The sequence below is a fragment of the Bos javanicus genome, chromosome 3, assembly GCF_032452875.1.
Source record: "Bos javanicus breed banteng chromosome 3, ARS-OSU_banteng_1.0, whole genome shotgun sequence".
Taxonomy (NCBI): Eukaryota; Metazoa; Chordata; class Mammalia; order Artiodactyla; family Bovidae; genus Bos; species Bos javanicus.
The window spans coordinates 48,596,716-48,740,894 of record NC_083870.1 but is presented as its reverse complement, the minus strand read 5'-3'; the positions used below and the strand labels follow the sequence as shown (position 1 = coordinate 48,740,894).

General features: G+C 39.3%; 3 protein-coding genes across 7 annotated transcripts; all 3 read left to right on the top strand.

The window, feature by feature from the left end:
* Positions 1–23,527: 23,527 nt before the first annotated feature.
* On the top strand, positions 23,528–93,850 carry TLCD4 (TLC domain containing 4). 3 transcript variants are annotated; one of them, XM_061411130.1, is made up of 7 exons: positions 23,528–23,585; positions 46,817–46,982; positions 51,319–51,408; positions 53,327–53,385; positions 55,541–55,635; positions 74,176–74,249; positions 87,882–93,850. In XM_061411130.1, the coding sequence occupies exons 2-7, from the start codon at positions 46,828–46,830 to the stop codon at positions 88,198–88,200; spliced, it is 792 nt and encodes a 263-aa protein (XP_061267114.1). In that variant the 5' UTR covers positions 23,528–23,585; positions 46,817–46,827; the 3' UTR covers positions 88,201–93,850. The 3 variants fall into 3 exon arrangements, with proteins under 3 accessions (XP_061267114.1, XP_061267112.1, XP_061267113.1); XM_061411128.1 differs by lacking the exon at positions 23,528–23,585 and adding an exon at positions 23,843–23,931; XM_061411129.1 differs by lacking the exon at positions 23,528–23,585 and adding an exon at positions 24,299–24,385.
* Positions 93,851–117,472: 23,622 nt separating this feature from the next.
* LOC133245186 (craniofacial development protein 2-like) lies at positions 117,473–124,206 on the top strand. The gene is given in 4 exon segments (XM_061413159.1): positions 117,473–118,276; positions 118,278–119,040; positions 123,342–123,514; positions 123,997–124,206. Coding segments are annotated over 4 exon segments (1,641 nt in total). The 5' UTR covers positions 117,473–117,781.
* Positions 124,207–128,789: 4,583 nt separating this feature from the next.
* On the top strand, positions 128,790–141,511 carry RWDD3 (RWD domain containing 3). Of its 3 annotated transcripts, XM_061411125.1 has the most exons (5): positions 129,140–129,228; positions 137,520–137,938; positions 138,346–138,833; positions 140,807–140,922; positions 141,021–141,511. In XM_061411125.1, exons 3-5 carry the CDS (start codon positions 138,399–138,401, stop codon positions 141,133–141,135), a joined length of 666 nt encoding a protein of 221 aa, XP_061267109.1. In that variant the 5' UTR covers positions 129,140–129,228; positions 137,520–137,938; positions 138,346–138,398; the 3' UTR covers positions 141,136–141,511. The 3 variants fall into 3 exon arrangements, with proteins under 3 accessions (XP_061267110.1, XP_061267108.1, XP_061267109.1); XM_061411124.1 differs by lacking the exon at positions 137,520–137,938 and having other exon boundaries at positions 128,814–129,228; XM_061411126.1 differs by lacking the exons at positions 137,520–137,938; positions 141,021–141,511 and having other exon boundaries at positions 128,790–129,228; positions 138,346–138,786; positions 140,807–140,883.
* The last annotated feature ends 2,668 nt before the right edge of the window (positions 141,512–144,179 follow it).

The window sequence follows — 144,179 nt, the reverse complement described above, 5'->3', positions numbered from 1 at the left end:
ACTGTAGCCTGCCAGGCTCCTCTGTCCATGGGATTCTCCAGGCAAGAATACTGGAGTGGGTTGCCATTTCCTTCTCCAGGTGTATAGTAGTAAGTCTGAGTGTTAGTTAAACAAGAGTCCACTTTTGGGCCCTGGAAGGGGTCCCCCTTCCTGCAACAAAATGTGTTAGTTGGGTACCTAGGTTAACTTTGTTGTACTCATAAACAAATTTGCTTACAAATGTGCTCTTAGAACTCATTTAGCACATTTGTAAGTCAAATTTGTTTATGAGTACAACGAAGTTAACCTAGGTACCCAACTAACACATTTTGTTGCAGGAAGGGGGACCCCTTCCAGGGTCAAAAAGTGGGCTCTTGTCTAACATTTAGAAATGAGTTGTCTGAGGAGACACATATGCTGACAAAGCAAGAGATTTTAGTAGGAAAGGGTGCCTGGGCGGAGAGCCGTAGGGTAAGGGAACCCAGGAGAACTGCTCTTCCAAGTGGCTTGCGGTCTCAGGTTTTATGGTGATGGGATTAGTTTCTGGGTTGTCTTTAGCCAATCATTCTGACTCAGAGTCCATCCTGGTGGTGCACACCATGTTCAGTCAAGATGGATGCCAGCGAGAACGATTCTGGGAGGTGGTTAGGTATGTGGTGTCTCCTTTTGACTTTTCCCAAATTCTGGTTGCTGGTGGCTTATTAGTTCCATGTTCCTTACCAGGACCTCCTGTCATAAAACAATTCACGCAAATGGTTACTATGGTGCCTGGCCTTGGTGGGCGGTTTCAGTCAGTGTGCTTCCTCTAACAATTTGACTATATAGTACTGTGTTGTAATAGGTTATAATACTTTTCACACATATAATACATAAAAATAAATACAAAAAATAAAATGTTTTTAATCTTATAGTACAGTACCTTGAAAAGTACAGTAGTACAGTATGACAGTTGGCATACAGGGGCTAGCATCAAGTGAACAGGCAGGAAGAGTTACTGACTGGAGGAAGGAGAGGATGAGGGAGATGATAAGAGTAGAAGGACTGTTAGGATGGAGAGCAAGCTGCAGTCACTCATGCCTGACATTGATGGAACACATGTTTGCATCTTTGAAAGTTTACAATTTGATGGTTCATATGTAGGAGACTTACTGTGTTAATTTTGTATCTTCCAACTTGACTGAATTCATTGATGAGCTCTAAACTGTTCTCCTGTGGCATCTTTAGGATTTTCTATCATGTTGAGACAGGTTCAAGCCCCTGTTATACAACTCTTAAACAAAATACAGTATCTCCTGAAGTGTTCTGCAGTTTTGTAGACGCTTGTGGTTTTAGCATTATCATGGAGCCTGGTCTACCAATGAGTTCAGTTTATGGACTGTCTTGCTGTTCTGGGTGTGCTTTCTTTGTTCTGCTCCTGTTTGATCCAGCAGTGGAACTTGGCCCCATGATTTCTTGACTTATCCAACCATCATCTCCACTTACAGTGTGTATGCTATGGGGAGGTGGGTGGTGTAGGGGTAGTGGAAGACTTACTGAAGATTTGGGAGCTTTTCTTTCTCTTCTGTCTTCTCTTTTCCCCCCCGACTTTTTCCATATCCCTAAGTGAATTTCTAATGTAGAACAATCTTTGTTTATACTGCCTCTTGCTAATCCAAGTTCTCAAGCACTGTTCATAACAACGTGTCTATTCATAATAACTCATCAAAGTATTTCCGTCTGAGAAAAATTCTAGTGCCAGCTGTTGAGAAATTGGTTTAACTTTACTACAGTAGCAAGGCATCTTGGAACCAGGGTAGGGTTCTGAGGATAGGCTTCGATCAGATGAGATGTAATCTGACTTACCCAGGAAAGGAAGAAGTCCAAAGCTGAGGGAGGAGGGAAATGAAATAGAGAAACCAAGATCACTTCCAAAGAGTAGTATAAATATCAGACATAAGTGGTGAGTGGGAGGTTGTAAATAAAATAAATAAAATAGAATAAAGAAAATCAACCCAAAGAGCTGTATTGTAGACTCTTGACTTATTGTGAGGAGAGATTATGTCTTAACTGTTTTTATGTATGCATCAGTTAATACAGTGTTGAACACAAGAGATGTTTGACAAACTGGACCCTAAACCTCATGCCATTTATGAAATATGATTTTCTTTGTGTTCCTGGGACTTTGCTGTTCTGATATAGATCAATCTACTATGTCTGAACAAATCAAGCAGTATTGGATTTATTTCTAAGCAACCCAGGTAAAAGACTAGAGATCTCCTCAAGAAAGTTAGAGATACCAAGGGAATATTTCATGCAAAGATGGGCTTGATAAAGGACAGAAATGGTATGGACCTAACAGAAGCAGAAGATATTAAGAAGAGGTCACAAGGATACATAGAAGAATTATACAAAAAAGACTTTCATGACACAGATAACCATGATGGTGTGATCACCCATCTAGAGCCACACATCCTGGAATGCAAAGTCAAGTGGGCCTTAGGAAGCATCACTGCAAACAAAGATAGTGGAGGTGATAGAATTCCAGTTGAGCTATTTCACATCCTAAAAGATGGTGCTGTTAAAGTGCTGCACTCAATATGCCAGAAAATTGGGAAAACTCAGCAGTGGCCACAGGACTGGAAAAGGTTAGTTTTCATTCCAATCCCAAAGAAAGGCAATGCCAAAGAATGTTCAAATTATGGCACAATTGCACTCATCTCACACGCTAGCAAAGCAATGCTCAAAATTCTCCAAGCTAGGCTTCAACAGTATGTGAACCGTGAACTTCCAGACATTCAAGCTGGATTTAGAAAAGGCAGAGGAACCAGAGATCAAATTGCCATCATCCGCTGGATCATCGAAAAAGCAAGAGGATTCCAGAAAAACATCTACTTCTTTATTGACTATGCCAAAGTCTTTGACTATGTGGGTCACAACATATTGTGGAAAATTCTTCAAGAGATGGGAATACCAGACCACCTAACTGGCCTCTTGAGAAATCTGTATGCAGGTCAGGAAGCAACAGTTAGAACCGGACATGGAACAACAGACTGGTCCCAAATAGGGAAGGGAGTACATCAAGGCTGTATATTGTCACCCTGCTTATTTAACTTCTGTGCAGAGTACATCATGTGAAATGCTAGCACAAACTGGAACCAAGATAACTGGGAGAAATGTCAATAACCTCAGATATGCAGATGACACCACCCTTATGGCAGAAAGTGAAGAACTAAAGAGCCTCTTGATGAAAATGAGAGGAGAGTGAAAAAGTTGGCTTAAAGCTCAACATTCAGAAAACTAAGATCATGGCATCCGGTCCCATCACTTCATGGCAAATAGATGGGGGAAACAATGGAAACAGTGAGAGACTTTAATTTTTTGGGCTCCAAAATCACTCAGATGGTGACTGCAGCTGTGAAATTAAAAGACCCTGTATACGAGACAGCAAAAGAGACACTGATGTATAGAACAGTCTTTTGGACTCTGTGGGAGAAGGAGCAGGTGGGGTGATTTGGGAGAATGACATTGAAATATGTATAATATCATATATGAAACGAGTCGCCCGTCCAGGTTCAATGCACGATACTCGATGCTTGGGGCTGGTGCACTGGGACGACCCAGAGGGATGGTATGGGGAGGGAGGGGGAGGAGGGTTCAGGATGGGGAACACATGTATACCTGTGGCAGATTCATTTTGATATATGGCAAAACCAATAAAATATTGTAAAGTTAAAAAAAAAAAAAGACTCTTGCTCCTTGGAAGAAAAGCTATGACCAACCTAGACAGCATATTAAAAAGCAGAGATATCACTTTGCTGACAAAGGTCCACTAGTCAAAGCTATGGTTTTCCAGTAGTCATGTATGGATATGAGAGTTGGACCATAAAGAAAGCTGAGCACTGAAGAATTGATGCTTTTGAACTGTGGTGTTGGAAAAGACTTGAGAATCCCTTGGACTGCAAGGAGATCAAACCAGTCAATCCTAAAGGAGATCAGATCAGTCCTGAATATTCCTTGAAAGGACTGATGCTAAAGCTGAAACCCCAATACTTTGGCCACCTGATGTGAAGAACTGACTCATTGGAAAAGACCCTGATTCTGGGAAAGACTGAAGGCAGGAGGAGAAGGGGATACAGAGGATGAGATGGTTGGATGGTATCACTGACTCGATGGACATGAGTTTGAGCAAGCTCCAGGAGCTGGCAATGGATGGGGAAGCCTGGTGTGCTACAGTCCATGGGGTTGCAAAGACTCAGACACAACTGAGTGACTGAACTGAAGTGTATTTCACATGTTCTGTCTTCAAAAAGACCTACACTATTGCTAGTTTGTATCATGACAAAAATGGCAATAAGCAACTGTTAATGCAACCACCATCATTTATCAAATGCCTACTAGATCTAAAGTACAGTCAGGTATTTACCTATGTTCTTTCCTGTACACCTCATACAGAAAACTTGGTATTGCCTAGTATATGCATTGTAAAGATGAGGAGCCTGTTGCTCAGAGAAGTTCTCTTTCCTTAGGTCATGATAAGTGGCATGGTGTCTGGCTTCAAAACTCCTGACTTTGGTAATACTGGCCTCTGTTTTTTCCTAACTCATTGCGCTGGCACCAGTCTAAATCTTTGAGTTCTTTACATCCCTTGCTTAAAACATTCATTGTTTCCTCATTTGCTCCTGAGCAGAGTCTGCAATATTTAGTGTGGCATAGTTTATTTTTCACAATTCCTGAAGTGACATTTATTGCTGTTTCCATATATGTACATTGAGTTCCAAGCATTTCAGGTTCCTAGGGACATCCCAAGCTCCTCCATGCTTCCCAGATTTTGCACGTTTTCCTTCTTTCTAGAGTGCTTTTCTTCCTCAACTTGCCTGGGCTTTAAAATCAGGAACACAATTGCTAATCAGTCTTTCCTGGAAGACTTCATAATCACTCTAAGTTTTAAGTCTTCTATTTGTAAATTGAGACTATATTTCCTACATTTTGGAAAGAGGTTATCTGGGATGAATTGTGGCTTTGACACTCGCTGTATCATCTTGGGAAAGTTACTTGACTTCTCTAAGCCTCAGGTTCTTTTCTTCATAAAATAGGATAATGAAGGTTATCAGAAACAGGGCCTGACACAAAGTAAGTATTATTATTTTATCACTCTCGTGTGAATTAAATAAAATTAACACACATAACATTCTAACACAATAATTGTTAGCATACTGTGCTTCCTTTAGTGACTTCCTTGTCACCCTTCAAAATTCAGCTCAAATTCACCTTTATAATGCTTTTCTGGAATCATTCTGTACATTCCTCACACGGTTAGCCATTTTCTTAGTTGAACTCACAAATCTCTAGTTTTACTTATTATATCCCTTGTAATTATTTGTTTAACTTCTTATCTCTGCCAGTCTGGACTCCTTGAAGACAAAGACCATTTTATAATCCAGCCAAACATAGCACAAATAGGTGTTTTATATACATCAGTTGATTGAATGAATTAGTACATACATTAATAAACAAAAATGAGTCTCAAAGAACTTGTAGTTGGTAGTAATACTACCAATAGTACTACTACCACTGTATAATGTTTATCAAGTATCACTTGCTCAATACTGTCCTAAGCTCTCGGAACTCATTAGCTCATTTAACTCAACAATAGCTCTGTTAGGTAATTATTGTCCCCATTAAAACTTTTCAAAAACAATGAAACCTAATTGCCATTTTATAGATAAAGTAACTGAGGATTACAGAACATAGTCAAAATTAGACAGCTAGTAAGTAACATGGGGCTTCCCTGGTGGCTTGGTGGTAAAGAAAGTCCACCTGCAATGCCGTAGATTGCCTGTAATGTAGAAGATGTGGGTTTGATCCTTGGGCTGGGAAGATCCCCTGGAGAAGGAAATGGCAACCCACTCCATTATTCTTGCCTGGGAAATCCCACAGACAAGGGAGCCTGGCTGGCTTAGTCCATGAGGTCGCAGAGTCAGACACAACTTAATGACTAAACCACCACCATCACCAGTAAGTAATATACTCAAAATCAAACAGCTAGTAAGAGGTATAGAAAAAAATGTCATGTTTCAGTAGAAAACTTGGTATTGCCTACAAGAAAACTTCCAGGTCACCTTGCTCTTGCTTTTCATTGTCTTGGAACTATTGCACATCCTTCTGAATTATCTGATTGTAGCCACTTATCATCTTTGCTTCATTTTACAACTTTGAATAAATATGTCTTTTTTTTTTTTTTTTAAGATTCTCTTTTGAATAGGTTGTAACATCTGCCTGGTTCCTTCACTGAACGAGTTAAATAACATCTTTAACTTTTTTGCTTTTCTGTCTGAATCAGTCATGATTTTAGTTTTTTTCTGAAAATCATCTTTTAACAGAGATACAACTGGAATGCAACTCCCACTCACAATGACTTCAAAGCCCATTTCTGTACCTCACAAGCCTCCAACTTCTCTGTGCTTGTTTTCAAGCTGCAGAATTCTGAGTTCCACCTTAAGAGAGTCTGATTCTGTAGCATTTTGTTTTTAACGAAGACTCCTATTATGCTATTGCAGGTGGTCTGAAAAGCACTGCTTTGAAAAACTATATAATACTGTTTGTTTTTTTTTTTTAAGTGAAAGTATTAATCATTCAGTCTTGTTCGACTCTTTGAGACCCCATAGACTGTAGCCCACTCGGCTCCTCTGTCCGTGGGATTCTCTAGGCAAAAATACTAGAGTGGGTAGCCTTTCCCTTCTCCAGAGGATCTTCCCAACCCAGGGATTGAACCCAGGTCTCCCACATTGCAGGCAGACTCTACCATCTGAGCCACCTGCAGGTTTTTTTTTTTTTTTTTTTTTTTAGCAGGATGAGTAAAAATACAAAGCAAGCTACAAACTAAGTTTCAAAAAAAGAGAGAAGAAGAGAGAAACTTTGTCTGAAAGAAACACTAAGTTTTATGAAGACAGTAGCATTTGATCTGGACCTTAAACTAGGGAAGCTTTTGACAGAAAGATATGAAGACAAGATGTCTTGTTTTGAAAGCAGTATGAGCAAAAATAAGGAGGGAGGAAAATGCACAGCACTTTTGGGAGAATGACTAGTGGTTAGATTTGACTAAACTGAGTGAAAATTTAGGGGGATGGTATGAACAATAAGACTAGAAAGGTAAGTTTGAGCTAGAATGGAGGATTTTGATGCCATGCATTTACTTGAAAGGCAATAAAGAGTAATAAAAAGCTTTGACTGGACATAAAAGGATAACATAATCAACAGCAAGTTAAAGGAATCCTGAAGAAGCATGAGGTTAGATGAAGAGAGAGGCAATCTAATGAATGGCCAGGAAAAGAAAGATGAGAGATCACAAGGATATGAAGTCTCTTCTGTAATTAATGAATATTTACTGATGGTCTGCCACATGTGAAATATGTGTTATTAAGCAGTGGGAAGGAAGCTGTTATCCTGGTACTTTGTGTGTAAAGGCTCAAAGAGGGAAGATGTCAGAGAGACATCAGAGGTTAAAGAAGGTATATGGGCCTAAACTTTGGTGAGTGAAAGAGGAAGGGTGCAGGACATAAACATATGAACGATTAGAGAGTAGAATTGTTAGAATTTGGTGTCTACTTGGATACAGAGGGCTAAGTAAGAGGGGAGAGTATAGGAAAATTGAAGTTTCTGGGTTGGGTGATTAGGTGCATAGTTAAGTTCAGTCGCTCAGTCATGTCCGACTCTTCACGACCCCATGAATCGCAGCACACCAGGCCTCCCTGTCCATCACCAGCTCCCGGAGTTCACTCAAACTCACGTCCATCAAGTCAGTGATGCCATCCAGCCATCTCATCCTCTGTCGTCCCCTTCTCCTCTTGCCCCCAATCCCTCCCAGCATCAGAGTCTTTTCCAATGAGTCAACTCTTTGCATGAGGTGGCCAAAGTACTGGAGTTCCAGCTTTAGCATCATTCCCTCCAAAGAAATCCCAGGGCTGATCTCCTTCAGAATGGACTGGTTGGATCTCCTTGCAGTCCAAGGGACTCTCAAGAGTCTTCTCCAACACCACAGTTCAAAAGCATCCATTCTTGGCGCTCAGCCTTCTTCACAGTCCAACTCTCACATCCATACGTGACCACAGGAAAAACCATAGTCTTGACTAGATGGACCTTTGTTGGCAAAGTAATGTCTCTGCTTTTGAATATGCTATCTAGGTTGGTCATAACATAATGACTCCATAAACTGAGAAAAAAGAGCATGGGGAAGAAGAGGGGATAATGAGTTATGTTTTATTGCATTTGAAGAACCTGAGAACACATAGTAGGACATTGGGAATGTAGGTCTGGAGCTCAAGAAAGAGAACTTTAGATAACTATTATGGAAACAGAGTTGATAACAGGTGTACCTTGGTGAATTGGGGAAATAGGGAGATGAGATCAGGTCCAAATTGAATGAGGCTGTCACCTGGAGTGGGTGGAAATGAACTAAGCAAAAGGTTGATTGCAAAAATCAGAGCTCAGAATTAAAGCAGGAAAGCCCATATGTTGTCAGGCTATGCAGAAAGTTGTCTAAACTTGGAGATGAAAAGGTCAAGGGGTCAAGAGAGTACAGGAGTTTACTGAGAAATAAAAGCAAGGTAGATGAATTAAGTTAAAGACTGTTTTCCCTAGGACTTATTTTAGGATTAATGCTGTATTTGTTTGGAAGAACTACTTTAGGTAAGCAGTGAAACGCCAGGGATTTTAAGAGACTTAAGATGCCCACTCAATTCTCATGTGAGGAAAAAGAGGAACACAGAGCTGTTTCACAGATCATTTGACTCCTCAGGAATCTCTTCAATTGTAAGTTGAGTTGGGGAAAACCATGCAATTCTTAGAGGTAATTTTCTATGAAAGCTAGAGGGAGGGCTGAACTCTGGGTCCAGGGTGTTGCAGGGCAGCAGGAGTGTCAGTGAATTAATTCTTTGTGTTTTTATGTTGATACCCAAATTCAAAGAATGATTGGTTTTTACTGTTGTAATGGTTATTACAAACCAAAGAAGGGTGGATCTACCATAAAGCACATCTAAATTATTGAGGAGACATGTGGTTTTAAACTTTAACTCTATTTGTTTGTCCTCTCTCCCTTCCAGATCAATATGTTGAATCTAGACAGTTGTTTTTAGCTGTTGGTTGTAGTTAGTTTTTTCTATGAATTTCTTGTATGGCTTGCACTCAGAATTTATGCAATTAAAAATATTTATTCATTTATTTAACTGCACCAGGTCTTAGTTGCGACATGTGGGATCTTTTTTTTTTAAGTTTTGGTATTCAGGAATATTTTAAATTTGGTTAAATGTGACATGTAGGATTTTTTTTAAGTTGCAGCATGCAGGGTCTTTAGTTGTGTGGCATGTGGGATCCAGTTCCCTGACTAGGGATCAAACCCAGGCTCCCTGCATTGGAAGTGTGGAGTGTTAGCTACTGGATAACCATGGAAGTCCCAAATTTATGCACACAGAGAAATGGTTTGTTTGTTTATTTAAGACAGATGTAGGGCAGAAATACACACCTGGAGAGAAGGAGTGTGAGTGTCCTTTCTAATGAGGAGAAGCTCAGTAAGTCCAAAGCTAAACAGAGATACACACTCAGACAGGAGTGTGGGTGTCCAGAATGAGGAGTGTAGTAAAAGGTGATTTAAGTCACTTTTATAGGACAGTCTTTCTGGGTCTTTATTTACCGTTGGCTCTTACCTTATTTCTTTCTTCACACCTGCATGGTCCTGGGGCCCACCCCAACATGCACATGCAACTTTTTGTTAAGATGGATCCTCCTGTAAAGGTCTATGGGTGCATGTTCACACTTGTTATGGGGTTGGGCTCCTTCCCTTTCTGATGCCCAAGAAGCCTTCCTGTGCATGTGCAGACAGGAAAGTCTTCCTTGATCTCAGAAGTTGGCACCTTATCTCTTTACTTTAGCAGAGTTCACCTTTTGCCACTAGCTTTGTGCTCAGAGTGTCTGAGTGAGAACAAAGCTTCAGTTTTATTCCACTTGACAAACATCAGCTGTCCAGCCCAGGGGCCCATCTATCTCCTACCTCATTCTAACCTAGGTGGCAATTGAGGTCGATTAGAAGATGTGGGAACAAGACTGGAGCAGAGGAGACAGTTGCTGTAATGCAGATCCTGAATCTTCTGTGGGGCTGGAAAGGAGTCCAAGGTGTCTTTCAGTTGCTGGTGGATCATGTTGGCCATGCAGAGAGATAGAGAACTACTGCAGATAATATTCCCTCTGCCAACTGGTTATTGCTAAATATCCAAATTCCTATGACCTCACCTTCTATCTATAAATGTTTAGAGGAAAAGTGAATTTCATGTTGACATCAAAAGAAATAGTTTCTATGCTAAAAATTTTTAACATTTCAACTTGGTATATATATGATTTTTATGAAACCCTTGATTTGTATTTGACTGGAGGAAGAATTCATAGATTAAATTAAAATTCCTTATCCTGATGATCTTTTTCATCATCGATATTATAGTTTCTAACATGCTTTGAATAAATAGTATTAATAGTTAAAATATTCCTTACCCCACAATTCATTTCTACCTACTTTTTGGCTATTCAACATTATGTTAGCATTTTGAGACACTCCACATTTTATTATGGGATATATTTGAAAAAGTTTGAAGACACTTAATTTAACAGTCTTTCAAAAATTATTTCTTACCTCATATTTTCTGGCAAGGAGAATTTAAAAATTTGTGACTAGAACCACACATTTTCTGGTGGAAAAAAAATTTCCAATGGATGATTTCTTTTTTTATTAAAGCTAGATTGGCTTCTTAGTATATTACAAAGTATAACAGAAGTATTTTGAAAAGAGATGATATTTTGAAACTGTTACTTACTGGAGGGCAAAAATGTTTTATTTTTCTAAAAGGCAAAGAACACAGGCCTCAAGATTAAGTGGCAGATCAGAATGTTTTCTGTTTTTTGTAGAATGTAATGTTTTCAGAATATTATTTTCTATAAAAATAATAATTATAACTGTCATTCGTAATGCTTCTAACTTCTTATATAGAGTGCCTAAAACAGTCACTTCAGTTAGTGATGAACACAGTTTAAATTGTGGGTTGATTATAGTAATACTATCACATGAATGGGCTTCCCTGGTGGCTCAGTGGTAAAGAATTGCTGCCAACACAGGAGATGCAGGTTTGATCCCTGGGTCAGGAAGATCACTTGGAGAAGGAAATGAGAAACTACCCCAGTATTCTTGCTTGGGCAATTCCATGGACAGAGGAGCCTCACAGGTTACAGTCTATAGAGTCTCAAAGAATTGGACATGACTTAGTGACTAAACAACAACAACAATCACATGAACAAAAATCATAATGACATTAGGAGATCAATTTGATTGGGACATACAAGGGAGATATTATGTTTGTATATTAAAAAAGTACTGTCATGAAAATTGCTTATTTTTTAACTTTAGTTACTTTTAGGATAGTTTATATGACCAGTGCATATGAGCATATGACCAATGAAGTAGTTGAATTATATCACTACAAAATTTGATTCTTTTGGAACTGAATATATTTGACAGAGGATGGAGCTGGGGTAGGAGATGTTTATACTAAGGAATATTTCTAAATTCTAAAATTATATTTGAAAACTATGAAAACTACTTATGAATAATTTATCAACTTATTTTTTAAAAAAACATGATTGTTCATAGCATAAGGATAAGGAACATACTGATTTTTATCATACCAATATATGGGTTATTCGTATTTCAAAACAGCAAGCATGAATTTTAGTATGTTGATAAGCAGTAATACTCTAATGTTATCTTCTTAAGATCTGTATGCCTTGTTAACAAAATGTATGGGATATAGAACTTAAAGAAAGACACAACTTCATAAATGTCCCATTTTTCCCTCAAAATGATGCTAGATAGAGCCACTCTAAAGAGAGTGTAGTGAGAGAATACTGAGAAGGTAACATAACAATCTGTGTATGGATGGGATGAGATTGGTCAGTTGTAGTTTGCTTATCTTTAATGAATGAGGGCCATTTATAATGTTTAAGGGTCATTTTTATATTTCTTTTTATATCTCTTGTCAACATCCTCTTTTCAGGGGGGATGGTTGCAGGTCTTTTTTTCTTCTTAATTTCTAGAAGCTTCATATTATTAAGGAGATTAGCTCTTTATCTGTGATTTGAGTACTAGATATTTTTTCCCTGATTTGTAATTTGTATTTCAACTTTGCTCATGTTATTGTTATTAGTTTTTGCCTTCTAGTAGTTTTTTTATTTTTAGTTAGATTTATTAATATTTTATGATTTCTAGATTTTGAGTCACAGAGGCCTTCCCATTCCAAAGTAAGAAAAAAATTCACTTATATTTTCTTAGAGTAGATTCATTTGTGTTCACAGTTTATATATTTGACCCATTTGAATTTATCCTAGTATACAATATGAGATACAGATTTAAATTTATTTTTTCCACATGTTATCTATTTATTAAAAAGTCCATTTTATACTACTGATTTGAGATGACCCATGTATTTGGGTCTGTTTCTGGACTTTCTATTTAGTTCCATTAGTATCTCTATTCCTATGGCTTATGCCAAAATATTTCATTATTGAGGTCTGCTAGCATTTTTTAATATATATTGGAAGATTTTTTTCCTCTTCAAAAGAGTTTACTTGCTTACTTATTTTTTTCCTTTTCAAAAGAGTTTACTTGCTTACTTATTTTTTTCCTTTTCAAAAGAGTTTACTTGCTTACTTATATTTTTCCTTTTCAAAAGAGTTTACTTGCTTACTTATTTTTCCATATGAACTTTAGAATCAGCTTGTCCTATTCCAGAAAATAGTTTCTTTTGATTTTCATTGACACTGCAATAAATTTAAAAATTAAAATTTTTGGAGAATTGACATACATTGACTTCCTATTTAAGAACATGGTCTGTCATTTCATTGTTTGAATCTACATTTGGGTCCTATAGGAATGTTTTAAAGGTTTTCTCATATAAGTTTTTCATGTTCCTCATTAAATTTATTCCAAGGCACTTGATATTTTTTGCTGCAGTTACAAGTGGAGGCTTTTCTTTTATTTTATAAGTGGGTATTGTGTGTGTATACACATATCTATATATATCACAGATTTTCACAAATTAATTTTATATCCTCCTCCCATACTTAATTTTCTATTGTTTATATTTTTCAGTTGATCTTCTTGGAGTTTTACAATTGCTTAATCATAATATACAAATAATTACAACTTATTAGCCTTTTTCTCCCAGTAGTTACTGTCTTTACTTTCTCTCTTTCTCTAGTACCTTTGACTGATACCTCTAATACCACTGTATTAGCAGAGGAAGAGTCGCCACCCCTCTTATCTTCCTCTTGACCTGAGCAGGAATTCTCCAGTGTTTCCCCATTAAAGTTGAAACTGGCTTTGAATCTTTATAAATTTCTAGTCAGATGTTACCACTTTACTCTATTTGGAAAACTGAAAATTTGGTCCATTAGTAAGGTCTATGCCAAAGCCTTTGACTATATGGATCACAATAAACTGTGGAAAATTCTGAAAGAGATGTGAATACCAGACCACCTGACCTGCCTCTTGAGAAACCTATATGCAGGTCAGGAAGCAACAGTTAGAACTGGACATGGAACAACAGACTGGTTCCAAATAGGAAAAGGAGTACGTCAAGGCTGTATATTGTCACCCTGCTTATTTAACTTCTATGCGGAGTACATCATGAGAAACGCTGGGCTGGAAGAAGCACAAGCTGGAATCAAGATTGCCGGGAGAAATATCAATAACCTCAGATATGCAGATGACACCACCCTTATGGCAGAAAGTGAAGAGGAACTCAAAAGCCTCTTGATGAAAGTGAAAGAGGAGAGTGGAAAAGTTGGCTTAAAACTCAACATTCAGAAAACTAAGATCATGGCACCTGGCCCCATCACTTCATGGGAAATAGATGGGGAAACAGTGGAAACAGTGTCAGACTTTATTTTTTGGGGCTCCAAAATCACTGCAGATGGTGATTACAGCCATGCAATTAAAAGACACTTACTCCTTGGAAGGAAAGTTATGACCAACCTAGGTAGCATATTCAAAAGTAGAGACATTACTTTGCCAACAAAGGTCTGTCTAGTCAAGGCTATGGTTTTTCCAGTGGTCATGTATGGATGTGAGAGTTGGACTGTGAAGAAAGCTGAGTGCCGAAGAATTGATGCTTTTGAACTGTGGTGTTGGAGAAGACTCTTGAGACTTCTGGTCTCCAGAAGACTCTGGTCTCCAGAGACTGCAAGGAGATCCAACCAGTCCATTCTAAAGAAGATCAGTCCTGGGTGTTCGTTGGAAGGACTGATGTTGAAGCTGAAACTCCAATACTTTGGCCATCTCATGCGAAGAGTTGACTCATTGGAAAAGACCTGGATGCTAGGAGGGATTGGGGGCAGGAGGAGAAGGGGACGACAGAGGATGAGATGGTTGGATGGCATCACGGACTTGATGCACATGAGTTTGGGTGGGCTCCAGGAGTTGGTGAGGGACAGGGAGGCCTGGCGTGCTGCAATTCATGGAGTCGCAAAGAGTCGGCCATGACTGAGCGACTGAACTGACTGACTGAGTAAGGTCTATAAATGTCCAACAGTAAGAGATCAGTTAAATATATTATGATATATCCATTGAATTGGGATAGTCTGAGCAATTACAAAATAATATGTACTATTTTAATTCTTCTTGCTGTTTAAAAAATCCTAAAGTATATGTAAGCATGCATGGAAAAGTATCTGGAAGGATAGTCAACAAACTGATCTAAAAGTTATAAACATATACGTGAACCAGTGATTGGTAATGTCTATTGAATTTTTAATATTTTTTTACAAATTTATGAAAATATAATATTTTGGCACAATAAAACAAAAAATTACAAATTTAAGAAGAATAGATCCATGTTTTTCCCCTTCCTCTGTTTTGGATCCGTTTCTGTTAATTTTTTTTAATCACTTATTCTTTGCAAAGTAGCACTAAAACAATAGTGTACAAAGAGGTTTGCAAGATATAAGTCACAGAAGAAAAGGGGACAAGAGAAAAGTACACAGAAGATGAGAGATCTCAGTAAAATGTGGAAAGCACAAGTTGGATGGAATAGAGATGCAGTCATCCCTTGATATCTTTCCAGGACCTCCCTTGGATATCAAAATTGTCAAATGCTCGAGTTCCTTACATAAAATGCTGATGTACAGTCTGCCTTTCCTGGGTCTGGGTTCTATATCCACAGAAATTACAGGCCAACTATATCTGACTTGGCAAATTGGGAGAGAGCCCCTTCATGGATCACAGCCTTGTCGTGGCGAAGGGGCTTGCATAACTCAACGAACCCATGAGCCATGCCGTGCAGGGCCACCCAAAGAGGATCATAGTGAAGAATTATGACAGAACTGGAGGAGGAAAAGGCAAACCACTCCAGTACTGCTGCCTCAAGAACCCCATGAACAGTATGAAGAGACAAAAAGATACGACACTGGAAGGTGGGCCTCCCAGGTTGGAAGGTGTCCAATATGCTACTGGGGAAGAACGGAGGGCAGTTGTTAATAGCTCCAGTAAGAATAAAATGGCTGGGCCAAAGCTGAATCGATGCTCAGTTGTGGATGTGTCTGGTGGTGAAAGTGAAGTCCAGTGCTGTAAAGAACAATATTACCTAGGAACCTGGAACGTTCGATACATGAATCAAGATAAATTGGGCCTGGTCAAGCAGGAGATGGCAAAATTGAACATTGACATCTAAGGAATGAGTGAACTAAATTGGACAGGAATGGATGAATTTAAATCAGATGACTATTATATCTACTACTGTGGGCAAGAATCCCTTAGAAGAAATGGAATAGCCCTCATAGTCACCAAAAGTCTGAAATGAAGTACTTGGGTGCAGTCTCAAAAATGACAGAATGATCTCAGTTTGTTTTCAGGTCAAACCATTCAGTATCACAGTAATCCAGGCCTATGCCCCAAACACTAATGCCAAAGAAACTGAAGTTGACTGGTTCTATGTAGACCTACGAGACCTTCTAGAATGAACACCAAAAAAGATACCTTTTTCATCCTAGGGGACTGAAATGCAAAAGAAGGAAGTCAACAGATACCTGGTATAATAGGCAAATTTGGCCCTGAAGTAGAAAATGAAGTAGGGCAAAAGTACACACTGGTCATAGCAAACACCCTCTTCCAACAACACTAGAGATGACTCTATGCATCAACATCACCACATGGTAAATACCGAAATCAAATTGATTATATTCTTTGTAGCCAAAGATAGAGATGTGCTATACAATCAGCAAAAACAAGACCTGGAACTGACTGTGTTTCAGATCATGAGCTCCTTATTGCAAAATTCAGGCTTAAATTGAAGAAAGTAGGAAAAAGTACTAGGCCATTCAGGTATGACCTAAATCATATCCCTTACGATTTTATAGTGGAAATGACAAATAGATTCAAGGGATTAGATCTGATAGACAGAGTGCCTGAAGAACTATGGACGGAGGTTTGTAACACTGTATAGGAAGTAGTGACCAAAATTATCTCCAAGGGAAAAAAAAATGCAAGAAAGCAAAGTGGTTGTCTGAGAAGGCTTTAAAATAGCTGAGGAAAGAAGAGAAGCAAAACACAAGGGAGCAAGGGAAAGATGTACCCATCTGAATGCAGAGTTCCAAAGAATAGCAAGGAGAGATAAGAAGGCCTTCTTAAATGAACAATGCAAAGAAATAGAGGAAAATAATAAGATGGGAAAGACTAGCCATCTCTTGAAGAAAATTGGAGATATCAAGGGAACATTTCATACAAGGATGGGCATGATAAATGACAGAAAGAGCAAGGACCTAATAGAAGCAGAAGAGATTGAGATGGCAAGAATACAGAGAAGAACTATACCAAAAAGGTCTTAATGACCTGGATAACCACAAGGGATGGTTACTCATCTAGAGCCAGACATCCTGGAATGTGAAATCAAGTGGGCCTTAGGAAGCATTGCTACAAACAAAGCTAGTGGGGTGATGTAATTTCAGCTGAGCTATTTCAGATCCTAAAAGATGATGCTGTTAAAGTGCTGCACTCAACATACCAGCAAATTTGGGAAACTCAGCAGTGGCCACAGGACTGGACAAGGTCAGTTTTCATTCCAATCCCAAATAAGGGCAATGCAAAAGAATGTTAAAAATGTTGTAGAGTTGTACTCATTTCATATGCTGGTAAAGTTATGCTCAAAATCCTTTGGGCTAGGCTTCAGCAGTATGTGAACTGAGAACTTCCAGATGTACAAGCTAGGTTTAGGAGGACAGAGGAACCAAAGATCAAATTGCTAACATCCATTGGATCATAAAGTGAGGGAGTTCCAGAAAAACATCTGCTTCATTGACTATGCTAAAGCTTTTGACTGCGTGGATCAGAACAAACTGTGGAAAAATCTTAAAGAGATAGAAATACCAGACCATATTACTCTGAGAAGCCTGTATGCGGGTCAGGAAGCAACAGTTATAACCAGACGGAAAAACCGATTGGTTCAAAATTGGGAAAAGAGTACGACAAGGCTGATTTGCCTATTTAACTTCTATGTGGAGTACATCATCTGAAAGGCTTGGTTGGATGAGTCATAAGCTGGAATCCAGTTTGCTGGGAGAAATATCAACAGCCTCAGATATACAGATGATACCATGCTAATGGTAGAAAGTGAAAAAGAACTAAAGAACCTCTTGATAAGGGTGGGAAAGGAGAGTGAAAAAGCTGGCTTAAAACTCAACATTCAAAAACAAGGTCATGGCATCCAGTCCCTCACTTCATGGCAAATAGAGGGGAAAAGTGGAAGCAGTGACAGATATTATTTTCTTGGGCTCTAAAATCACTGCAGACAGTGACTGCACCCTTGAAATTAAAAGACACTTGCTCCTTTCAAGGAGAGCTGTGACAAACCTATACAGCATATTAAGAAGCAGAGACATCACTTTGCCGACAAAGGTCCATATAGTCAAAGCTATGGTTTTTCTAGTAGTCACTTATGGATGTGAGAGTTGGACCATAAAGAAGGCTGAACACTAAAGAATTGATGCTTTCAAATTGTGGTGCTGGGAGAAAACTCTTAAAAGTCCCTTGGATTGCAAGGAGATCAAACCAATCAACCTAAAGGAAATGAACCCTGAATATTCATTGGAAGGACTGATGCTGTAGCTCCAGTACTTTGGCCACCTGATGCAAAGAGCTAACTCACTGGAAAAGACCCTGGTGCTGGAAAAGACTGAGGGTAAAAGGAGAAGAAGGCAAGAGAGGATGAGATTGTTAAATAGTGTCACCAACTCAATGGATATGAATTTGAGCAAACTCCTGGAGATAGTGGAGGACAGGGGAGTTTGTCATACACAGTCCATGGGGTTCAAAGAGTCGGACACGACTGAGTGACTGAACAACAACAAAAACAGTCAACAGTCTGCCCTCCCTACACCTGGGTTGTACATCCACAGAAATGGCAGACCAACTGTAATTGACTTGGAAAAATGGAAGAGGGGTTAACCTAAGTGCTTAGCATTTGGAGGTACAGTGTAACACAGAGGGCAAGGGTGAGGTAAAAACCTGAGAAAGGGAGGTTGCTGAAAGTTGTTAACAAAGCTCTTGGACCAGTAAGTCCATACTTCACACAGCTAGCCTGCATTCTACCACTGTACCACTACCAACACAATCCTTCTGTGAAATGGGAATATATATATATATATATGGAGAGAGAGAGAGAGAGAGAGAGAGAGAGTTTTTTGTTTTTTTGGATGGAGAGTTCCCATAATGAAAGAGCTAATCAGAGAATGGGAAAGAAAAATATGTTTGAACTAGAAACTTTAGAAGGTTGGAAGATAAAGTTAAGTAATTCTCCTCATCCAGAATTTCTCAATCTTGGCATGACTAACATGTGGGCTGGAAATTCTTTGTTGTGGGAGGCTCTCCTGTGCATTCTAACATGGTTAGCAGCCTCCCTGGCCTATACTTACTAGATGCCAGTGCATGCCCCTTACCCTGTGGTGACCAACAAAAATATCACCAGACATTGCCAAATGGCTGGGGTGAGGTGGGGAGAACCAACTCTCCCTCTTCCCAATTTAGAACCCCTGTCTTAGACAGTAGAAAAGAAAGATGAACAGATGATCAATAAGATAAAAGGACAAAAATTTAGAGAATAATATTAAAGTCCCATTATATGGAAAACTCAGCAGTGGCCACAGGACTGGACAAGGTCAGTTTTCATTCCAATCCCAAAGAAGGGCAATGGCAAAATATGGTCAAACTACTGCACAATTGCACTCATTTCCCATGGAAGCAAAGTAATGCTCAAAATTCTCCAAGCCAGGCTCCCAACAGTATGTGAACTGAGAACTTCTAGATGTTCAATCTGGATTTAGAAAAGGCAGAGGAACCAGAGATCAAATTGCCAACATCTGTTGGATCATAGAAAAAGCAAGGGAATTCCAGAAAAAATATCTGCTTCATTGACTACACTAACACCTTTGACTGTGTGGATCACAACAAACTGTGGAAAATTCTTCAAGAGATGGGAATATCAGACCACTGAACCTGCCTCTTGACAAACCTGTATGCAGGTCAAAAAGCAACAGTTAGAACCAGACATGGAACAATGGACTTGTTCCAAATTGGGAAAGGGGTACGTCAAGGCTGTATATTGTCACCCTGCTTATTTAGCTTACATGAAGAGTACATCATACGAGATGCCAGGCTGGATGAAGCACAAGCTGGAATCAAGATTGCTGGGAGAAATATCAGTAACCTCAGATATGCAGATGATACCATCCTTATGGCAGAAAGCAAAGAGGAACTAAAGAGCCTCTTAATGAAAGTGAAAGAGGAGAGTGAAAAAGTTGGCTTAAAACTCAACATTCAAAAAACGAATCTGGTCCCATCACTTAATGGCAAATAGATGGGGAAACAGTGACAGACTTTAATAAAGAAAGCTGAGTGCCGAAGAACTGATGCTTTTGAACTGTGGTGTTGGAGAAGACTCTCGAGAGTCCCTTGGACTGCAAGGAGATCAAACCAGTCAGTCCTAAAGGAAATCAATCCTGAATATTAATTAGAAGGACTGATGCTGAAGCTGAAGCTCCAGTACTTTGGCTATCTGATATAAAGAGCCGACTCATTAGAAAAGACTGTGATGCTGGGAAAGATTGAAGGCAGGAGGAGAAGGGGATGACAGAGGATGAGATGGTTGGATGGCATCACCAACTCGATGGACCTGAGTTTGAGGAAGCTCCAGGAGTTGGTGAAGGACAGGGAAGCCTGGTGTGCTGCAGTCCATGGTGTCACAAAGAGTCAGACACGACTGAGTGACTGAATAACAAGTTGAAGTCCCAATATCCTACTAACAATAATTCACAAAGGGAGAACAGAGAAAATGGGAGGGAGGAAATTAGCAAAGAAATAATGAAAGGAAAAAAATACAGATAAAGTCAAAAGAACCCTTGAGTATCTAGCACAATCAATGAAAATAGAAACATTCTAAGGCACACCACTGTGAACTTTCAGACTGCTAGAGACAATGGGAAGATTCTAGAAGGAAAAATAGGTCAGATACAGAGAAATGGGAACTTGAAAGGTATTAGATATTTCAACGGCAATGCTGGAGTTAAAAGACAATGGAACGATTCTCTTAAAAAGCAAAGGGAAAATGATCTGCAACTTATCCAAATGATCAGTCAAGGATGAGAATAGAAAAGAGACATTTTCAAACAGTCAAGCCCTCTAAAAATTTACCTTCCATGCACCCCTTCTGAGTAAGTGACTGGAGTCTGTGCTTTAGCAATGTAAGAGAATAAACAACAAGTCATGTATTTGGGCATTAGAAGATAATGTTGATGGCATTTGATAGATGTGTAGAAGCACATGGGTAAAATTCAGGTTAGATTAGATACATTTTTTAAATGTGAAAAAACAAAGCATTTAACTCCAGAAAAAGCAAGAGGTTTTCAAGAAAGCATTATCCTGGTACCTTACTTGATTCAGCAACACCCTGTATTGACCAGTATATTTTCAAGATGATATAAACCTTAATTACTGACTCAAATGAGAGTTGTGATGTGTCTATGTTAGAAGGAAAGTTGGGGACAAAGTGAGTGGTGGTGTGGATAGGAGCTAAAAATCCTCAAATATATGACAAGAAGTCAATAACTAAAGTCTAAAACTGAAAATCAAGAAACCTGGGTATAGGTTTATCATTTAGGAAATGTAGAACACCTAGCAGGTTGTGTGGAAATGGGGTGAAGCGAGGTGTTCTAAGGGGGTGAAGCTAGGTGGTGGAGAAGCTGGTTAGGGGACTGATAGAACTCTTGGGTATTTTTTGTTTAAAGCCTTTAAGAACCACTTGAATTTTCACTTAAATGTATTACTTTCATTAAAAACAAAAATTCAAACAAAGTAAGACATATATATATATAATGGGAAGAAATTTTCATAAAATAAGAGAAACAAAAAGAATACAAGACAGAATCTCATCCACCCAGAGATAACTACTCTTAATATCCTGAAATAGTTTCTTCTTGAAAAATTCTGAAAAAGAAATGAAAGTACAAAAAACCTTACACAAAAGTCTTAATACACTAAAACTACCAATTAAGAGAAAACCTGTAGGTGGGAATAGTCATTACTGACTAACTCAACTTTTCTGATCAAAATGTTTGGTGCCATTTTGGTTTTATCTTCACTAACAGAGGAGAATGGAGATTGAGGAAGTCTCCCCCAAAGTACTTTTGCTTTAATTATCTTGTTATTTCAGGAAGAAACAGCCTTTGGTCTCAGTTTTCCAAACAATTGGCTCTAATTAGAAGTTTAGGAATTTTTGGAAACAAATTTATCAGGAAAATTTATCTGAAAAGAATTTCAGTATTATTTATTTTTCTTTTTTTTTTCAGTGTGGATGGATAATTTCATTTCTTGGAACTGTTTCTTGGAACTGTTTCAGTGAACAAAAATATAAAATGTGCAATCCAGCTTTGCAACCTCATATTCAAAATGCAGAAAAACTTCAGGGTGGTAAAGACAGAATTTGGGGGAACTGTCCTTGAAAAAATATTATTGGTTAAAAAAAAAGTTAATAGCAATTAAAGATCTAAATGTAAATAGTGAAATGGATATTTTTGAAGAAATTAAGCTGCATTATAACTTTGAGGAAAACTAGTTAATGTATTCTTCTACCTCCTGAAGGTCACTGAGTTTTAATTAGTTTAAAAGCTTAAAAATTCAACTAGTATTTACTGAATTCCTCTCATATCTCGGGCCTTGTCGTTGATGTATTCACTTACATGCTCTCTATAAACAATCCTGCAGATTTGATGATGCATCAGTAGAGGCTTAACATGAAGGAGTATGGGGGGACTAGAGGATACTGGATTTCTGCAGGTTTAGATGGCGTTGGCTCCTGCTATGGTGTTAGAGAATATGCATATCAAAGATAATCATGGTGTGTTTATCAGGAAAGGGCAGAGCAACTGTCATGTCACTGAGGACAAGCACAGGACAGAGTCTGGAGGAGTAGTGTTAATGCAGATTCCTGAGATGATAGGTGTCCTCTGTACTGGCAGGGCTGATCGCACAGGTGTGCACAACCATCCTGCCTGTGGATAGTTATGAAATACCCGTGTGCGTATGGGGCAAAAAAAAGTCGTCAAGGGCTGTGCACATTGTGAAACAACTGTGACGGGACACATTGTAGTCAAAGGGCATTGGTGCGCGGGTGTGTCCCTAGAGCCTTAGAGAGAAAAGGTGAAATGTGTACTGGGGGCCTGCAAGATCTTCCCTGTTTGACTGCAGGGCAGGTTTCTGTCTTTTCTATGTCAGTCTGCAGTCCATGTAGCAAGACACTTCAGAGGTGTCTATGAATTATTATCCCGATTATACTAAAAGATGAAGAAATTGCGCCTCAGTGAGGCTCTTTCTAAAAAAATGTATTTGTGATTTTTTTGATGTGCAAATTATAACAACCAGAATGTATTTATTATTGTTTTATTCAAAACAATTTTATCGTGTTGATCCAGGACACTTGGAAGTTTCTGAGGCCATATTTAGCAAATCAGAAGAGCTACTGTTTATTGGCAAACTTCTCAGCTAGCTCCCCCTAGAATTCCAAATCCTACTTCCCTGCCCTGACAGCAGAGGGACTCCGCATGGAGGTGGTGTTTTTCTTGGATTCCAGAGGAGGCGGCTTCCAAAGCACTGGCCTTTTCCACAAACCCCTCTACCCAGTTTGGAACGCACCTGCAGCCCCAAACGGAAACGGCGAGGAACGCGACGTGGCAGGAAAATCAGCAATTGCCCTTTCACCTCCTTTCTGATTGTCAAACCATGGGCTTCATTGGCGCAGAATCTGGACAACTAAAGCAGAACATAAATTTATAATCTGAAAACAATGTTGGTTAAGTGGCGAGCCCAGGTACTGACCGCTGCGAGAACGGACTCAGACCGTAGCCCCACTTGCTAGTTCTGTTACTTGCTTCGGAAAGACGCGGAACCGAACACTGTTCCAAGCGAGGTGTGCTCTTGCAGAATCCCATCGCAGCCCGCCTCGCGTGCTCCCGTTTTTGAGCTCTTTCCGGGACCCAAGTTCCATCACCCAAAGGTCGGCCCCACCGCCCGCCTCGGGGCCCCGCCCACTTTGGCCGGGGGTCGGAGCCGCGGGGAGCCGTAGCCGTAGCCCGAGCGCCGCGGCCCCTTTAAGGAGACGCTCTGCGGTAACTCGAGCCCGCAGTCCGGGCGGCCGCGGCGGCAGCAGTAGCCTCCGCTGCTGTTCCAGCGGCCCGGAGCCCAAGGCTCCCCTGGCTCCCGCCGAGCATCTCGCGGGACGGCTCTGGCCGGCGCCAGCCCTCGGGCCGGGCCGGATGACCAGGCTCCTGTAACCACCCGCCGCCCACTCCCGGCCCGGCTCACTGCCGCCCGCGCGCGAGTCGCCCCGGGACCCGGCACAGGTGACGCGGTTTGGAGAGGGTTCGGAAGGAGGGCGGGCTCGCTTTGCCCAGCGGCTCTCCGCGTCGCGGAGCGCAGCCCGCGGGAGGGGCTCCGCGGCTTCCCGCCCCCGGCCTAGTGAGGCCGAGGGCTCAGGCGCCCGGAGGCTGGGTGGGAGTCCCCCGCGCGGGAGGCGGCCGGGGGTTCCAGGGAGGGCTCCAGCAGGTGTGTGCGACCGGCGCAGCATCATCCCGGCGCGGCGGGCCGCTCTGGGCACAGATGGTGTCCCCGGGCCCGCGGCCCCCGCCTCGCCCGGACGCCCCGCGTTCCAGTCGCGTTTCCCGGGCGGTGTGATTTGGGCTGCTTGGGGCTGCCTGGCGGTGCCTTGGGGTCTCAGCTCAAAGGGGCAGGTGTTTGGGCATACATGGAAAGCTTTCTTGTTAGAGGCCAGTACACGAGATCAGGTGCATCAAGTAGGTAAGTCTCCCCGGTCTCTCACCTCCCCGCTACTAAATAAAACAAGAAGCTTTCATTTACCCTTGCAGTTCTCAAGTGGGTCCCATTTTTAGTCAGCAAGTGCTGAAGAGTCTAGTGGGAGAGGGACTGGGGTCAAAGTCAGAGGGAGAAATTGGTTTCTATTTCCAGCTCTACCATTATATCCCGGAGCAAGTTTATTAAACTAAGTGCCTCCGTTTACCCAGCTATGAAATGGGACCCGTAATGCTAGCATTTTCCTATGGCCCTTCGTGAAGGCACTTTAAGTTGTCTATGTTCATGAAAGGGTCGCTGTTGATGGCCAGTGTTTTCTTAGTTGTACACATTCTAAGTGTGAATGTAGTACACATTTTTATACGAAATTATAAAATTATCCTTAAAGAGTGATCTTTGATAATGTTTAAATGAATCTGATTCCAGTTTGGGGACAAGTTGGAAGAGTCTGTGAGGATGTTATGAGTCGGTGTGTGAAGTAGGGGGAATAAAAAAACCCGTCACTTTAATAAAATCTTCACCCAGTCATAAATGGAGCTGAGAAAAATGGATCTTAGATTGTGTGTTTTAAGTGAGATACTGCTGTGTGAGCCCAGCAGGGTATAGTTTGGAATGCAGCCTCATCTTTATGTAGCCAGTTAAGATAATATATTACAGAATCCCAGTCCCTTTTTAACTGAGCTGTGTGAAGTAGAGAATTTTCTCCTTGTTTATCTGTCCTTAAATTGGTGAAACTGTATTAGAAAAGCAGACTCTTGCAACACTAGAAAATTTGCAAGATTCCTTTGAGGAAGCATGGATTTTAGTTTACTTGCATCCTCCCTCCTGTGCTGTAAGGTGATCCTGAGGTTAGTATATTTTGAGCCTGCTTTATTTCTCCTTACCCCTGCAACTCCTTTTTGCCATATTACCTCCCTCCAGAGTTTGAATCCTTATTGTGTGATCTTGCACACCTAAGGGCAGATGCCGCAAACCAAGCTGCTCAGTCAGTAGTGATTTTTTACACTGTTTAACTTTCTGTTCTTGTTCCTTTCACCCTTAGCCTTCTTTATCTTGCTGGAAAGAAAAATGACTCTTCGCAACTCAAGCTGTATGCTTAGCAGTCCCTAGGAATGGCAGGGATCAAGGGGCTGAAACTTTATAGTAAGTTCCTAAAAAGCAAGTCTTCCACGTAGACCCTAGAATGTGGATTCAAGAGTTTGGCCTGTCTTTTCTTTGATTTTCTAAAATCTCCATCTGAGAGAGATTCATTTGATGAGCAAGATAAACAGAGGCCTCGGGCAGGGAGCCATCAGAAATCTAATTCAGGACTAGATTGATTCAGAGCTTCTTCAGCTAGGAGTAGGGGAGGAGGAAGGGACGATTTGGGAGGGGCTGGAGGGCCCACCCTCCCCAAAACCAGGTGACCAGAGAGATGGTAAGGGAGCTCTGGATTCCTGACTGAGAAATGGGAAAAGGGCCGGGTCACGGAGAGGGGGTTGTGGGGCAGCAAGGAGAATTCTGGAATGTGCCCTAGATGTGACTTACCCTTTCTCCCTTTCACTTTGCGAGTGTTTCTTGCCCTTCCAAGCCTAGCACAGCTGTCCTGCAGTTCTCAGACCTGTTCACCTCCTCCCTTGGTGCTCAAACTGACGTCCCACATGTATGATCCTCCCTCAAAGCTGGCCTTGCATGTGGGAAAGGAAACCGAGCAGTTTGCTTCACAAGAAACCTTCAGACCTCAGTGTCTCTGTGCACCCTTCTTCTCAAACGAATGTCCCACATCCTACAGATGAAGGACTCATCTGGCTTTGTTATCTCTTGGAAGGCTATAAAGTGGGATACCTAGTTTGATTGAGAAAAGTAAACTGGATGATCTACAGGAGGATTACAGAGAATGAGTTTTTCTGTCGAGGAAGATAATGCGTGAATTGTCTCTGTGAGAACTGTGGGCACTTGGACAAGAGAGGGCAGGCCCAGGGTGGCGTTGTGCTGGACAGCTTGTGCCCTCGCCCTTGAGAGAGGAAAGGAGGCCCACGCTCCCACAGTCACCTGGTGATGCTTTCTCTCCTTCCATTTGCTTTGTGAGAGGAAGAAGATAGCAACATGGAGGTGGGCTAGCCATCTGTTCTCAAGGATGGGAGACAGACTTTAATTCAACAGGAGGAGTGAGCTGTAGTCACCTGGCATTGGTATCAGGCGCTGTATGTGTTACACCAGGGAACATATTACATCAGGAAAGTGAGGTTACTTTTGTAAGAAAATCTAAGGTTATTTCAAGAGTGACTTTGGTGATGTTTTTTTCCTCATTGGAGATGAAAGGTAGCATACAAAGAAATGGAGTCCTGCTGCTCTGGGTTTGTTATTCATAGTGAAACAGTTGGAGATATTGCTAGCAGATCCCAGACCTGAAAAGAGGGCCTAGAATACCAAAGGTGTGTGTGAACATTGGTCTGATCAAGGAGAAGGCAGTCCCTGGCTGGATGAGAAGGAGCTTGTGAGTCACTGTAAAAGGCCAAGGTTTGTGCAAACAGCCGATGAAGAAGACAGCTGGCAGTCTGTTCAGAGCTTGGGGCCGGCATGGAGAAAGCAGTCGCAGCGGGCCCAGCAGCAAGGGGGGTGGGGTCTGACTAGATGGACAAAGGCTTGTTTCAGGCATTTTTGGATTACAACACAGTACAAAATGAGCAGTACAATTTTCACATTGACTTAGGACATGAGTAAGTATATGTGTATGTGAAACAGGTTTCATGAAGCAATATGTACCCTTACTGAGTATTGCTTCTATTTTCGTTTCTATTTCTACTCTATTTCTGTTTCTATTCTGTGTCCTGAAAAACTCATCAACTATTATTGGATCACAGTCCACTATTTGGAAACCATTTGTCTAATGGATGGAAGAACAGGATTTCCCAGGTGCCACTAGTGGTAAAGAATCTGCCTGCCAGTGCAGGAGATGCAAGAGACACAGGTTTGATCCTTGGGCTGGGAAGATCCCATGGAATAGGAAATGGCAACCCTCTCCAGTATTCTTGCCTGGAAAATTCCATGGAGTCAGTCAGGCACAACTGAGCAACTGAGCACACGTTTCTGTTTCTATTCTGTGTTCTGAAAAACTCATTAACTATTAATGGATCACAGTCCACTATTTGGAAACCATTTGTCTAATGGATGGAAAAGCAGGTTGCAGTGGAGTGGGCAGGGCATTGGGCTTGGAGATACTAGAGAGGGTAGGGATGTACAGACGTGGTTGGGAGATCTCTGGACCAGGAGGATACAGGGGGAGTATGGGAGCTCATCTCTATCTGATAGACACCAGACTCATGTTAATGGAGGGCAGCTGGATGGGAAGGTGCAAAAGTAGAACTTCATACGAGTTCTGTCTGCTTCAAAGCAAAACAACTGGTTCTAAGGGAAAAGGAAGTGTGGAAGGAGTAAACTTAGATTTGAAAGTAGTGTCTTTAGATCAGTATGTTTCTCTCCTTAGGTTAAATAAGAAGGCAAATGGACTCAGAACAAGTTGGCTGATGGACTAGGTCACTTTCATCAGCTGGATAGGGAGCAAAGGGCCTCGCAGTGTGTAGTGGGTGGGTGGTTAGGCAGCTTTGGGAAGTTCTTACAGAAGCAGTGGATAGATGTGTTGTTTCAAAACCCCATTTGCTGATCAAACTCCTTAGGAAGTGGCTGCTTGCCTCACAGCAAGTTGGAGAAGTATTCTCATTGCATTTTATAAAAGGGTTAGATTATAAGACTTCCTTTGACATCTATTTCAAGATCTACAATCAAACTGGGATCATTTTCACAGTCTTTGGGATTGCCAAAAAAGCTTTTGGCGAAATAGGTGAGCCAGCACCTTGGAGCTATTTCCACTAGCTCTGCCCTGGTGTTTAATCAAGGGCAGAGGTGATCTGCATGCCTTGGATTTCCTTTTTATAATAATTAACATTTGACTCCAACACCTGACACCCTCACCAGTGGACAAATACAAAGCCAGGAGGAAGACGTACATAGGTATCAGAGATCAGCCGAGTCGCTTGCTTACTGCTTGCTTTTATCATCTACACTCTGGCCTAGTTGAATCCTTGCTTTCACCCGTCTCTGCCTTGTTTGATTTTCTTACCTTGTTGTTTAGTTGCTAAGTCATGTTTGATTTTTTTGCGACCCCATGGACTGTAGCCCACCAGGCTCCTCTGTCTGTGGGATTTCCCAGGCAAGAATACTGGTGTGGAGTGGGTTGCCATTTCCTTCTCCAGGGGATTCTTCCTGACCCAAGGATCAAACCCATTGATCTCCTGCATTGGCCAGCGGATTCTCTACCACTGAACCACCAGGGATGACCCTTTCCTCCCTTAGTTGATGTTTTCAGTGTCTGACTTCAGCTCTTCTCAGCTTTCTGCTATCTGTCTAATGCTTTCAACCTTGGTTTCTCTGACATCATCTGTGAGGTACAGACATATAGTCTCTACCTGACTGTTCCCATGGAGCCCAGGCTTGGAGTTCACATTGGATCCAGGCCTGGGCTATGTTAGTGTTCACTGTGACCTGCCATGGTCACTTTAGAAGTAACTGGTACATCGGTAGATTTATGCTTGTGGGACTTTGATTTAACTTTAAAATTTGGGGGACATAGAGAAACTATCTTCGTCAAGTTAATTTATTTAAAAGCCTTTCTCCAAAGAGGCTTTTAAAAAACCTTTAAAAAGTACAGTTTGAAGGTATAGAAGACCTCTTGTTTGGCAGGTATTTATTTAGTGGAAGAGGAGGAAGAAGGAATTTTCATTTGATAAAAAATTTAGAACAAATTAAAAACCCCTCTTTACAAAGTGTTTCATTTTTAGGGACATATTTTCCCATACTCATGTTACTCAGTTAACATGGTTTTCCCTAATACATGTGAAAATATTGAACCAATTATGAATTTAAGTGCTCTATAATTTGTTACATGCTATTTTGTTGTTGTTTAGTGGCCAAGTCATGTCTGACTCTTTCGACCCCATGGACTGTAGCCCACCAGGTTCCTCTGTCCATGGGATTTCCCAGGGAAGAATACTGGAGTGGATTGTCACTTCCTTCTCTAGGGGATCTTCCCGACACAGGGATCGAACCCAGTCTCCTGCACTGGCAGTTGGATTCTTTACCACTGAGCCACCAGGAAACCCCACATGCTGTTTAAAGGACTTATAAATTCTACAGCTATGTTTTGATGGAGAAAGATTTCTTGCCTTTTTGTATTTTGACAACCTGTATGGGTGTTACTGAACAGATCAATTTCTTATATACTTTGTGCAGAAATCCAGGGCAAGATAAAGTCTACAGGGAGGAAGGCCCCCGTTGCAGGAAGGGGAGGCCTGGCTGCTTGCAGCAAAGGGAGCGTTTTGGGAGTATCCCAGTTTGGTATCTCGCAACAAACTCTTAAGACATTAGGCATTTTGAGAATTTGAGAGTGCATTGTAGCCTCAAGTCTCTAAATGTTTTATTCAGTGTTTTTAATTTTTAAATCACAAGAGTGATACTTGCACATTATTAAAAAATTACAATCAGCGTTCCAGAGAATGAAAGTTCATTTCTTCCCCCCTCCCCCAGCTCTTATCCCACCCGCATTTTGCCTCCAGCCTCAGCCAGTTATCAGTTTGCAGGGTGTAGCTCTTCAGGCCTTCTTTCTGTACAAATACCAGAATGTGCCCAGCTATGTATTTTATGAAAATGTATCATTTCGCAACAGCTTACCATTCCTTTACACTTTGTAGTATGCGACGGACCTTCTTTTTTACCCTCCTGTTCATTTCAGGGTCTGTATAACTTGGAATAGTGTCTTGTGCGTGTGTATTTAACCATGTCCCTATCATTGGACCTTGAGGTTGCTTCTGATAACTAATGCTAAAGTAAACTGTTAAATGTGCATCCCTTCACACTCATGTGAATTTGTTCTGAGGATAAAGGATAAAATCATAAGTATATTGCTTGTTTCATAATTCAGGTAACATAATGCTATCAAAATGTACATATTCTGCTATTTAATTCCCCAAATATTTATTGAACAGTAAAAGCACAACACTAGACACCATAGGGATTTTAAAGTGGGGCAACGCTCAGCACTTACTTACAAGAGCTCGCTCTCTCTAGAGTGGGGGGATTAGGCATACACACTGATTATTATGTCTTTAATTATATCCCACCCTGTTCCAAAAATGACTAGGGAAGGCTTACAAAGATGCACACAATACGACAAGATAAAGTGAACTTAGGATAAGTAAGAAAAATAAGTGAAAGGAAAATAAGATGGAGGTATGAATGAGGCTGGCAAATGTACTTTGAAGTGCTGTTCTATTCTTCCTGAAAGTTCTGGCCATCAGATTTCCAGCAACCAAAGAGAAGAGGCCAACAATCCAGAATAAGCTCTAAGGTGTCCAGAAGAGAAACCAGATTGGAGAAGCCCATCTATTCCTAATTCGAGGAGGTGAAAGACATTTCTCCTTTGGATATGCATAAAGAAAATGCTGCACTTGCAGCGGCCAGCCTACTCAACCGCATTCCTGGTATCTTACAATAAAACCTAGCGCCCTTGCTTTATGATGTCTTTCATATCATGTTCCTCCGTTCTGGCCAGGGCTGTTATGCTTTAGCACTGCCAGTGAAAAGTCATTAGGGTGAGGTGTAAGTTCATGGGTTTAATCCAGAAATAGCTTTAAGAGGATACATGTCCAATGAAAACAGCCATCCGATATTGTTCTTGGACAGTTTTTTTTTTTTTTTTCCTGCAAAGTAGTAGAGGATATATAATCTTAGTGGAAGTTCTAAATGTAGTGGAATTTTAGTAGAACTCACTTACCCAAGAATACTAGGCTTGCAAGTTACAAAGCAAGAAGTGAGATGTTTTCGATGACACGGATGTATTTGAACCATGACAAAGATGGAAGAAAAAGTTTTTCTTTAAAACAAAGAAGAGCAAAACTCTGCACTTGGTCCATGCAGGAAGGATGGTAATTTGCTCACTGATCAGCTCCACAAATTAGAAAGGGCAGAGCTACAGTTCCAAGAATCCTTGAGAGCATCACCAAGCTTAGCATTGTTAATAGGTTGCAGAATGAATGTTTGTGGCAGTAGAGAACTACAAGCTGGGGTCGCTTGATCCTATTTTGTAAAGCTGGGGAAAGTTCAACTTTCCTGAACCACCTGGATCTGAGCTTCCATAACCTCATTCACTTAAGCCTGGTCTCATGAACAGTGACCCAGAACAGTTCTTTGTTACCAAGTCTATGGGCCAAGCTTAGGTATTTTATAGGACTTACTTCTGTATTTAAACATGAGGTTTGTAATAAATGTTAAACTTGAATTCACCTGAAGCCACATCAGATTTGTTTTGCACATCATCAACTCTCTGATCTGTGAAATGGTTCAAAGAAACACATCAATGCATTTAGATTTTTTGACTACCTGAGAGTGTCAGATCAGATACTGAGTCAGATAAGTACCATGTTTATTGGAAAAAAGTGCAATTGGGAGCAATTTGAGGCAACAGCAGTGTTATGGCAGGAAGTAAGAAGAGAAACCACTCTCAAAGTACTGTGGGTAGGGATTAAGTGGCTCTTAGGTAACAGGACAAAGGTCCACTTAGAGAATTTAATAATTCCTTGGCTGTCTTCTCATTGAAGCCACCAAATTCCCTAATCAGGTCATAGGTGTAGACAAACCTCAGGGTCCCTAGGTTAAGGGAAGGGGGAAATGATCACGTTGCTTAAGATACAGAATATCCTGTCCCTGTGTGACTTGGTGCCGTCAGAGAGATAGTTGTAAACATTTCCAGTTAGGAAAGAGTGGTAGTAATAAATGATATCCTTTATTGAGAGGTGTTTTGATCTATTGCTAAATAGCTAGCCACTCCCAAACCTAAGACAGTTTCTTTCTTCTGATTCTGGTTGGTGGTTGAGCAGTTACTCTGTTGGTTATAGGTTCATTAGTGTGTCTGCATTCAGCTGAAGGGTCAGTTGGGCTGGAAGGTCCAGAGTGGACCTACCAGCATGGCTGGTAGTTGGTATTGCATATTGGCTGTCAGCTGGGCAGCCTCAGTTCTCCACATGACCTCTAATCCTCCAGTAGGCCAGACAGGTTTCTTTACACGGCAGTCTCTGGGCAACTCTCCAGGACAGTGAAAGGCAGATGCTACAAGGTCTTTGGCGGCTTCCCTAGACTCTGGAACCCTCTCCTCTACTGTATCTGTCATCAGGTGCCAAGGCCAACTCACATTCACAGGGGACAGAGACAAGGACAATATATCTGTGAATGATGGGATGGTAATGCCACATTACAAAGGAATTTATGATCACTAAATAACTTGCTGCAAGTGGCTGCATGTGCCAAGCACTGTGGGAGGCATGTTTAACTCATTTCATTTATGCCACATAACTGTCTTGCACCTTTGGCACTCTTATCTCCATTTTATAGATCTTGCAGGTCATAGTCTTCTTGCCCAAGACCACTTGATGAATATCAGGATTAGGATTTGATTCTAGCTCTCTCTCAGTTCAGTCACTCAGTCGTGTCTGACTCTTTGTGACCCCATGGACTGCAGCATGCCGGGCTTCCTTGTCCATCACCAACTCCAGGAGCTTGCCCAAACTCATATCCATCGAGTCAGTTATGCCATCCAACCATCTCATCTTCTGTCATCCCCTTCTATTCCTGCCTTCAATCTTTCCCAGCATCAGGATCTTTTCAAATGAGTCAGCTCTTTGCATCAGGTGGCCAAAGTATTGGAGTTTCAGCTTCAGCATCAGTTCTTCCAATGAATATTCAGGACTGATTTCCTTTAGGATTGACTGGTTGGATCTCCTTGCTGTCCAGGGGACTATCAAGAGTCTTTTCCAACACCACAGTTCAAAAGCATCAATTCTTTGGTGCTCAGCCTTCACTGTGGTCCAAATCTCACATCCATACACGACTACTGGAAAAACCATACCTTTGACTAGATGGACCTTTGTTGGCAAAGTAATGTCTCTGCTTTTTAATATGCTGTCTAGGTTCCTCATAGCTTTCCTTCCAAGGAGCAAGCATCTTTTAATTTTGTGGCTTCAGTCAACATCTGCAGTGATTTTGGAGCCCAAGAAAATAAAGTCTGTCACTGTTTCCGTTGTCTCCCTATCTATTTGCCTTCAAGTGATGGGACTGGATGCCATGATCTTAGTTTTCTGAATGTTGAGTTTTAAGCCAACTTTTTCAGTCTCCTCTTTCACTTTCATCAAGAGGCTCTTCAGTTCCTCTTCACTGTCTGCCAGAAGGGTGGCATCATCTGCATATCTGAGGTTATTGATATTTCTTCCAGCAGTCTTGTACTTCATCCAACCCAGCATTTTGCATGATGTAATCTGCACAGAAGTTAAATAAGCAGGGTGACAATATATAGCCTTGATGTACTTCTTTCCCAATTTGGAACCAGTGTGTTGTTGCATGTCCAGTTCTTGCTGTTGCTTCTTAACCTGTATACAGATTTATTAGGAGGCAGGTGGGGTGATCCGGTATTCCCATCTCTTTAATTTGGCTCGAGAACTCAACAGGTGGGAGAAATTTGCCCAGTTGTTCTTCAACATCTCAAACCCATTTAATACAATCTCCTTTTTTCCTGTGGAGAGCAGGCAAGAGAAAAATAGAAGACAAACAGGTAGGCAGGCAAAGCCCTGCCACAGTCCCTTTCTTGCATCTTGAGCCCTTCCTCGGGGGTAATCAGGTGGATAATTTGGAGGTGAGAAGGCCCTCCCTGTCTCCTTAGATTCTGAAGTTCTAGGTTGCTTGGCAGGTGTCCCAGTGATTTCTTTTCTTTCTTTCTTTCTTCTTTTTTTTAAAAGAACAAAACACAGTTGGAAAACTTGCTCTGTCCAGCTTTTCCTGGATTTCCTAGTGTTGGCAGGAAGCCAGTAGTTGTCCCAAGCCAAGAGGCTCCTGCTGTGATCCCTCCAGGAAAGAAAGAGTGGAAATCTGAAAATGAGCACATCAGAAGCCGGGAGAGATGGGATGCAGAACCGCCTCTTCTCCCAGAGTCCCCCAGGTTATGTGGGCCCACCTGGTCCCTGCTTCACCTACAGAGCCTCTCATTCACACAGACCCCATCTAAGGCTCAGGGAGTGCATTGTGTTTGAAATGTTGAGTTCCTTAAAGATGGGTCCTCAAATTCCAACCCCTTACTTTTTGCTTGCGTCAGATACTATATTAGTGTGATCTTCTAATTGTTTATGTCTTCTGGCTTAAGGCATTCTGGTTTATCCAAAACCTAGTGGCTGTGGTTGGAACTTATAAGTTTAAAAGGCAGACTTCTTTATGAAAGTTTTTGAGTGGAGTAAGATGCTAGGAAGCAACATTTATCAAATAATTGTGCCATCTATGCACTGAGCCTTAAGACCCTGGAAAATATACTCTTGAATTGCCCAAGGAAAGTATTCTTCAGTGGGTTGGGAGCTGGAAAAGAAGGCCTTTTTTGTATTACAGCCTCACTTCTTGTTAGGCATTATAAAAACAAATCCCAAGCCAGGAGTCAATGTAAAATGAAATAAAAATGTTTGAATAAGAACAACAGAAAAGTTGTCATGACATAGATTACCCTGAATGTTTTGCCTGGCAGTGGGTGGCTCTTATAGCCAGTTTTGGGGAACAATTTAGCCTTCTTCTGGCCCTAACACTCTGTGATTGTAATTATTACATATAATCTTGGGGGTAATAAAGGTCAGTTAGAAATGTATGGACATGTAGCCTTACATATTTCATCCTTTGTTTTCATTAAACAATCTATATTCAAAAAACAAAAACCTGTTTCAGGGGATTAACCATAGCCAAGCTCTGTAACAGCAGAATAAAACAGTTTCTCTTTAACTTGAATTCTATTATATGTTCTAGGAAGAGAAAGAGTTGTAAGTATAGGAAAAAATGTAAAGGATACCCTTATTCAAAGTTTAGGGTCTTAACTGACAGGGAAGAACTATGGAGCAATCTTTTCTATAGTAATGAGCAATTCCTTCTTAAATCTTAAGTAACATCATATCCTCGAAAAGGAGTGTAACTTATAGGGTTCTTTAGCCTTTTCTGGTTTAGTCTTCATTTCTTTTCACTTGCTTCAGTTTAAAAAGGGATACCATGAATATTGGAGGATTTATAGAAATTATGTTGACATTTATGCAGCTGGGGTTTTAGACTTTTCCAGTGCTAATGGTTCTTAAACTTGATGCTCAGAAGAAAAAAAAAAGAGGTAGATTCTCCTACCTTTTTTTTCATATAGTTCTTAATGCAGAGTTAGCAATAATAACAAAACAATAACAAAAGCAGTGACTGCAGTTAGCCAAAAGCTATGTACACATTTGATTAGATGCTCAAATTTTTACATGAATGAAAAGTCAAAATTGGGTAGTGGGTAGTAGATAAGTTATTCTTTACCAAGTGGCTTTAATATCTCTGGTTAATTATTGACATTTCGTGAGCACTGAGAAAGATGATTGCAATGTTCCAGCCATATGAAAATGCAAATCAAACCAGAATGGGTGGGGAGCAGGTGTTTCTTTGGTAGGATTTTTATTTGTTTGGTCTGGTGAATATCTCATTTTTTATCGTCATGTGTTTATTTACAGATGACTTACAGTTTGTTAATAGAGACTTTTAAAACACTTTTACATGTTAGGGCTGCTGCTGCTGCTGCTAAGTTGCTTCAGTCGTGTCCGACTCTGTGCGACCCCATAGACGGCAGCCCACCAGGCTCTGCCGTCCCTGGGATTCTCCAGGCAAGAACACTGGAGTGGGTTGCCATTGCCTTCTCCATTGTGTGAAAGTGAAAAGTGAAAGTGAAGTCACTCAGTCGCGTCCAACTCGTAGCGACCCCATGGACTGCAGCCTATCAGGCTCCTCCATCCATGGGATTTTCAAGGCAAGAGTACTGCCTTGAAAGAAGTATTGCCTTCTCCGATGTTAGGGCTACTGATAGATAAATTGATAAATAAGTACTTCTGTAATTGGAAAGAATATGAAAACACAGTGCAGATTACAGTTAAATATACTCTTGAAAACTTGAGAACACATGTCACACCTTGGTTGGAATAGACACCAAATATCATACTGTTGTGGTCTGAATGTTTGTGACTCCCCCACCAAAATTCTTGTGTTGAAATCCTAACCATCAAAGTGGTGGTAATAGTAGGTGGAGTCTTTAGGGGTAATTAGGTCATGAGGGTTGATCCCTCATGAATGGGATTAGTACGCTTTTAAAAGAGATACCACAGAGCTTCCTCACCCCTTCCATCACATGAACTCTGTGACCTAGAAGAGGGCCCTTCTCCAATCATGCTGGTACCCTGATATCACACTTCTCACCCCCCAGAACTGTGGGAAATAAACATATGGTATTTTAAAGTCTCTCAGTCTGTAGTGTTTTGTGATAGCAGCACAAATAGACTAAGGCACATGCTCAATATTAGTTTGTTTTGTAGTGTTGGTACTCTTATTTTGGATGTTTGGAGGTGAGGATCCTTTTGCAGTCAGTATGTGTTCATGCTATAACACTGCTGCTGCTAAGTCGCTTCAGTCATGTCCGACTCTGTGCGACCCCAGAGACAGCAGCCCACCAGGCTCCCCCATCCCTGGGATTCCCCAGGTAAGAACACTGGAATGGGTTACCATTTCCTTCTCCAATGCATGAAAGTGAAAAGTGAAAGAGAAGTTGCTCAGTCGTGTCCGACTCTTAGCGACCCCATGGACTGCAGCCTACCAGGCTCCTCCGCCCATTGGATTTTCCAGGCAAGAGGACTGGAGTGGGTTGCCATTGCCTTCTGTGCTATAACACTAAGGTTGTCAATTTAGAAAATTCTTATTTCCAGTGTTCTGATTGTACTGGCAAAATGAGCGACCTGTAACTTGGCATTTTACAATGCAAAGCACATGTAAGAATATGAATGTCTGTTGTTATCATTATATTTCATAGACATTTGTTGAGCGCATCCTGTGTGGCAAGGCACTGTGTTAGATAAGAGGACACCATGGTGGGGGGAAATGTTTATGTTTCCCACCCTCGTGGGGCTCATATTCCACTGGGAGAGATGTTCATTTAAATTGCATCTGTAAAAGAGAGGGATGTGATGCCATGCAAGCAGACAAGGGGGGGTTTGCTCCAACAAGGCTTCCCTGAGGAAGTGAGGATTGACCTGAGCCTTATTGTGGCAGTGGAGGGGCAGGGCGGGAGTGGGGAGGTAGGCTATGCAGAGGCCTTGAGGCTGGAGGGAACATGGCATCTTTAAGGGACAGAAAGAAGGCCACGTCGGCTGAGGAGGGAAACAAGTGAGGGTAAGTGCCTTTTGAAGCTGGGGAGAGCAGAGCCTTCATCAGAGGACTGGGTGCCCAGTGAATGTTTTAGGTTGGGGGTATGTGAGGAAGTGTATGAACAGAGACAGCTTTTAAAACTAATTCCCCTGGGGTCCTCCAATCTGTCTTCCACCCTAAGGAGACCAATTTGGAGACAGTCCAGAAAAGTGGTGATAACAGGTTGAGAAAAATGGGTGTTTGTGAAAGTTATTTAGGAAGGGAAAGGATATGGTGGCTTAGTAGGATGGTGTGGAAATCAAGTTATCAGGGATGATTCCTAGGTTTCTGGCTGTCAAATGGGAATGTATGGTGGTACCATTCACAGAAGAAATGAAGAACCTAGAGGAGGAGCAAGTTTGGAGATCAGGCCCTGAGTGGGGTTTGAAAAGCTCTGTGGTATTAACAGCCAGGCAGTTATGTCAGGAGCTCAGAGGGCGACCTAGGGTGGAGTTTGAACTTGAGGTTTTTCTGCATATAAGTGGTAACCAAAGCCGCAGGTATAGGTGAAATCAAGTAGAAGAGAGGCAGGGACTGAAACTTAGGGGATTCTATTACTTAGTTTCTGGGCAGAAGAAGTGTGGTGTCTAAAAACAGGGAAGGAGAAAGTGTTTCAAGGAGAAAGTGGCCCATAGCGTCTAATGCTGCAGAGGTGTCAGGGGACACAGAGGCCACACGCAGGAGCCGTTGCTGATGTTAGCAGAACTGTTTCAGGGGAGTAACGAGGGTGGGAACGAGAACGAAGAGTAGAGAGTTGAGGAATGATGGTATTTACAAACCTTTCTAGAACTTTGTCCTTAGGAAGAGGGAAGGAGAAAGGTTAAGAGATTACACTGGAAAAGAGGAGAATGAAGAAGAGGTGGTGGGTGTACTGATTTTTGTTTTTTTCTGGGAACTTGAGCCTGTTTAAAAACCAATAGTGGGGGCTTTTTTCCCTGGGGGTCTAGGTGTTAAGCCTCTGCCTGCCAATGCAGGGGACACGAGTGCAATCCCTGGTCCAGGAAGATCCCACGTGCTGTGGAGCAGCTAAACCCATGTGCTGCAGCTATTGAACCCCATGCACCTAGACCCTATGTTCTACAAGAAGCCACTGCAGTGAGAAGCCCACACACCACAGCTAGAGAGTAGTCCCTGCTCACCACACCTAGAGAAAGCCTCTAGGCAGCAATGACGACCCAGGGCAGCCAAAAATAAGTAACTAGCTAAATAAAATAAAATCTTTTTTAAGAAACCAATAGTTGAAGAGAGAATAGAGGATAATGGGAAAAAAAGTTTCCCAAGAAGACCAGAGAGGATGGCCCCACTTGCACAGGTGAGAGAGGTGGCCTTGAGAAGGGAGGAGAGATGGGTAGTTTGAATGGTTGATGTTTGGCCGAAAAGTTCATTCAGGTTTTTCCATAAGATGCTGTGGGAAAACCTGAATGACATTTTTCGCCAACCCAGCGTGACAACATACTTTTTATATGTTGTCTTCTATTCTTCTGTGAAGTAGGATGGGTATTTGTTGAAAATGAGGCTGTATGGCTGGAGGTTTGAAAAGAGGAGGGGCAGTTTGGAAAATTAATTGTGCATAAAAGGATTGGTTGGCAAGGGCAATGCATTGGAAGGGCAGAGCAGGATGGAGAGCTGTTTGATCTCTCTGTAGTTTCACACTCACCAGCCTCAGTCTTCTCTGTTATGTGACTTTTTCCAACAGTGCTCTGATTGTTTGGGGCTTGTCACTGTGTAAATTGTTGGACATATCCACCATTGGAGTTTTGCCGGCTCTTGGCAATAGAAAGGGAATGTGGGATGTTAGAAAGACTTATTGAAATGATGGGCTCTAGGATCTAAGCCGATTAAAGAGGGGCATAAACAGGAAAGGGCTAGTGGATTGAGGAACAGCTGAGAGGTCAATGACCTTGAGAATGTTGTCATACTAAGCACACTTGAAGGAAAGTTCAACAAAGAATTCTTGAAATATTTTGGAGGCAGAAAAGTGATGGATAAGAGATGACAAACAAATGAGTGAAGTCCCATTCCAAACGAAGATTAAGAGACATACTGTATATCACAGGGAACTCTGCTCAATGTTATGTGGCAGCCTGGATTGCAGGGGAGTTTGGGGGAGAATGGATACATGTGTACGTATGGCTGAGTCGCTGTTGTACACCTGAAACTATCACAACATTGTCAATCAGCTGTACTCCAACACAAAATAAGAGGTTGAAAGAAAAGATTAAGGGATTGAGTTGTTAAGGAAACTGGGTCTTCTACATAGGAAGTCACTCAGGATGATGGTGGGGTTTCCCAGGCGGCTGAGTGGTAAAGAACCCACCTGCCAATGCAGGAGACTCAAGAAACATGGGTTCCATCCCTGGGTCGGGAAGATCCCCTGGAGCAGGAAATGGCAACCCACTCCAGTGTTCTTGCCTGGAAAATCCCATGGACAGAGGAGCCTGGCAGGCTGCAATCTGTAGGGTTGCAAAGAGTCATACTGAATGACTAAGCATGCATACACACTGGATGATGGCAGGGCTTGAGGATGTAAGTGAACCAGGACCAAAGTTTTTGAATGGGGGGAAATGTTCAGGAGGTTGGAATATGATATCACTACGGAGTGGGAGAGGGTGTGAATGGAAGGACCTAACATCCTGGTTGTCTGTGGGAGGTGAGAGAAGGGAGGAGAGAGGCTTGAAGTGAACCATGAGGAGTAAAGAGGATGTGGGGTCACTCCTGACCCTGATGGATGAGGGCCTGGGCCAGCTGAAAGGATGCAGAAGAAGACGGTGTCTTCAGAGCAGGCAGAGGAGAGGCCATGGAGAGAGCACTGTTTTCTGGGTGTAGGCCTTCACTTTCAGGGGGCTAGTGGAAGCATGTGGGAGGTGGAGGGGCGATGGGCTGGGTCAGGTGACCAGAAGGAACATTGGAGCATGACAGTGGATAGTCCAGTGGAGGCTAGATTTCTACAGTGGGGCCACCTGCGTTTTGAGTGTTGACTAATGTAAAGGGGATGAGTTAGAGAAAAGAGCCCAGTGGTCAGAAACTGGTCTTATTTTCCTTGGCTGGAGTGATGACAGACCCAGGAGATGGACAATAGTGGAAGCATAAATAGTACTCTAGTGTGCACCACATGCCAAGTACTGTTCTAAGCACCGAGCGTTCCGTGGTTTATTCCCCATGTCAGATTAATCCTGTCCTTATCTCCACTTTCCAGATGAAGACACTGAAATGCAGGTAAGGCAAGGCAAGTGACTCGTCCCAGGTCGCACAGCCAACAAGTGGTGGAAGTGAGGCTCAGACTCAAGTCTGTGACAGGACCTGTGTGCTTCCCACCGGGTAGTACATGACTGCTGTTTTTTTATGCACGTAATTTTGATTTTGTAAAACATAAGTGATAGACTGTTGAGAAGCTAATACAAAATTAACCTTTTAGATGCCAATTCAGTCCTAGAATTCCAGAATCTTACTTTTAAGTTCTTTAAAATTTAGGCTTGTGAACCAACCTTGTGGTCATTTTACCATTTCCATGATGATATTTGTGTGTGTGTTCAGTCATGTCTGACTCCTTGTGACCCCATGGACTACAGCCCGCCAGGCTACTCTGTCCATGAAATTTTCCAGGAAAAATACTGGAGTGGGTTGCCATTTCCTTCTCCAGGGGACCTTCCCAACCCAGGGATTGAACCCACGTCTCTTGCGTCTCCTGCATTGCACTTACCACTATGGCACCTGATGGATGCTTGGGTACTTCTAAATTGTTAGAAGATGCTTCCTTCAGTTAAGGTGAGCTCGTCCCTTTCTGTAATTTTTGCACATATGGGTCATCTGGAGTAGTGCAGAGTAAGTTCTCTCTTTTACTTTTCTATGTGACACTTCTTTAGATGTTCGCAGAATGCCCTTCAGTCCTCTCTAAATAATCTTGTTTCTAAGCTGACATCTCTCAGCCCTTCAACTCTTTATGATATGATATGTTTTCTAAAAATCACATCTTAGTTACACTGCTCTAAAGGTACTTTGATATGTTGTTAATTCAGAGTAAAATAGGGCTGATATTTCTTGATCTAACTCTCTGATTATAAATGGTTCTAAAGTTTGTTTTTGTTATTAGTGTCTTCATTACATTATTATTTCTCATTGGTTTGTGCAAGTTAAAATGGTAAGATTTCCTCCATGTGTATTTGTGTGTATTATGTCACTATTATTCTAAGTCCTATACTTGGGTATTACCTTTTAAAAATGTATTCCTGTTTTTCTGATTGGGATTATTATTTCAGCTTCTGAAGATAATTTTGAAACCAGAATCTGTTAACTAATTATATTAGCTATCTTTCCCAGCTCTGTGTTATAAGCAGAGTGAGTAAACATATAAATATTTATAAAATATTTCTGAAAGAGATCAAAAAGAGAGAACCTTATGTGATAGCAGGAGATATTTCTCAAGTCTCCTTCAGATCACTGAACTTCATGCTGGTTCTAGTTTTGCAACTAACTCTGGAATTACTTGTTAACCAGCCACAATTTTTGTGTTGTTCATAAGGCTCTCAAGAAAAATTGTCAGAACTTCCCTGGAATCACGTTGCTATTCATTTGGTATTCTTCAGTCTCCCAGGACTTGGCAGTTAACTGTGGGAGTAAGAGATAAGGAGTCCGGGATGAGAGAGCTGCTCTAGATTGAAGGTGGAGAGGTGTCATGGTTGATAATGTCCTTCTCTGAGATCTGGAACCCTGGGGGAAGGACTGGAATGGGTTTAAGTTCTGCTTTGGGCCATGTAGATGCTGGGGGTCTCCAGGATGCTCCTATGGAGCCACTGAGAGGGTAGCTGACCATCCAGGACTGGTTCCTTGGGAGATAGTGGGGTTTGGTTGTACACAGTGTAAGCCATGTTGAAAGTGTGGGACATATACCCCTGCAGAATCCATAGTGTGCAGAGAAGAGCTTCTGGGTTGGGGTGAGGGGAGGTGGTAAACATTGCCATCATCAGAAGTTCACACTTGAGAGCCTACATTTTTTGGTGAATTGGGAAGAAACCTCATCTATTGCAAGACAGGGAGAACAGGAGGTTTGAGAGCAATCAATGTTTGGAATCAGTGTGGGAAATAGGAAAGGGAACTTACTAGAAATGGGAAAAGGACTGCTAAGCATGTGTAGAATATTCTTCCCAGCTTCCTCCTTCCTTGTTGCCCTTAAAGACAACCACACAAGGCCTTTCCCCCTGGTTTTAAGGATTTTTACTGCTAATCAGTACAGCAGTGGTTTTATCTGGAAGTTGTATCAGAGAATGAAGGAGTGTGGTATGTATGTGTATTACAGATTGGAGGTGACATTGGTGATTCCAGCATACTCCCTAAGGAATTCTTTGTGTTACAGTGGGATAACGAACATGGGGAATTGAGAGCAGCTGTTGCATTTCCAGGTAGTTCGTTCTAGAGTCAGCTGGTGTAACTGAATCTTTTTGGGCTTCAGCCTTAAAGCGTCTTGTTGGGATTTTAGTAGAAGAGAAGATATTCTCTTGGTTTACCCTGAGTACCACTGGATATCTCCTCACTGTTTACATATCACATCTGCTGGGTATTTATTCCCTGGAAAGCAAAGAGTGCCCCCTGAGCACCATGCATTTACCTCTTTGTGTGGGGATGATCAGTCTGTTGCTTACCTGCTGGCCCATGAGCATGTCTCCCATTTTGTATTTGGAGTTGCATCACAGTGCCTGGCGCAGAGTGGACTCATAACAGGTGTTGGGTGAACTGTTGGCCGAAGACTGAATCAGCCTGGCCAAGATGTTTCTAGTGGTCCTGCCTCTGGGAGTCCTCTTCCTGGAATTCTCACAAGTTGATGGTTGAGAGGCCTTCTCCAAACCTTTTCATGGTTTTCTCTACCAAGAAACCAACTTGAATTAAAATTTATGGAACTATCTTAGGGGAAAAAGTACAAAGATCTCTGTATCCAGGAAGCCTCTGGAAGAGTTTCTTTGGTGTCCATAATTCCTGTGAAGCAAGATGGGCTAATTAAAGTTCATGTCTAGACACGCCTCTTGTAAATTGCCACAGAAATATTTCCTGTTCTAGGATAGCTTGTTGCTCTGTTATAGGATAGCTCTGTTCTACCAGCTATTTGCCACATGTAAAGGTGTAGGAACCACATCTAATACTTTTCTGCTTTTACTGTGTGTTCCTCTACTGAATAACCACTGAACTCTAAAAGGTCTTTAATCTGTGTCAGTGATGAGCATTATTTGGTTTTATCCATTTTTACCATTTTCTTGCCAGATTCAGTGAATGAACAGAGACAGTTGCTTCCTACTGGAAACGTTGGTTTCCTGGGGAATTTTTTTTAATTCCTTAAATTAGTCCTTGACTTGGCATGACTGATGAAGCAAGCAACTGCTTAATAAGAAGCAAAGCTGGGAGTTGAACAATTTAATTAGCTTCTGTCTTTGAGCCTTTAATGGAAGCCATAACTTGATTATGTGGAGCTTTTTAGTTTTAAAAGTGGAACATTTTTGCAAAGGGAGAGTCTGAACATGTTCCCTAAAAACCCTAGTTAACCAAACGTCTGTTGAAAATATATGATATCCAGTATAGAAAAATAGCAAAAACTTAATAAAAAGTAACTTTTTTTTAAGGAATGAGGAATTTTTCTTAATGGTGAATTGTTTGAGTGATTTTTTTAATGTTACTTAAATTAACAATTCATAAAATGGATAATGTTACATGACGCCTTCTATGTTTTATAACTTTTAGCAAACACTCATGAAATAAATGCTCATTGTATACATTAAATTTTAACTGAAGTAAGTAAGCAGCTCTTGCCTAGCCACCCTCCAGAACCTCCAGGGAACACACAAAACCCTTAAGGACAAATCTTCACATTTAAGATTAGAGTTTCCGCTAGCTTCTTGTTCCTGGTTTCATTGTCTTTGTTTTTCTGCCCACCACATAGAAAAAAAGCTATGACCAACCTAGACAACATATTAAAAGGCAGAGACATTACTTTGCTGACAAAGGTCCATCTAGTCAAAGCTATGGTTTTTCCAGTAGTCATGTATGGATGTGAGAGTTGGACTATAAAGACAGCTGAGCGCTGAAGAATTGATGCTTTCGAACTGTGGTGTTGCAGAAGACCCTTGAGAGTCTCTTGGGCTGCAAGGAGACCAAACCAGTCAATCCTAAAGGAAATTAGTCCTGAATATTCACTGGAAGGACTGATGCTGAAGCAGAAACTCCAATACTTTAGCCACCTGATGCGAAGAACTGACTCATTGGAAAAGACCCTGATGTTGGGAAAGATTGAAGAAGGGTATGACAGAAGATGAGATGGTTGAATGGCATCATGGACTGGATGGACATGAATTTGAGCAAGCTCTGGGAGTTGGTGATGGACAGGGAGCCTGGTGTGCTGCAGTCCATGGGGTTGCAAAGAGTCAGACACAACTCAATGACTGAACTGATCTGCCCACATGGGATCCATATCCTTACTTGCTTGAATCTTAGAAAAACATTTTCCTTTTCATATCTCACTTAGCAAATTATGATGACATTAATTTATGTATGCAACTTACTTTTATGTATTATTTGATTAATATCAGAGAAGGCAATGGCACCCCACTCCAGTATTCTTGCCTGGAAAATCCCATGGACGGAGGAGCCTTGTAGGCTGCAGTCCATGGGGTCACAAAGAGTCAGACACGACTGAGTGACTTCATTCTTACTTTTCACTTTCATGCATTGGAGAAGGAAATGGCAACCCACTCCAGTGTTCTTGCCTGGAGAATTCCAGGGATGGCGGAGCCTGGTGGTCTGCCGTCTATGGGTTCGCACAGAGTCGGACACGACTGAAGCGACTTAGCAAACTGAGGCTAAAAGACCAAGATAAATTAAAACTAAAAAGTTTAATACCCAATAAACATTTCTTGAATTAAAAAAATTAAATGAGGAATGAAGTTAATGGAATTTCACAGAGAAGAATTGTAATATCATTATTTTTACTGTGCACACAGGCCAGAAAAAAAGAATGAGGAAGGAATTCATTACAGACACATGAATTCAGTCAGAAGGGGCCCTGTGGGAGACCAATTCTTATTATGATATCCTGGTTGGAAGGGAATGAAGTAGGGTTATTGCCAGTGTAGTCAATGACTTGATTTTTCTCTAGTGAATTGGCTTCAGTAGGTGACTTTATTTCTTTACATTATGCAGCTGGAAATGTGTATTGATTCATTTCCTTTTCATTTGAGGGTCAGCTCTATCAAAGATGGAGTCATAGAAATGCTGTATTTGCTGAATATGAGCAAATGATTTATTGTCTTTTTTTGGTCTGAATGTTTCTAAGATTTTTAGGAGCCAAATAAAGTTGAGCTCAATGAGATAGAAAATATACTTTGAATGTATATATATGCATATTACTATTCTTTCAGTAATTCTGTCCCTAAAACCTGGAGCGTTTTTATAAAAATGTTTTATTTTAGAGATAAAAAACCATAGAGGATTTTTGGTTCAAGGATATGTGTGGTTGAAAATATTTTTTTTTAGGTTAAATACTATTTTAAGCAAAAACAATGGTATGATTATTTTCCAAGGTGGTATTATTCTTCTTAAGACTTTAAATGTTTGTCCCATGGTACAGTTATTTTTTATTAGATGATTGTGTTTTGTTTTACTATTGCAGATAATGTTCTATTCTTATTTTTGGTATAATTTTTTCTTAGAAATTATCTAACCAACTTTCTCATTTTATAGATGAGGTAGCTGAGGCATAGAGAAATCAGGTGATTTGTTCTTGGTTTAATTAAAAATATTACTAAAATAATATCTTCAATTACAGTATTTGAAACTCCCTCATAATGTTAAACTCTAGACTTAGATAATTTTGAATACAATGGTGTTAAATTTATCTCCTGACATTTATAATACCGAGATCTTTAAGACAATAGATTTTTCCCTCTTTTAGGTACAAATATGAGATACCAGGACAGATAGCTGGTGAAGGTTTGAATTCATACAATTTCCTTATACTTACGTTTGTGCTAAAGTAAATTGCAAAAAAATACAACCACATACTCTTTTAAAATTAAAAAAATAATTTGGGTGTGTTACAAGCAATTTAAAGGAATTTATAGCCATCATTTCTTTTAACAGGTTGAAGAAATATGGATACCAACACCATACTGCTCATCAGTACTTGTTTTGCCAGCTTTTTCACCTTTCAGATTATTTTCCACGTTGTAAGTTATTGGTTTTCAGCAAAGATTTCTCCAGGTTTTAATAACCTCAACTTCAAAAAGAAGATTGAATGGAACTCAAGGTAAAGCATATATGAAAATGTAATTGATTAAAAAAACCTAGTCTTATGAAACAAAATTATACATTTTAAATATTTCCAAAAATTCTTTTTCACTTAGTGTTTAACAAAATCTTAGGTCAAATTTTTTGTTTGACATTAGAAGTAAAAGGAAAGAAAAGTGGATAGATCTTATACAAGAAACAGTTTTAAATTCTTATTCTGAAAGATGTTAGGGAAAGTTTAACTCACTAGGGAAGTGGTAAGTAGGCTGTGGCTAACTGTGCTGGAAGGCACTGTTTTGCATTCTCCTCTGAAATATTTATGATAACAAATACATGTTCTCTGGAAACGGTAACGAAAGTAATAGTAGTTGGGACTGTGAGTAGCCTATATATAGTATTGGCTGGTTTAGCCCAACCTAGGGCATTAAACACTACATACCAGAGAACCTGGTGTACAGTTAGAACATCTGTGTCTCTCTTTTAATGAACTTTTCATTATAATTCAGAGCCCTCCAGAATCTATTCTTTTGTTATGTAATTTTAAAGTAAAACTTGCTTATAAAAATGTTTTTTAACAAAAAAGTAAGAGGAAAACAAGACATCGAAGGATGTAGAAATCTACCAGTTTTAGTTAGTTGGTTTGCAAATTGTTTGTGTATATGCAACTTGTTAATCTCTCGTAGAGTTTCAAGCGGGAAACGACTTTGATGACTGGCTCACTTGCTTTAGAGCATTTCAGATGCCCAAAGACCTCTGTGCATTTGCAAACCTCAGTGAATTAGAGCAGCTATGGGATACTTCTTATTGTTCCTATTTAGTTGAAGTTAATGCTAACTAGGAAATGAATTCAGCAGATCTCCAACATTGCTATAATTATTTTTCATTGAAATTTCCTTTTACAATTAAAAACTTCTGCCAAAGTCTATTTATTTGAGAGTGGCCTTACAGGACCTGAAATGCCCCATCTTTGTTTGGGCCAAATTGTTTTGCAGGCATGCATTTTTATAACTCAGACTGGGAATAAGGCTAGTTGTTTTTCTCTGCATCTTACACTGATTGGTCTTGTTCATACATGTTACGGCTCTTCTCCCCAAAAGTTAGAACTATTTCTCCACATATTTTTGAAAAACAAGAGGTATGATTCTTTTGTCTAAAGAATAGCACTGAAATGTTGTTCAAATGTAGGACACAAAAGACACCATTATTTTGTAAAACCATTTCTAATGTGAAGATAGAATGGAAAAGAAAAGGATAAGAGATGGGGGGAAGGGGGCAAAAGATAGTGGGAAAGAAAAGGAAAGCGACATATAGGAGGACATACATTTTCTGTGATTAAATTTTTAACTATTTTCACTTTATCTTCAACATGGTTAGAGTGAGTAAACGCATTTGAATCTTGGGGAGCTGTAAGCCAAAGAAATAGGGAGGTTTCAGATAGATTGAAGCAAAGGTAAAAAAGAAATAAAATAATGAAATGGAAAAATACTTAGCATTATTCAGTCTTATCACTGCCATTCTATGAGACATGGAATCACTGTTTGGGAAACTGAGTTCCTATTTGAAAAAAAAATCTGGAATTATCTAAGATGCAGTATGTTATTCAAATGGTATTCTTTCTTCACATTTACTCCTGTTTCCTACTCCACCTTAATTTACATGGGACTCAAGCTGTAAGGTGGAGAATGCAAAGAAAGAAAAACAGTTGGTTGCTTTCTGAGTATGTGTATATATATACATGTATATATATATATGTGTGTATATATACATGTATATATATATATATATATATATATATATATATCTTGAAAGACTTCACAGGTGGCGCTAGTGGTAAAGAACCTGCCTGTCAATGCAGGAGACATAAGGCACATGGGTTCAATCCCTGGGTTGAGAAGATCCCCTGGAGGAGGGCATGGTAACACACTCTAGTATTCTTCCCTGGATAATCCCATGGACAGAGGAGCCTGGCAGGGTACAATCTGTAGGCAGAAAAACTCTCCATAAAATTCACACCTGAGAGATAACAGTTTAATTAATTATAAGCGAGAAAATCTTATATGTAATTGTTGCTTTTTCTACAAAGATGCATACTTATTGATATTATTTATATTTTATAATTAAATGAATTCATTATTTCCGCTTGCTTTCCTATGACATGGAAAGTCCTGTTATGCTGAAATATTCCTAACTTTTAAATCTTCGTCTTTAAAATATAACTCTTCTGTCTGATGGAGCTATATCATTTCTATTGGTTATACTCATACTACTTGTGAGTGATTACATCAGTAACTTTAAATTGCTATTCTAAAATGGTCATTATTTCCTTAAAGAAAAAACCCACAAACATTTCTTTTTAAATTTCTTTGAAAAAATTTAAGTATTTTATTTTGGGTAGCATCTTGGTTTTTTTTGTTTTTTTTTTTTAAGACCTTGAGGAATCTACATTCTGCTTTGCCAGGAATCTGGTTTTAAAGAATGAAATATGAAATTCTTACTAATAGAAGTTTCATAAGGTATAGGCTTTTAATACAGAATAGCATATAAGCATAGGGTGTTTGTTTCTTCTGTTCATTGTAGTGGGAGCTATTTGATCCAAGTACCATGTAACTTTTCTCTCATGAATTATGTGTCATTTCCATCAGTTGAGGGCTTGCAATTCTTCCCTTTTACCATGAAACATCTCAACAGAGAAGAGAATCTAAGGCCTGAGTATCAGGAACAAAAATTTAGATTTTTTTTCAAAAGGGAACTTTTTGATACGGTTACCAGGCACTACCATGGGTTAGTAAGAAGTTATGCTTTTTCCTTTAGTAGAATTTTTGAATGTCAACAGAAAACTGGTTGTATGATTATTTAGATGGAGTGCCTTACTTGACATCAAGGAACTTACATTTTTTTCTTGCTATGTTCAAGTGGAATACAAATACTTGATGTGAAGATTCCAGACTTGTAAACCAGGTTAATTGGGTTAATTATCACATTTCAAAATGATATTTTGGTATTACAGAGGACTCAATACCTTTAACTTAGTGAGACTCTTCAAGCATTTAAAATATGATTTGATTAATTTGATATTCTTGCTAAGGATCACATCATTTATTAGATCAACTATATTGATTTTTCAAATTGCAGTGAAATTTTTTCATATCAACTTTTATATTGGTTGATATATTTCACTTTGAAAGATTTGGGGTCATACTGTAGAGAGATTCATTGCACACCATTAATTTCTACTCCTGACACCTGTGCTGCACTCAGTCATCCAGCTCCTTATGACCCCATGGACTGTAGCCCACCAGACTCCTCTGTCAATGGGCTTTTCCAGGCAAAAATACTGGGGTGGATCACTGTTTCCTACTCCTGGGGATCTTCCCTACCCAGGGATCCAACCACATCTCTTCTGTCTTTTGCATTGACAGGTGGATTCTTTACCACTGCAATTAATTTCTAAAAACTTTACTATTCCTCTCATCTTTTATTCTAATGAAGAGAAGAGAAACTTCACTACTCATAAATGTTTTTGTTTTGTAAGTAAGTATATAGTGTCCTGTATACAGTTCTGTAAGTAGGGTATCTTAGAGCTTGGTTAAGTCATTAAATGTTTAACAAGATACGTTCAAAGAAATTGATGTTTTTCAGCTAAATGCTATTCCTTCTATAAAGAAAATTTGATCTGGATCCTGTGAACATTTTGTTTTCATTTGGGCATTTCTTTTAAAAAGATTCTTCTGAATGAATTCATAGCCCTCCACTTTCATAACAGTGATAAAGAGACACTAATAATCAATAGCTGCTGTAGCTATCTCACAGATTGCTTAAAAGAATCAAGTACAATAATGTGTATATTAAAACTCCAAGGGAATCTCCAAGGGAATACATTTTCACTTCATAATCCATTCCAATTCTGACCCATGGTTGTAGAGTTCATTAAGGCTAGTAGATTTGAAAGTCCTTCAGGACTGATTGGAGCAGGAAACTACTCTCTCAGTGATGGTGCTGGGGATGAAGCAGGGTGCAGGATGGTGTGCTTACCAATTGCCACCTCTTTGCACAAGACTGTCAACTGTATCATTAGCTATTCTTCCCCTTTAGACCCTTTAACCAATAAGTGGTTCATCAATAGTCTAGAAGGAAATTGTAGACCTAGGCATCCTTCTTGTTATCGATTCTAAAGTAAAGTTATGGCCCTTGGATTTCTAAATAGCCATTTTGTATTATACTCTCTGATGTACTGCAATCCTATATTTAAATGCTTCCAGATTTAACTTCTTCAGAGTGTTAAATGTCTTGCCAGAATTAGTTAAAATTCATTGCACAGAATCTAAAATCTTTGTGTGTATTTCATCTCATTTCAGGGTGGTATCTACGTGTCATTCTTTGGTGGTTGGGCTTGTTGGCTTGTACATTTTCTTGTTTGACGAGGCTGGTATTGCTGATCCACTTTGGTAAGCTATTTCTTTCTAATATCGTCAATTTGATTTATGTTTTGATATTAATTATTAATAAGAACATCTCTTTACTGTAAAACAGAAAGCATATTGATGGTGTATGGTTTATTTAAATGCTTGTGTTCAGACTTGTTTCAGCAAGGTGCATTAGAATGATTTATTTTAGATTTGAATACAAATAATGAGGGCCATTTTGCATTAGTGTTGCAATTGCCATCCAAAACAGAATATGATAATTATGTAAACATGTATACTGTATGAGTGAAATCAAGTTATTATAACCACTGTTTTGAGCAAAAATGAGTTGTTATTGAGATAGAATAGTCAACTTGGATAAACAGCACTTTGTCTTCAAATTTATGTTTGACCCATCCTTCAATTTCAAAGATAGAAAAATGAGAATTATAGATGTCCTTGTGAAAGGAGTTTAATACCGCATGAAATAATTTAAAGCAAGAATAGTAACTGTGTTCAGCCATAATAGGATTATTTGTAAAGTGTTCTTTTTGGAGAATTTAAATATCTTTCCAGTGGCAGAAATTTTACAAACTTAATTCCTGGCACTGTATGAGAAGCTTTAGTTCAGCTTAGTTTGAGAGACTGTGTTTTGAGAGGGCACTGGACAAAGATGTGATAGTCATGGCCTCTGAGGGATGTGGGGTGATTTAACCAGGTCTTTTGATTGTTTCTATTTGACTGAAATGATGTTGTTTTTTATTCACAAATATGAAGTTATACTAATCAGAATTACACCAGTTTTGGTAAATTTTCATTGAGAAGATCTTTTTCAAAGTGAATTAATTTAGTGAATTTAATTCTTTGACCAGGTTTTAATGCAGTCTATCTAAACAATTGCTACTTTTTTCCCATATTTTACCAACACGATTGTCAATAGAACCAGTTCTTTTGCGAAGTAAATTTTATAACACAGATTTGATTCGTTGACCAATTTGTCCTGAACAAATTTTTACCTATTATACATTTTGATATTTTAGCATTTTATTGGTACTGTAGTTTATTCCAGGTCTAATTTTCCTGGATCATATTTACAAATGAAAATTTGTAAAGAAGACATAACTTCTACTAAATATTTCCATTTGTAGTTTAGCTGTTATCAGTTTTACTTAATGTTCATTTTACCAGTAATTCATCTTATAAGTCAGATAAAGGACTGATAATTTGTATTTGTTCCTTGGAACCAAGGTTAGGGCAAAAGGGTTGAAATAACAGGATTAAATTGTCCTGTTCTGACCATTTTCTAATGTATGCATGCCCAGTTGCTCAGTCATGTCTGACTCTTTGTGACTCCATGGACTATAGCCTGCCAAGCTCCTCTGTTTGTGAAATTTTTTCGGGCAAGCATATTGGAGTGGGTTGCCATTTCCTCCTCCAAGGGATCTTCCCAATCCAGGGATCGAACCCACGAATCCTGCATTGGCAGGTGGATTCTTTACACTAGCACCACCTGAGAAGCCTTTCTAATATGTGCTAATAGGGAAATCTCTCCAGTCCTCAGAAAAGTGAGAATGCTAATAGTATGCAATATATTGTCTGTATATCAGGGCAGGCTAGATTATTTCTTGAGCCTGTTAAGCCTCTGATTCAAAATAGGAATCAAAACAACAACCAGCATCTGGAACTGCATTTTAGTCCTTTCAAAAACAAATCATACAAGAACATACTTATAAAATGTTGTTTATTTTCATAAAACTTTTGGCTAATAAGTATAAGAAATTATGATCATTGCAATTAGAAGTATTATCATAGCTAACATTAATACCTTGTGCAAATGATAGGTTACTATTTGCTACCTATAGAAAGCATTTATATTTAAATCTCAATAGAAAAATTAGTAGCTGTCATCTATAACCATGTGCTAAAAAAAGAAACCTTTTTTTTTTTTTAATATTTATAGGGGTGATACATCTCTTGGGAAAGTGAATGTTGCTATTGCTTCAGGCTATCTCGTTTCTGGTATGTGATATGTTGTTCATATCTGTCCATTTCTTTTTAAACTGCTTATGGAATTATGCAAAGAATACAGAGTCAATGCTTTAGGTTTGGTTATTTGAGAAGTAGCTTTTAGGACCCATACTGAGGGAAAAAAATGTCTGTTCTGATGATAGGATATGAAACATTTTTCATGGTGGCTCTGTAGTTCTCAAAGATTAGAGCTGTAGAGTGAGGCTTCAGTTAAACCTGGAGTATTTTTTTTTTTTTTTTTTTTAGACTAGTGATTGTCCCTGTTTGGACTAAAGTTGCTCAGGTGCAATCACCATGAAGCTAATGAAATCTAAGCCTGAGAGTCCTCATCTCACAGGCACTTGAGATGTGCTTCCATGGTCATGGTTTTGTGTTGTTTTGGTAAAATCTGCAAAAGTAAACTATTTTAGTTGTAATCAGTTAAGATCATGGAGTCTTTCTACTTCACATTTCCGTCTGTCATATTCCATCTCATGTTGGATGAGATTGGAGTAGTCTTTTACAAATGAGACAGAGGGGAAGTTAGATTGAGAATATGCCATTTAAACTGCTTTTTGAAAAGACATTTTTGACTGCCTCAATAAAACTAGAGAGAAATAACAGATCCCTGACTTGGACATTTAGGTAGGAAACACTGTTTTGTAATTTTTGAACTCAATAAACAGCTGAAATAAAATTGAAATAAAAATAATAGGATATGAATCAAAAGTGATAAAGATGAGTGATGGTCTTAGAAAATGCCATCAAGAAGTGAATTGTAACCAAAAAATTAGATTAAACCCAAACACAGTAATTTATTAAAAGGAAAAGATATATTTGGGGTAGAAATAATGAATAAGCTATTGGATTATTTGATGGGGCAATTAAAAGAAGAGTGAATCATGTGGACACACTGGGAAAATGTTTGCCCATTTGGCACAAAATTCTGTCACTAACAAGGTTAACACAAAATTTATAATATGCTTCATACACTGGTTAATGACTGTTGTCAATTCAGAGAGTAGTTACCCAGGAAATCTTATACAAAAGGAACTTGAAAAAGGTTTACTCAAATAAGGTAATAATTCAAAACACTTAAAAATAAGGATTATGAACTGAAACAAAATTTTTATACCAAGCTGGATGAAAGTGAATTATTTTATTCTCTCTATAGAAAATATTATAAAGTCATTATCTTAATATAAATTGGTGATCAAAGAGTATACAGCTGAAATATAGGGAAAATGCATTTAGAGACGTATAAAGGGCAGTAAATTACTAACACTTTTCAATTTTCTTGGTTTCCACATTTAAGGTACTTTTTTTCTCTCCTGGAAATTTATAATTTGATAATTTCTTTTATCTTATGTATATAGTCACACCTAGTTTTGTGCTGGTAATTTTTATTTTTAGAAAAGAAGCTCTCCATGCTATAAGCTCCAAACCCTTAAAACCTGGTTTCCATCCATGATAGCCATTTGTTTCCATGTCTAAATTTCATGTTTAACCATTTGGTAAAGAAAATAGTTGTGTTCAAATTTTGAGAAATTTCTGTTTTGTTAAAGGAAACAATTTTCTGAATCACAGTGCTGATTTAGAATTTAAAGAAAATCAATGCCTTGAGCTCTTTTTAAAGATCTCTTTTTAATAGCTATAGGTATTTGTCCTTTTTTTTTTTCTATTCTGAATTAATATTTAATCACATTCTTTGTTAATTTTTAAATTTTTTTGCTGAATTTGTGTTATAAATGAGTTGGTCATTTTATACCTTCTGGGACCATCTTAATCTCTGAGTTATATACTGATAAAAATCAGTAATTTAAGCTTATTTTACAATTATTTTTATTCAATAATATTTTTGTTTTGTTTAACCCTGGAAACAAGTTATTCATTTATACTTTCAACAAATACATTATATAACTATATGCCAGGCACTGTGATGGACGCCCCACTTGGTGCTTATCCTAGAGGAGTCGCAGTAGTGTGAGGGAGATAGCCCCTGGAGGCACAGGCTTTGTGGTAAAAGGGTAGTTGATCTCCTGATGTATGAGGCAAGTGCTGAGGGCTCAGAGTGGACTGTGGTGAGCTGTCAGGAGAAAGAGTTAAATACATTTGAAAAATGATGAAGCTTTCTTCCTATGTAATATCTTACTTTTCCTTCTTACAGATTTGTTGATTCTCATTTGGTATTGGAAAGTGATTGGTGATAAGTATTTTGTAATTCACCATTGTACAGCGCTGTATGCATACCACTTTGTACTGGTGAGTGCTAGGATTTCCAGCAGTCTGACAAACAGACAACACGGAGTAATGACTCAAGGGTGACCATAAATCTAAACATACAATTCTTAATTTATAAAGGTCAACTCCAAATGCATTCAGGGATCATCTTGTGATGTTATCTTGTATATCAACAAAAATAATACCTTTACTTGTGTATTTGTATTAGTGTGTATATCTTTGGATTCTTAAACTTTGAAAAAGGCAAATGATCCCAATTTCTTGAATGTTCACTGAAAACCTTTAGGATCATATGGCTCTTAATGTTTGTCTTGATGTTTGTCTGTCTTTCTAGATGCGTTTATGTTTTAACAGCCAGAGCTACATATAGATTCCTATATAACCAGCTAAAATATTTCTTTTCTATTTAATCTCATGTATAATTCCATGTAAATGCATGAAGTGAAGTGAAGTGAAAGTCGCTCAGTCATGTCCAACTCTTTGTGACCCCATGGACTAAATAGTCCATGGAATTCTCCAGGGCAGAATACTGGAATGTGTAGCCTTTCCCTTCTCCAGGGGATCTTCCCAACCCCTCTGGATCTTCCCAGAGATTGAGCCCAGGTCTCCTGCATTGCAGGTAGATTCTTTATCAGCTGAGCCACAAGGGAAGCCCAAGAATACTGGAGTGGGTAGCCTATCCCTTCTCCAGCAGATCGACCCAGGAATTGAACCGGGGTCTCCTGCATTGCAGGCAGATTCTTTACCAACTGGGCTATCAGGGAAGCCCTATAAATGCATAATTGCACTTAAGTGGCCTAGAGAGTGGAGTGGGAGTGAGGGGGAGTCTTGCTCAGAGACTTCAAGACTGACCTAATAGAGGATCCAGCAAATCTAATGTAATGTCCAGCACTAATGTACATTTTTATTTCTAACATTATTTTTCTACATTATACATTTGTAAATTAGCAGTTTTATATCCTTTGCATCTCCTCAGTCAATTATTTTTTAGCCTAGATATACCACCAAACCCAAGATAGGTATTAGGAAATAATAGACATATGTAAACTAAAATAGTATAAATTTTATATAATACATGTGGTATACACTTCCATGTTTTCTCTGTTTTAAGACATAAATGTAACCATTGGCTTTTTTTTTTCTTATTTGGTGTTACTAAAATATGCATATTAGTGGACATTTGCAAGTGTTTTGAGGTTTTTTTAAAAAAACTCATACAAATGTATGTTAATAACATTCTTCCATTTTTCTTTATATTGCCCCACACAAAGATAGCTGGTAAATAAGACATCAATTCATCATTCTGCAAGAATAAGATATAGCAAAGCATCTCTTAATATCACCCATTTGAAGTCATGAATCTAAATAATTAATGTAAATGTTTTAAAAACTATGCTGGTTTTAATGTTGTTTATAATGCTTATATATCCCAGTAGGTATCCACAATTGCCTTATTTTCTGAAACAATAGGTTTTTTTTGCTGGCATTTCCTAATGTTTATTTCCTTGTCTTCCTTTTTAGATTTTAATAGATTAAGCAATTACAACATGTAGGCTTCTACTTTTTGCAGGTCTTAGTTGGAATATATGCACTTTGCTTCCTAAACACTTTTGCTAAAAAGACATGAAAACTGACTAACCTAATATTGGTTAATTCAGGGAAGAATGTATGTGGGTACCTGTTTGAGTTTAATATCATGCTGTAGGTTAGAAGTATGGTTTCTGAACATAAGTCACAAATAATCAGTGTGCTATGAGAAGAACATGGGTTGGTGAAGGATAACAGGTCACTTACATGCATTTGTAAATGTGACTAGTATGAAGTGTTGTTCTCTCTTGACTACTGAAGAAGTCACAAGCTTGGCAAGTGGCTGACTGTACATGGGTTGGCAAGGTGAATATTTCATTATGTGGGATGAATGCTGTGTTCTCTTTGAACTTTTATGCCTTTATAAAAAAGTCAATGACATAAATGCTGGATTTTTAAAAAAGAAATTAACTATTGCCTTTTTTAGTAAAATTGATGATTAACAGTAATATTTTTCAAGAGATGGTTGCTTTTTTGATATGCCTTCCTATGTTCCATTGTATGAAATAAATGAATGGTATGAAATAAATTTGTCTAATTAAAGTGAATCTATTCATAGGGAAAGAAAATAGAAACAAAATTGATGAACTAATACATGTTTATAGAGATCCTATGTCATTTATAGATCATACTTTTACTATTTGAGTATAAGGAAAATTTTCCATGTGGTGAATTCTCAGATCACTTGCTTACATTTTTAAGTAAAGCTAACAAAATGCCAACAGCAAGTACTACTATTCTTATTTCATATAAACTTGTATGAAATTGTTACCCCTTATGCAATGAGATGGAGAAGGCAATGGCAACCCACTCCAGTACTCTTGCCTGGAAAATCCCATGGACAGAGGAGCCTGGTAGGCTGCAGTCCATGGGGTTGCAAAGAGTCAGACACGACTGAGCGACTTCACTTTCACTTTTCACTTTCATGCATTGGAGAAGGAAATGGCAACCCACTCCAGTGTTCTTGTCTGGAGAATTCCAGGGACGGGGGAGCTTGGTGGGCTGCAGTCTATAGGGTCACACAGAGTCGGAACGACTGAAACAACTTAGCAGCAGCAGCAGCAGCATGCAATGAGAATTGGTACTTGGAAAGCACTTTGACTTGATACTTCTGAAGCTATTTAAGCTGTTTTTTTCCCAAAGATTTTCTAATTGGAACTAAATGAAAAAGTGAAGAATGGAGGCTAATTACCTGTAGGTTCTAAGTGTATTCCCTGCTGAATAGTTATGTAAGTAACAACTTTACTTTATCTGATATGACAAAAGTCAGATTGTCATGAATTTAGTGTATTGTAGGTGCCATGGATGGAGGAGCCTGGTGGGCTGCAGTCCATGGGGTCGCTAAGAGTCGGACACGACTGAGCGACTTCACTTTCACTTTCCACTTTCATACATTGGAGAAGGAAATGGCAATCCACTCCAGTGTTCTTGCCTGGAGAATCCCAGGGACGGGGGAGCCTGGTGGGCTGCCGTCTATGGGGTCGCACAGAGTCGGACACGACTGAAGTGACTTAGCAGCAGCAGCAGGTTGTAAAAAGGTTTAGAGTTTAAGAGGTTTTCTCTCTTTTGCTTACATAGGCAGGTAAAAAAATTCTATGGTTTTTTTCCTGATATTCAACTTTCATCCCTTGGGCAGGATACTCATAATCAGGGAAAATATGACAGGTTCTCTTATCATAAAGGAAGTGACACATTTATGCTTTAATATCCTATTTTTAGGGGTAAACCACCCTCTTTGTACTCCATTTCTGACTTCTTGGGTAGCCTTACTTTTCTTGTGTTCTTTGTGAATCACTGCCTCCCCTCAACAAAACCAATGAGTTATAGTATATTTGGAAAACTTTCAAACTTGATATGAAATGACTGAGTCTATGCATACTTTGCCAGCTCTTCTGCATCATTCCACTACCTTAGGATCTAATCATTAAACCATTCTACTGCAATTTAGGAAGAAAATTTGGTTTCAGATGTCATTTGTTATATTTATTTCATGATTGTGTCATACTTCAAGGGTGAGGAATTTTAGTTTTTCTTTAACATTTTACCCCAGTATCTATATTTTAAAAACATATTGCCAGCAATTACATATGAAGTGGTTTTGAAAAATGAGATCTAGTGTTTACGATAAGATAAAGTTGTAATTTACATCAGGAGACAAGAAGTAGAAAAATACTGATCTTATATTTAGTCTAAAGAAAAATTTCCCCAATGCCATGACTCACTAACATTTTATAATTAACAGTGTTTTAAAAAAAACTATTGTTTTTGAAGATTATTTTAATAATGTTGCCTATTCTCAATTCTTTCTTTTCCAGCTGAGCCACAAGGGAAGCCATTCTCAATTATGGAGTTCCCTTGTGGCTCAGAAGGTAAAGAATCTGCCCACTGCCTGCACTGTGGGAGTCCTGGCTTTGATCCCTGGGTCAGGAAGATCCCCTGGAGAAGGAAATGGCTACCTACTCCAGTGTTCTTGCCTGGAGAATTCCATGGGCAGAGGAGCCCGGTGGGCTACTGTCCACGGGGTAGCAAAGAGTAGGACACAACTGAGCGAATGAGCACATCAAATGACTGAAGTAAAGTTAGGAGGAGGAACTAATAATGTGTCAGGTGATGTATTTTATATTTAAATGTTTCAGGCTGGAATAATAAGCTGAAACAAATAGATGGAACTTAATAGTGAGCAAATGAACTGAACTGAACTGAATAGTGATGAATGTCAAGGTTTGCATTTGAGTTTGACAGTGTATAAAAAGAGGGAAATGACCTGGAAGTAGCAGATGACCACAATTGTAGGTGTACCAATAGCGTGTCCATCTGCTAAAATAGAAAGTTGTTTTTAAATGTGTACTCTATTAGGGGAGGTTTGGTATCCAGTTCAAACAAATTACAGTTTCTTGATTAGACCATACCGAAAGCCTCTGGAGTCTCTAAAATTGCCTATGTCCAGAGGTGAGCTGCCAGATAGCTGTAGAGGAGAGATTAGATTAGGTAGCTATTGTCCCAGAATAAACAACTGAAGGACCCAGAGAGGTCAGCATAGAAGAGATAAGTTGTAGGACATCTATGTGGTTTTGAAATGTCCTTAGAAATGTGAAACGACTATTCAATGGAAGAGGAATTAGACTTACTCTGGTTTAACTCAGACATTGGAACTAGGACCAAAGGGGATGGTAATGAGAGGTAGGGGAGACTTCTCTTTTATGAGAGACATCCCCAATGAATAGAAGATTTTAACAACAGCCTTTTAAAGTGATTCTTCTCCATAAGGTATCTTCAATCAGATAGGTATAAAAATGGATCTAATAAGCAGAAGCTTTAGGTAGGAGCTTGTAATAAATTATCTTTAAAATTCTAATCTGAGATTCTGTGATTCAGTTGTTTTGATGAAATTATTGGATTTATTCCTAATATGGAGAGCTAAGCACTGGGCAAGTAAGAATAAGCTACATTTTGTCACCAAGTTCTTAAGTAAGGAAGGGGTGCAAGCAGCTGGTCTGTAAATCCATTCACTTCCTTGGAAGAAAGGGAGGGGGAGAAAGAAGGCAAGTGACCCAGGTCTAATCTCCTGTCAACTGGAACTTTAACTCTGAAATGACCTTAGCCTATTCCTGGCTAAGGATTCGCTGTAGTAAAGAGAAGCCAGGCTCTGTGAGGCCTGCCTCCTTGGAGAATGTCGTATAGGCTCTACAATATTTTTAGAGGCATAAGATAAGGACATTTTATAAGATAGACTCCTATTGCTGTGTGAAGAACTTTGTAAACCTCACCTTGTAGAGCCTTCACTTCTTTGGGCCAGAACTGCTTGTTCAACACAGGAAGGACCTGGCTTGCCAACTGCCCTTCATATCCCAAACCTCTCTCTGCTTCCTCTGCATTAATCTGATAGTCTCTCTGCTTGTAGCAACTAGTAAAGCTTAACTCTAGGTAAGATCACTCTTTCCCATGAGCCTGATTTGGCAACCTAGTCCAGTGTGTTACCTCAAACCATCAACTCTGCCTTGTAAGTAAATCATCAAAAACTTTAAATGATTAAAGTGAAGCAAACAGTAATTGAATACATGGTAGAATTTGTTCCCAAATCTCATTTCTATATTGATGGTGCTTTAAAAGGGTTTTCTTAGATCATGGAAATGACCTTAGATTCTGAGTCAGTTCAAATAGCCTAGAAAAAGTACCTCCTAATTGCTACAGTAGAACATAGTCAGTTTTATACAAAGCCCAGTTGGGATGCCCATAAATGACCTCACACCAATTATACTGCCCTAGTGGTGGGAAAATGTGTCCATCCCACTCCACACCATTGATAGTGGCACAATATTTAGCATCATACTAGCTGTAATAGGTGCATAATAATTTTATTTATCTTTCTCCCTCACCTTCTGAATTCCTGACCCTAGCAGTTCTTGGCTATTGGAAAATTAAATTTCTCGTGATAAGAAAATCCAGATTTTCATAATCACTGGCTGAAAGAAGAATTTTCTTTAAGCTCTAGAAGGGATCAGACAAATCTTATTTTGTTTTCTCTCACAGAGTCATGCAGAGTCCATGGCCAGTATGAATTCTATTATAGACAAAGCGCCTTAAAGGTAGATGCCAGAAGTAGAAATACCATATTGACCTATATAGCAAAGAGAGTTTACTCAGTTGTGAGTTTGCTATAATTTATTACAGTAAAGTATCAAAATGTGTAGTTTATTAGATCTGAATTAAATCTGTCCTCTTAATAGCATCTATCTGACTTATATTTTAGTAGGTTTTGTTGATGGGGTAAGGATAAGGTAACAAGGAATTATACGTAACCTGAACCTTATTTAATGGCTTCCTCTGCCTGTGGAAGCCTCTACCACACGTGATGCTCACTCTCATGGGTGGATTGTATTAAACAGATGAAGAGTCATTGATGTACAGGATTAGAAAATATGGAAGCCAGGCTACTGAAGCATAGCTCACTGGCTCACAATGGTTTTGAACTAAGGAGTTGAGGGGTAAGGAATAAGAATAAGAATATCCAGGGTAGATAGCTACCTAATTAAATACCACAAGTTGCAAGATTTAAATATATGAAACTATTTTTAAACATTCAAAGGACTTCCCCGGACCTTATCAACCTTGTATTTTTCTTTTCACAGAATTGTTGTAGGACCTTTAGGCAAAAAAATAATTTGATGCAATTTACATATTTAGAAAGATGAAGCTGGAGGTGATACGTAGAGGGAGAAAAGTTTTGTGTGGAAGGATCTCTTTGAGGAGGTTATTGGAGTAATGTAGATGATAGATTATGAAGAACTTAACTTTGGTGGTTTTATTAATGAGCAAATTCAGTTTAGTTCAGTTGCTCAGTTGTGTCCGACTCTGCAACTCCATGGACTGCAGCACGCCAGGCTTCCCTGTCCATCACCAACTCCTGGAGCTTGCTCAAACTCATGTCCATCGAGTCAGTGATGCCATCCAGCCATCTCATCCTCTGTCGTCCCCTTCTCCTCCTGCCTTCAATCTTTCCCAGAATCAGGGTCTTTTCAAATGAGTCAGTTCTTCACATCAGGTGGCTAAAGTATTGGAGTTTCAGCTTCAGCATCAGTCCTTCCAATGAATATTCAGGACTGATTTCCTTTAGGATTGACTGTTTTGATCTCCTTGCAGTCCAAGGGACTCTCAAGAGTCTTCTCCAACACTGCAGTTCAAAAGCATCAATTTTTCGGCACTCAGCTTTCTTTACAGTCCAACTCTCACATCCATACATGACTATTGGAAGAACCATAGCTTTGACTAGGCAGAACTTTGTTGACAAAGTAATGTCTCTGCTTTTTAATATGCTGTCTAGGTTTGTCATAGCTTTTCTTCCAAGGAGCAAGTGTCTTTTAATTTCATGGCTGCAGTCACTACCTGCAATGATTTTGGAGCCCCCAAAAATAAAGTCTCTCGCTGTTTCCTTTGTTTCCCCATCTGTTTGCCGTGAGGAGATGGGATTGGATGCCATGATCTTGGTTTTCTGAATGTTGAGTTTTAAGTCAACTTTTTCACTCTTCTCTTTCACTTTCATCAAGAGGCTGTTTAGTTTTTTGCTTTCTGCAAAGGGTGGTATCATCTACAAATCTGAGGTTATTTATATTTCTCCTGGCAATCTAGATTCCAGCTTGTACTTCATCCAGCCCAGCATTTCATGTGATGTGCTCTGCATATAAGTTAAATAAGCAGGAAGAAATATCCATAATAATAAATAAGCAGGAAGAAATAATGAGGAAGAAACTAATCTAAAAGCAACATTGTAGTCAGTAGATCATGGTGACTAATTTAGATTTCAGAGAAGGAAGGGAAACAAGAGGGCAAAGTGACCCAGGGCACTAGAGGGGGAGACCCTAAAGGAAATGGGAGAACCAGTTTGGGCAGAAATGTGTTTGTATATTTCAGGTTTGTGGTGATACATGGTTATTCCAGGGGAAAAGGGCTCATATGCCATTAGAAATAAGAAGTGTCCTGTCGGTGCAGGGTAATCACAGTCAGGGACCCAAAGAAAGTCAGTCCTCTAAAAGAGACAGAGGAGAACTTCAGAAGTGCAGAAAGAGAACCACAAAAGAATACATTTGGTAAACAGTGGTTAAGGCAACACTATAATTTAAAAAGCTATGATAAGAAATGTTGGTGCAGAGCTATTTGAAAAAATTAATTTGTTCGCTCATTTTTATTTGAGGATTAGGAAATATTGACAAGCAAAAAGAGAAGCTAATGCTCAATCTCACAATCCAGAGATAACTATTTATATTTGCTTAATCATCATTTACATGTAGGAATATATCCTATCTGTGTATATGAATAATTAAAAAATACTCTTCTGTATATGAATATATATTACAAAAATAGGATCAAACCCCAAAATTTAAAATTTGTTTTACATATTGAAGCATTGCATACAACAAAATAAGGTAATCTGTCAGAAAGCAAGGAACCTATCAAAGACTAATAGGGTTTTCTCAGAAGGACACCGGAACTAACACAATGGCTATCCCATTGGTTAAAAATGTGACAATTTGATCATCAGTTAGAATACTGACTTAGGCCAGTGAAACCCATTGACTCACAAGTTTTTAATTATATTAAAACAAATGAAGGGAGGAAGAAAGCTGGGTGGTCCTTGCGTGAGGTCTCATGTGGGTGCTGTTAGGTAGCAGTTGAGACTGAATAATCTAAAGGCTTGACTGGATTGAAAGGGGCTCATTCAAGTAGCTGGTAGTTCATGCTAGTTCCCTGCTGGAACATCAGTAGGCTCTTTGCCTCAAGCTCCTGTATGTGGCCCCTCCATGTGTCTTGAGCGTCTCACAGCCTGGCTATTGTGTTCCAAGAGGGAGCATTTTAAGAGCAAATATTCTAACAGACCCAGGAGGAAGCTGCATGGCTCTTTGAGACCTAGCTGCCGAAGACCAGAACTTCATTTCCTCCGCGTTCCGGTGGTCAAATGAGTCACTGAGGCAGCCCAGATTCAAGGGGAGGAAAGTAAGACCCAAGCACATGATCTGAGGAACACTGTGCACATGCAGGAAGGGACAGAATTGATGGTGATCACTTAGGTGACTGTAAGCCACGTCTTAATTGGTCAGTGTTAGATATCATGTATTATCTTCTTGCTATGGTGGGTAAGAATTTAACTCTCTCACCTCTATCTCCTTTCCCTTCTTTCTTCCCATGTAGTTAAAGTAATTTGAGTTCCTCTCACAGTTTCTTTGAAAACTTTATAAACATTTTTATTTTGGGTTTGTAGCACCTCTTGATCCTTTAAGGTGAAGATGTTTATGCTTCTGTCCTTCCAGTTTCTGTCATTTGTATGTGAACTTTTGTATCACTAAGATTTAACAATATTTGCCTTATATTCTATAATCATATTGCATTTCAGTTGATTCTACACAGAGAAAATGAAGTGTTTCTTATAACTGTATTAAAATAGTTCCCTGAACAGCTAGGATTATTTTTCCTATCTAATTTTTGCTTAGACTATTTGCCTTCTTTTTTTTTCCTTGTAACATATGCCTTTATCATATATTTGAATTGTCCCATCTCTTCAGTCAAATTCCCCAGATACCTGCCCCTAGAGCTCTCCATTCTCCTGCCCTCTAGGTGTGCTTGTTAATGTCCCAGGCTTCCTGCCATTACTCTTCTGGTTTGAGGCCACTGCTTCTTTACCCCATATCTGTCTTGGTTTATTCACTCATGCTATAGTATATCCTCAAATATTTTCCAAGAAAGGGGGTAAAGGAGGTATACTCTTGAAATCTTCAGCAAGTTCTGAAAATGTTTTTATTTTCAGGCCATCTAGTTGCATCATTATCTCTGTGGATGGCATATAGATAAACAATCGTATTTAATCAGTTTTCTATCTTTATGTGTTTTTTAAGTTTTACTATTGTATATAACTTGCATAAACATTCTTATGTCTTCATATTTGTGCCTATACATAGTTATTTCAAAGGTTGGTTTTGTGGGGTTCCTGGGCAAATAGTATTTACATTTTTAAGGGTAGTGACCTGTTCTACTAAAATTCTCTTTAGAAAGGTTACCCAGTGTCCTCCAAAGATGTATATGTATATGTGATTGAATTGGTTAACATGTAGGGAGTGTTATGTGTAAATGGTTCTTTTCATCAAGAGATTGGTTGGTTTTGTTGTTGCATCTGTTTGTTTTTGTCTTGTGAATGCTGGCAGTACATAGGGCTAAGGAACTCTGAGGAGGATAGGCCAGAATTTTTTGTGCAGAGTGGAACTGATACCTATGAAGAAGACAGACAGGTACTTGGACAGTCATTAAATATTTGAAGGGTTATAATATGAAAAGAGGGGCTTCCCTAGTGGCTCAGGCGGTAAAGAATCTGCCTGCATTGCAGGAGACCCATGCTCAATCCCTGGTTTGAGAAGATCCCCTGGAGAACAGAATGGCAACCCATTCCAGTATTCTTGCCTGGAGAATTCCATGGACAGAGGAGCCGGGTGAGCCGTAGTCTGTGGGTTTGCAAAAGAGTTGAACGCAACTGAGTGACTAACACTTTCACTTTCATGTGAAAAAGTGATTTTGGATAGCCAGAATCTGGAATAGGACTAGTGGGTAGATGTCAAAGAGGATACAGATTAGTTCTGGAACTTTTGGAAAGCAGCTTTAGAAGATGCTACTCCTCTTAACACAGAGTTTTCCATGCTAAGGGGTAAACTGTAAGAACTTTTGTAGAAGGGATTTAAGAAATCTGTGGGTAACTGAAATAGGCAATCTTTAGAGGCCATCTCAATCTCACCACATTTTGATGGTCATAAGCATAAACTTGTCATGAAGAAATAAGTTCAGCTTGGATGCAGTATAGTTGTGCAAAGTGAGATATAAAGTTGATACAACCTACTGGGCAAGTAAAACAGGTGAGTCTTCCCTTAGAAGTACTTATTTTCTTTTCCAGCATGAATATTTTTTCTGCAGCAATTAGAAAGTAACATTAACTACTTTTTGAGGAGTGATTATTGATATATAGTAAAATAGCAGTAGTGAACCTACATTTTTGTCCTAATTGTGATGATGATCTGTCTTTCCTATCATCTGTTCATTGTCATCATCTCAGGCATGGCCTTTAGTCTTGTGTAGTCATCCAGGGATCAATGACTAGAGTTGAAGGCTTGTACCTAGGCAGGAAAGAATACATCCTTTCAGAACTTGTTCAAACTTAATCTTCTTAATAGCTGTGGTAAGAAAAAGTACCTGGTTCTATTTCACTTTTAACCTTAAAAAAAGTGCTTTTTTGCAGTGCTTTTCTGTTTTACTATTTTTCCTCTTTGCCATTAGTATGCATTGTGTCTTAGTCTCATATCAGCTCTGTCATAAGGGTGGTATTCTGCTTGTTTTACACATGGAGAAACTGAGGTTTTGGTCTTCTTTGCCCAAGGTCACCCGGGAGAGCTACGGTTCAAATCTTGGTTTTCAGACCACAGGCCCATAATCATTCATTAACTATCCTTGCCTCCTTAAACTTAACTGCTTAATAATCATCATGAATTGCCCAAAGAGGATAATGTTTTGCAGACTTTCTAAGCAGTCAGTTAGCCTGTAAGTCTTCATGGAAATTCTATCATGAGTATTAGGATAAAGAGGTCATGGCATCCAGAGACCTCTCATCTGTCAGTTAACTGTAACTCTGTCATTCTGTTTTATAAAGTGATGAAGATCATGGTGGTGGCAGTGACAGCCATACACTCCTAACAACAGCTCTGGTACAAAGTATTCCTCATATTTCAAAGAGATCTGGAAATGGGGTTAGGGAAGTTCATCAGTAGACAAGAGGTCATGGGATGATGAGGGACTCTGCTTGTGTGCTCATTGAGAACCTGCTTCTAGCTCTTTTCCTTCTGATTGGTAGCTATTACATAGGTCTCAAGTTCCCCTACCTCTTTTAGTTGCCTGCCCACTTTTCCTGTCTTGCCTTCACTAACCTGAATGTATCAAGGTTTGGAGATTAATCATCTATCTTTTTTTGCTCGTAACAAGTTTATGATAACCTCTAATGCTGCTCTACCGATCTCTTTAAAGAAATTGAAATTGAGATATTTTTCTGTTTTCATTTTCGGGTGGAATACTAATGTTCTCATCAGGGTGCAGTGACCCCCTCAGAAATAGGTCCGAAGGACTCTTTTAGGATTTTGATTTTTGAGGTGATTCTCCTTTACACTGGTTAGCAGGCGAGGCTCAACTCAGGAAACAAAGCCAGGCGCTGCACTAAGCTTTATAGATAGAACAGTAAATGAGAAACAGGGGATGTAGGTATTTGCAGGAGGCTAAGTACAATAACAGACAGGAAGGGGTCAGAAGAAACTTTTCTAGTGGAATGTATCAGGTCCACCTAGATAATAGTTGCAGGTTTTGATGAGGGCTTTTGTAAATCTTCCCTAATTATGATTTCAGAGAAGTAGGGAGCTAGTTTCCTTAGGACTTCAATCTCTAGGTAGGACAGTAGCTCTTTAACACTAGTGTATATGGGAATCAACTAGAGGACCTGTTAAAACTAGATAATTGGTGTCACCCCCAGGGCTACTGATTCAGTAGGTCTGGGATGGGGTCCAAGAATAAAATATGCAAATTTAGCAAGTTCCTGGGAAATGCTAATGCTGCTAGTCTGGGAACCACATTTTGAGAATCTTTGGCTTACAACTAACTGATTCTCTTTAGAAAGAGGTAAGAGAAGTTAAGAGAAAGGTCAGGATGTTATGCCCATTTTTTTCAAAGAAAATCTAGAGGAAATTTTTCGAAATGTGAAAAATTTGTATTTTGGCCATATTTAGATAAAAACAATGTACCAAAAATACTATTTTTACTAGTAACTTTTAATACTTAAAGAATATCATAAAGTCAGGTTTAACCTGATATTTGATATTTGATTAATAGGTATTTTAAATTCTGTTCCAAATCGAAAGGAGTTGGAAGAAGTAATCTTTTAAACTCTCAAAAAAGTCTTAGACATAGTATATGTCATGAACGTATTTTTTTGTTTTTAAAAAGTTAACTAGAGAGTAATTCATAGAATTCTCTTTTAAGGTTTAAGATTAAGGGTATTGCTACTATTATCATTTCAGTATTTTACATGACTATGAGGTGTCTTTTAAATATTTTTGAAGTTGCATAGAATTCAAATTAAACAAAAATAAATTTTAGAATTGGATCTCATCTTTGGAAAAACTGTTTATTTGAAAGACACAGTGAGTAATTAAGCAAGGATTTTGACTGACCGTAGGAGCGCATTAACTCACAGTACAGCAGTATGGACTATCATATTCTCTAAACATTGGATACACTTTTCTAGAATAGCATAGACTTAAAAAAACTAATCAAAGAAGAAGAAAATCATTAAGAATAATGGATTGAATGAGGAGCTGCCTTTAACTGAGGAGGGAAAGGCAATGTTATGAATGAGAGAATTTATCTTTAAGAAAAATAGGAAATGTTTATTATATATCTGAATTTATTATAATGAAAGATTATACTAGTAAAAATATTTCCAAGATTTTTACATCTGGTTCAAGTAACAATCTTACTAAAATAACTTTTTTCATTTCATTTTCTGTCCTCTGTGGCCCCAGTCATATTATTTGTAGCTTTATACTATTTGCAAGGCTTTTCTCCCTTAACCTATTCACTACAGAATTCAACTATGGAAGGAGAGAAAAGAAGAGCATTTCAACTTCAGAATTTTATTTGAATGGTTTGTCATTGAATACAATTTCTTATTTTTCTGACCTTTTCTTAATTTAACTATTCTGACCACTTCTTTTGAAAAAACTCACCTAAACTTGAAACAAATCACTCAAACTAAAAATAAGCCCACAAACTATCCAGGAACCTAGAATATGAGTGACATTTTTTTCTCCTTTTCTCTTTAAAGTGCTTTTTTTTTTTTTTCCTGCTGGATGACTTAAGAGAGGCAAGATGCTTGTTCTGTATTCATTTCCACATCTCCTAGCTGGGAATGTGATTCCTATTACATATTAAAATGAAAACATTCACCTGCCATTTGGAATTCATTATAATAAAATTCATAATAAAATAAAGTTAGGAGTGGCCTGCCTATGTCTATCCTGGTTTTACCATTTTACCATCAAAAATCCTACATCTCATGAAACCCCTCCCTGTGATGCAAAAAAATCATGGCAACCATGATTTGCAGTTCTCAATAATGGTTCATTTGTTGTCACATCACTCTGAATGATGCAACTTAAGTGTGTTGTAATCATGAACCATAACAGTCATCCTTGACTTTGCCCATTGGATTAATGCTGTATTTTTTTGAAACAGTGTTAGCTTAATTTATTAGCACTGTACATATTGTGACCATTTTTTCTAAGAGTAGATAATGAAAATGACAACAGTTGTGATACCACCAAACTGCCACAAGCATGACCAAGAAAGAAGGTTATAGTAGTTTTTATATATGGAAATATACATAGTATATATTATTGTGTATAGTGATATGTTATCATAGATGGATAGAAAAACAATTAGGAAGTTGGATAACCAAGGCAGAACATACTGCACAATATGCATAAAAGAATTTTGAGTTGAATTGTGTCCCCTGCCCCACCCTCACCTCAAATGTATATGTTGAAATCCTAATCCCCAGTACTTCAGAATATGACCTAATTTGGAAATAGGGTCATTACAGAGATAATTAGTTAAGTGAAAATCAGGCAAACTTGAGTAGTATTGGTCCTTAATCCAATATGATTGGTGTCCTCATGAAAAGGGGATTTGGTCACCAACATGCACACAAGGAAAACGTCATATGAAGATTGGAGCTGAGCTGCCAGAAACCAAGGAACGGTTAGAATCTAGGAGAAAGGTCTAAAATAACTTCTTCCCTAAAACATTCAGAAGGAGCATGGCCCTGTTGATCCTTGGTCTTGGACTTCTGGCCTCTAGAACTGTAAGATAATACATTTTTGTTGTTTAAGGCATTCAGTTTGCAGTACTTAGCTATGGCAGCCCTAGCCACCAACACAGGCCTGCTGGAGAAGAGGATGTAAAAGCACCTGAAGAGACCAAATCTCGCAGGTCTGGAATAATACAGGCAGGTACATCTTAATCTGTGCTTTTCTCATCTTGCAAAAAGACACCAATGCTCAAATGAAAATAGCAGGCATTGACTTAGCTTGGATATTCCACATGAATGTACACATTTTATCCCCTTGATTGCTCTGTGAAACTGAGTAAAGCTGGATTTCCTGATTCAGAAGGTGCAACTAAAATATTCTATAGGTGAAAGAAGGGGGAAATTTTGGTAACAGATGTGATGGCTTCTTATATAGAGCTGATTTGTCAGATCTTACCAATGATCATTCTTTCTGCAGTATATCAAATGATTTATTGAATCACAGCAACAAAAAGGTGTCCCCCTCCATCTTTGGTATTTTGATTTGAAAAATGGATTTTCAAACTGAATTTTTGATTTCTGTGAAGATTATAAAGAAACCACATAAAACATGAAAATTGTTGATATATAAAAACAAGTTAGATTTTGCTCATCTATCTACATTTTATAGCAGACAGTACTATTGTCAACTTTGGCAAATTTCATTCAGTCTATAAACTTCTTACCAAGGAAAGTGAAAAGATATTTCCTGCTAGATGTCTTCTACATCTTGTATACAATCCTGTTAGAGGAACGTGATTTGCTTACCTGTGACACTGAAGCTTTCATAATGAAAGTTCTTGTTCATCTTTCATTTACTCAAAACCTGAAGAAACACTTAATGAGATATTTGACTTTATGGAGATGGAAGGAGATAACCTTTGTGGACAAGAGCCTACAAGTAGCTATGACTGCTGCCAGCAAATGTTGGCCTGCTCTGCAAGCATATGTTCAGAGTGTGAGGCAAGAGGAATGTCCTTTAGTTTGGAAATAGATTGAGGATGAGAATGCATAAAAATGTTGCAGTGAAACGGATATTTATGTACTGGTTCTCCAAAATGATGATAGTTGAAGAGGCCATAAGGAGCTAGAAAATGGTGAACTATCAGTCCCTGCATCGTTTGATGTTATGTGCAGATTGTGAAATTGCATACAACGAAATGAGAAAACTTATGGAGTGAAATACTGGCTCAGGTTTTTGGAAATAAGACTGCCTCAGAACTCAAAAATGTTACCAGAGAAGAGTAGCTTCATTAAATAGAATTTTTTTATACTAAAACTATAACTTACTGGAATTCATTGAGTATGCTCTAGGGTATCTTAAAATGATATGTGTTTTAGACATTTTAGAAATAGATGGCATATATGATGAATTTATGCATACAAATGATCTTGCAAACTGCTGGTCTACCAGAACAAGCCTGTAGCTACAAAGTGAATGGATATTGTTAGAGAGCTGGAAACTGAATTCTTATAACTCTAAAAGCCTGCTATTGCTAATAAGTAAATTTTTATGTATTTTATGCTTAAACAACTTTATTGAGAAAATATTTAGCTTGAGATCATCATATTTGACTGATACCAGTAATGTGGACCTCTAAGAGCACAGTTAGAAGTCAAAGTAAATTTTGTATTTAACTGTAGTTGTTTTAATCCTGCAAAAGATAAGGATATCCTAAAGGCTGCAGACATTTCAGAAAGGTACTATTGGAAAAGGAGATAAAGAGTGAAAATATCCTACTATGTCATGGATAAAAAGATATAATTTTTTTTATTAAATATGGGTAACAACTGTTTAGTCCTATTGTATTTGCATTCTTCTTTTAAAAAGTCTTACATTTATGCTTCTGAAAACATTATATAATCTACTAAATTTCAATATCAAAGAGAAACAAAAGATCAGAAACATTATAAAAATATATTTTTCCACAATTTGATTTGTTTGATTAGCCCCACTATTAATTACTAGTTACTGATATTAACTAGTTCTATTATTTAAATAAAAGCATTTACTGTAACAGAAAAGTAAATAGTGCAGAATAATATAGAATCTCAAATTCACACATATTTCTGTGTTAACGTAACAACACATGTGGATAGTTATTTCCCATGGATTGTCATGTGTTTTTGAACTGCTGTGGCTGTGTCCAGTCGCCTCTAAAATGTTGACGATCATCTTCCCCATTACCCTCCACATGCACAGACTCATCTTGGCTATTGTCTTCATCTCTCTGTTGTCCTTTCTTCTTCCTCATAACCCATTTCAGTTTCACTAAGGACAGCGAGTTTGAGATGATGAAAAATTTTAGTTTTAGATTTATCTTGGAAAAACTAATTCTTGCAACCCAGCTCTCAATGTATAACCCCTAAAATAACTTACATAGAGAAGAACTGAGACTCTTCAAATAAAAAGTCCCATTCATTATCATTTTCTAAAATATTGCTTTATATTGTTCCCATTTGGAAGGCAGTGTGCTATAAACAGTGGGAAAAATGTTTCTGAAGTTGTATATCTCATGTTTTGAGGGCATGCATGCTAAGTCATTTCAGTCGTGTCTGACTCTTTTGCAAGCCTATGGACTCCAGCCTTCCAGGTTCCTCTGTCCATGGGATTCTCCAGGCAAGAATAATGGAGTGGGTTGCCATGCCCTCCTCCAGGGCATCTTCCCAACTTTGAAATAAACCCATGTCCCTTATGTCTCCTGCATTGACAGGCAGGTTCTTTACCACTAGCACCATCTGGGAACATTTTGAGGGCAGGTGGAACTATTTCTTTTGGTCTGTAATCATAATTCTGATTTAATTGGAAGTGCTATAATGATTCCATTAACCTAGTAACACTTTTAAAATTACATAACATTTTTGGAATGTATACTTTTGGTTTTATTTCTAATGGTTATTAACAGTATTATACTTTTCTTGTTATTAAATTAGTGAAATGTACTAAGCATTATGTTTCTAAATTCAGAAAGGTCCCCAAAGTATGTGTTTTAGCTATAGGATCTTCTGATTGACAAATATATTTTTCAGGTCAAATATGATAGATAAGGTTTAACATGTGTTGTTACATTTGGCAAGTGTGTGTCTGCTCATAGGCTTTTATTGTTATTTAGGAAGTGAAGCACACTCTGGAAATTTTTAAGGTGTGTCTGATGGATTTAAACTACATTCCTATTAGATATTTAATAGCTATAAAATTACTCAACTTTTGAAATTCACACTACCATGATCATTATTTCTATGGTAATTTGAGAACGCTGTTACTCATGGCCATTTGCAGAATTCATTAGTTCAGCATGAGACTACTGCTTGAAATCTGTCTGAGTGAACATTATGTACATAAATGAACATAAGTGTGCAATATGTTGTCTTTAAAAAATACTGTAGAATTCTAATGACATTTCTAAGTTTTCATAAAGAAGATCACTTTAGCAGACTTGGTTTGTGTTTATATTGATCATTGTTTTATGCCAAGAAGCTGTTGAATGTCTCTTCAATGATTGGAGATTTTGATAAGAATGTTAACCCTGACATGATGTTTTATATTTATCACCCAGAATGATGGTGTGCTGGTGTATATTGGGAATTTCCGCCTGCTTGCAGAACTTTCCAGCCCTTTTGTGAATCAGCGGTAGGTTACTGATATCATTAATTATTTTATACTTGGGTTGTTTAGTTTAGGGAAATGTTTTCCTCAAGATCCTAGCTATAAAAATGAGAATATGTGATATGAATTATCACCATTGTACAAATGAGGAAATTGAGCCTTGGAAAGGTGAAGGAAACTAAGCCAAGATTGGTGGTGACCCTGGCTCTTAAACCTAGCTCCCTTTGTGGTATAACAATACTTTGTTTTACTGGATTTATCTTGGGTCCAGTTAATATCCCTGATACCAACTTCCTCCTGTTCCCAAATTTTGATACCAACATTATGTTGTCCCTCTTTTAAAAGAATCTTTTAATTTTAGATTTACAGAAAAGTCACAAAAATTACACAAAAACTCCCACATACCCTTCACCTAGTTTCCCCTTTTGTTAATATCTTACATTATTATCTTACATGGAACATTTGTCAAAACTAAGCCAGCATTGACTCATTATTACTAAGTAAACTCCAGACTGTTGGATTCCCCGAGTTTTTCTATTAGTGTCTTCCTTTTGTTCTGTGATTCAATCCAGGCTGCCACGTTGCATTTAGTTGTCAGTCTTCCTCCCTGATCTACCCTGGTCTGTAACAGATTCTTAGTCTTTCCTTGTTTTTCATGACCTTAACATTGTTAAAGGATACTCTCCAGTTATTTTGTAGAATCCTGCAGTCTAGATTTACCTGTTTTTCTCATGACTAGGCAAAGGTTATAGGTTTTTGAAAGGAGTCCTATAGAGGTGAAGTGCCCTTCTTGTCACTTAAAAGCTGGCTTAAAACTAGCTGGCTTAAAACTCAGCATTTAAAAAATGAAGATCATGGCATCCAGTCCCATCACTTCATAGCAAATAGATGGGAAAACAATGGAAACAGTGACAGACTTTATTTTGGGGGACTCCAAAATCACTGCAGATGGTGACTGTAGCCATGAAATTAAAAGACACTTACTCCTTGGAAGAAAAGGTATGACAAACCTTGACAGCATATTAAAAAGCAGAGACATTACTTTGCCAACAAAGGTCCATCTAGTCAAGGCTATGGTTTTTCCAGTAGTCATGTGTGGATGTAACAGTTGGACTATAAAGAAATCTGCATGCCGAAGAATTGATGCTTTTGAACTGTAGTGTTGGAGAAGACTCTTGAAAGTCCTTTGGACTGCAAGGTGATCCAACCAGTCCATCCTAAAGGAGATCAGTCCTTAATACTCATTGGAAGGACTGATGCTGAAGCTGAAATGCCGATACTTTAGCTACCTGATGCGAAGAACCGACTCATTTGAAAAGACCCTGATGCTGGGAAAGATTGAGGGCAGGAGAAGGGGATGACAGGATGAGATGGTTGGATGGCATCACTGACTCGATGGACATGAGTTTGAGCAAGCTTGGAGAGTTGGTGATGGACAGGGAAGCCTGGCGTGCTGCAGTCCATGGGGCTGCAAGGAGTCAGACACGACTGAGTGACTGAACTGAACTGCCCTTGTCACATATCAGGAGCTGTATGATATCCATGTGACATCACTGGGGGTGTGAATGTCCACCGTGTGGTTGAGGTGGTGTTTGACAAGTTTCGCTGCTGTGAAGTTTTTCCTTTTCCTTATTCTCTTCTTTGAAAGCAAGGCACGAAGTATGTAACCCATTCTGGGGAGAAATTAAGCTCCACCTCCTGGAGGGAGGTAGTTGTCTCCCTACCTCTCATTTTGACAATGGCTTTATTATTATCATTTCTTACCATTATCTTGTCATTTAACAGGGTCTGCTGTAATTTTTTCTGTGTGATGTTTAGCTGCTCCTTTCATTCCATACGCATGGTCCTAGTTTAGGGCCTTTAGGATCTTGTGGGTGATTGATAGCGGTCTAACTGACTTCCTGACTCTCCATTCACCCACTCTCCAGTCCTTTCCTCATAGTGCCTCCAAGTCATCTTTCTCTTGTCCCACTTTCAGTGCCTTACTTTCTTACTAAATGCTGTGTCTTCTTTAGAGTCTTCTCTGAATTTTTGAAGCTCTCTGTGATGTGCTCCATGTCTCCAGCCTAATTTCTTACCACACATTAGAGTTAGTTTTATACCTTTAAACTGTCTCATGCACCTGTGGATTTTTCTCACGTTTCCTCCTTTATTCATATCCTCCATTTTCCCTCCGTCTTTGAAAAATTTGCCTATCTTTCAAGTTTTAGGTCAAAGTCCCAAACCCAGGGAAAGCTCCCACGATTACATGTAGCTTTTTGTATCTTAGTGCAGAGATACCTCAGAGAATTGAGAGTCAAATCAGACTCATGTGCATTAGGGAGCTTACCCTGTATCAAGCCTTACTAATAATCCCAAGGATACAAGTAATCATGAGACACTGGCAAAGCATGATAATGTTCAGGACCATCAGCAAGCCTCCCTAAGTTTTTTTTTGCATTGGGCACATTCTGGAATGAGGTTACCTATGAGGTCTCTAAGTGATATGTATGGTTCATATTGCTGACATAAAGTAGCTGTCTTGGTTATGAAATATCTCCATTTAATATTCAAATAGTTACATAGATTATGTAACCTTCCCCAGGGAGGTCAGACCCCATATATCTGTACACTCTAGGTTCATTTATTATAAGCAACTGTAGACTACATGTATCCTAAAAGCATTCCAAGGATGAAGACTCTTCTGCTGCAAATACCATCATTATGCTTACCAAGCAGTTAGCCTCATCACTTGTTTTTTTTGCCAAAGGTGGGAACGATGGTCCTTCCACACCCAAACAGAAGAAATTAGATTACATATCTGCTGCTTAAACTTTTCTTTCCCAGATAATTATGTACTATCTTATTTTGTTTGTCAGTGTTTCGTATGTTTTAATTTTTATTTCTTCAAGAAGACACTAAGTTCTTTAGCCTTGGCCATTTGAAAATTTTAAAATAAGAGTTCTTCTGCAATTTTTAAAGACTCTGATGACGTGAAAGTATAGAGAGCAAAGAACATGTTCTTTGAAGGCAGGAGACCTGGATTCAAATCCAAGCTGCCCCGCTTCCCACTGTATGTGAGTGGAAAATTGTCTCATCTTTCTGGGCCTCTGTTGTTTTTGTTTTTTTACCTATAAAATGGGGATAATGATCCCTATCGGCCTTACAGTTTATTGTGAAGATTCTTTGTGGTTGTATGTTTGGTTGTATATTTACTTACATGTGTAAAGCACCTGACCTAGTGCTTTTCATTCACTACATATGCAACAAGTGCTAAATGTAGTGTAGATTCAATATGCTGAAATCTAGTCAACACTGGAAGTGCGTAGTTTGTTTGCCTTCTCTACTTGGTTGTATCTTTTTTGTTCTTTAATGCATTAAAACTAGGCTTCCTCTTCTGTCATTTTGCTAGAATGATTTCCTTAGAGGTACCAATGACTTGCATGTGCGAAATCCAGTGAACACTGTTTGGTGCCTGTCTCATTGCATCTCCCTGTGGACTTGATACTGTTGGCCGTCTCCTTCTAATGCCACAGCTCCCCTTCTCTTTCATGACACCGCACTGGTTCTTGTAGTGCTCTGGCCATCCTGTCTCAGTCTTTTATGTAATAGCTCCTTAAATGCCGGTGTTCCTCTGGGCCCACTGACCTTCTTCGTGCTTTCCCCTGAGTGAATTGTGCTTTCAAGGTTTCAGCTATTACCCATTTGCTCAGTGTGGCGTAATGAACTATGTCAGAATTTTAGAATCATAGAAACTCAAGTTGCAATTTAACCTTGCCACTTACTTGCTCTGACCTTGGCCAAGTTATGTAACGTTCCTGTACTGCAGTTGCTTTATCTATAAAAAAGCATATTTAATATTGCTTACTTCTTTTCATTGTAGTCAAGTGTTTTCTTCTCCCAGGTGGCACATCAGAATCCACACGTCTGAAATAGAATGCAACACATTTCCCTCTCTGTTCTCTTACATGCTCCTGTTCAGCTTGTGACCTGGCCATTCTCTCCGTTATCTCTGCTCAGCATGTGGGAATCCTCTTTGACTGTTTCTCCCTCACCTGTATTTGGTACATCCCAGGCCCTGCCACATCACCTCCTAAATGGTTCTTGCCTTGGCCACCTCCTCTCCATCTCTGCTGTCAGTGCCCTAGCTCATCATCTCTTGTCTGGGCTCCTGAACTACCTGGTATACCTGTACTGTCCAGTAGAGGAGCCACAAGCCACACATGTGACTATTTATATTTAATTAAAATGAAATGAAATTAAAAATTCAGTTCTTCAGCGTGACTTGTAAGATTTCCAGTGCGTCATAGCCCTGTGTGTCTACAGAACTGAGTAGAACATCTGTGGACCATTTCATTACTGCAGAAAGTTCCTTTGAACAGTGCTCTTTTAGACTGGAGTCGGCAAACTAACACTTGAAGGCCAAACCTGCTGCCTGTTTCTACAAATAAAGCTTTACTGGGGCCCAGCCTAGTGTGTTTGTTTACCATGGCTGCTTTCCCATGACAGCGGCCAAGTTGATTAGTTGTAACAGATATGGTATGGCTTCCGGAGCCCCTTGCTTTGTGTTCACTCTCTGGCTTTTTAGGGAAGAAGTTTACTGATTTCTGCTCTAGGCAGTCTGCCTGTCTCTAGTCCTGTTCCCCTTTCCTTCTCTGCTGTATTATTACCTTCCACGGTGATCTCCACACAAAAATGAGCACGTACCGCCCCCCTGGTTAGATCCTCTGAGTGATTCCTCTGCTTCCAGGATAAACTCTGAGCTCTGTAATGTGACATAGAAAGCTCTGCAGGTAGAGCTGTCTTCTTTCTTTATGCCGTATTCCCCTCAAATTCTTCTTTTGCCCCACTGTCCCTATGCTGGAAAGGTCTCCTGGATCCTTGCTCTTTCTTCACAAGTCAGCCCAAGAGTTGTACTGAGCACAACAAGAAACCCCATGTCTTCCAGGCTGGGTTGTGTGTCCCTTACTTGTGTGGCACAATAGCAACACACAGTTATAGCATTATGATTAATTATTGTAAAGTAAACTTTTTCTTTTTACTTATCTCTGTGTTTTGTTAGGTCAACAGCCAAACTTTGTTGAATTTTGCATCGTCCAGTGTCCTCCTGTTGTCTGGTACTTAGTAGCCATTTAATTGCTTTTTGAATTAATGGTTCCCAAGAGGTGATCAGTTTAGCTTTAGCAATATCTGTATCTTGACAGTGATTCGGATTTGAGATTTTAAAGCAGGAGGAACTTATCTTTGACACTTAAAGGAACTTTAATGTTTTTGTTTGAAACTCTTTTTGAGAAATCATAATATTAGAGATAATATGACTTATTCTTTAATTTTATAGTAAAAAGCTATGCTCTACCTTTATTTAAAATCTTTGAGTCTTGAAGAAATTAAGAACTGAGAAATGGGATTGGAATATGAGCTAGAAATGGTATAGTGGAGCAGCAAGGAGATTATAATGACATTTTCCATAGTTTTTTTCCTTTGGTTTGTGATATTTTTGTTCTCTTCATTCCTCCTGAACTTAAAATATCTCTGGGACCCTGTAGGTTTCCCAGAGCTCACACTTGTGACTCTCAACTCCTAAAATTCACCAAACCAGTACCTTGTTGGTGGATAGATTCTTGGTTCCCATCCTCTTTTTTCCTTTCTTTCTCTATCTGAAAGTAGCTCTGGCTCATCTTTCCAAATGTGAATTATACCCACTAATACCTTGTTTTTACACTGAGGGTGCTTAGTACCACACAGTGCACAATTCATTCCTAGGAAACTTGAAAAGTCCATGTGCATTTAGAAGAACAGAGGGAGGAGGAAGTGCTAAATGGTCAAAGATAGATTTTTCTATATGGAGTTGGGGAGGGTTACAAGCACATACAGTCTATCATCTTTTCTCCTATACCCATCTGAGTAATAGCTGTGGCTGGTAGGGAAAGACAGTGTGTTCCCACTCTCCTTCCTTCCCACAAGCATATCTTCTGCTTCCTCCTGTTCCTCTCCCTCTCAACATCAATACATATATTCAAAAACTGTTAGCCTATATATGTTGGAATGAAGGAGTGTTCTACTTAGGTAAAAAGAGGTACATTCCAAAAACATAAGGGGTTCTTCTGACGTGAGGAAGAGAAAAACAATTATATAAATATTATTTTATCCTAAAAATTAATACATGAGTTCTTTCCTGTGAAAGAGACTGGCTTAAAGATCAGGCACCAGTCACATGGAGAAACTGGCTGAAGGTAAATGCGATGATTGTACAGTAAAGCCAAAGCACATGTTCTTAAAGTCCAGATTTGTAGATAATCACCTTTCCAGACAACCAAAAATTTGGAAAATGTGTAAAGTGCTGGAGAATAGGAAACAGTCTAGGCTAAATACAATCTAGGAGTTATGAGATCAAAGAGAAAAGGCTAGAAATATAGGGTTACAGGAGGCCAGTTGGGTTATTGCATTCATCTAGGTAAGAGACACCAATGACAAAAATTATAATGGCACCAGGTGTAATGGAATAAGTTGGAAAAGGATTAGGAAGAATCTTAGGAGATAAGATGAATAGGGCTTGGTTCAAGACTAGGAACAGTCTAGGGTGACTCCAGGTTTCTGATTTGGCTAAGTTGATGATGATCCCATTGATTAATATTGGGAGATTTCTGTGGTAGTGGTCATGGAAGAAAGGGAGATTAAGCAAAGAGTAGGGTATTGGTTTTAGGTGTGCTGGGTTTGAGGCATATTTGAGAATGTGTGATTTGTCAGGTAAGGATGCTCAGCAATAACTGAGAAATATGGAACTACAAGTAGAATATAAGAGAGAACTTGAAACCAGATATTTGTGTCAGGGTGTTTGAGCCTTTGAGGAGGAAAATGTTTTCCTCTACTAGTTTTGGTTCTTTAGTGGATCTAATAATCAAATTGACATAAGGCAGATTAACAGGAGAAAAAGCAGATTTAAGTACATATATATGGGAGTGCCACAGGACAATGAGATCCAAGTTCAAACTGGCAATAGAGGCTTATAAAGCCGTCTTGAACTAAGGCATGGTGTAGGCATCTGTGGAGGAGGATATTCACAGGATGATAAGAGAGCAGATAGTTGGTAATTAGATGTTTGTCCTGCCATACAGATAGGTCATTCAGATGAAAAGTTATCTCTTGGTAATAGCTCTCTGTGTGGCTGGGTCACCTGTCTGAAATCTCTCAGGTAGTTAAGGGAGAGGTAGGAGTTTTTCTTGAATCTGCTGGGTCTTAATTTCTTTCAGCTCTATTTTTGCCTGGAAAATTCCATGGACACAGAAGCCTGGTGGGCTACAGGCCATAGGGTGATAGAGAGTCAGACACGACTGAAGCAACTTAACACACACGCACACACAAAATATTCAGCATGCCATAGTGGTGGCACATTTTGGGAAACTTGTTCTGAACCCTTTTAGGCCCCTGGGAATAGATTCAATGGCCTTGGTACAGCATATGGAAGAAGTAGACTTGGGAAACACAAAAATTTAAGGGAAAGGCAGAGGAAATAGAAACTGAAAAACTGTAGCTCTGGAATGAAGAGGAAATAGTATGGAAACCAGGAGAGGAGAAAGGAAATGTGATGATCGACAGTGTCATATGCTACAGAAAGGTCACCTGGGATGAAGGCTGAGATGAATCCACTGTCTTGTTATGGAGCTGCCACTGGTGACCCCTGCATTCTTTTATAGGGGAACGCAATCATATGTGGAGAAGGCAATGGCACCCCACTCCAGTACTCTTGCCTGGAAAATCCCATGGATGGAGGAGCCTGGTAGATGCAGTCCATGGGGTCATTAAGAGTCGGACGCCACTGAGCAATTTCACTTTCACTTTTCACTTTCACGCATTGGAGAAGGAAATGGCAACCCACTCCGGTGTTATTGCCTGGAGAATCCCAGGGACGGGGGAGCCTGGTGAGCTGCTGTCTGTGGGGTCGCACAGAGTCAGACACGACTGAAGCGACTTAGCAACAGCAGCAGCAGCAATCATATGTACTGGGTTGTGAAGTTATAGCAAGAATGTCTGTGAATACACTGTTGATGTCTCTTTTTAAAAGTTTAATAGGGAAATCAAGCAGAGGAGGAGAGATTTTTGGATTAGGAAGAATTGGGCATGTTGGTAAGAAAGAAGGAATCAACCTATAGATGGAGAGCTGGATGGAGCAAGAGGAAGGGGATAATTGATGGCCTAAGGTTGCAGAGTGTAGGTGCAGAGCAGTTGGCCTTGGAGATAGCAAGAGAAACCACTTCTGAATGTAGAGGAAGATGTGCCTGAAAAGATTTGGTCTTGAGGTCAGAGTTTGAGGAATCCATGGTTGATGGACTAATATCTTAAGAGCAGAGGAGGCCAGTTCCTCTGGGATTGAGAGGTAGAGTTAAGTGAGGAAGGAAAGTGACTTCATTGGTGAGACAGAGGTTTGGAGGCAATTCTATGGAGAATGTCAAGTTAAGTAAAAGGAACATGAAGCAAATCTGAGGATACACTGGGCAGTTCAGATCTCTCTATATTTGTGCTATTTATCTAATGTCAATATTGGTGAGTAATAATAGCTATTGATTGAGCTCTTTAGTTCAAGGGAGTTCTTACTGTGTATTATAACAACTTCATTGTATAAGGGGGCGGAGTGCTATCATTATCCACCATGATCTTTGTAGATCAAACTGAGACAGAGAGGTCAGTAACAGAGGTAACACAGCAGCCAAGTGGAAGAAGGAGATTTGAGCCCAGCCTTTCTGACTGCAGAGTGTAGTACCTGCCTTCCCTCTCTTTTCTGCTTAAGGAAAGCTGACTTGATGAGAAGTTGATGATAGGCAGGTAAGTATGATGGATGAAGTGGCAAGAGCGCTGAGGATGCCAAGAGCGCTGAGGTAGGTAGGAAAAGAAGTGAATCAGAGGCTGATAGTGACAGGTTTGGGAGTGGAAGTCAATGAAGAGATTTAGATGGAATTGGATAAAATGAAATATCAGGTATTATGAATACACTTAGAAGGGAATGGGTTAGGACTTCCCTGGTGATCCAGTGGTTAAGGCTCTGCATTCCCAATGCACAGGGCCCGGGTTCAATCCCTGGTCAGAAAACGAGATCCTGCATGCTGCAGCTAAGAGCCTGCATGCCTCAACGAAGATCAAAGGTCCCACCTGTTGCAACTAAGACCTGGTACAGTCAAATAAATAAATTAAAAAAATTTTTTTTTTTTAAATACGGGGGTGGATTATTTAAGGTATAGCATTTTTCATTAAAATTGAGGCTATATAGTCACAAAAATGAATGACTGAGGATCAGATGGGGAAAATCTTTGGAGTAGAGAAGGCTGGAAGATAGGAGATTGGGATAGAGCAAAAAATCTTGATTTTACTGCTACAGTGACATTTTTCCTATTTGTGATACTATTTTATTAATTTGAGCATGGCACCCCACTCCAGTACTCTTGCCTGGAAAATCCCATGGATGGAGGAGCCTGGTAGGCTGTAGTCCATGGGGTTGCTAAGAGTCGGACACGACTGAGCGACTTCCTTTTCACTTTTCACTTTCATGCATTGGAGAAGGAAATGGCAACCCACTCCGGTGTTCTTGCCTGGAGAATCCCAGGGACGGGGGAGCCTGGTGGGCTTCCGTCTATGGGGTTGCACAGAGTCGGACACGACTGAAGTGACTTAGCAGCAGCCGCACCTAAATTGCTGCCTTGACTTCCTTCTTTTTTCACCCAACATAGTTATAAATTGTAATATCTCTCTTATCCTACAAATTATTTCTGTTTCATATTTTAATTTCTTAGTAAAATATTTTAAGGTCTTTTTTTAACAGTTTGATTTTTGGTTTCTGAGATTGAGCAGTTTCTAGTTTGCTGCTAGGTTGCTTCAGTCGTGTCCGACTCTGTGCGACCCCATAGACGGCAGCCCGCCAGGCTCCCCCGTCCCTGGGATTCTCCAGGCAAGAACACTGGAGTGGGTTGCCATTTCCTTCTCCAATGCATGAAAGTGAAAAGTGAAAGTGAAGTTGCTCAGTTGTGTCCGACTCTTCGCAACTCCATGGACTGCAGCCTACCAGGCTCCTCCATCCATGGGATTTTCCAGGCAAGAGTACTGGAGTGGGGTGCCATTGCCTTCTCCAGTTTCTAGTTTAGTCATGACTAATTCAGTCAAATTGAATATTAAGATCCATGGATATATTTCACTCCATTTTATAATTCAACCTCTACAATATAATGAAGCAACATTAGGCAATATAGTTTCTTTAAGGAGGAAAAAGTAGAATAGAGCAAATATTTAATTTTTGAAAAAATATGCTTTTTACTTGAGAATAATTTTAGACTTTCAGAAAAGTTTCAAGGAGGGTTCAAAGGATTCCTATATACCCCACACTCAGATTCTCCTAGTGTTAATATTTACATTCGTATGGTACATTTGTCATAATTAGTGAATAAATATTGGTACATTATTATTAACTAATGGCTATAGTAGTTCAGATTTCCTTAGTTTTTACCAAATGCCATTTTTCTGTTCCAGGATTCTCTCTGAGATACTACATTACATTTAGTTGTCACTTCTCTTTAGACTCCTGGTTGTGACAGTTTCTCAGATGTTCATTGTTTTTGATGACCTTGTCAGTTTTGAGAAGTCCTGGTCAGGTATTTTGTAGAATATTTCTCAATTTGGATTTGTCTGATGTTTCTCTTGCGTGATTAGATTCAGGTTATGGGGTTTTCTGGAGGCTTCCCTGGTGGCTCAGTGGTAAAGAACTCTTCTGCCAATGCAGGAGACACAGGTTCCATCCCTGGGTCAGGAAGATCCCCCAGAGAAGGAAATGGCAACCCACTCCAGTATTCTTGCCTGGGAAATCCCATGGACAGAGGAGCCTGGCAGGCTGTATAGTCCACGGTGTCACAAGAGTTGGCCATGACTTTGCAACTAAGCAACAACAATGGGGTTTTTGGAGGAAGACCACAGAAGTAGTGTGCCATTCTCATCCCATTATGTCAGGATTACGTGCATAAACGTGGTTTATCACTGTTGGTGTTTACCTTGTTCACCTGGCTGAGGTAGAGTTTGTAAGATTTCTCAGTTTTTAAAGTTACTATTTCTACGCTACTTGCCTTCTACACTGAACTCCCTGGAACAAAGTCATTACACATAGTCCCCTCTTGAACAGTGGAGAGTTATGCTTCATGAACTCTTTGAGGATGCATCTACATATTTTGTTTGCAATCATTCTGTACAGAGTATTTATCTTTTCTTCTCTATTCATTCACTCATTCATTCATTTATGTTACCATGACTTCGTGGATATCAACTTTTTACTTTGAGTTTAAAACCAATACTACCTATATTTATTTGGTTCAAATTGTTATAACTTTTGCCATTGGGAGCTCTTTCAGTTGGTTTCTTAGTCCCTTTGAACAAAATAACTTCATCATTTTGTTCTTTGAGCACTTATTTAGTTTCTGATACTAAAAACAGTATTCTGGATTTTTATTGTATACTGTGTCCCAACCCTAGAATCCACCTTTTCTTAAGGAGTCTTTTTTCCTTTTATTGGAGACTGCTATTAGAAACCAAAATGTGGGCCCTGGGTGTGCTCACTGCTCCTGGGGAATCATTATTCCTATGTCCTCCCAGCTGACAACTTGGAAATATATTAACCTGTATATACACACATATCTATAATTATTTCTCTCTATATATCCATCTATATCTGTATTAAACTAAGTATGAGTTTATACTGAAGTTTCCAACTCTAATCCAGGATCATATGGATCAATCTAGCCTTTTACACTCAATTTTCTGTAATTTCCACTCCAACAATGAGAAATCTGGTCCCTACTGCACCATAGACAAATTTATTTGTTAAATCCCAATATACATGCATAATGGTTTCAAAATTGTTAACCTGTTCCCCCTTGAGATAATAGTTTTACTAACTAGAGTACAGTGCCTATATATATAGGGTTTTTAGTCTTACAGTCTATTTTCAGACTGGGGTCCCCTGGGAGATTTTATTTATTAATTTTTTTAAAAACTTGCATACATTCTTCATGCTGTTCTGTGAGTTTTGACAGATGCATATTGTCATGTATCCACCACTACAGTATCATACAGAATTGTTTCACCACTCTAAAATACTGCCCACGCCTCACCCATTCTACACTCTCCTTCTCTCTCTCAACCTCTGGCAGTCACTATTCTGTTTTGTCTTTATAGTTTTGCTTTTTCCAGAATGTCATATAAATGGAATCAGACAATTTTCATACTGGCTTTTTTGATTTAGCAATATGCATTTAAGATTCACCTGTTGTGTTACATAAATTCATAGTTTGTTCCTTTGTATCGCTAAATAGTATCTTATTGTATGTATGTACCACAGTTTGCTTATTTGTTCACATACTATGTTGTGAATAATATTGTGAACCAACCTATAACATTTGGTTACTTCCAGTTTTTGGCAATTATGAATATAATTGGTGTAAACACTTGCATGCTGGTTTTTGTGTGGCTATATATTTTGAAATCAATTGAAAAAAATACCTAGAAGTGTGATAGTTAGATTGTGCACTGTGAATATGATTAACATTTTAACTGCAATGCTGTCTTACAAAGTGGCTTCCATTTTGCATTCCCACCAACAATGAATGAGTATTCCTATTGTTCCACGTCCTTGCTGACAATGCATATTGTCAGATTTTTGGATTTTAGTCATTCTAATATATGTGTAGTAGTATGTCTTTGTTTTAATTTACATTTTTCTAAGGACAAATGATGTTTAACATCTTTTTTATATACTTTTTTCTTTTGTTTATCTTCTCTGATGATGTATTTAAGATCTTTTGCCCATATTTTAATTGAGTTGTTTCCTTATTTCTGAGCTTTAAGAGTTCTATATATATTTTAGATACGTATTTTATCATATATGTATTAGTAAACAATCGCCCAGTGTTTGGATGTCTCTTCATTTTCTTTTAATAGTGCCTTTCACAGAGCCCATTTCTAATTTTAGCAAAGTCCACCTTATTGATATTTTTTTCTATGGATTGTGCTTTTGGTATTACATCTAAAATACTATCATCAAACCCAAGGTCATGCAGATTTTTTCCTGTTTTTTTTTTTTCTAGAAGTTTTATAATTTTGCATTTTACTTTTAAGTCTGTGGTCCATTTCAGGTTAATTTTTGTGTAAGTTGTGAGGTCTCTGCCAAGGTTTATTTTTCTGCACGTAGCTATCCAATTGTTCCATCACTGTTTGTTAAAAAGACTGCTTTTTCTCCATTGAATTACTTTTACACCTTTGTCAAAAGCAAGTTCAGTATATTTGTGTGGGTTTATTGGTGGACTCTCTGTTCTATTCCACCGTTCTATTTGTTCGTTTATCAATGTCATGCTGTCTTAATTATTATAGCTTTATTGTAGTTCTTGAAAGTGAATCTGTCAACTTTGTTCTTTTTCAGTATTATGTTGACAATTCTAGGCCCTTTGACTTGCCATAGATTGGGTTGGCCAAAAAGTTTATTTGGGTTTTTCTATACCAGCTTAGGAAAAACCTGAACAAACTTTTTCGCCAACCCAATGAATCTTGGGCAGGGGTTGGGGGGTGTTCTGAATTTTAAAAACTGTAAACTAGAAACCATTAATCCTCAAAGATGCAGAATAAATGAGATGTTTCTTTCAATTTTTTTCCCAGATGGTTCTTTGAGGCTCTGAAGTATCCTAAGTTTTCCAAGGCTAACGTCATCAATGGAATCCTTATGACAGTGGTGTTCTTCGTAGTGAGGATTGCCTCGATACCTCCTTACTACGGCTACATGTACTCTGTGTTTGGGACGGAAGCCTACATGAGGCTTGGATTTTTAATTCAGTTTTCCTGGATTTCTACTTGTGTGGTTTTGGATGTGATGAATGTCATGTGGATGATCAAAATTTCAAAGGGGTGCATCAAAGTCATCTCTCTCTTAAGACAAGAGAAAGCCAGAAAGAGTCTTCAGAATGGAAAACTTGACTAAAAGCGGGCTATCGATAAGCATACTTCATTACTACCCACAGTGTCTCTTCTGATAGGATAAATTCTTGGCATGTTCTTGTGCTTCTTTATTAATTATACTTGGTATTCATACTTTCAGTGTTTTTTTATCTTAACCATTAGAAAAGAGAAACTAAAACAGTTTTTTTTTCCTCAAGATTTATTTTCTAATTTTCTTCTGCATTATAAGCATGGATAAAATCTTAAAGATTAAAATAAAAATGTATAAATATTGATTGTGAATCTTTTTGGAAATCTGTTCACTGGCATTGGTACTTTTCTCTGTGAAAAGATGACTATGCTAATTTGGTGCACTTGGTTTTATGTCACTGATTTTGCTGAGAGAATGGGAACTGCCTTTAAGTCTGTAAACAGCTCTCCACATTCTGATGCACTGTGCTTATTTCTTACTATGGCTGTCAATTCCTGAAGTAGAGTTTGATTTCCAAATTATTGAAATGTTCTTTTTCTTAGACTATTAGATGTGATGTCTTTTTCATTTCAATTTGCTATCGTCTACTAATAATGAAATATTTTGCTTACTTTGGGAACCTCTAATTAGTTTTCATGGGAAATATTTCCTACAATTTTGGATTTTTCTGACATTATTGTATCTGTTTTTAACATTTTATCAAATTATTGCTTTTTTCTTAAATAGGAAAGCTTAAGACCAATCTAATAGAGCTCCTTAAGAGATGAATTCTTCCTACTAAACACGCATGTTCTAGATGACTAGTTAGACTAATACGAGGAGTCATTAAGAAAAAGGCTTTAACACTGCTGTCTCTATCTGCTTCCCTTGCATTTTTTTCTTTGAAAACTATATTATTTCTATTTTCAAAACCTCCCATGAGTTCTGAACCCAACATCTTTTAGCACCATAGTCTTGTGCAATATATATTTATCAGGCTCCTAAAGTAAGCTTCTTCTTGATGAGACCAAAACTGCAAAAACTAAATAAATAAGTCAGTATTCATATTTTACTCACAATTTACACCCATGCTTGCTAGCATTTTGAGTGCTTTGATTTTCTGTTTTTCTTAAAAGACAGGCAAAAGATAGATAATTTAATCTAAGTATTCTGATTATCAATATTATTATTTTATGTGAGGATAAATGAATGGTGACTTTTTTTTTCTGTTTGTGTATGTCGGTATATGTTTGCTTTTGTTTTGGTCCTTACAACCCAAATATAAAATAACATAGTTAGCTATTATTGTCTTTCTTTTTCTCAAGTACTTGACTTTAATGATCATTCTTACCTAAGGAAAAAAATTAATCAATGGAAAATACTTGAATTTAATTGAACCCAAACCAAAAGATCTAATCCATTCAGTTTCTCAGTTTGAATGAGAATGTGCTACTCATTCTCATTGTCCATGTTATGGTGATGAAGGAAGGCTAGCTGGATATTTCAGGACTTTTGATTTAATGTGATTTGATTTGACTCAGCTGTCCAATGCAGATAGGGCCTGATAAGTTATAGAACATTTAAAGAAGGTAATTGAAATCTCAGTCAGTAACTAAATGATAAATTGAAATCGATTGGCTTATACCAGTGCACTTATTTTTGAAAGGCTAAAAGTAATATAAAATGTAAGTATTTGTTTTCAGATTTACTAATATTACATTGATAATTTGTTATTAAATTTAGTCCCTTTTACACATAGGCACTTAAACATGTATTGGTTGTTTAGAGGGAGTATGAAAGCATGTGGTTTTATCTTGTTCCTTTCTTGCTCTTTTGCAAGAAAAATGGCTTTCAAAAAGGAAAACACTTATATTAGAAAGCTATTTTGGAAATTCATTCCTTTAGAAAGAAACAAAATGTGAAATAAATAATTTTGACTATTCAGATATTTCTGTGGTTTCTGAACACAGATTTTAAACCCATCATCAATATGAAGAAGATATAATGCTATATAATATGAGTGAGTTTCCATATAGCAATTTCAGTTTTTATAGTTGTTATTTCATGCTTAAAACTTTATTTTTACTTTCACCAACAGCACCTTTCAGTAGTATAGCCCCTGACTAAGTAAGAATAATTAAAGTATCAATGTGTTGAACTAAAGTTTGTTATTCCCTTAGTCAGCAATTCTTATTTTATGCTGGCTGCATGACAGATAATTTAACATTCAGATTAAATATCCAAAATAGATTCTACGTACTTCCTCATACAATAGATATGAAATGAAAAAGACACTATAAGCTCCATGCTACTTTAAGTCAGATCTTTACAGGAGCTATACTTTGCTGTTCTGTGATTTTATCCACCTGCCTAAGATACAAGTAGTTAAAGACAAAACATTTCATTTATTAAATAATGAATTTTTCATTTATTAAATGACAAACTTTTGCTAGACATTTTACATATTAAATATTTTGACTACATGGATTAATTTAAATGATTCTATTGATATTAGACATTCTGATATTAAACAACTGTTAAAATATTTATAGAAAATGAAAACAAATTGGTATAAATTTTTAAGCAACTCTATTTTTGTAGAAAAAAGTTAGTGACAACCTGTAACTATATAAATGTTCTCTGAACATGTAGTACTCTAGAAAATAAAAAGTTCATTCAAAAATTTGAAAATGAGTAAAAATCAACTAAATATCATGCAAGATCATAAACTCTGCATTAGATATTTTATTGGGGAGAATTTAAAAACTATGAGCTTGAGTTTATAGAGTCTGCATTATTGTGTCTAAAACCTTTTTAATGAATATCATTTGCATTTATTTAAATCTCAGTATGAATCTGAGTGCAGAGAAATGAATTCCTGCTTAAATTGTGTCTTGATATATCATAGTAAGTTGAAAGTCAATATTTATTCCAACTGTTAGTTTTGTTATTTTATGGAGTAGTCTTTGTTCAGAGAAATAATGATGTTTTTATCATTCCTAAGGGTGGCTCATATACTGTGGATGACCCAGTACTGTTGTAAAGGTCTAGTTTTAAAAACTGCCTAATTTATAGGTGTTTGAATCAAATTCTTTTCTAAATTTTAATGACCTATTTGACTCAAATAAAAATTTTGCTGAAAGTATCAGTTTTTAAATTATATATTTTCTCTGAGGTGCACTAGGCATTTAAAGAGTGGTTCTTCCCTGTATTGTTGGGTACACCAACATTGTAATCATGTGTTTAGAAATATTCTTCTCATGGAGATATATAGGGGGGAAAGTATGTTGTAATATTCATGTTTGTTCTACTTCAGTTTTAAGGAAAATAAACATGTTCCAAAAGACACTACTAAAATAAGTGTTTGAATAAATTTCAATTTCTAGGTTTCTCTTCACTCCAAATACGTAAATATACATTTCAATTGGCTTTAAGTGGTTTGATCTGTTAAATGAAATTTGAAAGTCCATGTCATTGCTGACATCATCAATTATACTTCATAGAAAATTATGTATTTATGTGTTTTGGATTCTATAAGAAGCAAACTGGTATAATGTTATCATAATGTGGCAGAGTATATCTCAAAAGGTGCAAACCAGTATAGCCCGGAGACCCTCCTGTGATGAGAGGCCCCGGGCGCACACACACCTTCCTAGCCTTAACCACAGCTGGTTAATGACAGACACACTAAGGGTACTGAAAGCAAATTCTGACGTAAAATGTGTGATATTAGTGAGGACAAGGAAAAGCCAGCAAGACCTAAGGTTGGAGGAGATAGTATGACTGCTTTGCCCTTAAAAGCCATGATGTTCCTCCCTCAATCCAAAAGTTTTCTCTCTGAATATTTTGAGCCCTTCCCTCTCATCAGCACCTCCCTCCTTTCTATGCCAACTTTTGAGGCCTCCCCAGGTGGCGCCAGAAGTGAAGAACCTGTCTGCCAAGGCATGAGATGTAGGAGACATGGGTTCCTTCGCTTGGTGGGAAAGATCCCCTGGAGGAGGGCATGGCAACCCACTCCAGTATTCTTGCCTGGAGAATCCCATGGACAGAGAAGCCTGGAGGGCTACAGTGCATAGGGTCACAAAGAGTCAGACATGACTGAAGCACATTAGCATGTGTGCAAATGTGTAAGCTTCCCAGCCCCTTGTGGCAAATTTAGACGTTCATTAGTATCTTCTTTCATTGGGGGAAAAAAAAACATTGCTGTAAGCTTCAGTAATGAATAGACAAGCCATAATTTATTAAGAGGCTACAGGAAGCCATTTAACATTTAATAATACTTATTTATAACACCAAGCAAAGCTTATAATGTTATAGTTTTATTGAGAAACATCTTTAGGTGTCTTTTCCTTAAACTGGTTTAGCAATAAGAGCTTTATAACATGTTTCAGCTAGGGATTCACTGCAGGCCCGTAAATTATCTAAATGTTCTTCTTTAGACCCTCTGACAGGTGAGGGAGGAACTGAGGTGGTTTTGTGTTATGAGGATGTTATGAGGAGGGTGTGCTGATATGTCGCAGCATTATTGAGTCTTGCTCTTTAATCAAGCAAATGTAGTCACAGTCCTGTTTCCTTCAAAAGTGAGCTTATTGCGAGTGAATTACTCAGGGTGTTTTCCAAAGTACAACACCCAAGGATTTGAGCCCTGTCTCTTTTTAGCCCAGACCTCAAACTACTGCTTTGTAAGGTCATACCTTTCTTGGAAGATATTTTGGCAGTGAAACTAAAGATTGGTTTGTTTGCATAGAAAGTGTTTACACTGATTCCCTCCAAGGAGTAGACAGTTTTAAAATCTTAAAGATAAAAATACCTCTGGCTGAAAACTCGTTAATTGTCATCTGCATGTTTTTTCTTTTATATCTTTATGTAATTCTTGCTGTAATTATGCATTAAGGTATTTGCTACTTGTTGGTTAATGAAGCACTAAAAATATAACTAAATAAAATGTGCTATGTATTTTTCTGTTTCTTGCTTGGTTTGCTTCTAGTATGATTATTTCTACTTTTTACTCAAGTACTTTTTGCACAGATAATACTATCTTACTAACATGTACCTGGGATGAGTTATGAGACTATTTTGGTAATTATTTGATTTTGTAATAATAACTTTTTGACATAGATTTAATTTGAAGAAGTTACTTGAAAACTTCAGTAGATGTGACATCTATTGTGATATACAATTTTTCTCTGAGAATATATCACATTAATATATAATTGTCAAAGATTTTAGAAGTCTTTCAAAATACATTTATTAACATTTTGAGAACACACCTTCTAATGTATTTCCATAAAGCTGAAGAACTTTTATTTACAGAATGTGTAAGACTTGGTAATTTACAAATCAATGTTACTCAGATTTATCAGCAATTAAAATAGCAATTTAGTGTTCTTTTTTGTTTCTGGTTGTGCTTTAGAGGGGTTTCTGGACATCTTTGTGTATTTCCCTTAAAAATTTGGAATGTTTGTATACTTAGTATGTGTGCCAGTTTAAAGTAAATATATGCAAGTTATAAGCAATAATCTGCATGTTATACAGGGTTGGCATTTCTTTGTCATGGTAATTTTATTATTTTAAGAATGTATAAAATCAGTATCCTTATCAATATTTATATATAAATCACTCCTCTCCCGCAATAAAAAACATTGGGATTTTCTTGTGGTAGAACACTAATGTGGTGCAAAGCTTTGTATTTTGTGAAAAAAATAAAATAAAATCACAGTTATTTAGTGGAAAAGTTTGAATCTGCAAGGTGTACACTTGAACAATAATTAATGGATGATAAAATGACTTTTTTCACATGCCATCATCTCTAAGATGCTTATGGAGCTTGTTCCTCCCCATCTCTCCCCACAGTCCCAGCACATCAGAAGATGCAGCAAACATTTCAGTCCTGCTTGCTAATGGAAAAGATGGTGCTATCTAATCAATAGGCTTTTTTAGATTAAGTAAAACTTTGACAGTTATTTTTTTCATCTCCTTTTCTTTGTCCCTGCGGCCTCTCATGTGGTCTTTAGTGTTTTTGTTTTTTTTTGCCAAATGTCTTGGCTGAAATTCCTACCTTCTCAAATTGCCCATGGTCTTAATCTTGCATCTTACTCCAAGAATATCCAATAGATCAGGAAGCAGAGCACTAATTGAATAGAATACTGAGGTGGCTTGGCCTTTGCAGAGTGGGATGAGTCATGCTTCAGAACATGCCTAAAATGTTGTGTCAAGACTGGCAAAGAAACAGCTGAATTTCAAAATTAAAATAGTAGGCACAGCTGTCAGTGGAGGCAGGCCACAGGTAAAATTCCAAGGATTCAGATGTCCTCTAAACGAATATAAATGGACTTGTTCTCCCATTCATCAGGCCATCTCAGAGATGAGTCACCCTTTATTCTCCTATTTTCTGGTCTTCATCAAAGCCTCTTTACTACTTTCCCTTCCTTTCAGTGGCCCTTATACATGCACAGAGTAAGTGATGATGGCAGGTTTGCAAATTTTGCCCCTCTGAGTAACTGATCATCTGACAGTTGGTCCATAGCAGATGTGATGGATGAGCAGGGACAATGTGGAGTAATAGGAATGATGATGGCTTTTGGTAATGACAGGTCAGGACTTGGGGTCTCTTGCAGGCTCAGGCAACCCACTAGGGCCACTGCCCCACAAAGGCCACCCCCTCATTCCAGGCTCCACAGTGAGGCATCTGATTGTTGGCAGTGGGTGAAACACTGCTAAGATATGTTCTCATGTATGTACACATAAACATGTGCATGCACACACACACACACACACACACACACACAATATCCCTACATATACACAGAGAGAGGCATCTAAAATGAACAATGTGTACATTACCTCTAAATACAGAAAAGATGTAAAAATTCTTATACCACGTATAGGAACTTCACTATATTTATTTTTCTTGATAATATTCGTGTCACCCTATACAATGGACACATACATAGCATTTTCTTTATTCTTTTTATTCTCTGAAATCCTTTCTCCTTCCTTGTCTGTGTCATTCTTTTCGAATTTTCATCTGTCCTCGAACTTTTATCCTCAGTAGAAATGCAGCCCATCATTCCTATGACTTTTCCTTTCTCCCCACAAGTCCCCTTCTTTGAAAATTCTGGAAAGGTAATTTTGGGAGTGGTATAACTGAATATGTGGTAAAATGATAAGACGAGATGTGGCTGTAAAATTTGGCTGGAGATAGATGTAAAGAGGAAGGGGCTGTTTGGCTGGGATGAGGAGTACCTAGGAGCACTGTGCCAAAGCAGCCATGGGCTCCTCAGGCAGAAGGGGGTGCATAGGCTGGAGACGAAGACTCTAATTTGGGGGGAGCATCCAGGAACATCTGTCAGATGATCAGTTACTCACAGGGGCAAAAATTGCAAACCTGCCATTATCACTTACTCTGTGCATGTATAAGGGCCACCAAACGGAACCATCTCAGCCAAGTGCATTCACCTTGCTGGTGTTGTTTTTTTATCTGTAAAGTGAGGAGTTAAACTGGGTGAATTGAAGGCCCCTTTTCAAATTTCAAATTCAGATTTCATCATTCTGTAATAATGGTAATTAGAATCAGGGTTAGAGTTTAGCCCTGGGTAGAGCAGACTAGCAGACTACAGTTCTAGTATATTGGTTGAAGTGTATGTTTTGGGAGGCAGCTTAAATTTCCATTTTAATTGTGATTGCATGCCTTGAGTGAGGCCCCTTGTTTATGATTCCATCTTCCTCACTTGCAGAGGAGATGGTATCACTTGCAATTGATGAACCTAGCCAAAAAGGCCGAGTATAATATTTGCTGAGTGCTTCAACATATTTAGGGGAAAGAGATAAAGTTTTAATGATATTCTTTCCCTCTATATTTGAAGCCAACTTGATTTTTTAATGCTCTTCCTAATGTTAACCTTTGGAAGATATAAGTATCTTGATCATGGTATCCAAATACAGAATCCATTTTCATTGTTTCCCACAATAAAATATCATCAGAAAGGAAAATAGGTGACTAATGAAAATGTAAATAGCAGTTATTTATTCCTCTTTCTCAAAGAATAGCAAGGAGGGGAAAGAAAACCTTCCTCAGAGATCAATGCAAAGAAATAGAGGAAGACAATAAAATGGGAAAGACTAGAGATGTCTTCAAGAAAATTAGAGATACCAAGGGAACATTTCATGCAAAGATGGGCACAATAAAGGACAGAAATGGTATGTACCTAATAGAAGCAGAAGATATTAAGAAGAGGTGGCAAGAATACACAGAAAAACTATATAAAAATATCTTCATGACCCAGATAACCGTGATGGTGTGATCACTCACCTAAAGCTGCACCTCCTGAAATGCGAAGTCAAGTGGGCCTTAGGAAGCATCACTACGAACAAAGCTAGTGAAGGTGATGGGATTCCAGTTGAGCTATTTAAAGTCCTCAAAGATGATGCTGTGAAAGTGCTGCACTCAGTATGCCAGCAAATTGGGAAAACTCAGTGGCCACAGGACTGGAAAAGGCCACTTTTCATTCCAATCCCAAAGAAACACAATGCCAAAGAATGTTCAAACTACCGCACAATTGCACTCATATCACATGCTAGCAAAGTAATGCTCAAAATTCACCAAGCCAGGTTTCAACAGAATGTGAACTGTGAACTTCCAGATATTCAAGCTGGATTTAGAAAAGACAGAGGAACCAGAGATCCAATTGCCAATATCCGTTGGATCATCAGAAAAGCAACAGAGTTCCAGAAAACATCTATTTCTGCCTTATTGACTATGCCAAAGCCTTTGACTGTGTGGATCACAATAAACTGTGGAAAATTCTTCAAGAGATGGGAATACCAGACCACCTGACATACCTCTTGAGAAATCTGTATGCAGGTCAGGAAACAACAGTTAGAAATGGACATGGAACAACAGACTGGTTCCAAATCAGGAAAGGAGTACATCATGGCTGTATATTGTCACCCTGCTTATTTAACTTATATGCAGAGTACATCATGTGAAATGCCAGGTTGGATGAAGCATAAGCTGGAATCAAGATTGCCAGGAGAAGTAGAAATAACCTGAAGTATGCAGATGACACCATCCTTAAGGCAGAAAGTGAAGAGGAACTAAAGAGCCTCTTGATGAAAGTGAAAGAAGAAAGTGAAAAAGTTGGCTTAAAACTCAACATTCAGAAAACTAAGATCATGGCATCTGGTTCCATCACTTCATGGCAGATAGATGGGGAAACAGTGGAAACAGTGACAGACTATTTTTCGGGGCTCTGAAATCACTATAGATGGTGATGGTAGCCATGAAATTAAAAGATGATTGCTCCTTGGAAGGAAAGCTATGAACAACCTAGACAGCATATTAAAAAGCAGAGACATTACTTGCCAGCAAGGGTCTGTCTTGATAAAGCTACAGTTTTTTCGGTAGTCATGTATGGATGTGAGAGTTGGACTATAAAGAAAGCTGAGCACCAAAGAACTGATGCTTTTGAACTGTGGTGTTGGAGAAGACTCTTGAGAGTCCCTTGAACTGCAAGGAGATCCAACCAGTCCACCCTAAAAGAAATCAGTCCTGAATATTTATTGTAAGGATTGATGCTGAAGCTGAAACTCCAATACTTTGGCCTCCTGATGTGAAGAATTGATTCATTTGAAAAGACCCTGATGCTGGGAAAAATTGAAGGCAGGATGAGAAGGGAACAGAAGAGGATCAGATGGTTGGATGGCATCACCGACTCGATGAACATAAGTTTGAGTAAGCCCCGGGAGTTGGTGATGGACAGTGAAGCCTGGCATGCTGCAGTTCATGAGGTTGCAAAGAGTTGGACATGACTGAGCAACTGAACTGACTGAACTGATTCAGTCTTTCCCAGCCTGAAGGTGTTTTCCAGTGAGTCAGTTCTTCGCATCAGTTGGCCAAAGTATTGAAGCGTCAGCTTCAGCATCAGTCCTTCCTAGGAATATTCAGCATTGATTTCCTTTAGGCTTGACTGGTTTGATCTCCTTGCTATCCAAGGGACTCTAAAGATTCTTTTTCAGTGCCACAGTTTGAAAGCATAAATTCTTTGGTCTTCGGCTTTCTTTTTGGCCCAATTCTCACATCCATACAAAACTACTGGAAAAACTATAGCTTTGACTATATACACTTTTGTTGTTAAAGAAATGTTTCTGCTTTCTAACATGCTGTCTAGGTTTGTCATAGCTTACCTTCCAAGGAGCAAGCATCTTTTAATTTTATGGGTGTGGTCACTATCCACAGAGATTTTGAAGCCCAAGAAAGTAAAGTCTATCACTGTTTCCATTGTTTCCCCATCTATTTGTCATGATGTGATGGGATCAGATGCCGCCATAAGTGCCAAGAATGAAATAAAAGACAGGGGTGACGGGGTGTATGTGTTTTAGAAAGTCCACTCTGGAGGTAATCCTTACACTAAGGGCAAGCAGAATCTGTAAATATTGTGAAGAGTGTTCTAGGCAGGGGAAAATAGCAGGTATAAATCTTCTGAGGTGAGAATGCTTTGGTGTGTACAGTCAAAAGGCAGCCAATGTGATAGGGGGTGGGGTTTGGCAGTGCATGTTAGTGAGGAGAAGAGAGAGAAGACTTGTTGAGAGGTAAGTAGGTGCCAGACCATATTGGGCCTTTAGGCCATTGTGAAGTGTTTGGCTTCTCATCATGCTTAGAATAAACATTCCAGTTTTAAGGATTCCAGGTGAGAAATGGTGGGGGCTTAAGTCCACAAGAAGAAACACATTTTTTTCATGGTGACTCGGGACATTAACACATACTCATAAACAAAAATTTCCTGAGACAATACTCTTACCATGAGGGAGGCACCCTGAGATTTTCTATTCAATTTCATTGTAAAAGAAGAAATATTGATTGTCACTGACCAAGTGATTTCATAACTACCAAAGAGTTGCAATTCACAGTTTAAAAAATGCTGGTTCAAACTAAAGTGCTGACAGAAGAGATGGAGAAGAATGAACAGATTCAGGATGTATTTTAGAAGAGTTGACCATGATTGTTGATGGACTTGAAGGAAAGTAACCAGAGAAGCCTGGCGAATGATAATGATTTCTACAATTTTGGTTTGAACAAATGGGAACATGGTGGTCCTATATCATAAGATGGGGAAGAAAAAAGAAGATTGTTTTTGAGAGGTGGAGGGGAAATTGAGCAATCTCTTAAATACTTCAAAAATCTTTGATCATAGATGTTCATATGTATAAGGATTTGTAATATTAATTGCTCAAAACATTGTGTGCAAATGCTCAGTTGCTCAGTCATGTACAACTCTTTGTGACCCCATGGACTATAGCCTGCCAGGCTCCTCTGTCATGGAATCTTGCAGGAAAGAATACTGGAGTAGGTTGCTATTTCTTTCTCCAGGGGATCTTCCCCATCCAGGGATCAAACCTATCTCCCATGTCTCCTGCATTGGCAGGCAGATACTTCACCCCTGAGCCACATGGGAAGCCCTGCTCAAATTATAAGCTTACACTAAAACAATCTTTTTATGTAAACTCTTAAAATTAAAAACACTTAAAAAATATTAATTTTATTTTTACCATAGAAATAAAACCTGCTTACTAAACCAAAGAGGAAAGAACTGTGATCCATGGGCTAGTTCTGTCCTCAAATGACAATGGTTAATTTTTTAATATTTCTTTAATGTAATTTTTTCCATGCATATTTTTTGATCATTGTCTAAACTTTTATAAAGATAGTTGTTTAGAATTGAAATTACATAAGCAGTTTAGAGATAATCAGTGGTTTTAGAGGGCAAGAAGTTTATGATCACTAATGCTTAGCAAGTCATTTCACTTTTGTAATAAAATAATTTTAATGAGAAACCCAATTATTCAGTCCAATGTTGTTCAAACTTTAAAAATCCATGTGTATGGTCACATCATAATTTATAACCAGCTTTGAATATGTGCTGATATTTGCACATCTACATTCATCCTTCGGTATCTACAGGGGATACATTCCAGGATCTCTTTTGGATACCACAATTTGAGGATGCTCAAGTCTCTTCTTTAAAATGGCATGGTATTTTCATATAACCTACAAACACCCTCCCACATACTTAAAATTGTCTGTTACTCCTAATACCTAATACAATGTAAATTCTATGTAAATAGTTGCTGGCCCACAGGCAAATTCGTTGTGCTTTGGGGGACTTTCTGGAATTTTTTTTCTTAAATATTTTCAGGCTGCAGTTGGTTGAATCCATAGACATGGCATCCATGGGTATGGTGGATCAACTGCATTTCACACACTCTACAACATCCATCTTTGTCCCCACTGAGAATTCTGGATACACAGACTTTAAGACTTTTCAATTATAAAGTAATTAAATATGCTTGTCTGAATTACGTGTGTTCTTTCTGGCCTCCTTCACTTCCCATCTGATGTTGTTGTTTAGTTGCTAAGTCATAGGTAACTCTTTTGCAATCCCATGGACTGTAGCCTGTCAGGCTCCTCTGTCCATAAGGTTCTCCAGGAAAGAATACTGGAGTGGTTAGCCATTTCATTCTCCAGGGGATTTTCCCTACCCAGGGATCAAACCCAGGTTTCCTGCATTAGCAGGAAGATTCTTTACCAATGAAACACCATTTTTCATCCTTAAAGAGCCACACACTTCTCAGCCTCCTCCAAGACTTCATTCCTCTATGACAAGTGATTTCATCAAGTCCAGCTGGGCTTTCATACAACAAAGCTTATTTCACACTTCTGATAAGACTGTTAGATATCCTGTGCTAATCTGAAATCCAGAAAAGTATTTTCTCTTACACTCAACACATTAATCACTCTGAAGCATTGTCCTAGGCTTTATGTAAACAAATATAAGGGAGAGCATGGTCTCTGCCCTCAAGAAGTTAGAATCTATCTCATTGCCAAGCAACTTGAAAGAAAAAATCCTTTTTAGTTTAGAGCAGTTTAAAATCTACTTTAAAAGTCTAAAGATAGTACAGAGTCCCCGTATACCCCAAACTGTTTCTTCCAGTATTAACTTTTATATTAGTATTGTTGGGGGATTGTGCCATTTCTTCGGTTCTGTCTTGTCACAACAAAAATTTGAAGTGACAGACGTTAAAGCCCTCAGCATGTCACAGCTCTCGGACAGACCGTGTCACAGCTCTAGGATAGATCAGTGTTACAGCTCCGTGTTACAGCTCTTTTATTTAGAAAATAAAGGGAAATACATCCTCGAGGCGTGAGGGCATGCCGACCCAAAAGACTCGAAGAGAAAGAGAGACAGAGACCCGGCCCTTTGTCTCCTTTTTTTATAAGTTTTTTCTATCCCCCCCCCTGCCCCCCACCGCAGGCCTGCCCTGTGTAAACTGGGCTAGCCAGGAGCACTGCTTGTTCTGCCTGAGGTCCTCACTCTGGTCCCCGGACCTTCCTTTGTTCTATTTTCGTCGGCTTTTCTCTTCCTTGTCTTTTAGCCACCGCCATTCTGGATTCCTTTTCCCTATTCTCACTACCTAACAGTATGGTGCATAATTTTACAGTCAACTTGAATCATACCATTGATAAAATTTTGAATTCTGACCTTTTCACTTTATTCACTTTTTCTTGGAGGATCCCATAGGCAGAGGAGCCTGGCGGACTATAGTCCACGGGGTCATAAAGAGTCAGACATGACTAAGCTACTAACACTTTCACACTGTCAAGCATTGTTTCTACTTAAACATAAATTCTGGCCAGATACTCTGGATATTACCTGTAATAAAGGTATTATTATTTTCTTTATTAGATAATGAATTGGAGACACAGAGAGACACTATGTGTTTTTGCTAACTTTGAACCCACAAAAAAGAAAAAAGGATTCATGAACTTAAGTACCTTGATACCATTTGGTTTGAATCCAAAAATTGCTGGAGATGCATGACTGTCCCACTATAGGAGATAAAAGAGATTGACAAGAGCTGCTTTGCACTGCCAGTATTGTCTGAGCAATGGCAGTTAGTCAATAAATGTTTGTTGAATAAGTACTTACATGTGTGTATGTATGAGTAGATTTTTTTGTTTGTTTGGTTGGCCAATTTTGGCCTAGTGGCATGTGGGGTCTTAGTTCCCCAATAAGGGATCAAACCCATGCAACTGCAGTGAAGGCTCAGAGTCTTCACCACTGAACTGCCAAGGAAGTCCATTTTGTTTATTTTTTTGTTTCAGTAGGTGGATGGTTGCATTATTGGATATAACCCCATGGGCCCCAAGAAATTCTCCAGGCAGAATACTGGTGGCTAGCCATTCCCTTCTCCAGGGGATCTTCCCAACCCAGGGATTGAACCTGGGTCTCCTAATTTGAAGGCAGATTCCTTACCATCTGATCCACCAGGGAAGCCCACACTACACTTTCAAAGGTGGATGGATACATTACTGGATGGATGAGTAGATCTTTTTTCTGAAGCCCTATATTCAGTACATTGCAGAAAAGATGCTGATGTACAAGTCAGTGAGTGAAAATTTTCTCTGTTTAACTTGTAGATATAAAAGTTTCACTCCAAAGATTTGTTCTTATTATGTCCTCAGAAGACCTTGAAAGTTCATCAGGGCTTTGTCAGTAATTTATATCTTAGTGTGGCTATTAATAAGAGCTTCAAAACTAAGGATATAATGAAGGCAACTTTCTGGGGTAGTTTGACTGCAGTGTATCCCAGCACAATTTGTATATTACCATAAAGCATAAAAATTAAAACAGTAAAACAACTTGGGCTAGAATCCTAACTTTTAGTACTAGCCATGTGACACTGGATAATCATTTGGACACTATGGGCCTCATTTTTCTCATTATAAAATAATCTATACTAGAAAGCTGTATCAGCTGGGAATCTTGTGTTACAAGAAACAGAAATTCTTAACCAATTTATTTCAGACAATAAAAAGACTGTATTTTTGGTTTCCATTCAGTTCAGTTCAGTCACTCAGTCGTGTCTGAGTTCCCATAGCATCTTTGCCACCCCATGGAGTGCAGGACTCCAGGCCGCCCTGTCCATCACCCACTCCTGGAGTTTACCCAAACTCATGTCCATTGAGTTGGTGATGCCATCCGACCATCTCATCCTCTGTTGTCCCCTTCTCCTCCTGCCTTCAATCTTTCCCAGCATCAGGGTCTTTCAAATGAGTCAGTCCTTCACATCAGGTGGCCGAAGTATTGGAGTTTCAGCTTCAGCATCAGTCCTTCCAATGACTACTCAGGACTGATTTCCTTTAGGGTGGACTGGTTGGATTTCCTTGCAGTTCAAGGGACTCTCAAGAGTCTTCTCCAACACCACAGTTCAAAGGCATCAATTCTTTGGCGCTCAGCTTTCTTTACAGTCCAACTCTCACATCCATACATGACTACTGAAAAAACTGTAGCCTTGACTAGACAGACCTTTGTTGGCAAAGTAATGTCTCTGCTTTTTAATATGCTGTGTAGGTTGGTTATAACTTTCCTTCCAAGGAGTAAGCGTCTTTTAATTTCATGGCTGCAGTCAACATCTGCAGTGATTTTGAAGCCCCCTGAAATAAAGTCAGTCACTGTTTCCCCATCTATCTGCCATGAAGTGATGGGACCGGATGCCATGATCTTCGTTTTCTGAATGTTGAGCTTTAAGCCAACTTTTTCATTCTCCTCTTTCACTTTCATCAAGAGGCTTTTTAATTCTTCACTTTCTGCCATAAGGTGGTATCATCTGCATATCTGAGGTTATTGAGATTTCTCCTGGCAATCTTGATTCCAGCTTGTGCTTGATGTACTCTGCATATAAGTTAAATAAGCAGGGTGACAACATACAGCCTTGAGGTACTCCTTGTCCTATTTGGAACCAGTCTGTTGTTCCATGCCCAGTTCTAACTGTTGCTTCCTGACCTGCATACAGATTTCTCAAGAGGCATGTCAGGTGGTCTGGTATTCCCATCTCTTGAAGAATTTCCCACAGTTTATTATGATCCACACAGTCAAAGGCTTTGGCATAGTCAATAAAGCAGAAATAGATGTTTTTCTGTAACTCTCTTGCTTTTTCAATGATCCAGTGGATGTTGGCAATTTGATCTCTGGTTCCTCTGCCTTTTCTAAAACCATAAATCTGTCATAGGCTAAGGAGACATGACAACTAAATATGTGGTATTCTGGATGGCAGGCTTCCCAGGTGGCTTAATGGTAAAGAATCTACCTGATAAGCAGGAGATGTGGGTTTAATCCTTAGGTTGGGAAGATCCCCTGGAGAAGGAAATGGCAACCCACTCCAGTATCCTTGTTTGGGAAATCTCATAGACAGAGGAGCCTGGTGAACTACAGTCTACTGCTGTTGCTAAGTCACTTCAGTCGTGTCTGACTCTGTGACCCCGTAGACGGCAGCCCACCAGGCTCCCCCGTCCCTGGGATTCTCCAGGCAAGAACACTGGAGTGGGTTGCCATTTCCTTCTCCAATGCATGAAAGTGAAAAGTGAAAGTGAAGTCGCTCAGTCATGTCTGACTCTTAGCGACCCCATGGACTGCAGCCTACCAGGCTGCTCCATCCATGGGATTTTCCAGGCAAGAGTACTGGAGTGGGGTGCCATTGCCTTTTCTGAGACTACCGTCTACGAGGTGCCAAAGAGTCAGACATGACTTAGCGACTAAGCAACCAAGAGTATTGAGTAAAACCATAGCTGCAGGGCCTCCAGTGTCACATGGCTGCTCTTTATCTAGCAGGGAGAAGACATGAGGATGTAGGAAATGCTTCGTGCATTCATTCATCTAAGTCACTGAGAGCCTGCTGAGTATCAGATATTATTCAGGAGATGGGGAAGAGGCAACCGAGTTGCTCAAACTCTACCCTCTGTGAGCTGATGTTGTAAATGTCTTCCAATTGAGATCATAGGGTAAAAGGACACTGAGTGTCTCCTTACTTCAGTGAAGTTATGAGGGCAAGTTGTAGTGGGGAACGGAAGCCGAACATAATTTCAGAGGGTTGGTGTGGGAGGCTGACTAATGGTCCCCTAAAGATGTTCACATCCTAATTGCCAGAATCTGTGAATGTGCTGCCTTACATAGCAAAAGGGACTTTGCAGATGCGATTATCCAGCTGGACCCAGTGTAATCACAGAAGTCCTTATAATGAAGGGAGAGGCAGGCATGAGAATCAGAGGAGAAGGGACAAGAGATATGGCTGGCAGTGATGGGCTCACAGACTGGAGACCAGGAGATAAGGAAAGTGGGCAACCTCTTTCCTGGAAAAGGAAAGAAACAGACCTCCTGGGAACCTCCAGAAGGAAGGTGGGCATACCAATGCTTTCATTTTAGCTCTTTAAGACACATTCTGGACTGACCTCAGGACTATAAGAGAACAAATTGTGTTGCTTTAAGCCACTGAATTTGAGGTAATTTGTTACAGCAGCAATAGAAACTAATAAAGTTGCTAAATTGGGTATATAGAGACTATTTTTTATTTTAAAAAGATTATTTATAAACAGAAAGGTTATTAAGATTATATGTGTATAGACTGTTAGACTCTAAGGTTTATTTCTGCTCTATCTAATCCAATAATCTCATTTTTTAAAAGGAAAATACTGATGAGAAAAAGTATTGCCAAGATTTTCCTTATTCAAACTGATTATTAGAACTTTTGATTAGAAGCTATAATGCAGCAGCAGGATTCTTAACAGCCTCAAAATAACCCAAATGTAATCAATGATAGAATGGAGAATGGCTTTATAATCCCACAATGGAATACTATATAGCAATGAGAGTGTTTGAATCACAATTATAAGTAAATATGGATGAATTGCATGAACTTATTTTTGAGCAAAAGAAAGTCCAATACAAAAAGTCAATACTACATGATTCTATTTACCTAAAGTTCAAAAACAGGTAAAACTAATCTATGATGTTAAAAGTTACCTTGGAGAGGGGTGAGAGTAATACTGAGGAAGGGCTGGATGAAGGCTTCTGTGGAGCTGGCCTTGTTCTGTTGCTTGATTTCAGTGCTGGTCACATGGGTGAGTTTGCATTGTGAAACTCATGTGGTTTGGACAAACTTCTGTATGCTGTACATCAATGAAAAACTTACTTAAAATAAAACTTATGAATGTATGGCCCCAAGGGTTGTTTTTAACCATAGTTTGATTTAAATACTAAGAGCTCTTAGCAGGAAAATAATGAGCACCCCCCACCCACCCCGTTGGTCTCTTCTTGGATCCATCACCCCAGAGCAAAGCCTACAACCCACCCTGGCTTTAGAATATTACATTTAATAATTGGCCCTAATGCATCTGAAACACTTGCTTTGTATTATACTTATTAACCTCTCTCCTCCTCTTCCCCTGGAACACATTATTTCCAAGCTAGGGTTTAAAAATATTGTTCAATTATTGGTAGGTAATCTAGGCTGAAAGGAGAATCTTTAATAAATTAATGATAATCAACAATTGCCTAATTATGATTCTGTGGAAGAACAAAGCCTTCTGATGTGCTCGCAATTGTGTCTACTTGGGACGCCCCTTATTCTGAGGGGGCTGCAGGTAGAAAGCTAAGACTAGAGTCTGACTAATAAGACCCTACACACTAAATATTCTGGAAGGAGAATTTTTACAAGGCTGTTTAGTTCCTTTATAGAATAGTGAACAACTTAAATACTAAACCATCTGTAGATTAAATGGTTTAAATAACAAACAATCAAGTAATAGATATCCTATAGTTTCCATGGAAAAAGCTAATTTCCTATAACAAATATGATTTCCAAGATATGGGATCCTGACATAATTTTTGATTTCCTGGTAAGTCATAGTGAATAGTTAAATATCTTTGGGGAACTTCTTGTTCTGTAGCAAACACTGAGGAGAACAGCAATTAAATACTTCTTTACTCCTCCATGCTACTGTTCCTTGTTTATTCTGTTTTTGAGGTCACTGCAGTGTGAGTATTCCAACGTCCTCTTATCTTTGCTGAGGGGGAGAGCCAGCACCCTGTTTAGAATTTTCAAAGTACTTATATCAACAAGATTACTAAGGCCACTGTGACCTCCAGCATTTCGGTAATTTTACCTAAAGGCTGAAAGAAGATTTGGAGGGTGCCTGTAATTTTAAGTCATGATTTTAAGGGAGCCAAAATCATAAACTTGTATATTGACTTAATACAGTTTATTTTTGGCAACTAACTTCCTACCAAAAGGAAAAAAAGAAAATGGAAGTTTATGCTCAACTCTGATGGAGAGTATTAACAAGAGAAAGAACAACAACTACATTACCTTAAAAACATTAAACAAATATATAAAAAACACAGTGCTAACTGATAGCTAATACAGAGAAAACAATGATGTCCTTAATTTTAGGTCAAAGCTGGCAGCATTTTATGTCAAATTAGTCAAATAATAAAAAAAAATTATTTCATGCACTACTTTATTCATACTAGTACTTATGTTATAACATTAGGAGAAATTTTGTGACAATGATATGCACTATTAGAGAACAAAGGAAACAGGAGAACATCAGGGACTGCATAAAATTAATACATTTTAATTAAAAAAATATTCTCCTTATCATCTCCTCACTGTTAAAGTTCTAAAATACTCATTGATATTCTAGTGTAAGAGCTTTCAAAAATAAGATTGCCTTCCTTCTACCTATTCTTTCTCTCCTTCAGCAGTGAGTGAGGTGTGGTACTGGACTCAGGCTCTTCTCAATATGGATACAAAACATCATGGATTTTATTCAAATACAGATTCTCAGTAGGTTTGGGATTGATCCAGTGTTGGTCCTGGAGTTGGTTAGAATATGTGCTTCTAATAAGCTTCTAAGTGATGCCAATGCTGGTCACCTTGGACCACACTTGGAGTAGTAAAATTCAGAAAGAACAGTCCATCCTTAAAGGATTCATAGTCTACTTAGAGCCACTTCTATCCTCCACTGTAGTTCAAAATTTTCAGCCTATTTTTCATATTATGTATACAGCCCAGATGGCATCAAGAACTTTTTCCTCCTCTCAGGATCTAGATAAAATTAGATCAAAACACATTCCTAATTCTATAACCTCTGAAAACCCAGAGACTTTCCCACAAGTTATGGAATGAGCCTGGAAGTGAAACTTGGTCCTTTTATAATTTCCACAAAAATGTCACTGTTTGTAGACAGCATTCTGAGGACACTATCTGTTTATAAAGACAGGGCAAGACAAGGGAGGAGTTGAACTGTTACAAGTACAAACACTCTGAAAGGAAATGTGGGCTCCTATGTCTACAGCATTAGTCCCACATCTGGATCTTTTTATTACCTGAAGTGCTGTGTTCATCCTGCTCTACATGCCCTTGGGCCGCCTGTTAGTTCATGCTTCCTAAGTTACGGAGGGAGCCAATATTTGAGCTGAATCTGATCAGGCCAGAACATACTTGTGGTTGAACAGGTTGGGTTTATCACTCATGACAGAAAAGAAGGATGCTCACAACAGGGGACTGTGCCTCTCGGTAAGATGGTGTTAGAAAGGGCTTATTGTAGGACTGGAGTTTGGGTTGATTTCAGGAGAGTTTGAGGAAGTGGGGTTTTCTTGAGAGTGAATGTTGTCAGGAAACAGGTAATTCTATGATTGGATAGGATTAAGAAATCTTAACTCAAAGGAAAGAAGACCAGTTGGAGGCTAGACTGAAATGGGTAAAGAAGCAGCATTCACTCATATCAGCCAGGGTAAGAGGATGTTAGGCCATTTTTGTGGTTTGCACACTGTTCATGTTATGTCTCTGTGCAGATATGGTTATCCAGTGGCCTTGTTTTTGTCCTGACCCAGCACAGTCAAAGAACAGCCTTGTCTCTTGCTGATGTTTTATGAAACTGTACTCAACGGTAGAGCCCCAGGGTGCAGCTGATAGCAACAGGCCAGAGCCTAGGGGTCAAGGGCTGGTTCTCCTTTTCTCTGTGAATTTTAGAAGAAAAATATCATTAGCCTTGCTTTTTTTTCCTCTGAGAAGTGTAACATGGGACACTGTTCAAGATACACTACTGAGAACAATAAGAAAATAAATAATGAGTTTTAAGCTGTAGGGCAACATGATTTATTTTAGAATCATGTGTGGAGAATGGACTGTCGAGGATGGATTGGAGGAGGAAGACTAAAAGGAAGGAGCAAAAGTTCATTTTTATTCATTTATTTCTTCATCAGCGTTAGTCACTCAGTCGTATCTGACTGTGATCCCGTGGCTGTAGCCCACCAGGCTCCTCTGTCCATGGGATTCTCCAGGCAAGAATACTAGAGTGGGTAGCCATTTCCTTCTCCAGGGGATCTTCCCAACCCAGGGATTGAACCCAGGTCTCCTGCATTGCAGGCAGATTATCTACTGTCTGAGCTACCAGGGAAGCTCGTTTCTTCATCAAATTGTTACTAAATCCCTACTGAGTGCCACGCACTGTGCTGGATTTTAGGACTGTCATGGTGAATGAGATAGCCCCTCCCTCAAGAGCCCTCTTGAGAGTTCTTGAGAAACAAGAACGGGGTACACCATGATGAGCACTGTGATAGGGCAGTTCACAGGAGAGGCTGCTAATCCAGACTTGGAAGTGAAGGAAGGCTCCTGGAGAAACCAATTATTAGTTGGAAAAGACAGATGCGAGGAGAGGGAAAATGGGAAGCATGTTTCAAAAAGAGGAAGGCGCTTATTTGGGCAGGTGTAAGACATTAGGCTGGCTGAATTCGCTCAGTCGTGTCTGACTCTTTGCGACCCTACAGACTATAGTCCACCAGGCTCCTCTGTCCATGGGATTCTCCAGGCAAGAATACTGGAGTGGGTTGCCATTTTCTCCTCCAGGGGATCTTCCTGACCCAGGGATCGAACCTAGGTCTCCTGCATTGCAGGCAGACGCTTTAACCACCAAGCCACCAATTGCAAAGTCCAGGCAAGAAGCGATGAGGGTCTGGATTAGTGCAAAAAAGGTGGTAAACAAGAGAAGGTGCTGAGAAAAGGAGAGGTGAAATGTGGGAGGTGATGGAAATGGGGCAACTGAGAAGACTCCCGTATTTCTGCTTGGGATAATGCCGCTAGTAAAGTTAGGGGAATAAGATTTTTGTGGGTGTGTTAGTGTACTTTGGGGAAATACAATCATTTTTGCACAAGCTGTGTTTACAGTCCTATGAAACACCTAGATGAAGTTTAGGAGGCTTTAGAGGTAATAGCTCAGAATGCTTTGTTCTAAATAAAGGTATGGGAGACACTGGATAAAGGCAATAAGAAAGCTACAGGCAGGATGAAATTATCTAGGTGGGGTACAAAATCTTCAAAAAGCAGCAATATAAAGGGTTAGGTAGAGTGAGTTAAACTTGTACAGCTGGTGTGACCATCGCAAATTTAGGGTACAAATATGATCACATCTTTTGCTTAACAAATTGATTGAATCCATATTAGCAAGGATCTCCCTGTCATTTTCATCCTCAAAAGTGTCTATTAATGTCAGGTCCTGATTTAGCCCAAGGATCAGGAGGTTTGTTGGTCAGTCCGCTTCCAAGCATCAAGTGGAGAGCGCATTGGAGTCTGATAAGTTCTTTGCCTTTGTTTCTTCAGTCACAGGGTATTACCACTGAAGACTAATCCTGAAGTTTGATTGATGATGTTAGGATGCCCTTGCTGGCCTGTCAGATGATGGTTCAAAACCACAGTGTTGTGTATTAGGGTCATTTGTTGTTGTTTAGTTGCTCAGTTCTATCCAACTCTTTTGCGAACCAATAGACTGTAGCCCTCCAGGCTCCTCTGTTCATGGGATTTCCCAGGCAAGAATAACTGGAGTGGGTTGCCATTTCTTTCTCCAGGGGAACTTCCGGACACAAGGTTGGAACCTGAGTCTCCTGCATTAACAGGCAAATTCTTTATCAATGAGTTATCAGGGAAGCCCTATTAGGGTCCTAGATACTTTTAATTCCCACTTAAACTTGCTAATTTTCCCCAATGTGCAACATCACTGGCAGGATGGCTGGAGAAAAATTCTTCCACCCTGTGCTGAAGACAATGTACCCACCTTCTACCTCCATGAATTCTGAAGTCCTTGCATGACTATATCTTATTTTCCTGGTATATTCATCTCTTGGAATCCTTGGTCACGACTCCTCTAGCAGTCTTTAATCAGAACTCTTTGATGGATCCTTACAGATTTTTCTGACTTGGAGATTGGACTTTGGGGCTCTGATGTCTTTTTCTCAAGAAGGCCTTGAGTTCCTAGAAGGTTCTGAGTCACCTTTTCCCCAGTGTCCAGCTCTGCACATCAATGGGAGAGACAGTTTTTGCTAAGACAAAAAAGTAAGTCATTTGTTCTGGAATGATGCTTGTGTACTTGCTGTATATTTGCATAACTAAGTGACCCTTTTCCAGACCAAGAAACCCAGATTCTATCAAATTGTATAAAGGTAAAAAAAAAAAAAATACTGGAGGGTATTAACAGGGGAGAAGGGAAGTTAAGAGAATAGGACAGACTGTGGCAAGGAAATTGGGAGTTTTAAGGAAGAGAATAAATCAATACTTTTCATCTTTACCAGATTAAATAAGTGAAGACTGAGAAGGATCCATTGGATTGGACTTGGAATCATTGTTGGGTAGACACATGGCTGCAGTGGTTTGAAGAGTGAATGAAAGTAGAGACAGTAAGTCTACACTTTTTTTTTTTTTTTAATAAGAACCTTGGTTGTGAAACCAAAGTGAGGAGAGGTAGACTTCCTGAGAGCCAATGAGGGTGGATCCAAGGAATTCCAACCTCACTTTATGTAATACTTTAGAAATTTTGAGTTAACTGAAGGCCTGGTGTTATGTGATCAACTATTGAAATGCCAAAATGATAAAATGTGTTATTTTTTAAAAATAAACTTTATATTTTAGAATAATTTTTGTTGTAAGCTCCCATCCAAGAAACACAACATTTTGTCATCATGTCTCTTAGCCTTTTCTTGGCTTTGACAATTCTTGGATGTCCCTAGATTTTGATGAACTTAACAGTTTTGAGCAGTACTGGTCAGGTATTTTTTGTAAAATGCCTAGATCATCTTGGATTTGTCCAGTGCTTTTCATAGTTAGACTAGGGTTGTGAGTTTTGGAGAAGAAGACTCCAGAATGTCATTTTAATCACATCATGTCAAAGGTACATACCATTAATGTGACTTATCACTGTTGATATCGACCTTGATCACCTGAATGAAGCATCATTTTTCAGGTTTCTTCCCTTTTAACATTACTCCCTGTATACCCCACTCCTCATACAGCCCTATTTGGATGGATATCACTATGCACAGCTTACACTCAAGGAATGAGGAGACAGGCTCCATCTCTATGTGAGTAGAGTATCTACACAGATTATGAAGAAATCTTCTGAACCACAGCCTTTTCTTTCCAAGGTAAGTGAATTTTTAGTTTTCCTGTAAAGGACTCAATTATTTCATGCCTTGGTTTCTAAGGTTAAACCTGTGAGATAGATTTCATTCAGGAAGTTAACTATTTGGTTCATATTTTTCAATACAGATTAATATGCTGACAGTAGCAGAAGATGAGAGCAATGAAGAGCCTCACAAAAATAACATTGCAAGTGTCTTATGCACACATTTCCATAGGCCAAGAAAAAAGTCATTTAATAGGAACTGCTGATAACTGAGTGATTTGAATAACATGAAGCTGAAGGACTGAATCAACATCTTTGGTGCTTTTTATTTTCTAATGTCTAAATAGAACAGTTTGAAAAATCAAGGTTAGTTTCACGTCCTTATAATTAGCCCTGAGAATGAAAGAGAAACCACAGAATAAAACAAACCGGTTGTGTTAGGCAGCGGTAGTAGTTTATCTAGTCCTGTCACTTACTAGTTGTGTAAGCTATGGCATATTACTTAACCTCTGTAAGCCTCAATTTTCTAAACTACAAATTAGAAAAATAGTAATGCCTACATAATTTTTGAGGTTTAAGTTACACAACATATCTCAAAATGTATTTGTAACCTATAAAACTGCACTAGTTTGCTCAGGCTACAAATTCCTGGGGCTGACACCCAGCCATGGAGCACTGTATAGACTTTTACACCTAATGTTTATCAGGTTGGTCAGAACCCAAGCTGCACTGCTGCTGCTGCTAACTAAGTCCCTTCAGTCGTGTCCGACTCTGTGCCACCCCATAGACGGCAGCCCACCAGGCTCCCCTGTCCCTGGGATTCTCCAGGCAAGAACACTGGAGTGGGTTGCCGTTTCCTTCTCCACAGGCTGCACTAGTGTTGATTATTTTGACTCTCACCGCTGCTAGCCACTTGTGAGCTGCACAGAGATCCTGCTTCCTCCTGGCCCTCACAGTCATTTACTTATGTCCTGTTGGGACAACCACAGTATCTGGACCTTGCTACCTGTGAATAATTAAGATGCTGTGTTGCTTAGAGATCTGGGGGTGAGGATTTTGAAAGGTAATTTTTCCTCTTGCAGAACATGTACCTGAAATGTTGAGTCAGAAGCCAAGTCTGTATAGCCCTTCCCAGGCTGTGGCTCGGTGGATCCCCATCTGTTGGTATGAACATTTAAGGCAGTGGACAGATTTAGTGTTTGGCAAAGGTAGTTTTGTTCATTTCCTTGGCTTCTTTTTGTTAAAATGTTACCCAAAGTACTGTACACATGAGGGAAATTATGTCCCTGAATAATTTCTTAAGTATAAGCAAGTTAGATATAGAAAGCAAACAAAAATTCCAAGCCAGGGGACTTCACTGGCAGTCCAGTGATTAAGACTTTACCTTCCAGTGCAGGGGTGTGGGTTTGATCCCTGGTTGGGAAGCTAAGATCCCACATGCCTCTTGCCCAAAGAAACCAAAACATAAGAAACAGAAGCAAGATTGTAACAAATTCAATAAAGACTTTAATAAAAAAAATTTCCAAGCCATATTTGAACTGAGTTAGGAAATAGCTGCTCCAGGAAATTACATGACACCAGTAAATAAGAATAACATTGAAGAGCATCTCTTCAAACATGTTACGTATAACTTGAAGTCACTTAATTGAATCAATTCCATTTTTGCTGGAAAAAAATGCTTAATGGTTTTGGAAGAAATATTTAATAATATAATTTTCAATCACATTTCAGGTTTTGTTTTTCCAAGTCAGCATTTGTCAAGAGAGTTTAGTTTCTGATTTGTAAAATTGTACCAATTGTCTGAGGTTGAATACACAGATATTTTTTAACAATTGCAAATCACTTATTAATGTGGGTTTTGTTATTGTTGTTGTCATTATTTTTTTGTCATGCTTTGTGACACAGAATCTTAGTTCTCTGACCAGAGATGTAATGTGGGCTATGGCAGTGAAAGCACCAAGTCCTAACCAGTGGATTGCCAGGGAATTTCCTTAATGTGTTTATTTTTAACGTTATCACTTTGGGGAAAAAGTCATTATATATTGTATTTTGGTATTAAAATTTAAAATCAATAGTCCATAAGGAAAAACAAGAACATTTCCATGTCCTTCTTATTGCTTAATGTTAAAAATTTGATTTTCCTTTCAAGGATGTATGCTGCTATTTGGGGGTAAGAATAAAAAACTCAGTTCACCATTCCAGAACCTGATGGTTTTCCTTCCATGAGTTACAAGTCTTATAGTATTAAAACTATTCTGAAGTTGTTACTGGATAATGTTTGGACTATCAACTTATGTTTTTATATTATAACTAAGCTTTTTAAAGTTTAAGTGTCATTTAATTTTCTTAAGCATATCCCTTGATAGTATCAAATTTTAATTTTATTAAGGAAAAAAACTGGAGTTGAAGCTAGCCATGAAATCCACTGAATGGGGCTTCCACGGTAGCTCAGGTGGTAAAGAATCTGCTTGCAATGCAGGAGACCTGGGTTTGATCCCTGTGTCAGGAAGATCCCCTGGAGAAGGGAATGGCTACCCATTGCATTATTATTGCCTAGAGAATTCCATGAACAGAGCATCCTGGTGGGCTACAGTACATAGGATTGAAAAGAGTTGGATATAACTGAGTGACTAACACTATGCCACTATGAACCAATGCATTATCTGGCTGTCTTTAATTTGTGCAGGAGCCCAAAATTTTAAAACCAGAAACATTCTTAGAAATCATCTTGTACCTATAATAGGAAAGAATCTAAAAAAAAATTATATATATGTATAACTGAATCACTTTTCTATACACAGGAAACTAACACAACGTTGTAAGTTCACTATATTTCAATACAAGTTAAAAAAAAATCTTGTAATTTGCATCTTATTACAATCAAGGAAATGGAATTCCATCAGAGTTAAGCAACTTGTGCTTAACCACAGAGCTGCTCCTGGGAAAACCAAGCTGGTTCAATGTTCTGGGTTCTCTGTGCTGTATCCACAGCTTCCTACCTGTGCTGATTAGGATACTATTTAATCCCAGAGAGAATCCAGTGCCTCCAGGGCTGCTGGTTGTAACTGAAACAGCCAGCTTCAGTCCTTGTGCAGTTTAATGAAACGAGCCAGCAGGACTTAAACTGGCTGGCTGTGTTAGAAGTAATATTTTATTATTGCAAGTAATATGTTTAAATGTATTAAAGCTATGAATGATTATAGTAGTATGTTTTTTGTTGCAAGTGATAAAATCCCAAATAGAACCAAGGCAAAAGGAGGATGATGTCAGAATTCCGGGGTATTGCACATGATTGAATGAAGAAGTACATCACCAGATCAAGGATGAAGCTGTCTTTAAGAACAACCTGAACAGAAATTGAATGCTGCTGAGATTCTTGTCTTTCTCTCTTCCCCTTCTATAAGCTTTCACTTTGAACTTGTGGGAATGGGTGGGGAGGGTAGGAGGACAGGCAGCAGAAGAATCTGCTACACAAAAATCAAGAACTTTTAGGGGGGATCCGTCAAAACGAGGTTCAGATTCAGTTTTGCAAGCTTAACTTGGGTTATCTAACAGCTCAGAAGGGATAAAGATCTGCTCAATAGTAACTCTCAGGCTTTTTGGGGTAGAATTACATGTAATGAGGTATGTAAGGCACTTAGCATAGCAGCTGGCCTATAGTAGCTACTCAGTACATAGTATTGTTATTATTATAAATTTAAGACATTATTTGATGAAAGTATTTCTTGCCTGCTATTCAATCATCCCCTTAGCTGAAAAGCCAGCATACAAAAAGTGCAAAGGTCAGCTTTAATAGATTTTAAGATGCCATTAACTATGAGTCATTATTTTATGTACTGCTGCAAAAGGAAATATGCTGCCAATCTACTATGGTTCACTTTTTTATTACTTGAAGTTTCTATTTTACAGTTCTTACAGAAGTTTTTTTCTAGAGTTATGTATGTGTACATAATCAAGTATCACTCTTGTGCACATATAAACAGGAAGATATAACCTGTTTATATGTGCACAAGAAATAACTCAAGCAGTCCTAGAGTAACTCACATTTTGTGTCTGTCAATTGTGAATCATATATCAACCCAGAGGCATCGGTGTCTGTTTTTCCACATATGTCATCCTTTGTTCCAACAAAAGCATCAGTGAGACAGCATTTCTTTAAAAAAACAACAACGATGCTACACTAATATTAGAATTCTCGACTTTTTCCAAGTTGCTAATACCTTTTCTGACATTCTGCAAATTTTGATACTGCTACATTCATATCTCCACCAGAAATCAAGTCCAAGGGAAATAGCCAAATTTATGCACATGCAAGCCACATTAGTCTTGTCTGCTGCCTGGCCAATGGCCAACAGAAGGTGCTGTCTGTGGTGTAAAGCTTTTTTATTTCAGAGATGATTAAAATGTAAAAAATAAGGGCATCTCAGAACAGTTGTAGAAATGGTAGATGGTCTACATCATTACAAGTTCCTCACTTAGCAAAAAAACTCATCCTAAAATTATTTGTATAGAGAATTCATTGAGTACATTAAGATCTTTGAATAACCACTCATTAGACTGTATAGAATGAGGTATACTTGTACCAATCACATTTTCTTTTTTACATCAACAGACAAAGGGCGGCTGAGCTTTTAGGCTAAAAACAAATTGCCATGGGTTAAGGGATGGTTTTCTTCATTTTTATTAACAACCTACTCACAGAGAGACAAGTCAGTGCCATTTGAAGACATTTGAAAACTGCAACTTTTTTCTTGCCAAGATTTGTTGTTATACCTAAAAATTAAGCAACAGCAAGGTTTCAAGGTGTTTTAAAAGAATAATTCCCTTCAATTTTCAACTTGAGAGCATAGCTCAAATTCAGAAAAAAAAAATCTTATAAAATTTTATAAACTTACTTTCTTTCCTCAAATACTCTTTTTAAAAAATTGACACACTATACATAGGAGCTACCCCACGCCCCTAAGCCCAAGGCCAGGGGCGGCGACGAGAGGAGTTACCCTGCGTCCGAGGTCAGGGGCAGCGGCTGGGAGGAGCTACCCCATGCCCCCACGCTGAGGCCAGGGGCGGCACCGAGAGGAGTTACCCCAAGCCGTGGCTGGGCGGGTGCAGGAGGGCCTAGGGGAGCTATCCCACATTGAAGGTCAGGAAGGGCGGTGGTGAGGAGATACCCTTCGTCCAAGGTAAGGAGCAATCGCTTTGCTTTGCTGGAGCAGCCGTGAAGAGATACCTCACGCCCAAGGTAAGAGAAACCCAAGTAAGACAGTTGGTGTTGCAAGAGGGCATCAGAGGGCAAACACACTGAAACCATACACACAGAAAACTAGTCAATCTAATCACACTAGGACCACAGCCTTGTCTAACTCAATGAAACTAAGCCATGCCCCTGGGGCAACCCAAGACGAGCGGGTCATGGTGGAGAGATTTGACAGAATGTGGTCCACGGGAGAAGGGAATGGCAAACCACTTCAGTATTCTTGCCTTGAGAACCCCATGAACAGTATGAAAAGGCAAAGTGATAGGATACTGAAAGAGGAACTCCCCAGGTCAGTAGGTGCCCAATATGCTACTGGAGATCAGTGGAGAAATAACTTCAGAAAGAATGAAGGGATGGAGCCAAAGCAAAAACAATACCCAGCTGTGGATGTGACTGGTGATAGAAGCAAGGTTTGATGCTGTAAAGAGCAATATTGCATAGGAACCTGGAATGTCAGGTCCATGAATCAAGGCAAATTGGAAGTCGTCAAACAAGAGATGGCAAGAGTGAATGTCGACATTCTAGGATTCAGTGAACTGAAATGGATTGGAATGGGTGAATTTAACTCAGATGACCATTATATCTACTACTGTGGGCAGGAATCACCTCAGAAGAAATGGAATGGCCATCATGGTCAACAAAAGAGTCCGAAATTCAGTACTTGGATGCAATCTCAAAAACAACAGAATGATCTCTGTTCATTTCCAAGGCAAACCATTCAATATCACAGTAATCCAAGTCTATGCCCCAACCAGTAACACTGAAGAAGCTGAAGTTGAACGGCTCTATGAAGACCTACAAGACCTTTTAGAACTAACACCCAAAAAAGATGTCCTTTTCATTATAGGGGACTGGAATGCAAAAGTAGGAAGTCAAGAAACACCTGGAGTAACAGGCAAATTTGGCCTTGGAATACGGAATGAAGCAGGGCAAAGACTAATAGAGTTTTGCCAAGAAAATGCACTGGTCATAACAAACACCCTCTTCCAACAACACAAGAGAAGACTCTATACATGGACATCACCAGATGGTCAACACCGAAATCAGATTGATTATATTCTTTGCAGCCAAAGATGGAGAAGCTCTATACAGTCAGCAAAAACAAGACCAGGAGCTGACTGTGGCTCAGACCATGAACTCCTTATTGTCAAATTCAGACTTAAATTGAAGAAAGTAGGGAAAACCACTAGACCATTCAGGTATGACCTAAATCAAATCCCTTATGATTATACAGTGGAAGTGAGAAATAAATTTAAGGGCCTAGATCTGATAGAGTGCCTGATGAACTATAGAATGAGGTTCGTGACATTGTACAGGAGACAGGGATCAAGACCATCCCCATGGAAAAGAAATGCAAAAAAGCAAAATGGCTGTCTGGGGAGGCCTTACAAATAGCTGTGAAAAGAAGAGAAGTGAAAAGCAAAGGAGAAAAGGAAAGATATAAGCATCTGAATGCAGAGTTCCAAAGAATAGCAAGAAGAGATAAGAAAGCCTTCCTCAGCGATCAATGCAAAGAAATAGAGGAAAACAATAGAATGGGAAAGACTAGGGATCTCTTCAAGAAAATCAGAGATACCAAAGGAACATTTCATGCAAAGATGGGCTCGATAAAGGACAGAAATGGTATGGACCTAACAGAAGCAGAAGATATTAAGAAGAGATGGCAAGAATACACAGAAGAACTGTACCAAAAAGATCTTCATGACCCAGATAATCACGATGGTGTGATCACTGTCCTAGAGCCAGACATCCTGGAATGTGAAGTCAAGTGGGCCTTAGAAATCATCACTACGAACAAAGCTAGTGGAGGTGATGGAATTCCAGTGGAGCTATTCTAAATCCTGAAAGATGATGCTGTGAAAGTGCTGCACTCAATATGCCAGCACATTTGGAAAACTCAGCAGTGGCCACAGGCCTGGAAAAGGTCAGTTTTCATTCCAATCCCAAAGAAAGGCAATGCCAAAGAATGCTCAAACTACCACACAATTGCACTCATCTCACATGCTAGTAAAGTAATTCTCAAAATTCTCCAAGCCAGGCCTCAGCAATATGTGAACTGTGAACTTCCTGATGTTCAAGCTGGTTTTAGAAAAGGCACAGGAACCAGAGATCAAATTGCCAACATCCGCTGGATGATAGAAAAAGCAAGAGACTTCCAGAAAAACATCTATTTCTGCTTTATTGACTATGCCAAAGCCTTTGACTTGTGGATCACAATAAACTGTGGAAAATTCTTCAAGAGATGGGAATACCAGACCACCTGACCTGCCTCTTGAGAAATTTGTACGCAGGTCAGGAAGCAACAGTTAGAACTGGACATGGAACAACAGACTGGTTCCAAATAGGAAAAGGAGTACGTCAAGGCTGTATGTTGTCACCCTGCTTATTTAACTTATATGAAGAATACATCATGAGAAACACTGGACTGGAAGAAACACAAGCTGGAATCAAGATTGCCAGGAGAAATATCAATAACCTCAGATATGCAGATGACACCACCCTTATGGCATAAAGTGAAGAGGAACTCAAAAGCCTCTTGATGAAAGTGAAAGTGGAGAGTGAAAAAGTTGGCTTAAAGCTCAACATTCAGAAAACGAAGATCATTGCATCCGGTCCCACCACTTCATGGGAAATAGATGAGGAAACAGTGGATTCTGGGCTCCAAAATCACTACAGATGGTGACTGCAGCCATGAAATTAAAAGACGCTTACTGCTTGGAAGGAAAGTTATGACCAACCTAGGTAGCATATTCGAAAGCAGAGACATTACTTTGCCAACAAAGGTTCGTCTAGTCAAGGCTATGGTTTTTCCTGTGGTCATGTATGGATGTGAGAGTTGAACTGTGAAGAAGGCTGAGTGCCAAAGAATTGATGCTTTTGAACTGTGGTGTTGGAGAAGACTCTTGAGAGTCCCTTGGACTGCAAGGAGATCCAACCAGTCCATTCTGAAGGAGATCAGCCCTGGGATTTCTTTGGAAGGAATGATGCTAAAGCTGAAACTCCAGTACTTTGGCCACCTCATGCGAAGAGTTGACTCATTGGAAAAGACTGATGCTGGGAGGGATTGGGGGCCGGAGGAGAAGGGGACGACGGAGGATGAGATGGCTGGATGGCATCACTGACTCGATGGACGTGGGTCTGGGTGAACTCCGGGAGTTGGTGGTGGACAGGGGGGCCTGGCATGCTGCGATTCATGGGGTCGCAAAGAGTTGGACACGACTGAGCGGCTGATCTGATCTGATCTGATACATAAAATAAAATGCACAGTTCTTAAAGGTATTGTTAAATGGCATAAACTCATGTAAATACCACCCCAATCAAGAAAACAAATGTTTCTATCTTGACAAAAAGTTCCGTGGGCCTCTGTCCAATCAATCCTCCTGTCCCTTTCAACATCATCTATCTTTTAACTTAAATCATGAGTTAACAACATATTGGAGTATTAGAAAAAGAAAAAAGAAGAGAATCTTCATAAGTGATCATGAGTTACACAGTCAAAAATTTGTGTCAAAACTTCAAATTAATTACTATGGCTATGTTGTTTTATATAATACCCTATCTTCAAGTGACCTTTTTATTTTTAAAATGATTAATATTAACCTGAAGAATAAATAAAATATATACCCTAGTCACAAATTCAGGTGGAAATATGATCACTTTCTAGCCAGACTGGATCAGATACCATGTGGTATCTCATTTCAGTTTGGGACTTTTTCACTATGTAGATTTACTTACCACATGACTGACTTAGTATTGTGTATTAGCTATAATAATTACTTTAAAATTCATTTTTATTTGTTCATGATATAGTTAAGTAAAATAATAACTGTGGACTACTATTCCACTTTAAAAGTTACTGTCTGTATGAAACTGTGGGACTTCATTAGGAGTAATCCACTGTTTCCTTTGTCCTTTTGTGCTTTCTTTATTCCTCTGAATGTGATTCACAGGTAAAGACATGGGTAGTAATCTACTTGTTTGATGTTGATATATATAAATATACTCAAGGGTGAAGAAAACTGGTGGGAATTGGGGTAGAGATAACAAGTAAAACAAAGCACAATCTATTTACTTTGACACTACAACCACGCATTCATTCATTAAAAAAAAAAGGTTTATTTATTTGTATTTTTGCTGCAGGCAGATTTTTAGCCACTGGGCCAACAGGAAAGTTCCACATTCACTCATTTTTGATTTATTCTACAAATATGAGTGCTTTTGGTATTCTAGTCACTGTGCTAAGTAAGAGTCAGAGATACCTTCAAAGATGGAATAAAACACCCCCTCCTCTCATGAAAGTCATACTCTCCCAGGATCACAGACTCATGAGCAACTATTGATATAATACAGCCTGACAGGTGTGTGAATATTGTAGATGGTGGGGAAATAGAAGGGAGTTCTCAACTCAGCCTCAGGAGGAGGCATGGGTGGGATTCAGAGCCGAAGAATGAATAACAATTCACCAGGCAAAGAGGTGGGAAAGTATTTTCTAAAAAAGGAGAAGGAGCTAAGAACAAAGTATCTGGTAATAGGATCCCAATAGTAGGAACCCTTGCTATGCTTCTACCAGAAGTGTAATGTTCCCTCTAAAAGCTTTTAATGAAGTTATAGTGAAGAAATTTCTGACCAACCTGTTTCAAAGGGCAATAAGAATCACATAAACATAGCAGGATTTTATCTGAAACAACCATAGACAACGTATCGTAGCCTAATCTTTTATTCTTAGATAGATTTTATATTCCTAAGGAGAGAGACAGAGACAAAAAGACCCTTCCAAGTGGTAACAGTGCCACAAAAAATTTTTTCTCTTTTCTCAGCTTGATTTTTTTCCTCACTAAACACAGAGTAAAACAAGAAAGTGAAAACAAAAGGGAAATACAGAGACTCTACCACAAAGTGACTTTTGTTCTGATGCAGATTGTGATAGACACTGGCCAACCGATGCTTCTCTGTTCCAACTGCTGGGACATATATCACCTTCGTTGTGAAATTCTTGAAATGCAGGCAGGCAATCATATCTACTTCCATGATTTCAACAGACTGCCCACTACCAGAAGTGTGATCTTTCAAGACCTGTCTCCCTCATTTCACTGCAACCACAGATTCCCCGGGATCCACTGTCATACTTGGCACAGAGTAAGGTGTTCAATAAATGCTTGTTAAGAATGAAAGCAGAGATCTACCTCCAGCCATCTCTGCCTGCAGTTTTCCTTCTCTTCCCCTTGCCCTGTGATGGGAGAACTTGAATACCATGGCCAAACCATGTTTTTCCTGGCCTGCCTCTGATAACCCTCTTGTCACCTCACTCATCACCCCATCCCAGGAAAAGCAGATGCCTCTCCCAGACTGGAGTTGGAGCTCTTGGAGGGTAGTGATTTGTCTTACTTGGCCATGGAATTCCTAAGACCTCATCAAGTCACTAGCATATAGTAGGCGCTCCATAATTCTGTTGAATAAGCAACAGATATGAAGAGTTTATAAACTTTGCAGTGAGTTTATTTGTATTAGCAAATGTTATTGAATTCCTAATTTGCCAGTACTGTTTTAGACATGGAGGATACTGAGGTGAACAAGACTGATAGGGCCCTGGCATCGTGGGAGTTATAGTATTCTAGTGCAGACAGACAGTAAATGCGTCTGACTCTGTTTTTGATGTGTGACTGCCTGCAGCTTTCAAGCCCTGCCCCACCCCCGGCCCACGCCCTCTGTTCCACCTCTGGGGAAGTGTGGAGGTTCCCTCCCTTGTTGACACTGCAGAAACCCGCATGGTGCAGAGAACTGCAAGCAGGCCCCATCCCTTAACCATAGGAACACCAGAGCCGCTGGCCCCTGCCTTCATTCAGGTCGTTTTGAATTGCCTTGCTCCTCCCAGAAAGTCTCAGCTTGTGAGCCACAGACCCCATCAGACCCTCTTGGGGCCTGTGTGGCCTCAGCCCTCTGGACATATGAAACCATCTGGTGGCACTCAGGGGGAGGCAGAGCCTGCTCCCTGTGGGGCAATCATAAGTTGCAGGTCAGCAAATAAACCAGATTTCAGGTAATGGTAAATGACATGGGAAAAATACAATGGGACAGTGTGACAAACAGTAAGGGGTGGTGGGGGTTGAGGGGTGGGGAAAGGTGAGCTCCACAGAGTTACGGTATGTGACCACCTAACCTTTTGGCCAGAACTCAACTTCACGTGGGGACTGCCAGCTGTCTCCCAGGGCTGATTCCCTTTGTCCATAATGAGAAAGAAATGATAACCATAATACTTCACTTCTTCCTCTACCTTTGGTTGGGTACATGGCCTCCCAGAAATGACATTTCCTGGTCCCCCTTTTAGCTGGGAGCAGTCGTGGGACTAAATTCCAGCCAATGGCCTGAGCCCCACTCTCCTGACCATGTGCGGACTTGGTGGCTAGGGCTCTGGTGGCCACCCTGGACCACGGAACGACCGGTGGGATCCAAACCACAAAACAGAAGGAGTTTGGAGGCCTACACTGAGGAGCCCACAGCTCTGCCTGTCTCCCTCTGCTTGAATGTGTACGAGTAAACCTCTTGTATCTTGTGAAGGACACTGAAATGTTAGGTTCTGTGCTCTTCTCACCTGAACAAATTGTAAGTCATGCTTGTGTTGCACCTATCACTAGAGAACCTGTTCTCTTCTTTCTTATGGCCTTCACCAGCTCAGTTCTTTCTACTTGGCCCTGGTTTTTTTTCTTCTTTTCTCTTCCCTCCTATTTTCCCTGGTCTTTCTTTCTTATTATGCAAATTTCAAGTATCTCGATAGATTATCTACCAGTAATATAGAAATGAACTTTCATTATAAAGAATATAAAATACACGAAAATAGAACAGTATGCCAAATCCTTCTGTACCCACAACTCCATCTCATCAGTTATTAGCCTATGGTCATGTCAGCCCCATCCATACCCCAGCTTCTTCCCTCATCCTACATTATTTTGAAGCAAACCTAGACCTCATACTATTAACAAATAAAGTTTCAGGACTCTCTATGCACAAAAAGCTGGCAAATAAATCTTCTAGAAATAAAGCCAAACTTCTAACCTATGACTTCCTTCACTTGATGAAAATCGTCCTTTCACATAGCATTCTGAAGTGTTGATCTTCCTAGCACACCTCTTTGCCCCTCCTCCTTCCTTTCTTCCTCCCTTTCGCCTCTCTCTGTGCCTAATACATTTTCTGCCTGTGGAGCCCCCACATTTTTTCTTATAAGGAAATTCAGATCTAAGTTTCCCAGTCACAGTTTTGATTCTTTGATATACTCTTTCTTTCAACTTTCAACCACCGAGAATCTATTTTGCAAGATGGCAGCATTGACTTATTTATAACTCCTTTACAAGTTTGGAGAAAAGGAGTTTTATAAAATTCACATATTCCCAAGCACCCGTCCCCCAATTCAGATAATAAAAACTGACCAAATATATAATGGGTAAATAAATACACATACAGTAGTAACCAAAATTAACTCTTGGGTCTTAGATAAAGTGTAAAACCCTAATGAAACTGAAGACTTCTTTTGATAACATTGATAAGGCATTGAACTTTTATGTAATGGACCTGGGTCATGGGGATGTTTTCTTACAAGGCAAGCTGAAACTTTTGATATTGCTGCTGTGTGAGAATCAAGCAATTTCTCACAGGCAGAATGTAACCAATTTTTTGGAGGGAGTACAGATTATTCGGACAAGGTGGAGGCAGATCTTTCCACAGAAGGGTATGATTACAGTGTCCATATCAAATTCTTACATGTTCTATTTGCTTTTGTTTTCTGGGTGAAAAATAAATCTGTGACTCGTACATGGTAACAGAACAAAAAGAACTATGGCCAGTCAACATCACTGACTTGATGTTCTTTTGGAAACCTACTATGTTCCTGAGCATTACAGACATATTGTCCTCTGGGAAACTGTGGGAGGTACATGCTCCACAGCATCCCTTCACGGTCACCAAACCATGACAGTGAACTTCACAGGGAATGTGGCATTTCTTGTTACCTCGCACGATGAAAAAACGTGTAATTGTTGCACGCAGGGTTTACCTGTCTAGACTCAAAACTGAAGAGAGCAAAGGCCTGCTGCTTTCATCTCTGTGTTTTAATACTCAGCTTGTCAAGCCAGACCAATAGTGCCCAAGAACTATGAATTAACTTATGAGTACTTATGAAGTAAGTAAATACGGAAAGCCTTTAGACAAAACCAGTAGCACAACTTACTGGAGTTCAGATTTACTTAGCAAGTTGGCATTTTTTTTTTTTAAGCAAGTTGGCATTTAATGCCTCTTTTGTTCTTTACTTTTAGTGGTTCTTGAAAGCATTTTTACTTGTCTCATAGTCTTAATATGATCATTTTCCTTATCACACTCCCATTCACTTCAGAATTAGGAGTCAGAATTAGGGTCCTAGGACCCTCCCCAATATGCATGTGAAACTTTTTGTTAAGATGGATTTCCCGCCATAGAGGCCTGTGGGTGCATGTTCACCCTTAATATGGGGTTGGACTCCCTCCCTTTTTGACCCCCCAGAAGCCTTCCTGCGCATGTGCAGACAGGGAGGTCTTCCTTGACCTTAGGAGTGGGTACCTTATCTCTTACTTCATAGCTTTTGCCACTAACGTTGTCCCTTAAGAGTCTGGATGAGAACAAAGCTTCAATTTTACTCCAGTTGACAAACACCAGCTGTCCAGCCCAGGGGCCCATCTGTCTCCTACCTTAATTTGACTTAAAATTGCAGACACAGAGTTGAATATTCCAGTCCACATACTACACATGATAAAGTGAACAGAAAGGTTTTCCCAGAAAAGTTAAAGAACTCTTTCTCGTGGGCTAGTGGTTTTAACTGGAGGTGAGAGGTTTATAGCTTCTCCTTTGGTCTTGGGAAAGCAACTATTTAGGAAAGTTGCATATGTAAATATTGTTCTAGGAAAAGAAACACTGTTGGGGGCAGAGGAGTAGAGAAGGAGAGAAATAGATCATGCTCTAACTAGACATTTATCCACATGTCTAGATATCATTGCACATTTAAATATTTAGAATTTTCAGTAGCATATGAATCCAAGAAAATTTACTGCATTGAGGTAGGCTTCAGATATTTGACATGTAGCTGGTATTTTCATAGTGTGAGAAATATCAAGCTGACATTATGCTTTCTCTGTGATGATTACTTCAAATGTCAGAGTAGAAACTTATTCATAGGACTTGAGGGCCTGAGGATACTGTCAATTTAAAAGACATGCACATCGACTCCTGTTTTATTTAAACATGCTAAATGGAGTATGAGAAGCAGGTTGAGAAATCAACGAAGAAAGGAAAAGCAAAGAAGAAACCTATTGACAAGAAAATTTTACATAGATTGATGCACTCTTACATCAATTTCATGGACTCCTTGTGACAATAGGCTTCAGGGATGCCTCCTAATATTTCTGACAGCTGTAGTCTTGCTGTTAATATTATTTGACTCATATCACTTATATTGAATTCAGGAAATTAAAAATAAGATATGAACTACTTTTTTGTCGATTATCTTTAATAAGTAAGTCAAATAAACTAATATTTTCCTACCACTTTAAATACTAACATTGGATTTCAAGCTAAAATTAAAAATAATTTAATGATGTTTTAAATTAAAAATTTATTCTTTTGCTCACCAAACTCTTTAGCAGCTACTGAACCTACTGAACTGCTGCTACTTTGGAAATAACTCAAAGGAGTTATTATTATTAAACAAATTGGCCATATCAGAGATAATTATGCATTTAAATAAACCTTTGTCTTTTCAGTTATGTACACAGCAGTGCTCTTAATTACTTGGGGTCACTAAAACCCCACGGCATTCTCTGAAAGGCATTTCTCCTGCAGTTTATCTTGTTAAACTTTTTCTGTTCTCAGAAGCCAGTATCTTTTCCTTTTTAAGACCCCTTCTTAGTTGGAATGGGAAGGACGTTAATGATGGTAACATGAATTCAGTCGTTAAATCAGCCCTGTTTCCCTGACATCCATAGGTCAATGACAGGAGTCACTGTGTAGCCATCTAAATTCCCTGATTTATCTCACAAAATGTTATTTCTGATACAAACAAAAATCGTGGGACCTCTGTGAACTAGACCAGCTACTTTTTGGGTCTGCAAAATTTTAAATTGTTACTTGACAAACAAAAGGACAAGTCAAACATGCTGAAAAAACTACCACAGGGAATCACTGTAATCTTGTTCACAAAACCAACGTTGAAACAGAACGGATTAATTCTGTTACCCTATTGGTACGTGAACATTCTTAGATTTGAGTGGAGTTCAAGGATGATCATATTTCATTATTAAGCTTCAAGAATCACATTGCTTTGTATCAATCGAAGATCACAAAATGAGTAATGTTGAAAAGCTAGCATTTGTCACATTTACATACTTGATTGTACCCTCAAAGGCCCAGGAGTTCCACTTGCCAATTTCAGCAGGGCTGTCCCCTGTGATTTTTTTGTTTGTTTGTTTGCTATTGTTTACATGCTAAGCCGTGTCTAACTCTTTTGAGACCCCATGGACTGTAGCGGCTAGGCATCCTTTGTCCATGGGATTTCCCAGGCAAGAATACCGGGGTGGGTGGCCATTTCCTTCTCCAGGGGATCTTCCCCACGCAGGGACTGAACCTGGGTCTCCTGCGTTGGCAGGTGGGTTCTTTACCACTGAGCCACCAGGGAACCCTGTGAAGCCAAACAGGAACGTTATGACACTGCTCCCAGCACCTGGGTACACAGGTCCCCCGCAAGGGTCCAGGCCACCCCAGTAACACCCTTAGATTGCCAGAGCTGGCAGGTCCAACTCTCCCCTTCTGAACCATCGTTAGGAGAAAGAGAAAGAGGAATCCGGTCTTGGTCTAGAGTCTGAGTGCCAGTTACCGCTCAGCATCTGGAGGTTGTTCCTGCCCGGGAGGTTTTTCCGGGTGTCCCAGATCGCCTTAGTCTCTAGTACCTCCATGAGGGCGGAGAATCTCCTCTGATCTGTTAACTGCAGTGTCTCTAACACCTAGTTCACTTCTGAGCCAGACAGGGGCTAACCTCTTCTGGTCACTTCCCCGCTTTTTTTTCCCCCCCTAACCTCTAAGTTCCCCTCAAGGACAAGTCTGGGAGGGAATGGCTAGTGTACAAAGCCCAGACTAAAGTTAGAGAATTTCCGGCTTTGCTAGGCGGCTTCCTTCTGTTAGAAAAGCAGCGGGTGAGCTGCACGGTGGCCTCTGGCAGACACCCTGCCTTGGGCCACAGGGCCTTCACCCTCGGAGAAAAGTCCCCCAAACGGCGAGAGTCTTCACGCTGCAGTCACAGAGCCGGAGCTTGTGGGCGGGGCGTCTAGTGGCATCCAGCCCGCGGAGCGCAGCGGAGACGCGGAGCGCCCCCCGGTGGCAGCCTGGCCGCACTGTTCTGGGACGGCCGGGGCGGCAGCGGCGGCGGAAGGGGCGGTGCTGAGCGTGCGAGGCGGCGCGGCCATGGCGGAGCCGGTGCGGGAGGAGCTCTCGGCCCTGGCAGCGATTTTCTGCGGGCCTGACGAGTGGGAAGTGCTGAGTCTCTCAGGTGACTACTTCCGCGCCAGAGGGACCCGGGCTCCCCACCACCCCGGCTGGGTTCACCTCCCCGAGCCCACACTTAGGGGCCGGGGTAGTTGAGTGATGGAATGACAGGCGCCGGGACTGGGCGTGTGTGGGAGCAGGCGGGAGAGTGCGGCGACCCTTAAAACAAGAGTAGTGTAGCGCCCCTTCCCGCCGCTCTGCAGTCAACCGAGAACACAACGCTCAGGCTCCTGCAGCCCGTCGGCCGGTCCCTGCTTCCTGCGCCCCTTCATCCACTGGGCCGTCTCACCCACTACTCTCGCGTCCTCCACTCTCCCGTTCCCACCTCCATTCGCCCCCCCGCCCCATTCCTTGATTCCCCCCATTCTCCCGTCCCCCCCCCCCCCCCCGCTACTCACCTATACATCCCCCTCGAACATACTCCCCCCGCCCCCGTTTCACCCCCTAATTGGCCTGAACACTCCTCAACTCGCTGAGGGCTACCAGCTGCGCCCTCCTGGACAGCGTCCCCCACACTTGCCCTGGGTGTCCTGAACGTATTCTTCAGATCTCATCTTAAAAAGAGGTCTCTCCTGACACCCCTAGTTTAAAGCCAACTCCCCCATCAGGGCACCCACTGAAGTTTAACTAAATGGGTATTTGGTTGTCTCACGTGGCAAGAAGGCAGGACCCTGTCTGTTTTGTAATCACAAAGCTGCAGGCACCTAGGTCAGTGCCAGGCACGTGGTAGGTATTCATAGTAAATTATTGTTGAATGAATTTTTGAATTCAACCAGCGCTCACTCAGAGCTCTCTCAGTTGGATTGTTTTTCTTTAGCTTTTTCTAGTTCGCTTAAAGGTGGTTGTCAATTACAGGCTCTTGGAGCGCATTAATTGTTCCACTCACATTTGAGTCCCTGAAAACTCAAGGTTTCAAAGACCCTGTCCCCGGAGCTTACAGTTTAGAACGGTTCTTCTGGCTTTATTTTCATGATAGCGAAAACGTACTCTCTGTACCTGTCTGTAGGTTCTGTTAACTAAAAAACAAAACTTCAGGTTATGAAAAAGTGCAGTGATGCAGATGATTTTCAATTTTCTCTTAGCTTTCAAATACATTATGTAAATTTTTTGGCATGGGATTTAAATTTCTGTCATGTTACAGCTGCTATTAAAATTGTCTTTCTGACCATAAATTGATTGACCTTTAAGAAGGTAGTCTAAAATGTCTAGGTGTTGGGAGAAAGCTATCAAGGGTTAGGATCTATTCCTCGTGTCCATGTAATGTGTTATTCACCTTTGGAGGATTGCCTTCTTTTTATTTTTTTCTCTTGATCACCAGTCTGTACACGTTCATTTAGCACTGTTGTGTTCTGGGCACCGTGAACCAATTTATGTGGTGAAGTTGCTTTCTTTTCAATGCCTAGTCTGTCTTGCAGCTTTCTGAAACAACGTTTAAAATCCTTATGAGAAGATTTACTCACTTTTAGTTTTTTTTGTTGTTGTTGTCACCTATCTTCTGATTGGATAGAATTTGTTATTCTTTATCATCTTGTTGTCTTTACTATTCTCTTTATTGATAATTACTTCATTACTTCTACTTGAGGCAGGCTATTTGAGGATATCATTAGTTTTCTTTAATTCCTTTATTATGGCTCAATTGGGAGTATCCTGGGAAAATGAACCTGTGATTTACCATTACACCTGAAAGAGGATGGATTGATAGTGGTCTGTGTCCTCAGCACATGGTTGAGCATATGACCCTGCTGATGGTTCAGAGAAAAGCAAAAAAAGTAAGCACAGGAAGAAAGGGAGCAATTTTTTGATACAAAGAACACTGTGGACCCTTTATCTGCTGTTAAATTGAGCATGACTTCAAGCCATGCCTCCTAATTAATTTAATTCAGTGTTCTGGCATCAGTAAGTAATTGAATTATAAAAGAATTCAGTGTAACAACTTAGGACATTTTGTTGCTGAAAGGTTCATTGGAGAATAAAACAATTCAGTGGTTGAGATAGGAATGTTTGATGTTCACAACTGGGAATTAAGGGTAAGTAAGAACTTCTTTAATAGACCACAGTAAACATCCAATGGGCTGCTGGCTACCACTCTCGTGGTCACTGTCAGCTCGGATTGGAGGATATAAGCTTAACACCAGAACATTCTGAATACCATCAATTCCTTCCTGGCCTTCCCCTCAAATAAGCTTCTCTTTGTTGCTCCTGAAATCAGGTTAACATTGGTAGGATTGCCCTTCTGGTAGGAGGTAGCCCAGGAAGTCTCAGGATGCCAACCCAGGGGTCATCTATTAAGGCCATAAGAGTGAAGAGTCTGAATAGTTGCATTCTTCTGGCTGGACTAATTTGTGCTGAGAATTTCACAGGACTTACATACACTGTGGCCTCTTTGTGATGGTTGTAGTAAGTTCATTGTAAGAGGCATCAGCTGTAGCTTTCTCATGGGTGTAAATTCTGAAAGCTCTGACACCTGTCCACTAGGGCATGCAGTGGGTAGACCAGGTCAGGGGCATTCTGCTGCTCCCTGTGGAGTGCAGTCAAAGTGCCAGGTTTAGTGGGGTCGCCTGCAGTATACCTGCTACTTTAAATGCATCTTATTTGATGAGAGGTATTCTGTTTTTTTGTTTCAAGATTTTTTTTTTGCTTATTTTTCAAGAAGTATTTATGCATATATACATAATCTCTTGTATATCTGAGAGAACAAATGGTAGAAGAAGAATGGGCAATTTGAACAACGTTATTCAAAAGAAAGATAGGTAATCTTAAACTGTGATTAAGCAAATGAAATTGGCAAGGAATTATTCTCAGATACTGGGAAAACAGTGACAGAGAATCCTGAAAGACATTTAAAAGATGTGTCATGAAATTTAACTAAGTTAGAACACTAACATTTTTTTTCATGGGAACTAGACAAATCTAGGCTTTATTGGTGGCTCAGTTGGTAAAGAAAAAATCTGCCTGCAATGTGGGAGACCTGGGTTCGATCCCTGGGTTGAGAAGATCCCCTGGAGGAGGGCATGGCAACCTATTCCAGTATTCTTGCCTGGAGAATCCCCATGGACAGAGGAGCCTGGCAGGCTCCATGGGGTCACAAAGAGTTGGACACGATTGAGTGACTAAGCACACAGCACAGACACATCTAAAGGAGGAAACATTGTTAAAAATCTACCAGGCTTGTCATTAGTCCTGATGAGGGGTGCTGTTTATTTTACAGAGAAGATAACAGATGCTCAGGCTGATTTAGTAATCACTAGGCTAGAGTATCGGAGAAGGCAATAGCACCCCACTCCAGTACTCTTGCCTGGAAAATCCCATGGATGGAGGAACCTGGTAGGCTGTGGTCCATGAGGTCGCTAAGAGTCGGACACGACTGAGCGGCTTTCACTTTCACTTTTCACTTTGATGCATTGGAGAAGGAAATGGCAACCCACTCCAGTGTTCTTGCCTGGAGAATCCTGGGGACGGGGGACCTTGGTGGGCTGCAGTCTGGGGGTCGCACAGAGTCAGACACGACTGACGCGACTTAGCAGCAGCAGCAGCAGGCTAGAGTATACGGACTCTTGCAGTGCATCATGTTCCTTAATAGAGATGAGTTGCTGCAACAGGAAAACAGTTCTTAGAGAGCAAGGATTACAGTTGTCCAGAAAAAGAGAGCAAGACGACCACCCAGAGCAAAGAATCAGGTGTGGTCCAACTTATGTTCAGAATAGTTATGAAGGGTAATGTGTATGCCTGGCCATCTGGGTACCTGTGAAGTAGGTGAGACTGGTGATGTTATAGATCTTCATTTTCTTGATGAGGTAATCGGAGGTCACGGAGAGTATATCATCATAGTCAGTGCTCATTATACATTGAATTGTGTTTCTGGAAATCATCTTATAGATAAGCATGTTGTAAAATGGGAGGGTGTAAGACTCAATATCATATAATATGTTTGCATGGTAGCTTCAGAGTAAATTTTTGTATCCTGCTAACACTAATGTTCAGATTGCATTGGATCTTCCTGCAAAAGGAATCATTACTGTCACCCACTGACCCCTCTAAATCTGCTCAGCCCTGTTCCCTGCTGATTGTTGGTACTCTAAAACCAATTCAGCCTTGAACTCCACTTCTAAAGGAGGGATTGCCACTTCGAGCTTCTCTTATTCTTAGTTTTTTTTTTTTTTTTTGTAACTACCTTTTAATATATATAACAATCCAGCTGCAGCACTGGTGGATGTATACTTGTGGGGAGGCATCCGGGAGCAAGAGGGAAAAAATCCTGTACAATGAAGTAAGAGAGGCTGTTGGGGACTTTTTGGTGGTTTTCTGAACAAAGTCTTACCCTGAGGACATGTAAATACTGCAAAAAAAAAAAAAAAAAAATAAGCAAGTATAGGGAAAGCCAGTTGTATGTGGTATATGAATGATTTCTTCAGTTCAGTTCAGTTGCTCAGTCGTGTCCGACTCTTTGCACTGCAGCACTCCAGGCTTCCCTGTCCATCACCAACTCCTGGAGCTTGCTCAAGCTCGTGTCCTTCCAGTCGGTGATGCCATGATTCAATGATGCAGTGATTGCAATGATGCAATCATGATGCAAGGATTTCTTAATAGGCTTTAAATGAATCTTGAAGAATTCATCCTCTTAAATTTGTTTACATTTTCCACTGTCTTCTGTTATTGTACAGCATTTATTGAATTTCTGTTGTGTGTGTGTAGGGTGAATTCTTAAAAATAATAGTATGGAATTTGGGGTTTATTTCAGTTTCTCTAGTTTGAATTTCTCTTGTTTGGAGTGTAGTTAGGAGCATAATTTCTTTCATTTACTTGTAAGGAAGAATAAGGTTTGAAACCCCTATTTTGGTTATGAAATTGATACACTTATTTTAAGGCATAAAGACTTATTTAAAAAAAATCCAAACTAGGGAATAGGTATGTGAACTTTAACCAGAGGCTCTTGCCTCTTAAATCTTTTGCTAGGATCTTTAGGTGAAAATATTCTTGGAACTTATGAAAATTGTAGATTCCTAGGGCAGGCATAAGTTTTCTGTGGCATAGATGTTTATTGAGAATGATGAGTTTGTGAATTGAACTTAATAACTAGAGTGTCTTGGTGCCAGGGAAGGCCAGAGATAAGCAGTAAGATATAGAACACCATTATTTTTCTGTTAATCACTCTGTTTCTAACCTGTTAAATAAACGTAAAGTAGATAGGAACAACCTTGTTTTCTTTTTTATGGAAAAATAACCCAAATCAGACTGACAGTATATGTGATTACATGAAAATTTCTGAGGCAAAAAGAGCCAGTTTAATTGCATGTACAAACCAGGGCAGATGAGAAAGGAAGGGTAATATACATGCTTCTAGAGTTTTAGGGAGAAAATGAGTTTTTAAAAGAATGTACAATTTTACTGCTGCATTAAATATCAGCAGTATTTGGGGTATGTTATTGGGATTTTCATTTTCTTACAGAGATAGCATCATTTTGTGTAAGTTCAGTTTGCAACTCCTGTGTGTGTGTGTGTGTGTGTGTTTGTGGAAGGAGTCACAGAGAAAACCAAGTAGGAAGTTTGTTCAGTTCAGTCGCTCAGTCGTGTCCAACTCTTTGCGACCCCATGAATTGCAGCACGCCAGGCCTCCCTGTCCATCACCAACTCCCAGAGTTCACTCAGACTCACGTCCATCGAGTCAGTGATGCCATCCAGCCATCTCATCCTCTGTCGTCCCCTTCTCCCCCTGCCCCCAATCCCTCCCAGCATCAGAGTCTTTTCCAATGAGTCAACTCTTCGCATGAGGTGGCCAAAGTACTGGAGTTTCAGCTTTAGCATCATTCCTTCCAAAGAAATCCCAGGGCTGATCTCCTTCAGAATGGACTGGTTGGATCTCCTTGCAGTCCAAGGGACTCTCAAGAGTCTTCTCCAACACCACAGTTCAAAAGCATCAATTCTTCGGCACTCAGCTTTCTTCACAGTGCAACTCTCACATCCATACATGACCACAGGAAAAACCATAGCCTCGACTAGACGGACCTTTGTCGGCAAAGTAATGTCTCTGCTTTTCAATATGCTATCCAGGTTGGTCATAACTTTTCTTCCAAGGAGTAAGTGTCTTTTAATTTCATGGCTGCAGTCACCATCTGCAGTGATTTTGGAGCCCCAAAAAATAAAGTCTGACACTGTTTCCACTGTTTCCCCATCTATTTCCCATGAAGTGATGGGACCAGATGCCATGATCTTCATTTTCTGAATGTTGAGCTTTAAGCCAACTTTTTCACTCTCCTCTTTCACCTTCATCAAGAGGCTTTTGAGTTCCTCTTCACTTTCTGCCATAAGGATGGTGTCATCTGCATGTCTGAGGTTATTGATATTTCTCCTGGCAATCTTGATTCCAGCTTGTGCTTCTTCCAGCCCAGCATTTCTCATGATGTACTCTGCATATAAGTTAAATAAGCAGGGTGACAATATACAGCCTTGACGTACTCCTTTTCCTATTTGGTACTAGTCTGTTGTTCTATATCCAGTTCTAACTGTTGCTTCCTGACCTGTATAAAGGTTTCTCAAGAGGCAGGTCAGGTGGTCTGGTATTCCCATCTCTTGAAGAATTTTCCACAGTTTATTGTGATCCACAAGTCAAAGGCTTTGGCATAGTCAATAAAGCAGAAATAGGTGTTTTTCTGGAACTCTCTTGCTTTTTCCAGTATCCAGCAGATGTTGGCAATTTGATCTCTGGTTCCTCTGCCTTTTCTAAAACCAGCTTGAACATCTGGAAGTTCACGGTTCACGAATTGCTGAAGCCTGGCTTGGAGAATTTTGAGCATTACTTTACTAGCGTGTGAGATGAGTGCAATTGTGTGGTAGTTAGAGCATTCTTTGGCATTGCCTTTTGTCCTTTCCAATTCTTGATAGAATTAAAGTAGTTTTCCTTTTAAACATAACTAATAATTTCACAATTTCCAAAGCTAAAGTCAGGATTTTCTCTCATTAATTTTCTATTTGCTGACTTGTTGTTTAGTTGCTAAGTTGTGTCCAACTCTTTTGTAACCCCATGGATTGTAGCCTGTCAGGCTCCTCTGTCTATGGGATTCTCCAGGCAAGAATAATTGACATAGAGAATAGACTTATGGACATGGGGATGGGCAAGGGGCGTGGGGAGGAAGGAGAGGGTAGGATGTATGGAGAGAGTAACATGGAAACTTACGTTACCATATGTAAGATAGATAGCCAGTGGGAATTCGCTGTATGTCTCAGAGAGCTCAGTCCAGGGCTCTGTAACAACCTAGAGTGGTGGGATGGGGAGGAAGGTGGGAGGGAGGTTCCAGAGGGAGGGGACATATGTATACTTAAGGCTGATGTGTGTTGATGTCTGTCAGAAATCAGCACAATCCTGTAAAGCAATTATCCTTCAATTAAAAAAGTATTTTCAATAGATGAATTAAAAAAAAAAAAAAGAATACTTGAGTCAGTTGCCATTTACTCCTCCAAAGGATCTTCCCAACCCAGGGATCGAACCCTAGTCACTTATGTTTCCTGTGACTATTTGTTAAATGATGAGTGAAGAGCTTTAAAAATTATGTCTCCCCCTTGAGAGGGAAAGTGGATCCTCTAGATGATTAGTGGAAGGTTTATTTAGTCTAGTGGTTACACGTTGTCTGTTGGTCTATTTATAATACCCATTTTATCAAGTGAAATGTAATGATCTTACTGACATCCAGGGAGCCTACTTTAATAGTAAAATATTTTTTTTAAAAAAGGGAGATGTAACAGGATAGAATAAAGAAAGATTTTGAGAATCCAGTGATGGATTTTTAGGGGAATGCACTAAGTTTGGAAAATTTTTCTTTATGCAGTCACGTTTTTCTTATGTAATACAAATTTAAGTTATATCATTTTAATATGATCTTTATAATGGTTACTGCCTGAGTTTTGGGGTAGTGTCCTAAAACAGCAGTGCTTTGCCTCTGATGCTAAAGATTCTACTAAAGAAAAACCTTGTATAACGGATGTGTTTGGTCCCGTATAAATCAATGTCTATAACCATGGCTTCTGAATACATGGAATCAGATGGCTAGAGAGCCATTTTAATGTTCTGTTCAGTTCTTTAAAATGGGGATACATTCAGGTTTCCATTGTCAAAGCTGTTGAGCAGCAATCCAGGTATGAAAATGAGAATGATCTGACTGCCTGTCTTGTGAAGAAGAATGAAAACAAGGGCTGTGGAGATAGAAGTAGGGTAGACGAAGGCAAGTTAACTTCAAAGAGCCTCCTCGGCACCCAGTCTGTTCTACTCTTCTCCTCTGATCTGTGTGCTTCTGCCCCCTGCAGAATGAATCAGCCTGACGTTTTATCAACTTGTGAAAAGTGGGGTGAAGTGGTGTGGAACACATCAGAGGGGTGAAGTGGAGCAAATCTGAAAGAGAGCAGAACGTTTCATCTTGTATCCCATGTGTACTTCCCCCTCCTCACGGAGCCAGAAAATGGCTGAACTGACGGCTGCCCCATTTTAGTTCCTCTCGCTGCCTTCACGTTACGCTGATAATAATGCATTTGAAGTGAGAAAGAGTGGGTCCAGGCAGTTGCTGTGTATGCATAGTCGTGGTGTTCTCTGCACCCTTACAACCACCACACGGGACCCAGTGTTTGCTTCTGCTCGGACTCACTGCAACATGATTTTCATTGGATTTAATGTATAGCTTTTAAGCTAATTCCTGATTTTATAAATACACGATACTATTTCTTTGAAGGTTCGTATGAGTTTATTAGGAATTTCCAGAATTAGCAACTAAGTCTGGGTAGAAAAAAAAAATTCATATAAGGAGAAACCTTTCTGGTGACCTTAATAAAAAGAGGATAATAGCAATTGTAAATGCCAGTGAAATCCTGGGTGCTGGTTGACCATGATTCTGTGAATGTATGTATGTATATATATGTGTGTGTGTGTGTATATATATGTGTGTATATATATATATATGTATGGCTGAAAGAAAACACCTGTAAATCATGGCTTTCTTAGTGTGATGTGTCTCTTCATAAAATAACTTAGTTTTCACCTGAAAAATAAATTGACATCTGAAACCAAAATTTTCTCTTGTTAGTGTTCCATTCAAATTGAATTAGGTACAACTAATCATTATTTTTGGATGCTTTCCAGAGACAGATGGGGCTGTGTTCAGAATTCTCACGAAAGCCGAAGGATTTACGGATATGGATATACCCTTGCAGTTGGTATTCCACTTACCGCTCAGTTACCCGTCCTGTCTACCTGGTATTGTGGTGAACTCCAAGCACTTGACCAGGGCCCAGTGTGAAATCGTGAAGGAGAAGTTACTGGAGCAAGCAGAGACCCTTTTGTTGGAACCTATGGTTCATGAGCTGGTTCTCTGGATTCAAGAAAACCTCAGGCACATCCTCAAGTGCCCAGAAGCAGGAGGTGGCAGTGAAAAGTGCTCTTCTGCAGCAAGCATGACTGTGGATGATGGGTTGTGGATGACTCTTTTGCATTTAGATCACATGAGAGCGAAGGCTAAATATGTCAAAACTGTGGAGAAGTGGGCTTCTGATTTAAGGTTGACAGGAAGACTGATGTTTATGGGTAAAATCATACTGATTTTACTGCAGGGAGACAGAAATGACATCAAGGTGCCAAAAAGTTTGATGTTGAATGTGAATTTGGCTATTTTCTGCTAAAACGTTTTATAAGAATGGGACAGATGAATCATTAAAATGTTTCTGCGTGCACTCTTACCACGTTAATAGATCTTTATTTTCTTTTTTAAAGACTATCTATAACTTACAACTACAGACTTGTAAAGCTTGAAGAATAAGTAGAAGATTATGTTTTAAAAATCATGCCACTTAATGAAAGTGATAGGTTATTAAAAAAGAAATCTCTATGGTACACAAATGTTTGTTTCTGTAATTAGCTTTGAGCCTAAACTTTATAAATCTGCACTAATTTTGTGCCTATTTATATTTCTTTCCTTGGTTAAGCACACAGCAATGTATGTATTTGTGGGTAAGCCTGCAAATTTTAATTTGACAGTTAAAGATACATTCTGAAGCTTGAATTTGGTATCTGTAGTACCTGGACAGAGGAGCTGGTCCCTCTTAACCAGGATTTAGTGTGAGTGGAAGTAGAATCATTAGGGCTGTCAGGTTGTCATCGCCTCCCTAACTTTTGCTTTCCACCTGACTTGTCTCAGCAGCTGCTTTCAAAATCATCATCTTCTTCAGATTTTTCAAGTTCTCATTCAATACACTTCTAACCTGCTTTATGTGGGACCAGACAAGGAAAACTGCTTATTATATGTTAAATCTTAAAAGAGCTACAAATCACTTAATAGGTTTTATGCTTTCAAGTGGGTTGGGTCAAGAATAATTACAGTGGAATTTTTTAAAACAGATTTATCTTTCATAACTTATTGTCTTAAAGGTTTGTAGGGTTACTACAAATTTGTAGGATTACATAGCTTTTTCATGATGAGATCTTAACACAAAACTTGATAATTGATAACATCAGTTAACCAGAGGAGTGCTAGGTTATAGTGTATAGGGACAACACATTTTCAGATTTAATACAGACTTCGGGTTGGGGTCTGACCAAGGAACCTAAGGTGATGTATAGTGTATCTTGGAGAAGGAAATGGCAACCCATTCCAGTATTCTTGACTGGAGAATTCCTTGGACAGAAGATCCTGGCAGGCTACAGTCCATGGGGTTGCAAAGACTCAGACATGACTGAGCAACTATCACTCACTCACTCCTAGCATATCTATAAAGCTGGACTCTTCTGGGTAAAATACTGACTAACTAAATGAATGCTCATAATTTCTTTACTCATATTTCCCCAAAGGGCTCAGATGTTTCTTTAAGCCAGCTCAGGCATATTAAGCTAAGTGCAGCTGTTTTGCAGATATTTTTTACTCTGATTGGATCCATCGATTAATGAATATATATTTAATCATATGGCTAGACCTGTGCTAATGCAGAGAACTTTTAAAAATCGTTCTTTCTTTTTTATTAACTTTCCCTAAAATGCCATTTAATGTAAATATCTCTGTTAAAATTTTTAAGATTGTTTATCAGGATTGAGAATGACAGGTACATATTTATGGATTCCATCAATTTGGAAAGTTTGGTACTGTGTGTCTATTAACTTCACTCTGACCTTGAAGTAGTAAGAATACTGTCATAATGGTAGCAGCTGGCTGTATTAAGTGCTGCTGTGCCAGGCACTCCTCTAAGTGCTTTGCACATATTAGCTCATTTAACCATCACAGCGTCCCTATAAGGTAGCTGTTAAGAGCAAGCATTTTATGGAGTAGGTTACAGAGGCACAGAGGGTTTAGGTAACTAACCCCAGAATCAGCTCTAGTAGGCTGACTAGTCTAGATTTAAGCCTGTGTAGTTGGATCAGAACCTCCTTTACTCCAGCATTCACCAGAATGTTACGCTTCCAAGTACATAAAAACACTGTGACTCTCGTACTGCTTGATTCAGAAAGCGAGTACTCTGTCAGCATGCAAACAGGCCAGCAGATTATTTCTCCTTTAAAAGTAAGACTTTGAGATTCAGAGTAAGATATATATTTAACATACTGTTTTATCATTTAGGAGTACCTGATTCTTCAGAAAACTTGCAAAGTGGATGTGGACTCAAGTGGAAAGAAATGCAAAGAGAAAATGATTAGTGTACTGTTTGAAACAAAAGTACAGACAGAACACAAAAGGTATAATTTAGTACTATTGCAGATGGAAAAGCAACTGAATCGATAATTATACTCTGACAAATTTAGGCATATTCATGAGTTTCTCTTATATAATGCAGGTTTCTGGCATTTGAAGTCAAAGAGTATTCATCGTTGGATGAGTTACAAAAGGAATTTGAAACTACAGGACTTAAGAAGCTTTTCTCTGAATGTGTACTTAGGCTGGTAAAATGAAGTTGAGGACAGGAATCTTTTAGTGAAACTACAGTGTTTTTTTTTGTTTTGTTTTTTTCTTTTTCCATTGGATTTTGAGAGTGGCTAATTGAAACTCATAAGGGAACAATTTTAGAGTTTCTCTGAAGCAGAATGACAGACACCATCATAACTTCAGGACAAAAGCCAATTCTGCTTATGGAATATTAAACAGTAAAAAATACCCATGTGTTCTAATTTTGCCAGTAGAAGCTGAGTTCAATAGATGGAATGTTATTTCAGAGATAAATATAAAAAGATGATGGTAAATGAGCCCTTGTGTTTATACAGAGGATTTGTTTGGAACTGTGCAATTTTCTGGCTAATTTTCTTGTAATTAAATGAATTTTTTAAAAGAGATTTGTTTTCATGTTTACTTTTTTCATGTTTACATTTTTAGCATTTGATAATGATTTTCCCTCATTCAGCTTATTATGTCTAATGTTTTAAGTTGAATGTTAAGAAAAATATAACACTGATTTCTTTGTGGAATTGAATAAATGGTTAGTTAAAATAAAAACCAAAGAAGTTCTATAGAACTTGATTTACAGTTGCTTTCTTTGGGGTCCCAAAATAGCATGGTGCTTACTAGTTGTAGGAATGAAGAGTCAATTTAAAAGAAAATTCTTTTTTGAAAAATTTACAGTCTAGTTTTACAAGGGAAGAAATGTTTTACACAAAATGAACTTGACTTACCAGAGGGAGGAAATTATATGGAGATATTTTTAGTTTCTGATGGAAAATTTGGTAAAGTCTGATAATCTCAAAATGTGTTTGATATAAGGAGAGCAGGAATAAAATAAAAGCTTGTGTTAAAATCTGTTCCAGAAGTATAGACAGGCATTTATTTAGTTTAAGGAAGGATATTTGTGTTCATGAATCCACCTGTGCTTTGAAATAAGGGGCCAAGTGATAGAAGAAATCTCTCTCACTGTAATCTGCAGTGATGTCATGATAAATTATAACTGATGGGAGGGATAAATAAGGAGACATGGCGGCACACCCAGTAGTGCTTCCTGAGCATGCTGCTCTGATTATGGCAGTCCAATCTGATTGTCTCATTTTCAGATACCCTTATAATTAAATTAGACCTACCTGTTGATCATTCTATGGGGCTGCTTTAATGAGGGGATTTTTGGTTCATTTTATCTCATTCTAGGGTGTTGGTGATGTTTTTCCTGGATAACTGGTAAATGTAGTTAGATTGTTCTGTGGGAGGTTAGTATTCTCAGAGTTCAGAAACTGCTAGGAGTCTGTTCCCACAGCTGCACTATTGGAGGGTGTTGTAGTCTATCCTAGATCTGCTTAAATGGTACTGCCTGGGCCAGAGCTAAGATTCCTGACAGGTACTGTCTGTGGTCTGTTGGAGTTCAGAATCACTCTACCTCTGTTTCCCCTGAAATCACTGCCAACAAATATCACAGTGCTGGGACCTGTGCTACCTTGCTTCCTATTGACCAAACTTGACAGGAATCCAGTTGTCAAAAAGGAGTCTGGGAAATGTAGTCTGAATATCCTAACCCCAGGAGAATATAGCGGAATATAGGAGGGTGGGTGTGCCTGTGTGGAGTGAGGGGAGAGGGAGCTGAGTACCTATGGCAAGTAAGTTCCATCAGTTACTATTATTAGTGTGTGTGTGTGTGTGTGCCCCCACGTGTGCTCAGTTGTGTCTGACTCTGTGACCCCTTGGACTGCAGCCCACCAGGCTTCTCTGTCCATGGGATTCTCCAGGCAAGAATACTGGAGTGGGTAGCCATTTCTTCCTCCAGGGCATCTTCCCAACCCAGGGATGGAACCTGTGTCTCCTGTGTTGGCAGGTGGATTCTTTACCACTGAGCCACTTGGGAAGCGCCTACTGTTATTCTTAGAGGTGTTAGGTATTCTGGTTGAATCACCTGGATGATTAAATTGTCAAGTGTACTACCACCAATATTTTTTATATGACTTGATAGGGAAAGGGGGAAGAAAAAATAGTTAATATACACAAAAATATACAGAACAAACAATAAAGTAGATTTGCTTAAGTACTTGTTTCTATAACTGGGCATGAAGTTGTAGTTGATATTTATAACCTCTTCCTCTACTCCATTTTTTTTTTTTTTTTTTTTTGCTCCTGGCCAGCATGCTAGCTAGTCAAGGCTCTTTACCTAGTAAGGTAGCTGAATCTTAATTCTGATAGGTCTGAGTCCTTAGGAGTTGGTTGTGTATTAACTTTTACTGTTAAGTAAGAGAACATTAAGAGGCAACCCAGATAATCCCCTGAGCTCTTGACATAGTTCATACTGACCCCTCTGTGTCAGTAGACCAATTTCCCTGTAATAATATGGATAAGCACCCCAGCCCTTAGAGGGACCTCTTTTTTTTGCCCATTTGTAAGGATGGGAGTAAAAAATTCTGTGAGTGGATTATTAAACATAATAATGAGAAAAAATCCATCCTAGTTTTTATTCCATAATTCCTCAAACTGTGTATTCTGTCAGTGGGAGAAATAACATCATATTAATATGTCTCAGTAGGTCATTATATTACTTTATCAATCCAGCCGCTTCTGGGTGATTTGGTACATGGAAAGTCCTTTGAATTTCATAGTTGTGAGCCCTTTCTGAAATGAATTTCTCATTTAGAATTTATGTTTTGAGAGAGAACTGTGTTGGTGAGATTATGGTTGGTAGTCTTACAGCAAGAGTCTTAGGATTCATATCCAGAATAAATATTTTCATGACAGTTGCTGGATCTTCCACTAGAGAAGGAATCCAATGTGATTAACTAGTCACCAGATGGCTGGTGTCTCTCAGGACTGGTCTGTGTTCTTAGCAGGTTAGGTACTCGGCAGTGACAATAGTAAGATTAGTATTGGTGAGAAGAATTTCATGTTGCTGAGTCCATGTATGGGGTTTCCCTCGTAGCTCAGCTGGTCAAGAATCCTGCAATGCAGGAGACCCTGATTCGATTCCTGGGTCTGGAAGATCTCCTGGAAAGGAATAGGCTCCCTACTCCAATATTCTTGGGCTTCCCTGGTGGCTCAG

Excerpts from the sequence above, each read along its gene's own strand:
- TLCD4 (XM_061411130.1), top strand. The coding sequence starts at position 46,828 with ATGGATACCAACACCATACTGCTCATCAGTACTTGTTTTGCCAGCTTT. Across the intron at positions 46,983-51,318 it reads AAGATTGAATGGAACTCAAG|GGTGGTATCTACGTGTCATT; the intron begins GTAAAGCATATA and ends ATCTCATTTCAG. Across the intron at positions 74,250-87,881 it reads AGCCCTTTTGTGAATCAGCG|ATGGTTCTTTGAGGCTCTGA; the intron begins GTAGGTTACTGA and ends TTTTTTTCCCAG.
- RWDD3 (XM_061411124.1), top strand. The coding sequence starts at position 129,144 with ATGGCGGAGCCGGTGCGGGAGGAGCTCTCGGCCCTGGCAGCGATTTTC. Across the intron at positions 129,229-138,345 it reads GGAAGTGCTGAGTCTCTCAG|AGACAGATGGGGCTGTGTTC; the intron begins GTGACTACTTCC and ends GATGCTTTCCAG. Across the intron at positions 138,834-140,806 it reads GAGACAGAAATGACATCAAG|GAGTACCTGATTCTTCAGAA; the intron begins GTGCCAAAAAGT and ends TTTATCATTTAG.